The sequence below is a fragment of the Trematomus bernacchii genome, unplaced genomic scaffold, assembly GCF_902827165.1.
Source record: "Trematomus bernacchii unplaced genomic scaffold, fTreBer1.1, whole genome shotgun sequence".
NCBI classification, from domain to species: domain Eukaryota; kingdom Metazoa; phylum Chordata; class Actinopteri; order Perciformes; family Nototheniidae; genus Trematomus; species Trematomus bernacchii.
The window spans coordinates 11,207,911-11,352,089 of NW_022987705.1; the positions used below are offsets into that span (position 1 = coordinate 11,207,911).

General features: G+C 39.7%; 10 protein-coding genes across 15 annotated transcripts in view; 2 read left to right on the plus strand and 8 right to left on the minus strand.

Moving 5' to 3' along the window:
- Nucleotides 1–3,155: 3,155 nt before the first annotated feature.
- On the minus strand, nt 3,156–15,881 carry LOC117490503 (pterin-4-alpha-carbinolamine dehydratase 2-like). Its single transcript, XM_034140264.1, has 4 exons — nt 15,728–15,881; nt 14,527–14,652; nt 4,531–4,611; nt 3,156–3,298 (listed from the first exon to the last, which is right to left on the minus strand). Exons 1-4 carry the CDS (start codon nt 15,824–15,826, stop codon nt 3,203–3,205), a joined length of 402 nt encoding a protein of 133 aa, XP_033996155.1. The 5' UTR covers nt 15,827–15,881; the 3' UTR covers nt 3,156–3,202.
- Nucleotides 15,882–17,644: 1,763 nt separating this feature from the next.
- Nucleotides 17,645–22,665, minus strand: txndc15 (thioredoxin domain containing 15). Its single transcript, XM_034140582.1, has 6 exons — nt 22,461–22,665; nt 21,042–21,361; nt 20,522–20,668; nt 19,615–19,778; nt 18,882–19,012; nt 17,645–17,986 (listed from the first exon to the last, which is right to left on the minus strand). The coding sequence occupies exons 1-6, from the start codon at nt 22,555–22,557 to the stop codon at nt 17,790–17,792; spliced, it is 1,056 nt and encodes a 351-aa protein (XP_033996473.1). The 5' UTR covers nt 22,558–22,665; the 3' UTR covers nt 17,645–17,789.
- Nucleotides 22,666–23,053: 388 nt separating this feature from the next.
- Nucleotides 23,054–25,485, plus strand: LOC117490348 (tripartite motif-containing protein 16-like). Its single transcript, XM_034140060.1, has one exon. The coding sequence runs from the start codon at nt 23,269–23,271 to the stop codon at nt 24,940–24,942; it is 1,674 nt and encodes a 557-aa protein (XP_033995951.1). The 5' UTR covers nt 23,054–23,268; the 3' UTR covers nt 24,943–25,485.
- A 196-nt stretch (nt 25,486–25,681) lies between these two features.
- On the minus strand, nt 25,682–32,780 carry cunh5orf24 (chromosome unknown C5orf24 homolog). Of its 3 annotated transcripts, none has more exons than XM_034140061.1 (2): nt 32,687–32,780; nt 25,682–30,308 (listed from the first exon to the last, which is right to left on the minus strand). In XM_034140061.1, the coding sequence occupies exons 1-2, from the start codon at nt 32,705–32,707 to the stop codon at nt 29,691–29,693; spliced, it is 639 nt and encodes a 212-aa protein (XP_033995952.1). In that variant the 5' UTR covers nt 32,708–32,780; the 3' UTR covers nt 25,682–29,690. The 3 variants fall into 3 exon arrangements, with proteins under 3 accessions (XP_033995952.1, XP_033995954.1, XP_033995953.1); XM_034140063.1 differs by having other exon boundaries at nt 25,682–30,305; nt 32,584–32,745; XM_034140062.1 differs by having other exon boundaries at nt 32,584–32,745.
- A 374-nt stretch (nt 32,781–33,154) lies between these two features.
- On the minus strand, nt 33,155–49,678 carry ddx46 (DEAD (Asp-Glu-Ala-Asp) box polypeptide 46). The gene is made up of 23 exons (XM_034140064.1): nt 49,557–49,678; nt 48,216–48,380; nt 47,756–47,878; nt 47,581–47,668; nt 47,331–47,499; nt 46,928–47,172; nt 46,543–46,656; nt 45,388–45,553; nt 44,801–44,921; nt 44,309–44,484; nt 43,835–43,956; nt 43,022–43,100; nt 41,339–41,421; nt 40,191–40,355; nt 39,835–39,997; nt 38,110–38,303; nt 37,868–38,005; nt 37,612–37,761; nt 37,149–37,376; nt 36,291–36,509; nt 35,237–35,381; nt 33,800–33,873; nt 33,155–33,665 (listed from the first exon to the last, which is right to left on the minus strand). Exons 1-23 carry the CDS (start codon nt 49,571–49,573, stop codon nt 33,618–33,620), a joined length of 3,192 nt encoding a protein of 1,063 aa, XP_033995955.1. The 5' UTR covers nt 49,574–49,678; the 3' UTR covers nt 33,155–33,617.
- A 1,133-nt stretch (nt 49,679–50,811) lies between these two features.
- Nucleotides 50,812–55,294, minus strand: camlg (calcium modulating ligand). Its single transcript, XM_034140065.1, has 4 exons — nt 54,951–55,294; nt 53,607–54,067; nt 53,142–53,207; nt 50,812–52,604 (listed from the first exon to the last, which is right to left on the minus strand). The coding sequence occupies exons 1-4, from the start codon at nt 55,102–55,104 to the stop codon at nt 52,413–52,415; spliced, it is 873 nt and encodes a 290-aa protein (XP_033995956.1). The 5' UTR covers nt 55,105–55,294; the 3' UTR covers nt 50,812–52,412.
- Nucleotides 55,295–56,480: 1,186 nt separating this feature from the next.
- On the minus strand, nt 56,481–80,054 carry sec24a (SEC24 homolog A, COPII coat complex component). Of its 3 annotated transcripts, none has more exons than XM_034140068.1 (24): nt 79,693–80,054; nt 75,186–75,794; nt 71,539–71,703; nt 71,214–71,291; nt 70,554–70,616; nt 70,209–70,375; nt 67,670–67,857; nt 67,031–67,133; nt 66,203–66,326; nt 65,859–65,968; nt 65,564–65,676; nt 65,169–65,287; nt 64,783–64,838; nt 63,855–64,061; nt 63,255–63,378; nt 62,695–62,853; nt 62,118–62,291; nt 61,885–61,995; nt 60,593–60,768; nt 60,184–60,321; nt 59,900–60,004; nt 58,845–58,937; nt 58,590–58,693; nt 56,481–58,103 (listed from the first exon to the last, which is right to left on the minus strand). In XM_034140068.1, the coding sequence occupies exons 1-24, from the start codon at nt 79,751–79,753 to the stop codon at nt 57,989–57,991; spliced, it is 3,462 nt and encodes a 1,153-aa protein (XP_033995959.1). In that variant the 5' UTR covers nt 79,754–80,054; the 3' UTR covers nt 56,481–57,988. The 3 variants fall into 3 exon arrangements, with proteins under 3 accessions (XP_033995959.1, XP_033995958.1, XP_033995960.1); XM_034140067.1 differs by having other exon boundaries at nt 66,203–66,329; XM_034140069.1 differs by lacking the exon at nt 71,214–71,291 and having other exon boundaries at nt 66,203–66,329.
- A 1,106-nt stretch (nt 80,055–81,160) lies between these two features.
- Nucleotides 81,161–89,258, plus strand: sar1b (secretion associated, Ras related GTPase 1B). The gene is made up of 7 exons (XM_034140032.1): nt 81,161–81,330; nt 84,589–84,664; nt 86,167–86,286; nt 86,429–86,494; nt 86,742–86,845; nt 87,214–87,345; nt 87,559–89,258. The coding sequence occupies exons 2-7, from the start codon at nt 84,607–84,609 to the stop codon at nt 87,673–87,675; spliced, it is 597 nt and encodes a 198-aa protein (XP_033995923.1). The 5' UTR covers nt 81,161–81,330; nt 84,589–84,606; the 3' UTR covers nt 87,676–89,258.
- A 3,722-nt stretch (nt 89,259–92,980) lies between these two features.
- Nucleotides 92,981–94,552, minus strand: LOC117490601 (tripartite motif-containing protein 16-like). The gene has a single exon (XM_034140362.1). The coding sequence runs from the start codon at nt 94,550–94,552 to the stop codon at nt 92,981–92,983; it is 1,572 nt and encodes a 523-aa protein (XP_033996253.1).
- Nucleotides 94,553–128,032: 33,480 nt separating this feature from the next.
- LOC117490629 (E3 ubiquitin-protein ligase Jade-2-like) overlaps nt 128,033–144,179 on the minus strand; it is a 75,491-nt gene continuing 59,344 nt past the window's right edge. For both annotated transcript variants that reach the window (XM_034140388.1, XM_034140387.1), the window contains exons 6-8: nt 144,087–144,179; nt 132,738–132,883; nt 128,033–131,923 (exon numbers count right to left, since the gene is read on the minus strand). The exon at nt 144,087–144,179 is cut by the window's right edge and continues 42 nt beyond it. In XM_034140388.1, coding sequence (XP_033996279.1) covers nt 131,114–131,923; nt 132,738–132,883; nt 144,087–144,179 — 1,049 coding nt within the window. In that variant the 3' untranslated portion in view covers nt 128,033–131,113. The remainder of the gene's footprint in view (nt 131,924–132,737; nt 132,884–144,086) is intronic.

The following is a 144,179-nucleotide window of genomic DNA, read 5'->3' on the forward strand; positions in this document are numbered from 1 at the left end:
GGAGCTGTTGCTGATTCCTCACTTTACTCTCGAAGCAGCATGACAACCATTAGCGTGATCCCTCATATCCGAAAAAAAAGTTTTCTTTTTCACAAAAAGAAGAACTGCTGACAACTTGTCTTTTAAATGAAAGAAGACAGCGTGAAACTGCCATTTATCAGCAAAACAGACATCAATATGTTTCTGATCACACAGATGAGAACAGTCAGTGACCGTCCGGTAATAACTGCCACATCACAGGGGAATTTTACAAAGGGGGTGCATTTGATCGAATAACAAATGCCTTACAAATGTCTCTGCAAATGTTAAGCTCCTGGTTGCTTTTGGCATGAACCTCACACTGTGATTACTATCAGCGGTGTGTCTGCAGCGAATCCCACAACACAGGAGCCCACATGCTAAACGTTGGCCTGCGCACTCCCCCTGGAAACTTTAAAAGCAGACTTAACTCAAGATTGACTTTCTATGACCTTGTTATCTTTATTTGGCAGTGTCAGATTGTAACTACTGGGACCATCAACCCTTCCCCACATGGCCAGCGAGTGAAACAGCGATTCACACACTGGAGAACTATGGGCCTCTATCACGCAGCAGCTACTTGGAAAAAGCCCAGAAAGCCTCTCTCCTGCTAGCTGTTTCTTCCCTTGCTTGCCGAAGAAACCCCCACTCAATCTCTCTCTTTACTTTTCTGTCGCTTTATGCTGGGGAGAATTATTATTTTTCCATCTCAAGGACTGCACAAGAAAAAAGGGAAAATGTCATCCCACGCCTGGCCTGTCCCACTCATCTATCTTCAACTCGATTGCTTTGCACTTTTCTCTCTCTGTGTGTCTTTTACTCCCTTCCACCTCCACAATTGCTTGTCCCCTGCCCCCCCCCACCCTCTCAATTACCCTCCCTACTTTCTCTGTCTCTTCTTTCTTCCTAATTTCTTCCCTTGGCTGTCTATCTCCCTCTGGTTCTCATGGGTTTGTGTGTGGAGACTGGACTGCTGCTGTCGGTGCAGAATTAGTGGGTGAAGCTGAAAACGGATTAAGGGGCCAGAATCCAGGGAGTTCACTAATGGGAGGACTGGCTCGGCTGCCTGCTGCTTCTGGCCATCAGCTGATGCCAATTATCAGAAGGAGCCACATCTGGCCTGGTCTGCCCCGGACTGGCCTACAGGAACTGCTGTCTGGTCCCTCGAAAATCTCCCCCCTCTTCCTCCCCCTTAGGGGACAGATAATGGTGACCAATCTGTTGGAGGGGCTTGTAGGGACTAACAATAACAGTCAATGAATCCAACAGTTGATAAATAATTTAATGATAATTTTGAAAACGATTTAACTTGTGTATCGAGAAACACTCTTAAACATTCAATGGTTCCAGCTTCTAAGATGTGAGGATTGGATTGTAATTGGGATGGGCATTCCAAACCATAACTCGGGGAAAAAATGATCAGCCTAATTGATACATTCAATTGTTCCTTGCAACCCTAAAAAAGAAAAGTTAGCAGTGTAAATCGGCTGATCTAGAGTCCTAAACAACATCATTTATTGCAGCTGTATTTGAGATGTTCATAATACATCTGAGGGTTTACTGTATACACAGAATGAAGTGTTACACTCAGGATATTCAATTGTTTTGACTCAATAAAGACATACAAAAACATTAATATTTGTCTTTTTGTTTGTGTTAACAGGAATAGTTTCTTTGCTAATTATACATATTTATTTTACTGATTGTAAATGCATGACCTTTCTAGAAATGTTGAGATCCAAGTACTTCCTCCACCATTGCTGACATTGTTCTTACACACATTGCACCACTACTGAAGGAACCTGCTGCAGATGAATGTGTTGTTATATGCTGCTGTGACCACCTGACAATAATACACAGTACAGTTCAGAGGCATGGTGGTTTGTGTAAGTACCATTTAAAAGACTTTGTTTCCAGCCTTGCAGGACTTGTGGCTGTGTGGGTCAATGTTGTCCGATTTAATACACAACACATGCAACCTGTTCTTTAATTTTGGTCAAAACTCAACTGTACAGATGAATGAAAATAGGCAAGTGTTTAGAAAACATATTTGCAATGTGATATACCTGCATCTAACTTTGAGCACATGCTTTCACTTCACCAATGTGTGTGTGGGCCTGGATAGCCTTCACTGTGAAAAAGGCAAAACAGTGAAAATTTGACAAATGATTTAATCTATTGTAAATGCAGTCTGTCTATAGCCCATAAGGTTCATATTACCCTGTAAGTCAAGGCCTGAAAGAAACAGAACAATTGTAGCCTAAGCAGCAACAGTCAAGCATAGATTACCTACTGTAAAGTTGTATTCTGTTTGAACAAAACTTTGATGCAGAAATGTCATCTGAAGAAAACATATTACACAAGAGCCTAAACAAATGGTAAGTTTGATGATAGAATGTGGATTTTGGGGGACTTTACACCTTGACCTAATCAGTAAAGGGTGACTAAGTATAGTAACAACATGTTGTGTAAGGAAACACACAGAATGTACTACTGTATCTATACCTTATCAATGTACTTACCTTCACCAGGTACAAAGCACAGACAAAGAGGCTTTTTGCAACACAGGTCTACTAGTTTGGCTGTTATTACACTCTTCTCACTTTAGTGATCTTCTCCTGATGGCGATCCAGTCAGTAAAACACTGCAGCTCTATGTGACTCATCCCTTACCAAACGGTAAATCACATAAATCCCCTTCCTACTGACTTTGACCCCTGCCACATTTTTGCTCCACTCTCCATGGCCAAAAGCAGAACATGTGGTGTTGGTGGAGGATTTAAATGGAAGAGTGTCCTCCTGATGGTTGGCAAGTACCGGACAGACTACTGCAGAGCAATTACACTACATTTTAACTTCATGTGTGAAAATAAACACTGCTGAGAACAAGAAAACCATACACTGACGCACACAACTAAATTAAAGCTTCCAGAATCAGTAAGCGACAAAATCTGGACCACGAAGAAGGGTTTTTCTCTTAACTTTCAACTTATTAAAGAGGATCAGTGCAGGACCACATTATTGTAACTAACAGAAAAAACCCAGTTTGACTAAATCAAAGTTTTATTCTTAGAGAAAGCTTGTTCAAAAAAGGTCAATATTATATCAATCTTTCACCCAGATGAACCCAGACATATATGCATTATTTAATCATTTTTATTAGGAATAATTATTTGCAGAGAAACTCAATCTGAAGGTGCAATTTTGTCAATAAACTTTGCCATTTTGACATCCCGTTTTGACAGTCCTCCACAGTCATGTGTGGTCAATGTAATCTGGACCTGTGAGGATACATACAGATTGTTAGCAATCACAAAGCAACAACATGCCATAAACAACAGGGCAGTAATCACATTTGTTTATTAGAATTCAAATGTTCAGAGTGCATGATCTCTAATTATCCAATTAAGATGGCAAAGGAGAATATCTTTCAAAATAAATATATCAACGAACTCACTTATAATTTGGTTTTAGAATGTGATCAGGGGAAGTGGATTATGTTGAAAGTGCTTTAGTTTGGTCTTTGTGACACAACTGTGATGAAATTGTTTCCAGTGTTTATACTAAGGTAGCCAAATCCTGACTCCAGCTCAGTACTCAGAACAAAAATGTTGTCTAACTATTGCTTGAAAACCTTCAAAAATCAAGAGTTATTTGTTAGGAAATGCGAGAAATACAGTGTACTTCCATCTCCATGTCCAGCATTTGGCTCCACCCATTGAGTTTGACTCAACCAATGAGGTTATTCCATGGAGAGAAGCTTCGACCCAGAAAGAAATTCACTTCTTAATATTGAGAGCCAATAAAACAGCACAGAGCATGAATGAATATTAAAAGAATATTAGCAGTAGCTTTGTATACAACATCTATTTTGTCGAAGATCTGTCGAAGTTGGATTTATGTGAGAGTGTCTGGTGGAAAGTGCTGCGGGGGCCCAGAGACCTGTAGCACCGTTCTACAGCCACTTTAATAAAGAGTGGATTAGGAGCAGCATTCCTGTCAGAGCGGCCCGGTCCACCACACACTAACTCAGTGGCTTCAGCCTAATGCTGAGAGATTTTCAGGGACTGGGTTTGTCATATCAACCGCTACTTTATTTCTGAGGCACAGAAAGTGAGAGTGTGTGTGAGTGTTGGGGTAGTGGACGGGAGGTAGAGATATTTGCAGAGCTTTTCACAAGAAAAGCGATGGGATTAGAGTGTGAAGCTACTGCGTTTCCCCCTCATTCTGACTTGCAGAGTGCGTTTCAGGCTTTGAGTGAAGATCTCTCCAGAACTAGTGAGGATTGTTTGACATGCAAAATCTGACTTTATCCATGGTCGATTGATCTTGGTGTGTCTGTAATTTGTCATAAGCCAACCGTAGCATTGCAAATATGGCAGTGTCTCAAACACATCACCGCGATAACACTGTTTGATTCTCCTTGCCTTGATTTCTGTAATGGATACTAAACAAATGCAGCACTGCAAGTGACTCCTCAATCACAATTACATAAGGTGGAGAAATGTATTACCTTATTATAAACATTGAACCATTCTGGGTGGTGGTTCATCTTCTCTGCCTGCAGAGCCACTCGAGACATGAAGCCGAATGCCTGTTAAAAGAAACAGTCAACTGTCAATCAAAAAGATATTCAGGAATTTCTACCGTTTAAAACAGCTGTGACCACAAAAAATATCTCTCACGTGACAAAGAATGATAACGCTACAACACAAAAATGCCACTATACCAGGCCAGAATCAATGACTCAGTAATCATTAAATGTAAGGCTACTACTAATAAAATATATTTTTTCAGAATAACCATTAAATTATTTCTTGATTCATTGGATTGGATTAGGGATTTGGTGTACAAAATTAGTGAAATATGGCCATTAAAACATCCCAGAAACCAAAGGTGGCCTCTTGAAATGTCTCGTTTTGTCTAACAAATGATCCAAAATCGGAATAAATGTATTTCATGATTATAAAACATTTAATAAACCAGAAAATATTATTGTCTTATTTTCAACATGATGAAAATTATTATTAAAATATTCCCAAAAGTTGATAATGTTTTTCGCTGAATAAATAATTGATAAATCAACTTGTATCTGCAGCTGTAAAAAAAAGAAAAAAAATCAAAATAGGTCAAATATGTAGCTGTAGACCTACGGCAAAAGGAGCAATGCTGCCATCTGAGGCGCAAAGAAGAACAAGACGCCGTTCCTGTGCCTGTCGAAAATCCTCATGAAGTATGTTCATACTTCCACACCCACTGCCACACACACACACACAGCATGCAACACAGTATGCACACACTCCAAAACATACACACTCTTCATATTTCAGGTTTGGCATGTGACTATCTCCAATCACAGGCCATCCAGGGAGTGATTATGGTTATTCTAATTATCTACAAAGAGAAGAGTGAAATCCCTCGTCATGCCCACTGTGAAGAGAGGAGAAAAAAAAAATCAGGTAGACCTATTTCAGAGCAATTTCCCACTGCAATCTCAATTAAGCCCCTAAATACTTCCTCCCTGTCTAATTAAATCAACTGAAAAGCCATTGTTTACAGACCATGGCTGCGGCCCCTTCCACCACCTGACATGACGAAACAGAATTACACTCACAGAAGAAATTGCGTTTAGCCTTTTTAGTGCGTTGTAACCAATTTCTGAGACGTCCTGTTCGGTGCCCGTGCAGCGCGGCGCGTGTAACACGATCGGCAGCTTGATCAAATTGGTTATCAAGAAACCGTCTCCTGATCAATTTAAGTAATTGGCATATTCCTGCAACTTGACCCCACTGGCACCAATTTGGAGACTGAGGCGGTCTGCTTTCTCTCAGTTCTCATTGGCTCTAATGGAGATGGCTAAGCAGCCTGTCATGTCAGGTGTTGTCCAAACATGCCGTCTCTCTCTCAGGGCCGAGCTCAGGCTAATCTGCTGCTGAGGAACACTGAGTGACAGGTAAAAGGATCCTGTGTGAACACTTAAAGGTTCCTGCACATTGTCCCATTTCAAAACACCATGTTCTTTCAAAAAACAATTTCCAGCCTTGACTCTGTTAGGGAACAAAAACTCATCCTCTTGGAATATCAACATACTCACAATTGGCCAAACTTGGGTTAGGAATATGTGCGAACACAGTTTTTTACATTACATTATTGATCTCTTTTTCAGGTCTCCCTTGAAAAAGAGATCAATGATCTCAATGGGATACACCTGGATAAATAAAGGTTTGAAATGAAATGATTTCCATTCTTCTTCAGGACCTTTCAGTCGCAGATGCAAATGATGCTTGTTTACATTGACAAAGTACAGTTTTATTTTTGCATTATCCTCCCCATACCGTTTTATCTCTGATGCAAAAAGCGAGTTTGACGGTCTCCATTGTGTAGATAGTGTAAATAACAAGCTAGCAAATTTGGAATGACGGAAATACATGATATCACTGTGGATTTTTTAATGTTAGATTCAGATCAACATTGTTGTCCAATTTTGACTACATATACTTGTAATCGCCACACAAAAATGTCAAGGACAAGTTTAAGGTATTAGTTGATACTCTGTAATCAGAGTCATTGGCAGTTATCAGGAAATAAATGAAATGCCTTTACATTTTTTGGCAGAATTTGAGGATTTTGGCCCGCTGTATGCTGTTCATGGCCATCTACAAGAGTGTACTAAATTCAGGCTCCTGACCTTGATCAGCATGTGTGAATAATGGGTGTACTTCCCTCTTTAATACAGGGAGGATCCCTTTTAACACTACATGTCTGCCAACTGGGTCACAGCACTTTAAAGATACATGATCACAATAACACAGTTGCAGACTCACTGACATAATGACGGGTGTGCAACTACAAACATGTGCAGTCACATCTGTATGATACGATTTCATAGACTTCCAAACTTGGCAAGGGAAGGAAATTCTAGTCCGGACAAATAATTGCAAACTTCCAATCAGTTTTTATTCAAAAGTATATTTATCTTCCAAAGCCAGCTCATGGCATGATGAAGTTTGCCAATGATTAAGAGTGAATGCTGTAATAGAAGTGTGTTTTGTATTTGCATTTTGAATTGACAGTGGACCAACCCCAACCAGAGCTTACACTCATTATCCAAACTTCAAAGTTCGTCACAAAACCCACTGCTATTTTCAAGAAAAAGGTCACACTCACGAAAAAAATTACATGTCCACGTTTGGACCTCATTGATGTGCAAACAACCCACAGAGCGCAATGCGTTTTGATGGGAAGAGGAATGTGAAACAGAAGAAGTCTAGCCTGTATGCAACCTGAACTCTCATGTCCCAGGAAGACAAAAAATGAGGAGAGAAAAAGAGCGAGGAAAGCAGTAATCTCCCAATACAAATGAATTGGAGTTGAATGTCCAAATAACCTGAAAAGGGGTGAAAAATGGCCTTACATCGGGCTTCTCTCACAGGCGGTGGTCCCTCGGGGGCAGTAAGGAGAGTAGCAGCAAGACACAATACTGGCGAAGTGGCGGTGCTACGTCTGTCACCTGTAGGTCATATCAACACCCTCCACTTGGGTTAAACAAGGAAATAAAACCGACCCTCAACTCCCAGCTGAGGTCTTATGTCAACCGAGGTCAAGGACTCTCCCTCTCAAAGTGCTTTGTTTACACCATTTGTATTGTCCGGGCCACACTTCTCGAGCCAACAGGTCAGCCAGCCAGTCGGCCAACCATCCATTCATTCAGCCAGCCAGCCGCTCTCTCCAAACTGGCCCAACAAGCTGTAGCTGTCAGACTCAGATAATTTGACATGACATTTCGCAGGCCCCCCCCATCTCAAATAATCAGAAACACCCGACGGCAGGCCCCCGCTTTGCCCCTTCCTCTGCGCACCAGCTTTTGAGGAGCCGATTTGGAGCTATTACTGCGTGATTGTCATACAACACTGGATGAGACAATTTGACGTCGGAGCAGAGTGGTGTTCTCTCTCTCATTGCGGCCGTGGGCTGGAATACAGGACTCAGTTTCAAACACATGTGTCTGTTATTTACAGATCGGTTTTCCACCGCCGCGCTGTCCAGGGGCTTAGAAACGCCTGCTCTGTCTTGCCAGGACTAAGTGCATGCAGATTGTGCCTACTCTTACTTGCCTCTGATGGACACACAAATGCACACAGATGCATGTACGAATGCACATACGCAAACCTTCTCAGCATACACACAAGGATGTGTCGACACACACATATGAAGACAAGCCGCTCTCCACCATTACACACCACCGTGAATACCCGATGATTACCCTGTGAGCCCCATCATCATCCGCGTCAGCACCCTGGAAAACCTTCGCTCCTCCGCAGTGAAAGGCAAGAACGCTTTGAATTGCACGGTGGTGGTGGTGGTGGTGATGATGATGACGACCACACCTCTTATGTCTCGTTTCTCTCCTTTCCCAAACAGCTCCTCACAAGCTTCCAGCTGGCAGTGCCTGCTAAGTTGACATGTAACTTAAAGCAAACTATTGAATCATTATGAAGCAAAGCTGCCAAGCGCTGGAATTCTTCCACGCAGTAGAGAGATCTCTGCTGGGTTCTAAATGTTGTATCACACATTTATGTTCATAAAGTTGTGAAACACAGACAAGAGCTTCAATTCGATACAAAGATGATGCAGGCTGTGACTAAAATCCTATGTAACAAATGTCCATGGAAGTCAGCGCCTATTTATGTAACGAGTGTTATGTAATGCTCATGGCGTTAAGGCCAACTTATGCAAGCCCCTCATTAACTGCAGGGTTACCAGCGAGGGCTTAAAAAGACATTGGGCTCGTCAAAAGACAGCAGACATCAGGGTCATCTTAGCTTACCCAAGCACTGATAGCCAGATTATCTAACCACCTCCGCTGGGGCGCCACACCTCACTTCTTCCCTGCAGCCATTTTCACAAGACGTGATGAATGTGTGATGCCTCCAGTTCCCAGGGAACGCTCCATTTTGGAGAGCGAGGTGGGAACTAAACACCACTGAGCTGATTAACCGGCCTCTCGCTGTGAGTAAGGGATATGGTGTGAGCGCTTGTGTAAGGTGATTATGTATACATGTGTGTTTAAATACTAGGGTTTAGATATGGAGTTTTAAAGGCTGGATGACTTGTATGCCTTTATTATACATTTTATGGCAGAACATTTTACTTTTTTGGGTCTCCATCAGAGTTTGATTTCAGTCAAGGTGCAAAACTGTGAGTGTGTGCATGTGTGCGTGTGTGTGTGTGTGTGTGTGTGTGTGTGTGTGTGTGTGTGTGTGTGTATGCATGTGTGTGTGTGAGTGTGCTTGCTACGTGTGTACATGTGTGTGTGTTTGTTACGTGTGTACATGTGTGTGTGTTTGTTACGTGTGTACATGTGTGTGTGTGTGTGTGTATGTGTGTGTGTGTGTGTGTGTGTGCATGTGCTACGTGTGTACATGTGTGTGTGTGTTTGCTACGTGTGTACATGTGTGTGTACATGTGTGTGTGTGTGCGTGTGCGTGTGCGTGTGCGTGTGTGTGTGTGTAAAGCAGGAGGGGGGTGGCTCTGAAAGTTTGGTTAACACAGGGGCTCAGTTTTAGTTGTAGGACAACTTATTCAACACAAGCAGAGCAAGGCCTGTAACGAGAGGCAGAGGCTTGAAGGAGCTTTGGTGGAGAGGGAGCCCCCGACAGAATATAAAAGGGGGATCAGCCTCAGAGAGCAGAGGGAGCTGTCTGAACAACAGCAGCGCTCTCCTCAGTCTCAAAATTGGACCTTAAGTCCTGAAGCTGTGTGGACGCGGCAGCCTTTTCTGGTGTAATGCGGTTATTGTCTGTGGTCAACCACAACTTTGGCGTGTCATTTGTCTCAAGTTTGTGTCATCTGTATTTTGTTGCATTATATCACACACATATAACTATACATGTTTTGAATTTATACAAAGAAAAATACTTAATGGTAATTTATGCATCTTTCAAGCAAAACTTTTGACAAGGAATGCTTTTTTAATATGGCCTTAAAACAGTTGCTAAATCTACAGTCTGGGACATTTATGTGCTCATTATGATTTTGAATGAACACACTATCCTGGCTTTTAGATATCTGTAAGACTGATTGATGATCCTTTCCAACTGATTTCTTAACAAATGTTCTTTCCTCTCACACAGACATGTAGAAAAGTCACTGAAAGGTTAGGAGAACATGAATGCGACAAAATAGCCCCTATTAAGAACGTACCATTGAGTGAATGCTGCAGATATTCACTATGAATGTGATAATATAATACAACATATTGATTAACAGAGCAAAGTATCCTATTAAACGATAATGTTGTGAATCCTTACATCCTTTTGACTCTAAATATCTTTCAGAGTGCTATTTGGACTTCGACATGCACGTGAGTATATTGAAAATAGTTTGTCATAAAGCCAACAGTTAACATTTTTTACTGTGAAATTATCACATTTTGGTAGCCATTTTGGATCTATAGTCGCTGTTCCATTACACAAGTTCTCTTGAAGAATGGTTAGACTCTGAATTACTGGAAAGCTATTCATTCATCTGCCTCTTTAACCAATAAATAAACTGTTTTGTGCACTGACAGATATTTACCTTGTTAAACGTTTCTATTCTTAGTTTAAAGGTCGGTCTTGTTCACTTTGGAGGAGATAATCAAGATAATAACAAGCAATTTTTCATTCCCAAACACAACTTTTGAGGCATTTTTCCCATCACTGTAAGACTGAACGTTTGTGGAGAAAGTTGAAATGCCATCATTGTCAACTTCAGCTAACATAACACAACAGTTGAGAATGCACAGCTCTCCTATCCAAACTGCATCTTTCGGCTACCAATTTCACTTGTGTCGCGTAAATGTTTCCACATTGTCCACCAAAACATAAAGCAGATGGTCATCAGTAAACATACATAACATAAGGCTTAAAACGTAAACAATATCAGGGACTGCAACTTAAAAACAAGCCCAAATCCAACGAAAATGTACAGTATTAAACAGATGTTTCCACATATGATTGCAGGGATTTTCACTGACCAAAGTGACTCCAGACAGAGGATTTCACCTCTCAAACCTGATTAAACATCACCGGACTTGATGAGGAAAATAACTCAGCAACTTTTCAGACCACTGCCACCATCAACGCAGTTTACCCACATGCCACAGATAAATTAGCTGCTAAAGCATCTAACACTTTCCACTTGCTGTAATCATGGAAAATAAACGTAGACATCCAGCTGTCATGTTCTTTTTGAGTTCATTTGCAGCTATGAATGTCCCTGTGTGTCATGTATTTAGCTCCACTTCAACAAAGTGCCACTGTGGATTTGCAGAGCCATAGACACACCTCTACCGCCCCCTAAAGACCACAAGAGGAAGTGTTTCAACGCACAGAGGGGATTTGTTATTCTCATTATAAACTCTCGGGGATCTGATTTCTTCGAGCCCATCACTCGCAGATAAGTGGCGAATGGAAATCAGCCAGCATGCCACTCCTCATCTCAATTCTCCCCTGGTAAAAGCCCTTTAAGAACAGCCATAAAAAACAAAGCTACAGTATGTAAAAATACATGGAGGGAGAATAAAAGACAGTGAAAAAGAAGAACAGAGAGACAGACGGAGAGAGAGTTGCCAACATGTACAATTGGAACAACATGAGCCCAATAACATGGGGCACAGAATGGGAATAAGAGACAGAGAAAAGCAGGGATTGGGAAAGGAGTGTGGCAAAGAGCAAGAAAAAAAAACTGAAATGCACATCGACCAGAAGGAATGATGGGGTTGTTAGTGGTTTGTGAACCAGATGAAACATTTTAACCAATTTGATTGTTTGTGAAAGAAATCATTCTGATCGAAACCCCAATTGCTGCCAACTGGACGCCTGGCGTGTCTCAGGGTAATGCAGTCTGACGTGTCGGGGTAAGAGGAGAGGCTTTAGAGCCAGGAGGAGTCGATGGGGGAGGTCAGCGCTTGCCCCCAAACTTCAAACACGGGGAAGTGTAAAAACAGACTATGTTAGGGGCTAAAACAACTAACGACAGGATTAGAGGAAGTCCGCTAAGTGGTCTTGTTGAGATGTTGCAGTTTAGGTCGTCCAATACAGGAATGAGGAAAGTGGTAGGCTGCCTACCAATACTGTACTGTCAAATGTATATATTAAAAGAAAAGGTTTTAAGAGTTCAAAACTCAGAAAAGTGTTATGAAAATGGACTTGGGGACGAGAAAAGTTCACAAAGGCAACTGTGTACTATGGTGACGATAACACCAGAGCAAGCATTTGTTAAAAAAAAAGTGCTGTGGAATATTTTTGAAATCTCCCCAAAAAAGTTAAAGGTGGGGTAGGTAATTTTGGAGAAACCAGCTCGAGTGCGCCAGAATTTGAAAATACACAGCCGGAAAAAATCTCCCACTTCCTTACAGAGCCCCTCCTCCAACACACACGAACGCGCACATGACCAATGAGGGCACGAGATAAGTTTGTGCACAGATGGAAGGCTGACAGGCAGGTAGGCCATCCAGTTATTTTAGCCGGGCCGGCTAAAATGATTGGTCGTGCTTTTTACAGTATTACGGCTTCCACAGATGACATTTTTTTATGGATTTTTTGTCAAAGCACTTAAGATATTCATTGCTATCGGGATGTTAAGAGCATTCCATGGAATATAACAAAAAGTGTATCTCGAGCCGGTTTCTCAAACTTACCTACCCCACCTTTAAGTAAGTGAACCTTGAGTTTTTACTATTTAAAAAAAGTTTCAATGTTATTTTCTCACAACCCATCAGGGCAACATAAAAAATAAACCTACTAAAACACACACATTTTAAATGTATGTTCTACATAAATGCACAACTTTAGGAATTTTCATTAAGTTTTGGTATTTTTGTCATGTGATCTCATGATGGATGGGCCATTTCGAGGGTTTGACACAAAAAAAACATTAATTGATTATAGAAAAATATGCTCATATTCCTCATAGTATAATTTCCGTATGGCAATACTGTAATATATCTAACTGTATAGATATCTTACAGTATTAGTATAGCATTGCAACAAAACTGTACATTCCATTTCTAACGGAGAGCAAAGACCAGGATTGGGCCAAACCTGTCCATTTGGTTTTTCAAGTACTATAAATAAGCACAATTGAAATACAAACAACTTTTTTGCTTATAGCAACGTAAAGTTACAAGACTTTAAATACTGAAGCGTCCAGCACGCCCTGTCGTAATTAGCACCCCATGCTCAACCAATTATTAATGAGTAGGAAAGAATGGCCTTTTCTTTCTTATAAACAACCTTTTAAATGTCATCAGTGCTCTACTTTGCAGGTTGGAACCAAAAGAATCCAACGAAAGCAGAGAGGAACCTGTCTGCCGCTACACCTGCAACCAATCAGCATATAAACACAGATGAATTTGTGTTTCCGATGGTTAGCGAGATGGTCGTGCGTCTGGCGGTCTGCATTCTGATCCCCATCAAATAAACTTAGAGCCACTTTGCAACAGCCCCCTAAAGACCAGAGCAGCAGAACGCAGAGGGCAACTGATTTCCCCCAAAAAAGATGACAGTTTGATAGCAGACTCTACCGGCCGCCTGGAAAAAAACACTGAAGCAGATGTCAGCTGCCAGTGTGTTTTCTCTGTCATTATGAATTTAATGAAATCCCATATACACACTCTAACCAGATGCACAGTGATGCAAAGGATGTCCTATGTCATGATCCCTGTGATTACGTATGACTGGTAATCTTGTCAATATTGCCAAAATGGTATAATAAACAAAAACAATTGTCATTATCTGCTTGTTAAAGTGTTTTGAAAAATCCTTTAAAATTGCTGCTCACCCATTTACATTTGTGTCTGTGAAAACATCATAGTGTATAACTAGCATAGTTCTAGTACATTAAATTCACTGTTATGATGCATTATAATGTGATTAAGTGACTCTTAGTAATCACTGTTGGCTAAGTAAAGATTTATTTTACCATGTGTTGTTCTTGCATAGATTCAATGATTATTTTTTATTCAATTTACCTAAAGCAACCAACAAACACTAATTACCTTATGATGCATTATGACAGTGATTATAATGCATTAAAAAAATATGACAACAATTCTTCAAAACAAAGGTATAATAAACTATGATGCTTGCAAAAAGATAATGTCACAGAGTGACAATTGTGAAGTATCATGATACATGACCTTGTAAGTGATTATATCAGTGACTTTTGTAAAGTGTCTTTGTAAAGCGATATATAAATTACATATATTATTATTACTATTATAAGCGAATACAAAATGCTTGATGATGATTTACCTGCTGCTACACACTATGTTCTTCAGCATTGGCAACAAGTAATTTATATTGTACATTTCCCATTTGTGGGACAAATAAAGGAATTCGGATTCTGATAACCTTTAAACCCAAATCTGAATCGTAAAATAAACCAAATGAAGTGACAAAAAAAGTCAACCTGCATTCACTCACACATGTCAGAGGTACATCAACATAAATACACACACACACACCTGATTAAAGGTTTTGAAGTGAAGTTCTTTGAAGATGGCATCACGGTCCTTCACCTCCACCCATCCCGCGGTCCTGAGCTCCTTCACCTGCTGATCCCGGTCTGCAGGGGACAGCCAGTGGGAAGACTGGACACAAACATACACAAAAGTAATAATGTTAACAACTTCATTTTGTAAACCTTGTCAACAACTTATTCTGTGTTAATTCTCTTTTCTCAATATGCTGTGGTGTGCTCTATAGGTTGATTTAATGTTGTCGTTGTATCCGTTTCAAACAACATCTTATCTCTAAAACTAATATTTTAAGCGACAAATTACATAATCAGTGGTTCTTGGTGCTTTTTTTTTTTATCTGACAAAACGTCAATTTTATCAAATAGATTTGATTTAGAAAATTAAGTTAAAGTTTGAGATGTGATTCATAATACTCAAATGTCATCTTCATTGTAGCTGTTAGGCCTACCTGAGTGTTAATAGTGCTGTGTCCGCAAGGTGGCAGTCTAGCATCAATAGTGTGTACTTAAGAAATTACACAGAAGTACACAGAAATTAAAGTTAAACAGTTAAATAAATATTATTTAATAAATACTAATTAACTGTATGAGCGTGACCATCATCAATATGAGCTTGAAATCCCATCTGTACATTAGAAAAGCATACTGAACGCCATTATCATTTCAGAATTCACAATGAAAGTTGTATAACATAGGCTTTTCTTACTTGTTGCAAACACTAAACAATTCGGCACGTTTATAATCGCAAATGAACACATAATAGGAGTCCCATATGATGAAATAAACAGTAGGATATATAGCACGAATTAATTCTCACTCAGTTAAAGTGTCATGATAATATTGCATGCAACTTGTATCGATCAACATATCACAGCCGAATTGAAGAACAGCTCCGAAACTATAAAAAAATTCCAGAAATGCTGCAAAAAAACCTGTGTCATCTTACAGGTATGCATGAAAACATTCAATTCAGAGTGTTTTGAATGGAGTTCGGCGTAATTACTTCTCCATAAATAACTATGCGTCTTGCATGGAGCTATGGACACTTACTAGCCTACTTCAGAGCCTATACAGGTGTGCATTTCTTAACTGTCTCATGAAATTAGACACTGCATAACTGCAGCTTCACATTGTCAACACAGGTCGGATGCTAATGCTAACACCCTGTCTCTGCAGGCAGCCCTCACCTCTTTAGACGAGTGGTTCTTGCAGAGCCCGGACAGCATTAGACTGCTCCGTATTAACACACGGTTACAGGGCCTCAGGCCACACATTAATACAGACATAAGTGACCCTGTGTCAGCTGCTCTCCTGTTTCCTCTCCTGTACTCACACACTCTACCATAGCTGTTCGGATAACTGCCTGATTAAAATCCCACATGTTCTAAAGGAGTCTGGGTATGGCTAAGTTAAAACTCCATACAGGTCTTGCAAACCAGATCTTCTAGTCAAAGCTTTGGCAATAATACTGTATGTGATTATGGTCATGCTTATAAAAAACTATTTGAATTGAGTTAATAATGACAACATGCAGTGGTGGAAGAAGAACTCAGATATTTTACTTGAGTAACAGTAGGACTACTTCAGTGTAATACTCAGGTCAGCTACAGGTAAAAGTCCTGCATTTAAAGGTAGGGTAGGTAATTCACTTCAGAAACACTTTTTGTTATATTCTATGGAATGCTCTTAACATCCCGATAGCAATGAATAAATTAAATGCTTTGACAATAAATATATACAAATATTTCATCTGTGAAAGCCGTGGCGCTGTAAAAAGCAAGTCCAATGATCTGCCTCAGCCCGCGGCAGATAATTGGATGGCCTACCTGCCTGTCAGCCTTTCATCTCGTGCACAAACTTATCTCGTGCCCTCATTCGCTCGTGTGTGTTGGAGGAGGGGCTCTGTAAGGAAGTCTGAAGGAAGGGCCAGATTTTTTTCGGTTGTGTACAAATTCTACCTTACTCGAGCTGGTTTCTCCATTCTTACCTACCCTACCTTTAAGATCTTAAAAGTAAAATAATATTGGCATCGAAATATACTTTAAAGTAGCAAAAGTAAAAGTACCTATAGCTCAATTCAGTATCATGTATATTAAATTACTGGAATATTATTTGTTATGCATTAATGTGTTCATCACAGCTGTTGAAGGTGGAGCTACTTTTAATTACTTAGTTTAAATACAACTGCTGGATATCTTAACCTATAATTATACATTACAATTTACTATATTTTTGCATTAGCTAATTATGTGAATCTGTCAAGTAACTAGTAACTAATTTAGTCAAATAAATGTAGTGGAGTAAAAGTACTATATTGGCTTGTAAAATGTGTTGGAGTAGCATACATTAGCATGATAAAAGTACCCCAAAATCGTAAGTACAAAACTTGAGTACATAACACCACTGACAACATGTATGGAACATCTGTTATATTTAAGCAGCATTTTAAAGCATATGATCCCACTGAAATAACCTTTAAAAAGGCTTTTTCATAATTTGTAAAAGCGTGTATAATTTTTGTAAGCACAAAATGGTATGCATTGGAAAACATAATTATTGTTCTTATTTTTTGATACTGTGAGCCATGTTCATCTCTGAATATTTTGTTCACATTTCTACATATCCTTACCTCTCTTAAATCTCCTCATTATTATATTAAAATATAATATAATGCAGTTTGTCACATACTCATTGTATACATTTTTTTTTGTTTCTTTTATATATTTATATTTGGTGAAAATACTTGTCTTTATTATTTTTAATGTTAAATACTTTGAAAAAATATGTTCTCTTTATAACCGTCTATTTTTTATCTTCTCTTACAACTTATTTCCTTATGTTTAAGTTTGCACCCACATACACCAAAGCAAAGTCCTTGTATGTGTAAACGTACCTGGCAATAAACTTGATTCTGATTCTTCTGATGTTAGATACATTCTTGTTATTTTCTTTTTAATTAAATTAGTAAACTAAACTCCATTGCAGCTTTTCCTTAATGTGACCCTGCTCATACCTTTTTTCTTCAGGATATAAACAATATTTAATAAGAAATAAGAGAATAGAAAAAGCACAAGCCCTGTCTTCAAACATAGCCAAAAGCCCTGAATGGTTAACAGCTGCAAATCAATACATTATTTATTATAAATCACAATTGCTCACACACTTGAAACATAAGCAAATTAGCAACTGTTAATTCTAAAAAAAGAACTAAGTTGTTTGCACAGAGTGACTTGAAGTCTGTCTGTGTTTTCAGTCCTGATGCTCGTGCTCCTGTCCCGGTATGAGCCAGCGGATGCTGTCCGTCCGCAGGATGGCGTACGTAGTGAAGCCTGTGATGAAGAGGACAGAGAAGACCAGCAGCCAGTCGATGCTCTTCACCGGGACGCTGGGGAGTGGGCCGAGGCGGTCTGTATCCGTCACGTTTTTGTCAGAGCCGATTTCAAACCCTTGAGCACAAAAACAAATGATCAGAAAATAAAGCAGGCTGGATATGCTGGGATTATAAAACCAAACCACACAAAAGAAAACATGTTTTTTATTTTGTACATATCGAATCAATTTCTTTTTGCCATAAAAAGTGTCCTCAAACCACACAAATTATCTTACAAACACTTAAAGACCCAGTCCAATTTTGTGGGGGATTCTGAGAAGTCAAGTGTCAGATATTCAGGTGTAGAAGCAAAAGGTAGTTTAGTACTTTAGTCCACGTTCGCAAACATGAGAAATACCTTGTTGAATGCACTTCCAGTCTTCTTACAATGATGGTACAGATCCAGTAGCTGTAGGCTAATCCCTGCTGTTAACCTGGACATAGTTGTAGGACCTGATAACCTGATTTTAGGACTGTGTTTTGGATTATGAATACAATATGTCATACAAGGGTTATGATGCAATATCTTGCAATATAGTAAGCAAGGTGATATATTGCTGTACTTTTCTAAATCTAACGTTAGGAAAACTAGCATAGCATTGATAACATACCTTCATATGAAGGAAAAGTTTACTTCACGCAATCATAACGGTGGGATCTGCTTTTGCAATTATCGAAGTCCTTTCAACATTTATCATCATAGCTCTGCTTTAAGAGGGCACGCAGAATGAGAGGGCGATTATTTTGGAAAACTAAATGAAGTATTATGTGAGTTAATATTACTTAGTCTCTGAGAACCTTTGTGTTAACCTTCATTTCAAATTATGATTTCATCAAGTGTGGTCACCAACAGGAACTGATTAATTGAAACTAAACCAGCTAAGAGTAAGCCTTATCTTCAAACAACACTAAACTTGCTTGTCTCTAACCTAAAACCGCATTATTGTAGACTGTTTCTATTTAGTGTGTACCTGTCTGGTTAGCGATGAAGGAGGTGAGCGTCTCCAGCGTTCGGTCCGTGTGGTTGAAGCGGGCCATGGGTTTGGCCCCCTGGAACAGCAGGATGTTGGGCACTGCCACGGTCCCAAATCTGGTGGAAAGGCTGGTGGACCAAAAATGGGAACAAATAAGACACACAAATTACAAATGAAGTTATAGTTTTAGATATGGTCTGTATGCAGTATATTTGATCTTAACAAAAAATTATTCCTAACATTATTATGTTTTAGTTAAGAGTTTGACGGCGATTATGTGTTCATCTGCATTATATTCCACGGTGTTCCTAAATTTCAGACATTTACATACATGAGGGTATACAGAATATAGCACACACCTCTCAATGTATCACAATCCATCACAAATGTATCAAAACCGTATATACAAGGTTTACAAAATGTAGATTTATCTTGAAATCTTTTTTTATTTTCTCTAAAAATAAGACAATCCAACAAAGGGAAAATGTCATTTTTGACGAAGTTGTTAAAACCAGCACTGGATAACCTTTTTCGATGGATCCATGATGTAATTAGACAGTTTACTAGTTGCGATAAAACTGTGAGTTGTAATTCTGCCAGGTATAAGCACATTTTACTTAAGCTTAAGACCATAAAGAACTCATAGAAATTAGAAATCCCAAATGCCCCTATAAAGTGGGCTTTTACAATGAGATGGGAGGATACACATTAATACCAGAAGAATAATCACCTGCTGTGCTGCGAGGCATCCAGTGCCAGGAAATGCATGCTGGGAAAAGCCCGGGGCAGGGCGTTGAAATGAGGTGCCAGCCCGGCAGAGAACTGGCACCAGGCGGTGAAGAAGAGCACCACGGAGCACTCTGTGCCGTTAGCATTCAGGAAGTCCATCAGGTCCTGAGAGAAGAGAGGAACAAGAACAAAGACTGAGGGAGGGAGGGATTCTTCTCCTTTAAATATGAAGCATCAAATCAGCAAAGTCTGATCACATCTTTTACAAAGTCTGGACCAAAAATAATGTTGCCCTCATACAGTAGGTTTGAAGAAAATATTGCAGAAAAGCACAAAAATGTAACATAAACGGATAAAACCAACCCCTTGTTTGATTCCACCTACTAGTACTATCAGCACTGCACATCAAACACTTGATAGTATAATACAATTTAATGAACAGCATGTTATTATATGGTGAATATTTAGCTTTAAACCTACAGTATTAGGTCTATAAAAATGAAGAAAAAATGATTCGACTTCTACTAGGATTGAGACAGTAATACAAAACTGATTTTTGTATTATTATAGTAGCCTTCTGATTGTAATGAATGGATGATTAAGCATATTATGGCTTGTTTAATAAATGTGTCTTTAACATAAGGAAAAACTCAATAGCATTTGGAATTTAACAGTTCTCATAGCACTCCTCCAGGGCATGTTTTCTGTTTTCTTTTTTTATTACTGCCGTATTTTATTCCATTTCATTTATATATAAATACTGCTATATTTTACTATATTTCTTATTATTTTTAATATTTTGTTATGTTATTTTTTATGTATGCACCATGACATCAAGTCAAATTCCTCGTATGTGTAAACCTACCTGGTAATAAACCTGTTTCTGATTCTGATTCTGATCATCATACCTGTGAAGCGTTGAGGACCTGCACACTGAAGTTGTCCATTCCTGTGGTGTTCCTCTTATCGCAGGTCACCTTGTATGTCTTGGCGGTCTCTGTGGTGTTCTGCTCCTCGGTTGGCGTTGTGTCCGCACGCACTATGTCAAGAGTAATCTGGAGATACACATTGAAAGAGAAGTCAACTTCTGAACTACTGCTCTTATGCCTACACTTTTCACTCTGATCATTTTAACTGAACTTAGCCTAGTCTATCCAAGCATGCTTCAGAATGTCACCAAAAATAAGTTCCAATCTTAGGCAGAAAATATTTAAGAAAACAGCCAAAAAACAGAAAGATATTCAAATTATAAAGGTAAAGAAATGCAGAAAATCTTCACATTGGAACATTTGCAGCCAGAGAACAATTGGTATTTGTGTTAAAAAATTTTACTTGCATGATGAATTGACAGTTGCCATTGTTTCAGCTCACCCTACTCTTCAAACTGCAATGTACAACTGCTATTGGAGTTACAGTGCTCCCAGTTACCTGCTGTGAGGATTCGTCGCTCCTCTCCTCCAGTGACTCGCCTGCAGCAGCCAGCTCAGGGGAACTACACTGGGCACTGTCCTCATCACAAGGCGGGAAGAAGCCTGACTGTAAGTCTATCACATTTTTGGGGAAAAGGGACTCGATGTCAGATCGATCGATGGGGGTCTCGGTCCCCATCAATGCATCTGCGATCTCAGCTGTCTTGAACTGCCTCTTTGGCAGAGAGTCCGGTTCTTCTGACTCCACAAACTTAGGGCTGTTCTCCAAGTCGGATACTGCATCTTCTGACAGACTGAGCTCCAGTGACTCATGATTTTCTGAAAAAAAAGTCATACATAGATCAAAATCAGTACATTAGATAGATATAAACATCATCAGATTACTGCTACATTTCTAAAAAGTGTGGATTACTAGCAGGAATACAATGTCAGTAAAAAAACAACTAAAAAGAGGTTATTCTGTTTTCTCAGATATTATTTCTGCTTATTTAAACTGTAGTATGTGCTCATGTGTTTCATTGTTGGTGTATAGGCTACTGCCTGGATATGCTTAATGAAAGGCAGGTTTTCCTATAAATAAAATCATTTTGATCCTAAATATCTTTATTGTTCTTCTTTTCTAAGGTCACATTGCTCTGTTGTCTTGCATAATACACTCGAGTAAAAAACATCTTATTGATTTTTATTTTGTCTTTTATTTATTTGCATTGCATTTTATATTGAGGTAATCCAAAAGTAACGTTGGGTTATTATATTACTTTTATATTTTGATACCCAGGTTTTCTTTTACAGGTAACTGGTCATTTTAATGGATTACATGTTTTTAACTAACCCTCCAAACCCTGGTTATCAGCTAGTTTTGAAGAATGGCTTCGTTTGGATAAGCAGATATATTTTAAATTAAGAAGACAACTTTAGGACAACTAGCTTGCTGACAATAATTACATTTAGTATGATAACAAGTCACCTGTTAATCGGTGGTGTAAAGTAACTAAGTACATTTACTCAAGTACTGTACTTAAGTAAAATGTTGATGTACTTTTACTTTACTTGAGTATTTCAATTTTTTTCTACTTTGTACTTCTACTCCACTACAATTCAGGGGTAAAAAGTGTACTTTTAATCAAGTACATTTATTAAATTTAGCATATTTTGTGTAATGATGTGAATCATAAATCAACCCTTAAATACACCTGGAGTTACATTTGCATGCTAACCTGCAGCATACTAAGTAATTAAAACTAGCTGGACCTTTACCAGCTTTGATAAACACCTTCATGCATCAATATAACACTGTGAGTTCGGAGTGTTATTTAACATTAACAATTTAGTATAATAACCAGTCACATGTTAACACTGTTAGGTCGCAGTGTTTTGCTAACACTGTTTAGCTAACAAGCAGCTGTCAGTCTCTTACCTTGTGCGATCACAGCCGAAAGCCTTAAAACATCCGAAAGACATAACACAAATAATAAAACATACGAGATGTGAAGCTTATTTAAAATAGCCGTCATATTTTTCGATTTCAGCCTGGTGCAAATATGAACGGTTATCACGACATGGTGCAATTTTTCAGCTCTAAGGAAATAATGTTCCGAGCAGTGGCGGAAGAAAATAAATGTAACACAACCGGACATTAAGACATCCATGCTTCCGGAGGCAGAAATGTTTTTACGGGGAAATAACTCCATGGATGTAGAATAACTCTCTTAAAATATCCATGAGAAAAATACATGTATAGATACCATTTGCTGCATGTATCTCAGTATTAAAACTGGACCAAAAAAACTAAAATATTGTAACGTCTTAATACAAATGTAACTAGTGAAATGCACTCTGTAGCACATGATCTAACTAATTACTTAAAACGATCTCATTACATATTGTTAGAAAAGTTACTACATGAAGTTACTGCATAACGTCACATGATTTGTATTGATTTTCAGATAGAACTGACTTCTCCCCCCCGACAAACACACACAACTTTATTTACTGGCTAGGCTCCTCCTGCTCAAAGTCTACACAGCTCAGACGTTGTTCCCCCGCTTTCACAGATTTGACAGTTTAAAGACGGGTGTAAGCCTTTATATATACAGTCTATGGTGTAAGCACCATGTGGTGACATGTAACTGAAAAGCCCATACATTGTAGATCAGTGATTCAACATCAGGGAATTAGCTTTTCGGAAACAGAAAGTGAAACTTACTGACATTCACTGTCGAGAAATGGCGCAGCACGTGAGTCTGTCTCAGGAAAAATGTAGCTGTTCGATCTGTCTGGATATTCTAAAGGATCCGGTAACTATTCCCTGTGGGCATAGTTATTGCATGAGCTGTATTAAAGACTGCTGGGGTAAGGAGAATGAGGAGAAAACCTACAGCTGCCCACAGTGCAGGCAGAGCTTCACACCGAGGCCTGCCCTGGTGAAAAGTACCATGCTTGCAGAGTTAGTGGAGGAACTGAAGAAAGTAGGGCTTCAAGATGCTTCACCTGATCTTTCCATTGCAAAACCTGGAGATATGGTCTGTGATTACTGCTACGGGGTGAAGCTGAAAGCCTTCAAGTCCTGTCTGGTGTGTATGGCCTCTTTCTGTGAGCAACACCTCCAACCTCACTTTGATGTAGCTTCATTAAAGAAACACAAGTTGGTTGCAGCCACCTCAAAGCTTCAGGAGAACATCTGCTCTCGTCATGACGAGGTGATGAAGATTTTCTGCCGCACTGATCAGCAGTGCATCTGTTATCTCTGCTCCATGGATGACCACAAAGGCCATGACACAGTCTCCGCTGAAGCAGAGAGGGCTGACAGGCAGAAGGAGCTCGGGGTGAGCCGGGAAAAAGTCCAACAGAGAGCCCAGGACAGAGAGAAAGACGTCAAGGCGCTTCAACAGAGGGTGGAGGCTATCAATCGCTCTGCTGATGAAGCAGTGAGGGACAGTGAGAAGATCTTCACTGAGTTCATTCATCTCATTGAGAAAAGAAGCTCTGAGGTGAAGCAGAAGATCAGATCCCAGCAGAAAACCCAAGTGAGTCAAGCTCAAGATCTTGAGGAGAAGCTGCAGCAGGAGGTCACTGAGCTGTGGAGGAAAGACGCTGAGCTGCTGCAGCTCTCTCACACCGAGGACCACCTGCATTTCCTAAACAACTACCCCTCACTGTCACGTCTGAGTGGGTCTGAAGACTTACCCAGCATTGATATCTGTCCTCTGCGCTTATTTGAGGATGTGACCGTGGCGGTGTCAAAGACCAGAGATAAACTGCAGGTTGTTGTGACTGAGGAGTGGGAAAACATCTATCTGGCAGTGACTGGAGTGGATGTTTTAATGACCCAAGCAGAGCCCAGAACCAGAGCTGAATTCAGGAAATATTCTCGTCAAATCACATTGGATCCAAATACAGCACACAGGCGGTTGTCATTGAGTGATGGGAACAGAAAAGCAACACGAATGGCAGGAGATCAGTCATATTCTGCTCATCCAGACAGATTTGTTGCAAATTGTCAGGTCCTGAGTACAGAGGGTCTAACTGGACGTTGTTACTGGGAGGTGGAGTGGAGCGGGAGAGCTTTTATAGCAGTGGCATACAAAGATATTAGCAGAACTGGGACTGGGAATGAATGTGGATTTGGATTAAATAACAAATCTAGGGCATTAAGGTGTAACGGTGGTGGTAAATATGAATTATTCTCTAGCAATATTCCTACTTCCATCTCAGGCCCTCAGTCCTCCAGAATAGGAGTGTACCTGGATCACAGAGCAGGTTCTCTCTCTTACTACAGCGTCTCTGACACCATGACCCTCCTCCACAGAGAGCAGACCACCTTCACTCAGCCTCTCTATCCTGGGTTTTGGCTTCCACAAGGTTCTGGAAGCACAGCGGAGTTGTGTGAGCTGAACTAGACCGAAGTTTAAAGAGTGTGTTATCTCTCTACAGTTAATGTTGAGGTGTGTCTGCACTCCAGAGAGCAAACCTATTATAGCCTTCTGTGATTTTCTCTTTTGGATCTTTTGTCTGTGTATTTCGTACGTTATATTTTCGAAACATTTTCAATTCATACTATGCTTGGAAAAATACTACATTTGCAAAATGTCTAAACGGATTTGATATAAACAGGAGTTATTATGTAAAAGAAAAAAGTGTCATTATGTAAAAATGTATGAATGTATTTGGAAACTTAATAATATGTAAAATATAATTTAGTATGCTACATAATGGTGTTTATACTGCATTCTATGTTGCTCTAGTTCTGATAATACAAATTCCATCTACTTCATTAATGTGACCAAAAAAGTATGGGTACAATTTAAATGTAAAATTGTTTGAAATAGCTTGTTAATCATCTTTTTAAGGGTAAATTCATCTGTCTTTACAATGTAACACGTTTTGGGAATCATTTATAAAAAGTGTATGTTCAAAACTGTAAAAATAAATAAATAAATCGATCAGTTGTCACAATTTTATCAGCAAACTTCTATTATTTTAAAAGATAATTACTTTATTTAGTTTTTTTCTACTGAGTATCAATCATTCAGTTTTTAAGATATTTCGGTAACAAAAAAACCTGTAGATAAATCAGTCGGATAAACCCTATTTGTGAAATGCTGGTTCTTTTGCAAAGGAAAACATTTCAAGACAATATTTCAAAGTGTGTTATTTTCTGATTTATTACACAACTTTTGAACATTCCACAACAATCATGCAGGAATAAAATAGGAATTATAGAAAGCTTTACAGGCTTCACATTGTCTCAAAAACACTCGATAGGTGAGTTAAAGTTTGGAAAATCATCACCTACAGACAACATACCATGTGTTGCTTTATTGCTGAAGATGGTGGGAAGAGTACATCACACGGGGAAAAGAAATACAACATAAAGTATGAATTTCTGTGCACTGATTTAATTTACAGCTTAATGACAGGAATTGCTATAAATTAGGCATATTATTGAGTCTTTAGGTAAACCAACTTCCATAAACCTCCTTATCCCTTTTGTGTTGTCCTCATTCAGAGGTTCATATCCAAAATGTCAGTTCAGTTCAAATGTCGGTAAGAAAGAAAAAAGTACTTTGCATGACATACGTTCCTACAACTTTTCCCAAATAATTTAAACTCAGTGAAACAGACGTACACAGGGTGCTCTGAGGTGACTCTTTACATGCTGACAAAATCAGTCATTACACGGTTAACATGTGAAGGTATTGGCTCTTTAAAAAAAATCTGGCAACAGTGCAGAAAAACTAATATCTCCGATAATAAGACAAAAGTGTTGTGATGTTCAGATGTTAAAGTCCTGCTTTAATTGTTACCCAATGTTAACCATGTCAAACAATGTCTCTGTACTATTAATATTTGTATCTCAATACATTTTCTTTCATCAATCTTCCTAATAAGATTAAACTCCAAAAGCCGAAGACATTTTTGGGAATATTAATTAACATTAAAAAAAGGACCAAGATCTGCAGATGAAAGATTGTATGGATTTACAGAAATTAGTGGTAGAGAAACTAGCCCCTGTTCCACCAGCAACACCTCCTAGGAACTAACGCTGTTGAATGTTCCCAAAATAAACGTTTATGTTAATTTAAAGACTTGGTGCTTTTAAGTGCAAAGGGAAATACCTAAGTTAGACTTAAATATGAATATAAAAGTCAATAACGTGTCAGCTTTTAAAAAGCAACATTAACATGCGGAAGCTCGTGGAACTGAGGCTCCCATAAACATGGAGCAGGACAGATAAAGTCCTTTTTCAAAGCAGACATTTGACCTGGTAAAGAAAACAAATATGATGTGTTGCTCATTCACAGTTAATTCAAGTGTCTCAGAAATCAGTGACATGGTGACAGTGAATTTTATAATGTGACAGTCCAAGACGTCTTCTGTGAAAAAGGGACTGCTCAGAAAACAGTGCATCCTGCCAGCATCCCTTTAGCCTCCCTCTCATCATAGGCATCAAAAAGCCTTGAAAATAAAATGAGTAAAACAAAAAAAAAACAATCTAACACAAAGACTTTAAAAAAAACTAAAACTCAAGAATGTAAAACAGGCGTCATGTCAGACATAAACCTAACAAAAATCCGTCATTAACAAATACAACGTCACTCCGTAAGAACTATAATTAAAAGAGAACTACTGCCAAAGCTGAATAGATTATATAAATACGATAAGTCGCGAGGAACTAAGTTTACATTATCAATGTGTAGCAATTTACAATGCATTTAAGAAACTGGCTTTGTGACACCTTTAAATGCAATTTAAAGTATTTTTCCTCATTCAAACAATCATACTACCCTTTAAAGAGATAGTGGTCTCCAAGTGCTTTTTCATTGACCTTTTACACAGTAACGTACATGCTAAGGTTATTTTGTGAGATGTCGGAACATTTTTTAAATCAAATAGAGTAAAAGTCTACTAGGTAACGTCATAATCTTTGGTAAAGGAGTGTGAAAAGGATGTTTGTATGTGACATTTCAGTAACACTACACACATCAAGAAAACAGGTGAGAGAAGGCCTTGTACACAAGTATAAAAATACAACGACAATAAGAAAGTGATAGTATCAAAGTTCCCACAGTACAATACACACATACAACAGATTATTGCACCAAATGTAACAATTTTATATTTCACCATGAGGGAGCAACTCAGTGAAGCTTTACTGTTTCTAAACTCTCAGGATTTAAAATGCCTTTATACCAATACCAAAAACTGAGTGGTAATCAGGGCAAAGTTTTACATTTATAATAAAAGACAGTGTACGGTGATGCACATAAACAGCCATTTCTGAATATTACTGACTCTGTATTTAGTGTGCATTAAGCATCTTGTGAAATGACAAAAATGTAATCAATGAAACGACTGCATCTTTCATTCCTGTCGTCAGCCTTAATTATTAAACATTTTAGCATTTCATTAAAACACCAGCTTCCCAAACAGTCTAAGATCTACAGTTTGGTATTGTACCTTAGACAACATGATTAAACAAAAGACACCATTTGACCTCCTCATTGTTAAAATGAAAACTTGAAATGATGATGAATGTAATGGAAGTGATTTTTCCTACCTCTGCTTCTGTAATAACTGTAATAACAGCGCCACCTGTCTGCAGATTCTCCACTAAATAAAACCTGGCGGCTCACAGTGTAAAAGCACAGAAGAAAGGATCATCAGTGATGGTCTCCTTTGTTTATGATTCAGCATTAAAACCATACATGATCATGATTCAAATGCAAATTAAAAATGTATCTTTGTATTCTTTCTGTACTAGCAAGACTATGTTTGAGGCTTTAGTTGGGGTTGGTAACACACACGTATTACATCAAATAAATGCTCTTTTTTAGCATAGTTTCAGTAAATACATGTTATAACTACAATGTCACTACCATATTAGTAATAATCAGTGCATTCAGCAACACATTCATGTTACAGATAAGATATTTTGAATATCAATCTTCGGATTTTCTTGGGATGAAAGGGACCTTAAAGCTAATATATATATAGATATTTTTTTTATTTAAATTGTGCATGTTAGCTAAGTTTGTATCCCTTAAATAATGGAAACAGGGGTTTTGATGGATAGTCAACATTCTGTTGCAAAAATGTTTTAACTTGGAGATTTGATCATGTGTAACCACAAAATCAAGGTATTAGAAATAATGGCAATGTGGCAAAATGGAATTGTTTTGGAAAATAAAACTAAATATGTCCGTAGAAACGAAAATGAAGAAATGTCAGATAACAAAAGTTCAAAATGAATGCCTGTTGATACATTTGTTAACTTAACCTTTGACTAAACCTTATTTCAATTCAAATAAGACTGTTTTTTTTATTCAATTACAGATTTTTTAAATTTGATTTCAATGTTTGGTAGCAATTAGCGTGGAGGTTTAGACACATCTGTCTTGCCACTGAGCAAGGCACCTGACCCCCGACTGTTACTTTGATGATAGATTCCTCCTTTTACAAATGTAACACATAACAGGAGATACATATCACATTTTGCTCTTGAAATTAAAGACCACATTTCTGAAAAACCTTCCATGTTGCTACTTGTCCCTCTTTCTCCTCGCTTTTTGCTTTGCATGTGTTTGCAAATTAAGAACAAGAGTTAATTCCCAACATCCGCTAAAATGGAAATCAAATATGGTGTGATGAACATACAGTAGCAAAATGTGTCCTTGTTTTGTGCCCTAAAGCGGCCCAACATGTTTCACACACCTGCGGCTCACAATCCTCTCATGAGGGCCTACTTTGTTTTATTTATAATAAAAGATTTTAAAATGACTACAGTAATAAAAAATACGAATTATTCAATGGTGTTTGAATGCTACATAAAGCAAGCTAAATATTGAACTTGTCCTGACCTATTACTACAGTCGCCCCCTGCTTAATAAACATCTGGTTTGACTTTTTTCCCAAGAAAACCGATACAGCAAGGTGTAGTGAAACCTTCTCACTATAGATCTCCAGCAGTAGCACTGAAAAACTAACAGTATTATATCAGGTGGCAGGCACACAGATGACACCAACACGAATAATAATAAAAAACTCCTCTCAGCAGACTGGGAAAGGTTGCAATCTCCCCCAGAATCTGGCAAGAAGACCTGTACACATGTGTCTCTTATTCAACCGACGTAGGGGAATCGAGCCTTTACTCATTAGCTGTCTTCTCTTTGCAGGAAGGTTCACAGAGGATTTCCTTGTGTACTAGCGGATAGGGGAAAGCCGCTCCGCTGCAGGTGCTACCGTAGGCTAGTTTGTTGAGGCGAGAGAGGCCCTTGATGCTGCCAGGAGGCCGTCCCGGGCTGACCTTGTACCCCGCCGCTCTGGTGGTCCCCAGCGGCCGTCCCGGGCTGGTCTTGAACCCCGCCGCTCGGGTAGTGCCGAGGGGTCGCCCTGTGCTGGTTCTGTACCCGGCTAGCTTGGTGGTTCCCAGGGGCCTCCCACGTCTGCCACTCTTCCCGGCAGCCTTGTTCTTCTTCTTGCCGTCATCTGGTGCCGGATCAGTGCTCTTAATGCAGGATACTTTCCCAGGCGAGTCCCCGAGCACTTCCTGTCTCTGGCACACCATGGACTTGTGGCTCTGGGCGGGTAAGACCATGGGAGCCAGTGTCATCTGAAGGGCCGACGGAGGGGGAGGAGGGTAGAACTTGTTGGCCTGGGTGCACAGGTCAAAGTGGGAGGGGGGGTGGTGGGCGTCATCGGCGAGACACGACGGCCGGCTGCTCATGCAGAAGTCACTGGTCGTCACCTGGCGCATCATCTTCTGCTGGGGGGGGGCGGAAAAAGTTGCAACAGCGTTATCGTAAGGGTTCCTACAGCTGAAGGGAAGTTAGATTTATCAAGACTTCTAATCACAATGCATTTGAAAGTCTTGATAAATCTAAACTGTACAATAACCACAATTTAAGAAAAAATTGTATCAATTACTTAGAGATTGGGCCTACTAATACAGAAACTCTGTTAAATACAGTTAAACCAAAGGCAGCACGCAAAGAATGTTTTAAGGCTAAACCTAACCTACTCAAAATAAAAAAAACGTTATTGTGGTGCGCAAATACGTGAACATCCATAGGGGCAACCATGAGCACACTTATAAGGACACTTGAACAAAACAGACAACGGTGAGATTTCTGCTTTATCTGAAGTGTTGTCAAGCTCTGTTTTTCAGTCTTACAAGAGGACTACCTGTTGGTTTTTAAACACAATCAAATTTATGTTAATGTGCCCTTCAAGCTATTTCCTGAATGCAGTGGTGTAAAGTAACTTAGTACATTTACTCAAGTAGGCTACTGTACTTAAGTACAATTTTGAGTGACTTGTACTTTGAGTATTTAAATGTTTTGCTACTTTGTTCTTCTACCCCACTACAATTCAGAGGTAAATCTTGTACTTTCACTCCACTATTATTTACCTTTAGTTACTATGCAAATTGTAATTTATTTGAATGATGTGAAATATAAACTTTAGTTACACCTGGAGTAGCATCCACCAGCTACCCTGCAGAATACAAAGCATTTAAAATTAACTACACCTTAACCAGCTTTGATAAACACATGAATGCACCAATAATTATAATCAAAACATAAAATATATTATTTTGAAATGGGCCAATTTGCAGAATGAGTACTTTTACTTTTGGCACATTTAGATGACATTACTTGAGTAACACTTTTGAATGCAGGACTTTCACTTTGTTACAGAGTATTCCTTCACTGCTACTTCTACGTAAGTATAGCCTAAGATCTGAGTACTTCTTCCACCTCTGCCTGAATGCCAGCTGGAGCTGACCTCTGACCTCTTTGTAGAGTGGCAGTGAAATTACTACTTTCTCTGAATCATACACACAATAATCTTGTTATTGCAATGAGTTGATAGCAGGACCAAACTCATTTTTGTTGCTAGCAATACATGTCCATAACTAACTATGAGGCAATAAATACTTAAAGGAGAGGTGTCATGGCCATTTCCACTGATCATAATTCCATTGTTGAGGTATACTAAAATAGATTTATACTGTGCATTTTTCCAAACTCACATTGGTTTCTCATACAGCATCTCTGTAAACTACTTGTATTCACTGAATTTCACTATTTGCCTTTAACGGCTCGTTGTAGCTCCAAAAGCTCCAGCCCCCACCCTCCCTGTGAGCACAGTGTGCTCTGATTGGTCGGGACGTTGTGAATCGCGCTGAGCTCCGTGGAGGTGTTGCTTCCTTGTTTAGGATACATAGCGAAACACAGCCAAACTCATCCTGAGCACACACAAACTCACATCTGAAGTAAAAACAATAAGTGTGGCTTGATATTGAGTAAGAAAAAGGTTGATAAACGCTGTGAGAATGGGTCTGCAGCCTGCAGCCAGGGAGGAGAAATCAGCTGAGCTGCCTGCTCCCTGCACACAGATGTGTGTGTGAGGAAGTCCGTGGATCGGTCAATTTGGACCAATCAGCGGTAACGTTAACGTAACGGCTCTTCGGGATTGGTCCATTTCGTTCCGGGTACCGCTTGACATCATGCCGTACCCGGAACGAAATGGAAGACTCAAATGGCCAGTGACGTATCTCCAACGAGGCGTTTTGGGGAGGTATTATTTTCTGTGTTAGAGTTTTACTCGCTACAGGGTGTACTTTAAGGGTTTTGACTCTGCACACCGTTTACATGCATAAAAACCTTCATAACACACAAGGGGACGGGTAATAACCGGAAAAGCATGACATGGGAGCTTTAAAGGCTGCTGCTGATGTTATTCCTGCAGAGGACACAGGATGCGAGGAGGTGTGAGATTTACTATCAGTAATAGTAGTAATATTAATTCACAAAAAATATGCACATATTCCGCATCTCTAACGACAAAAGCTCCTCTTCTCCATGTCACGTTACAACACCAAGGCTTAATTCAGCCTCGGTTTTCATAAAGGGTTTAACATTAGCATAAAAAAGAAAAGTGCGCAGATAAGCGATCCGACAGCTTGCATCTAGGATAAATAACCAATAGAAAAATACACCCTCCTGCCTGCAACACTAGCGATAATGTAACAGTACCTCGATTGTTTCTCAGATGTCGGTGCAGAAAGGGTTAAGGACAAAAATGATCTTTCATCCCTCAAAGCGTGAGTCGATGCATTTTTCCCAAATATCTTCTCACCTCGGCGTAAAATCTCCACATCGGATTGTTTCGTTGTGAACCCTAACGAGATGCGCCAGTTTGCAAACGTTTTTTTATTTTATTGCCCAGCTCCAGAGGTTTGGATAAGAAACGCAGCCATTTTCCATTAAAATGTAATAAGACGGGAGCGCAGTCTGAGCATGCGCAGAATACTAACAGGGGGTTCGTCTCCTTCCCCTGCTGAACCACTTTCACATCCAAACCCTGTGTTTTTACTTTAAATGACACCAAACTGTTCATTTGCGTCCAATAAAGCTGAAAATGCCATTAAAAATAAATACAGATGTTATGTTAATGTCCTTAAAATGAGCCATAATCCAGTTCCATTGCTTATCAAACAGCACTCCACTGCTGATGAATAATATACAAAGGAGAGGCTACTGAATAATTAAAATAGTAGGCAGGAGAACAGCAGATGTGTTAATGCAAACAGCTGGACACATTTCATTCATTTGCAACACATTGTTTTATTGTGCAGAAAAGTAAAAACATATTTCATCTGACTATTCCTTGATAAAGATTATGGGTACGATGTTGCTTGTACATACAGTACATCAGGGTGAATCACCTGACCCTCCCCCCCCCCCCCTAAAATTACATTTAAAGAAAGTGTGTCTTATATTTAAAAGACATATTGGAGATTGTGATGGTACAATGACACTGGAGGTCAAAACTGCATCAGACATTTGGGTATTTCTGGTCTGTAGGTATAAAATCAAAGGAAAGTCAGGTGAAGCACAGAGGAAACTGAGGGAATAATTATGAATAATACAAACAAAACCATACAGTAAACTTAGGTATTTCAAGGGAACATTATTAAAAATATAGACTAAAATAGTTTTCAAACACGGTGAGATGACAGGGGATTGTTGAGAGACGGAAACTCCTTCCATGAGCCTTTGATTCTTCTCTACAACACTTTGTAGCGGCCTTTGCTCGTCGGCTGGTAAGAATTTTGCTGGAAAGAAGAAAAAAAAAACAAGAAGAAACATCTTTTATAGATATTTAATAAATTACAACATGCCCAGTTTTATTTTTCAAGCTCCAAAAATCTGATGTTATTGATTCCTGTAAGAAGAAAAGGATACTTACTAATCTGATGAGCTCCTCCTTGATCAACCGTGTGATCTCTGTTTTGGCTTTCTGCACGGCCATTTCATTTGCACCTATAAAACAAACGCTTCTTTATTAAACAGTAGATAAAGATGTATTATACACAATAAAACAGGAGTGAATACAGAGCCCAGACGTAGCTCAATGGATGCTTAGAGAAAGATTAGGAACGTCATTATGAAAGTAATGTTCTTAACCTGTTAAGCCCTGAGCCTGTTTTTCAGGTCTCAGGCTTGAAAATGACATTCCCAGAACAAATGACCATATCTTCCCTTCTAAAAGGGTTAAATTAATAATCTTTTTTCTCAAAGTAATGATAAACCTGTGAGTTGGATGTAGAAAAGTCAGAACAATATAGATGTTTTTTATTTTAAAGAAAATTCAGATTTTACATAGTAAAAAACTGTAAATTATAGTGTCCGTCCAAAAATTATGTTTTACTTAGTGAAAACTACCCTTGGATGATGGTAAGATAGACTAAAAGCTTTAGGAATCCAAAGTACAACATATAATAAGTACCCTGTATCAAGATTGATGCAAAACAAGTGACATTTGACCTTTTTAAGAGAGGTTTAGCCAAAAAAACTCCACCTCTGAGGTGATTTGGGTGGAAATGTTTTTTTTCCCATATCTCTGGCCCCCCTTTGTCGATTTTGATGGTTGACACCTCTTTCTGACCGTTAGAGCCAATAGAATCGAAGGGGGATTCCCCCCCACACACACACGTTGCACAACAAAAAGGTGGGGGCTTCGCGCATGTAGTTTTGCATCAGAGCAACCTACACTCTAGCTCTGACATCTAGAAACGGAAAAGCAGTTTTATTGCTCATCGATTATCAGAAATCATTTCAATGGGACACAGACACATTAGATTAACCTATGGATTAACTTCAGCAGCGTTTTTAATCGTTTTAATGCCATTGAAGACCACTTTGGAGAGACTACAGAGACAAGGTAACCATGTTGGCATTTTTAGCTACCTAGCGCCACATGTTATGATGTCTGTTTTTGTTTATAACGTAGTGATTTCGTATAATTGAGTGATAATGAGGGTACCCTTCGAATCTGTGTCACCTCACGATGTAAAACGATGTCATGGATGTGGAGAAAAGATAAATAAGGTTTTGCGAGTGATTTTCGGTGCAGTAAGGTGTTAGCATTTTTCGCTCGTTGCTAATTCAGAGGCTCAGCGTTAGCATTGTGGGGGGGGTTTTTTTAAAAGAAAAAAAAAATGATCAGTTAGATGAGTTTCTCCCCGTTACATGGATATAAAACATTCATAGTTTATTAAATGAACATGCCCTCAGACACTGTTTCCTGCAAGATGTTGCGGCAGTGCCCCGGTACCGGGGTCTCTCGGGCTTAACAGGTTAAAGAACGCATTGAACACTTGAAACTGATTTCCCTGACACATACTTTCAATAGCCAGGTAGATCTTGCGTTCTCCCTCCTTGGGCTCTTTGCCTGGAGGGAAATATGTTCCTCTGATGGTGATGGCGGCCTCAGAGTATTCACCGATCCTCTGCAGAGCTTCCTTAGACGTCACCTTCCACCTGGCCGTCTGCGGTAGATCAGAACGAGAAACATTTTTAAAGATTTTTAGCTAGATTCTGTCCTTATTTGCAACAGATTCCATTAAAGTAGAAAACAGAATACACATTTCTCAGAATCAAAAATACAATTTCGAATTTGGACATGATTGCTACCAAAGTCTTAACATCAAAAAAGGCCCTGAAATAAAAAAGATTGGCCACCTGTTTTTATGTTGAGCAATGTGGTCCATCACAAAACACAACATTTTCTGACAAAGTTGGCACAATTTGGATTTGTCCTCAAGTGAGAGGACATATTTTACTGGTAACGTTGTGGTATAAAGTGAGCATTGCTAAACTGGGAAAAGAAGATTGGATCACACATCCCAATGAAGCAGAGGATTTTTTTTCAGTCCTAAATACTCAACTAAATAAATAATACTCTCTCCAAAGCCTTTACATAATAGGCTTTGTTTTTCTGTTTTGTTTTTGTTTTGTTTTATTGCCTGTCCTTGTTTGTCTACCCTTCCCCAAATGTAAAGCGTCTTTGGGTTTAGAAAAGCGCTATAAAAATAAAATGTATTATTATTATTACATGTATTTAAAAATGGTAAACATTTAATGCCATTCTGAAAAATGTAAGATTTGAAACATGTTTAAAAAAATGCCTGTGACAATAAAAGATACATATTTGATGAAGTCATGTGACTTTCAAAGAAAACTGCTTCCAGAGTTTATATTTTCATTTCTTATCCGCTGCTTCTAGGCACCGACAAGACGAGGTTCACTGTGACCAAGGGAAACTACAGCCATCTAAACGTCCTGAACCTCATCCCGTAGTATAGTTAAAACCTACTGTGGCATGTGAGAAATAAAAAAGATCCAGGATAAGCTAGGCATCTGCTGAATGTTTTAGTTCTTCGTTTTGTGCTGCCTACCTGAGGGAAGTCATTGATCTCCAGCTCCTCTTCGTATCTCTTGACGGTCTCGGCCTGTTCAGCCGCCTGCCGCTCCTCCTCCAGCTTCTCCACGGGGGTGTAGTTCAGCTTGGCATTGATCTTCTCCGCCAGCTGCTCTGCGATGGTCTTTGCCGACACCGAGGGCGTCATGATGGTGCCCCCCCGCAGGATGGCGTTGGTGGCCTGCTGCATCACGTCCTGTACAAGGAGAGAAAAGCAGTTTGGCTTTATATGGTACATAATTAATATTGGCATAACATATCAAACTTAAAGAACAGAGAATACAGAAAGAAACATAAATATTAGATGGAGAGTTTTCAGTTTAATAGACATAAACCTTAAGGCTCTTTCAATTAAGATTATGGCTGCCTCGTCCCACAACCAGAGAGCAGTGACCACAGTAAATAATCTTTGTAATATATGGTGATAAGAAATATAATTACAGTGCAGTTGTAGTTTAGTAATACACACATTTATAATGCCAAATAAGTGTTTGTAATCTCACACTTCCATGTTAAAAATAAAAGTTGACATTTTCTTATTACAGCAGGACTTTTCAAATGTAATTGTTTTTTTATATTGCAAATTGTGCGACTTTAAAATTGTACTTAATTTACTGCAATATGTACAAAAATAAATAAATTCTTTGATGATTCACATTTTTGGCTCATGTCCATCAGTGAGCATTTTTTGCTATTCAGAACATTTGAAATGTTGGTGTCCGTCTTACAAAAGGCCAACACTGCGACTGAAACACAACTGCATTTAAAATCACCACGTATAATAGGTGAGGATTGACAGAAATCCTCTCCATGTCTCCTCTGGCATTCGACGTACCTGAGCCTCGGCGCCCAGGTTCTTCTGAGCGTTGATCTTCAGCGCCAGCCTCTTGGCCATCTCCAGTTTCTGGATGTTTCCAGCAGACGTCGGCCCGAGGCCTGGCAGCCCCCCGGAGACGGACGATGTGGAGGACGTTGATCCTGCAGAGCCGGAGGTCGCCCCGGGAGCCGACAGGTCCTTCACCCGCTTCTTGGAGTTGAACATGCTCTCGATCTGCTCTTCAATCTGAGGAGGGGAAAAAGCAGGGGAGATACATTGAGATGGGTTGGAATGATTCAATTAATAATCCATATGATTTTGTAATTTTCACTTGCTGGGTGGCACACTTGATATACCAACATTTTTATTTTAGATGATGCAGAGAAACAGTCGAGTGCTGCATTTTTTGCAATGAGCATGTTGCCAGTTTTACAAACATTTAAAGTAATGTATTTAACAATGAAATGTAAACACTACTCACATCCAGGGCTCCATCCTCGTCATCAGAGTCCTGCAGTCCGAGAGCAGCTTTCTGCAGCTTCTTTCTCTCATTAGCTAAGGCGTGTTCTGTTTCATCAAACTTGAAGCCTTTCCCTGAGAAGCCGCTGCTGCTCTTAATGGTCTTACCTTCCTGGAAGGAAGAAGGGGGGAGAGGGGAATAAGGAAATAATGAAGATTTAATTTTGACAGACACCACACACTCTTAAACTTTGAGATCCCCCTTTCTCTCATCTTACCGCTTTCTGTTGGTCTCTGAAGGAGGACCAAAGCTGCTCCAGTTCAGGCGGGACAGGAGAGCCGGACAGCTCCAAGGCTTTGATGATATCCCCCGCATAGCGAACCTGGTCGTCTGTGATGAAGGTGTAGGCGAAGCCCTTGAGGAAAGATTTAGAGACGAGAAAAGATATAAACTTCCATAGGATTGAAGCTATTAAATATGCACCTGAAAACCATGCAAACATATTCCTTAGTAACGGACCTTGTTGCCTGCGCGGCCTGTGCGTCCGGCCCTGTGGACGTAGTCCTCGTAGTGGTTGGGACAGTTGTAGTTGACCACCAGGATTAGCTGCTTGACGTCCAGGCCTCGCGCAGCCACAGAGGTGGCCACCATCAGACGACATGCTCCGTTCTTAAAGTCGTTGATGACGCTGTCTCTGTCGTACTGGTCAATTCCTAACAGGACAGCAGGAAATTAATCAATAAAAGACAAAAACTAGACTTCAGTTATGGTAAGGCAGAATCAGACCACTCCCTTTGCAGCTGTAGGAAGGTTTTAGACTCAATACAAGAACAAAGTGGCCATATTAAGCTGGCAGCAGACTATACTTAATAATGTATGTAGTGTACATACTTTTCACAGGCAAGGCAAGTTTATTTATATAGCACCTTTCAACACAAGGCAATTCAAAGTGCTTTACAAAGATGAAAGACATTACGAAAATGGCATTTAAAAACAGTCATTAAAAAGCAAAGATAATAAAATAAACATTAAAAGAAAAAAATACATGAATAAAAGTCACAGTGCAGTTTAAAGTGGACCTATCATGCTATATTTAAATGATATATTGTAGGGCCATACCTATATAAGGTATATTTATATGTTTCTGTTTTCAAAATACCAAACGGATCATGCATTTTAGCCATGCCTCATTTCAATCTATGTGCTGTTTGCTGTCTACGGGTCTGATTCTGCTGACCACGCCCCCCTGCAGGAGAGGGGAGACGTGCTCTGATCAGCTGCTGGGCTGTCAGAAGAGGGGGAGAAAAAGAGATCTTCGTCCTCCGTGTTTTATTATAGCCTATATAGAGTCGTTATTCATTTGTTTTAAAGCTCAATAAATAACAAAGAAGACCTTTGACCGGCACTTTTCTAATTTTGTCCGGAAGATTTAAACTTTAACGGACATCTTGACCGGCGAAAGTAACTGAAACTGAAACTCTGCCTCACGGTCCCCTCGTTCCTTGGAAGAGGCGGAGAGGTGGGTGTTTGTCATCTGCTGGTGGACTAACCGGAGAGAATTACAGTGCTTGCCTCCCCGCAAGCGTTTGCAGCGGGAGCAAACGCTTGCCTCGGGGAGGGAGAAAAAAAGCCACAGCGGAGAATAAACAGAAGGGTAACCATGGTAACTATGGGCGGGAAGTCTTCTTCGCTGCTTTTGTGGCAGACTACAGCGCCACTTACAGGCCTGGCATATGTACTACAGCGTCTCCAGCGCTTTCGAGCGGCAATGGCCGGCCGTGGCCCAACCCCACATTCCCCTGATAGGTGGAGAGTTGGCCCAATAGCCGTAGCGCCACCGTCCTGACGTCAGTAACGTGTTCAAATTTGGATCAGTTTTTATCAGATCCGTTGCAGCCCCTTTTTTAGAGATTTGGGTATGGAGGGAAATAGAGAGGGTTGTGTTTTCTGACACTTGGTGAGTTCCCTGGAACACCGGGGACACATATTCATGTATAAAAGACGTACAAAAGTGCATTTTGCATGATAGGTCCCCTTTAAGATATGAATAGTTCAATTAAAAGCAGCAGCAAAAAGAAGAGTACTTAATTGGCCTCCGAGTGCTCTTGTAGTTGTAAATACATTTACATTTTTGTAGAGTTAACACATATCTGGGATTCTGGACTACTAAAAGACACCACTCAAACACACCCAAATTGTAAACACATCCAAATATCACAAAGTTGTAACAAGTGGCCCCCTTACCTCCGTGCAGTGACATGCAGGGGTACGAGGCTTTCATCAGGTCTTTCAGCAGAGAGTCTGCATGCTCCTGTTTGTCAACAAAGATGATGACCGAGCCCTTCTCCTGGTAGTGACCCAGAATCTCAAGAAGCTTCAGGAACTTCTTGTCCTCCTCAATCACCAGCTACAGAAACACAAAAGGAAAGAAGAGAGAAAGATGAGGACTGATTTGGATTGAGTGGCCAATATGAATTTAAACAAAGGGGCAATCTCACTTAAACCAATGCGAAATCATGAAGTTTGTTAAAAAACCTGACAAAATAAATACATTTGACATTTAAATAAATCATTTTTTAAATGAGAGAAAGATGATTTACCACGTGTTGTTCCACATCAGAGCAGACCACACTGCGGCCCCCCACCTGGACCTCCAGAGGTTTGATCAGGATCCTACGGGCCAGCGCCTCCATAGCTCTGGGGAAGGTGGCGGAGAACATGACCGTCTGACGGTCTGGACGCACGTTGTCTATAATACGCATCACCTGGTAGAGGAACCAGAATACACCTGAAGGTTAGAGAAAGCCGTCTACTCGTTCCTAAGCTCATTGTTTTCTATCCTATGTTTCACTGCTATACTGGGAAGCACAAAATCCAAAGTAACAAATGACAGTCAATGTTGTTATAGTTTTATTATCCAAAATATGTCTCCTTTTTTCCCTTCTTTAACTTTGTAATTTGTGCTTGTTTGAGAATGTGGGCAATTATACATCCAGGTGATACTAGGTATGGGACAATATGAAAATGTAATGTCACAATTGTTCTGGCCAAAAATAAGGATTTACAATATGCTCCTGAAAATGATCCAAAATATGCATAAAACTGGCATTACATTATAACATACTGGAATTACTTTGAGTTTTGCAAAGGGAAAAATAATTTAATTGCGTCAAAGATGGGCCACATTTTTTGTTGAATGCACATCCTTTTAGTGAGAAAAAAAAATCATAAATCATAAGAGATAAATAAAATAGCAAAGATATGAAAGACTGTACTTTCATACATTATAATCCTGTGCCTTTTAAAGGTCACCTACTATACAAAATCAACTTTTTCATGTCTGTTATACATAAACATGTGTCCCCTATGTGTTAAGAGATTCGGTAAGTTTTTGTCCTGATCCATTTATATAAAAACCTGTCTGAAAATTAGCTGATCCGATTCTGATTTGTGATGTCGCATTGTTTTTTTGGTTGTGTAACCATTAGCCAATAACCAACGAAGGTAACACCTGCCCACTTCATCACCTGAAATTCCTCCTATAGCACCATTGTGTTTTATCTTAAAATAAGGCTGGGGTTTTATTTTCTCGAGCATTATAGCAATCTGAAAAGCTTTTCAAGTCACATTTGATGATATTCACGATTAACAAGAAACAAAATCCTGTCCGTGCTAACTTTCAGGCGCTGTGGTCAAGGCATAGAAAGATAAACCGTATATACGAACAATACATCTTGGAAAGACCCACCTGTGGCTCAAAGCCCATGTCAAACATCCTGTCTGCTTCATCCAACACCACATATGTAGATCTGCGCAGGTTGGTCACTCGACCTACACACCGAAGGAGATGAGCACAAGGAAAACAGTTAGCTTCAAGAAAAGCCAGTCCTCGTTGTCATACCCACTCTAGCTTTCATACAGATTAAACATATCTACAAAACAGAGAAACGTTTTCGTTGTAAGACTACTTGGCAAAGAAAACAAGGCACATGATATAACAACTTGAGCGTATTCTTCTGTGGACTAGTTTCAAATGGCCAGGGTTGGATTTGATTTATATTTGTACATGTTTTTTTATAGTTTTTCTCTGGGCTTGCGTACCATCTCAGGGACATGAGGGACCTGTAAAAGTCAGAAAACAGCCTCAAGATACAAAACAAGAGATGGAGCCCCAAGCAATATCTGACCAATCGCCTTTTCACCTACAAGGGAAACATATTACAGATTACCTCGCATGTGTGGAAACAACAAAAACCTTTTAATAATAAAGGCTCAGAAAATATTTTGAAATGCACGATTAAAAAGTTAAAGTTTTACAATAACTGCTTTCTTAACACATTTCCAATATTTCTTTATATTTGTATGCAAAGGCCTACTGCTGCACAGGGCTCCACAGTGTTATTAATTGGCTAATAAGCTCCATGAGCTCAAATACATTACAAAACCTAATTTGTGAGATACAAGTCATCGCTCTCTGAAAGGGTGTACTTGCCTTTTACTTATTTCATATTATCATAATAGCAGTGACTCAAAAGTCTTAACATTTAATTAATATTGTTTATTACAATTATTAGTAGTAAGTACTTTGACAGGCATTTTTTATTCACAGTATAAGAACCAAAAGAACAACTCTGTAGAACCCTGCTTGAGCATCAAGGCGACTCCTAATATAACACAAGTACTAGGGCTGTCAATTTAACAGTTTTGCTCTTTTTTAGGATAAATTAATAGGAATGATTGGATCAAAAACCATTGCGAATGAATGCACATTTTTATGAATTAAGTTGATATACGGATGGTATTGTAAACCGCTGCCCTTCAGCAGGAGCAGTCTTTGTGGCTCTGATTTTTGGCCAAAAGATAATAATTAAAATAGTGAATTAACCAATGGAATACTCTGAAATCACGCAGCGCAAAATGTCAGTCAGTTGGATCGTAAATAGTAGGCACTGTCAAATTGTTTTAAATACCTGTTATGGCCACACAATAGTTTACCCGCTGGTAAAAGTCTTCCCCTCAAGCAACTACGGATTTATGCGATTAATAGTTATACATTTGATTCACAAATTGACAGCCCTAATAAATACACATCCTGATAAACCAACGTACAATACACTTATCAAACATTTTGATGGTCTCTGGCTTGGAGTTGAGGAACCACGGAGACAGCGCCAGGTCCACCTACCTGTACTTGCCCTGATCTTCAGGAAACACATCACTGTCTGGTAGATATGACTGATCCCAAGGGTGGTCAAATAATGTCAACAGTTTAGTAAGTGGTACTGACTTGGGCAATTATGTACTTTATCAATTGTTACATTTAATTTCATGCAAGGTAATTAACAAAAGGCTCACAAGGCTTTATAAATGCTTATTTGCAGTGACATCCTACAAGAATAAAGAAGGGAGGGTCGAGGGGGAATGAACTCACCGCTGTTGGCCCCCAACATGTCAATCATTCTTCCCGGTGTGCACACGATGATCTCCGCTCCTCTCTTCAGCTCAGCAATCTGGAAACAGACAACAAATTCAAGTATTAGTGTAACGTTCAAAATGAATACAACAGTTTACAAAAAAAGCTGTTTCATATTTCTCATACAGACAAACAATTACTGTTTTGATCAGATTAATCAGTCTGTTTTTTTTTTTACACAATCGAATAACTAACTAACAAAGTTATCCAGTCACTGGCGTTTAAGATAATCTAAAGATACTAATAGAAGGAAGTGAACAAAATAGTTTTAATGCTGATTTGCAGCACTAAAAAGAAAGCAGAAATGAAGGAATATGCAGGAGAACATGTTTGGGAATATGGGGGAAGCTAAGGAGTAACTGTTCTGCAGAGAGTTGAAAGGAAATAGAGAAATAAGTCTCATGCCCCTGATTTTTCCTTTAACCCATATACTATGCTCTCATTGGCTCTCGGTTGTTACTGTCATCATTGCCCGTCGAAACAAATGTCAGAATACAGGATTTGGACTTGCAGACCAATCACGATATTTAACCTGCTCCAAAAACTGTTGGCCAGAAGAAAGTCATGGCTAAAATCATGTAGTGTAAATGTAGGCATAAAGCCATTTCATTTCATCAAAGATTGCATTGCACCCTGACAATGACATTGTGTATTATCGTGCAGCATTTAGCTTGACTTAACTGTTTTGATAGATTGACTTGAGTTAACTGTAAGCTGATTAAAGCCTGTGGGGAAGTAACATTAACAGGAAACATTAGCGTGGGTGTTTACCTGTTCACTGATGCCTGTTCCTCCATAAACACACACCACCCGGAGTCCCAGCTGTTTGGAGAACTTCTTACACTCCTTGGCGATCTGAAGAGCCAACTCTCTGGTCGGAGTCATGATGACAGCTGAGGGGGAAATAAATAAACAAACAAACAGGATAAGAAGATGTTTTGGCAATAACCTAGCAATACAATACACTTCATGAGACAAGGGTTAACATTTCAATACATTGAAACTATGCATGCATGCAATACTATATGTTGCTTTCTTTATGAAAGCATAACAGCCAGTTGCTTATTATTCCAAAGTGGAAATGGGTCCTCATTTAGTCACCATTGCCCTATATTCAAAGCAAGTCTTTGAAAAGCACAGTCTGACATCAGAACTCATTTTAATTTGTAAGAATGGTGAATATAAAAAAGGAATGGGCATGCTAGATTGATGCCTAAAGCAAGTATACAATGATCTAGTCCTTACCTATTGGTCCCTCAGACTCCTCCAGGGGCCTCTGGTCCATGATGTGTCGGAACATGGGCAGCAGGAAGGCGATGGTTTTCCCGCTGCCGGTCTTAGCGATGCCAATGAGGTCACGGCCCGTCATGATGGCAGGGATGGCCTGGGCCTGGATGGGAGTGGGCTTATCGTAGCCCTGTCTGTGTACATTTGTGAGGAAATGCATGAATATGAAGTGTGAGTTTCTGGTCAGGCAAAAAAAGTCATGATTTTTGGCTGATCTGAGCTGTAAACTGTTCAAACATTTAAATAGGACAGACTTCATTAAATAGGATAAGTTATATTTGTATGGGAGCTGCTCTTTGCACATTAACCTAAATCACAGCTTAGACCATTTTCACACATGCTGACTGCCTAATTACATTTTCGTGAAACAGATTATTTTCTTTATTACTTAATTTGCCTAAAAGAAGTTGCCTAGTCCTTCACATCATAGGTCCACAATGTCAGACTCACTTCTTCATAGAACCGAGGATCTTCATTGACACTCCACACTGCACCCAGGTCTTGATAGGTTTGGGACAGCCCTTCCCTTTAAATGTAATGCCTTCCAGTTCCAACCTGTACAAGTGCACGTCTGTATTGATTCAAAAACAAACCAGCCAAATAGGAAAGGTTAGACAGGTAGTGAAGGATGGCACAAAATGCGTGTGTGATGTTGCAGATTCTTTTCAAATGAAAGTAGCTGGCACTAGTTTCAAAAGCCACCAAATGTTGCCATGACCTATTGAGGAATGAATTACAATATAATATATCTGAATATAGTTATTTATTTCCCCTGATGGTCTGATAAAGTATTGAAGTGTCATACCCAGCCAACTTAATCAATTAAAATCTGCATGATAAACTGGGGGACCTATTCTTGTAAATTGTGACAGAAGCATCACGTGTAGAGTTCTTTAATAAAACTGCATCTGAACAACACAGATGTTACATGTGCAGTCTATTCATTCAAATCATGAGGGTACAGTGGTCGTGTTTATGTGATATTTTCCATCTCAAAAATCTCAGTTGTGGGGTAAGAGGAACTTGTGTTTACAAACCTTCTGGAGTCATCCTGGCGAGCTCAGGAACCTCCACATAGAAGTTTTTGCGGTATGGCTCGTACTCAATCTTCCCGTGATCGACAGGCTCTAGAACCTTCCTCGTTTTGGTCTGGAAGCCCGTCAGAGCCGTCTGCAGATCCACCTCCTCCTCCTCTGACGAGTACTGTCAAACACAACGGTAACATTTTGGAAAGTTAGCATTGTGTTCCATCGGAGGAAACGTTATGGAATTGTCAAACTTTTCACCTGATGAGTCTAAATCAGGAACTGTCAACATGTTTTTGTCTTTATGCAAGGTAAAACCCAGTGAGTTATGTTGCTTTGGGGAAATAAGAGCTCTTTTAGCTGATAAAGGAAAAGCCCTTAGTAGGGCTGCTCAATTAATCGTATTTTAAATCGCAATTACGATTTTGGCTTGCAACGATTACGAAAACAACATAATCGAAATAAAACGATTATTTTCTTTAAATTATAATTTATTTTTTGTATTATTTTTTTTTGTATTGGTTTTTCAGTTGAATTATACTTAAAGGTAGGGTAGGTAAGTTTGAGAAACCGGCTCGAGATCACTAGAATTTGAAAATACACAACCGGAGAAAATCTGCCACTTCCTTACAGAGCCCCTCCTCCAACACACACGAACGCACACATGACCAATGAGGGCACGAGATAAGTTTGTGCACAGATGGAAGGCTGACAGGCAGGTAGGCCATCCAGTTATTTTAGCCGGGCAGGCTAAAATGATTGGTCGTGCTTTTTACAGTACTACGGCTTCCACAGATGACATTTTTTTATGGATTTTTTGTCAAAGCACTTAAGATATTCATTGCTATCGGGATGTTAAGAGCATTCCATGGAATATAACAAAAAGTGTATCTCGAGCCGGTTTCTCAAACTTACCTACCCTACCTTTAAAGTTCAGGGTAATCAACTGTTTAAAACATACTGTTCAATTTTTTTTCAATAAATGGATGTTTTCAAAGTAAATGGATAATCGTTTTTAATAATCAATTATTGACCCAAATAAGATTATGATTTTTGCCATAATCGAGCAGCCCTAGCTCTTAGTATTGAAGAAATGCATTTAAAAGTGTTCCCAGCTTCCCAAACAGCCATGAACTAGTGTTACTAAAATAAACCAAAACAACTTACTTCCATAGCATCCTGGTCATTCTCCATCAGCTCACCCTTCTTCTTGTGAGTGTTGGGTCCCTTCTTGGTTTTAACAACCGTCATCACTTTGGTTACTGACATTGTTCCTCCTTTCTGTTGAAAGAGGAAAGAAACATGCAGGTCATTTGGCAAATCAAAGTAAAGACAAATGAACAAAGATGTCCAACACTGGTAGACAGATTGACAACGGGCAGGAGGTGGTCATCCATCTTGCTGCAGTTCCTTCAGGTTTCTAATCAAAGTCAATACATCATGTGAAGCATCGTTAACGATAAGCTGCAACTAGAGATTGTTCTTTAACATTTAAATACTTTCTAATTTGTCTCCAGGCTAAAGTGATGCATATTTTCCCCTTAAAACTCACCTTATCATTTCCTTTCATGGATCCCATGTTGAACTTCTTCACTTCCTGTTTCACCGCCTCCATGTAGGCGTCCAGAGTGTCCACGTCGTCCTCCTCCTCCTCCTGCTCCATAGGGGTCTCCTGCTCCATCTCACCCTCCTCTTTCTTTTCCTCCTTTATCATCTCCTTCTCTTTATCCTCCCCCTTCTCTTCCCCTTCTTCCTCATCGTCCCCCTCCATTGGAGCCGACATATCCTCGTCATCATCTGAAATGAAATGGAAATGGCTAAATGGAAATGAAGTGCTAAAGCTCAAGTGTTACTGGTCAAGTCTGTAAGATTATAAATAAATATATATTCTTTTGTAAACGTAATTGATTTCTTATATAACTCTTGTGCAGTCATTCTTAATGGTGTTTGCTCACCTTCGTCATCCTCCAAGCTCCACTTCTTGCCCTGCTTCATCTCCTCCAGTTCTTTCTTGATCTCCCCGATGTTTTCTATGGCCTTCTTCCTCTGCTCTTCCCTCCACTTCTCCACACGCTCCTTCCTCTTCCTCATCTCCTCCTCAAGCTTGTTCTGGTCAAAGTCTTGCTGCATGGAGACACAAAGAAAGATCAGGAACATTGCCCCATCTACAAGATTTAAGATGTTAATGAAATGTATGACACTTACATCCTCAATCTTCTCATCCTCTTTCTCCTCTTTTATCTTTTTCTTGTCAGATAAAGGATCAATGTTGTCTTTCTCCTTGCTCCTTGGCCTGTAGGGAAGATATCACAGCGTGTTTTTGGTTACCAGAGCTGTCAGTTATGTCTTGAGATGTTATATTTGATAAAGGAAGTCTTACTTTTCATCAGGCCTCCTATTCTTGCTTTGGCTTCCAGATCGGGACCTCCGAGCCCGGGTCCTGCTGCCCGACCTCCTCCTGTCTCTGCTTCTGGACCTCCTCCTCTCTCTGCTCCTGGAGCGCCTGCACAGCAATGACAAACATATGATATAAAAACACACTATGTTCTCACTTGGTCCGTCATATTATCTGAAATAAATCACTGAAACATGTCATTTCTTAATTTAGAGCTTATGCAAACAAATAAGACCATAAACTGTAATTGCATGGATTAGGTTTGAAGGAGACGTGCATTTCATGTTTTCTGAAACAATATTCCCCCAATGCAATGAGCCCTTAACGTATGTGTACACGTACCTGGCAATAAACTCAATATATGATTCAGATTTTCAACACTGGCATTTTCATCAAACCCACACGTAGGACACACACACACACACACGCACACACACACACACACCTGGGTCGTTTTCTGTCTCTGGACCGGGACCTCCGGCGGTCTCGGCTGCGGGACCTCTCCCTCCTGTTCCGGTCCCGGTCGTCCTTCTTGGAGCGTTTGTCCGGGGAGCGACTCTTTGATCGGCTGCCTGACCGGCCCCGAGACGTAGAGCGCTTCCTGTAGTGTCTGAGGAGCAGACAAACATAAACTCACTTTAACTGGCAACCACTTGTTCATTTCTCCTCTTTACTTTGGTGTCACATTTGACCCGTCTGTTTTAACTGCCTTTACATTGACACAAAAACCATTAATCATCACCAAATGTTATTGAACCCCCTTTTAAGCTGTAAACAATGTCTCAGACTACTGTTCACATGAATAACTGCAATGAATGCACAAGGAATTCCTACTTATTACAAAAAGAATAGCAAATATTAAACAAATTACAAGGAATTGGTTAAGAGAACAACTTAATTAACTCACAATGGAAGAATCTAGTAAATTAAATGTATGGAATGGAAACAATAAACATGAGAATTAGAAACTAAGTTCATATCTTTGATGAAAGATGGGAAAAATGGCTAAGTTATAGAACACAAAACATTTATAATGACCAGGTGGTGAGAAGTACAAGTACGTATGAGTATTAATGTTGTATCCATTATGTGTAAGCTATGCCTTATAAGTTATTATAAATATGTGTTTGTTTTTGTTTGCTTTATTTTCCTGATCTGTAGATTGTTATGTGGTTACTTTATGTATCTTTGTGTCTATTTAACAACGAATGCCTTGTAATCAAATAATGTATTAAAATGCAAATAAATTAAAAAAAGTCATACTGAAAGAAAGAATAATATATAAAGAATAGACACTTAAAAAATGTATTCCAAATATAACATGTCGATTTGAGAGTGTACTATCTGACGAACCTAATCTAGGGTTACCCATTCATTTCCTATGGGGGTCACTTTTGACCTGGAACATCATATGTGTTACAAAGTTGTCTAAACTACTCAAAATACAATGAAAGTTATTTTATATGTTCAAATTCAGTAATGTTATATGTTCAAATGCCTACTGGGGAGGATATCATAGGGCCTTGAGTCAATGCAATGTAAAACACAATATATCATTGATGAAAGTAGTACATCGATCAGCTTTGACCCGAACATCACAGAAGGGTTAAGAAAACACATATGAATTAATATCCCACCAGTATATGAGAGGAACTGTCGGTTGGGCTGAATTAACATTATGTGTTTTAGCTAGCATGCTAATCAACAATACAACGTTTTTAACGGCCACAGGAGTTAGTCACCATGGAGATTCTAACACCAAATGAACCTGATATTTCTCACATACCTCGACTCACGTCCCATCGCTCTTTCAAGAGGTTATATCTTGTAAAAAAGTGAAATTACTGCACAGACTTGGTGCCGTGGACGGTTGTTTGTGTCTTTTGAAGCACCACGTTAGTAAACTGCGACAGCGCTAACTTCAGAAACTCCTAATGTGAGCCGCGTGGTGCGCCCCCGCGTGGAGGGAGGTCAGAACTACAACACTGCCACAAAGCAACAGTGTCCCAAATATTTTCTTTTTAAATAACATTTCTAGAAAAGACATATAAACAAAGACCTCTTTTAATATGCTCTTTTAGAAAAGGGCAATACTGGAAGTATTTGTTGTATTCAAGTATTTTATAGCCTACATCACTAGTGTTTTACAAACTGTTTACATATAATTTGTATTTATTTATTTAAGAAGGGACAATGCACATTAATCAACATGAGCACTTTCGTCCATCATATAAATGTGCCAGATTTAGCCATAGAGGCTAGTTTTCATCTGCAGTCCCTGGCAGGTTGATGGCATTAAAAGAAAACATACAAGAGCACATACGCACAGAAAAACACATGAGCAGCACATAAGCACAGGCAAAGGCACCTCTTGCATTAATTAAAGGTAGCAATACAACAATGTAGAAAATGTTACTCAAAAGTCGATTCGAGTAAAGGTATACAACAAGTATTAGCATCAAAATGCACTTAATTTCAAAAAGTAAAATAATTCATTCTACACAGCTCCCAATGACAGAAACATTTAGAATTGATTGAGTTACATATTTTGTCAACGACAATGTCATTTGTGTGCATCGACAAAGAACTTGAAAGTATACATCATTCTTAACAGTTATATTTTATCTTTATGAAACATCAGATTGAAGCGTTCTTTTTTCCTCTGCTACATTTACTAGAAAAAAAAGTGAAGATTAAAAATACTTTTTTACGTTATACATTTCTACATTAACTCGGAAATTACTCTAACCTTATGATTGGGTTTTAGTTTTTATCATTTGGTCTCTTCCTAATGTAACATCACATTTATTTTTTGCATTTCAAGGATTTAAAGTCAATAATATTTACATAACCAAATATTACAAGTCACACATTTGCATTTATGGGCTTTACACTCTGGTGTAAAATAGGTCCTGTGAAATCATGACAGCCTTTGTCCTTAGACCCTTTATTCTGAAATGTACAACAATAATGCTATATCCTTGCCTATACATTGCTATAACTTAACCTTATAAAGAAAAGAAAAAAGCGAGTCAAAATACAATATATCACACAAGTAGTATTTATTTGGTTTGAATTGTCCGGTTAGTCATTCCTGCGTATGTCTTTATGCAGAGACGTATCATTAGGTTATATTGTAACACTGAATTTGTTACTGAAATAAAATATTGTGAGAGCCACTACAAACAGTTATTCTGTAAATATTATCAAAAATAATCAAGTAGGTCAGACAAGTCCAATTCATTTACATGAAATAATACATTCACATTAATAAATAATTTGGATGAATTAAGTTATGGAGAAGACATTACTGCACAAAAGTAGTAGTATAGAGTATATATGAAGTATGTATGCATGAGACTCAAACAAAGCAAAGCAGGACACATCACCAGAATGACTCAACACAAATAAGCATACAAACTGCCCCTAATACATTTCCAGCGGGAGTACTGTCCAGTATAACCCAAAACATTCCCCTCAGCCACACTTACTATTACTAGTATTATATCGTATGAAGTTTACTGTGTTTTAAGCTCCTATAGCCATGCAAAATAATACACACCACATTCAAGGACTAAATGCTTGTTGTACCTCTTAGACAAAGAAAGGAACAGTTGTAATTGCATCGGGAGTTCCTTCCTAACACCCGGTGGCAGATCCAAATGAAACATGACTTAAAGGGATTGCCTTTGAGGAATTCTGTCCCAACACAAACGCATCAATCAATTGAAAGAGAGTTCAAGTTCTTTAGACACCAAATAAAATCATCGGGAACTTGTTACTGTAAAATGTTCAAATCATCTTTTTAATCTCTTACTAACTATAAAATGGAGGATCGTAACTATGACACTCCACTTTTGGGACTTTAAAAATCAAAACATATGTAGGGGATAGAGAAGAAATTCAGTTTTGTCCCTAGTAAATTCATTGTCATTTATTTTCTGTATCTTCTTTTCTTGATAGCCGATTCATTTTGACAGGGGAAAGGGCCCTATGTGGAGAAAGAAACCTTTAATCCCAGAATTTATGAGAAAATGTGAAGATTCAAGTCAGAAACTTGAGAATAAAGAGAGACATCTTAGAACAAAACCATTTTTGTTTGGTTTTTCTGATGTAATGCAAAGTACTAGAAAATAGGTCATTGCATTGAAACAGTTTGCTTACTTTATGTGATTTGGCATACACTTCCCACACTGTGATATGCATCATTACTAGACATGTTTACTGAATGCTGTGAGTTTTAGAATTATCGCTCAGCGCTTTAATAACTTCAATGCACTCTGACGGATAATGAGCTGAACTGGTTTCTACTTTTCAGTATGATTTTTTTCTGTGCTAGACCTGAAAAATAGATATTTCTCAGCACGATAAATGCCACAGAACATCTTTTCAAAAGCAAACACATGCTGTCTTCCTGTTTCACAGGTTCAGCCCGGAGCAGATATAACCTGACGATCTGTAACGAACACTGGACTCTGGTCGCATGTACAACCCTGATCATAAGGCAGTAAGGACTCGTTTGTAGACTGTCCACAACAAAAGCCACGTCAGCCAAAATAAACGACCATGCACTGTTGCTATGGGAGAGAGAGGGAAATGATAACAAGAAGGGGGGCGGGGTTAGTAAGTTCCCCATGGTCCATCAGGGAGTCTCTGAACCAATGAACAGCAGGATCTCGTGTGAGAGGATGAAGGTGAAGAAGTAAGCGCAGAGGTCAGCAAAGACGTCCCCCATCCTCCTGTAGGTGTCCATGGAGCGGTTGATGACCTCAGCGGGGATCCCGGACAGCAGCAGGGCGGCGGTCAGCACGGTGGTCTGGGGCTTTTTATCTACCTGGAGGAACAGGAGTATAATAATAATACCTTTACCCTATGATGCATGGCTGCAAGTTAGTATTTTTTAACTCGTTAGAATTTATCCAATTTATTTTTTAAAGGAAAATCGATCAACGGTTAAACAGGGAGTTACTGGAATATTGATTTGCTATGGCAGTGACTTCCCTGAGTCAACCAGTCTCCACTGGTTTTCTTGAAACCTCAAAGAAGTTACTGCCAGCAGCCTGGTGTGTCTTTGAATATAAATACACAATCAATGGGTTATGTTTAGATGGGACCCAATTGTTGTCAAAAACTAATACTACATCTTGTGAGAAACAGTACATTCCCAAAAATAAAGAAAGGGAAACATGGATTAATGATAAATAGGACTGTACGTTTTCACACCTTTATAGTAACTTTTTATAGTTTAACTTCTGCAAAAACATGGCTAAAAATATAAGAATCTGTATCCAAGTAACACTCCTTTCATACATGCTATATTCGAGTCTCTAACAATGGGAAAGGAATTATAAAATATGTTTTACCAACTCACCTTTGGAAAGTATTTAGACAACCCCATGTAGGCCAGTTCGAGGGTCAGAAATGGAGCAAATATTGACTAGAATGAAAAAACACACAAAACAGATGTTACGTTTCTGGTAGTCAGGTGCCCTAATATAGCTATCTTTGGCTCTTTACTTTCTGTAACACATGTACATTTCCACTCAGAGAGACAAATAAAGGTATTCTGAATATTATTAAATGTGGGTTGAGAAAAAAGTATTTACAGTTTGGTACAAGTAAAGTGTGGGTGTTCAGTGATAAAGAAATATAACTGTGCTCATCTGGTTCAAGGGACTTAAGACAGAGAGCATTACAATCTAAAAAAGTTATTATGGAATTGTGCCCTATGATGGGAAAACAATCCTGCCTACCACAGCTTCAAGATGCCAAATAACCCATGGGTCACTCTCACAGTTGCCATAGTTAACACAGTTAAAACAGCCAAAAGACTCACCAGAAATGTGCAGACAAAAACCCTGACAAAAACCGCGAGGAGGATGCTGCCAGTGAGACGGAAGATTATGAAGGGATCAAACTCCTCTGGTTCAGACACTCCATCTTGGTCCGGCTTCTCATTGGCCAGCTGACCCCGCAGTTTCATGGCATCGTCAAACCGGGACAGGTACTTCTGGAGGCCTCTGCGTGGGGAGCCACTGGGGTCGTCTGATACCCGCTCCCCTCTGGGTTTCGGGCGAATCCCTCCGATGTCGTCTTCCAGAGAGCCTCCCAGTGGCTCACTGTCAGGCACAGGAGACCCCCTCCTCTCGGGGGTGGCACCTCGGGAGCGGCTGACCAGCCCCGAAGCCTCTGACAGGAAAGGGGACGGTCTTGGGGAAGATGAGGATGATGACCAGGGCTCTGTCCTGTCCAGATCCAGGTGGAAGCGAGGCTCTGTTGGACGCCGGAGCGCTGCAGCTGAGGATGTTAGACAAAGATTTAACTAGTGCAGAAAAGTTGTTCAAATTATTTACCAAGGGGAATGACAAACATTATCCGGTTTTAATATACAGCTTTTTTCTCTGTGTGATGTCATTGTAAATATTGTTCTTTTTCTAATATCCAAGTCTGGTTGTCTTATTGCCAAATCGAGATATGTGGTGTTAACTGTACTAGAAGGGTAAACAAAAACTAATGCAATCTGCAAAGTTACTTAGGCTGAGACACATTTAATGTATGTTTACCACATGATGATTTGGTCAGATGTTTAACATGAAACATGGCAAACAATACAACCTGAAGATAAGGACATTTTGATATATTTTGAAGGTGATGCGATAGAAAAAGAAAAGAAAAGCGTGTAGGCTACAGTTAATTTTATTAATGGACACATTCCACATCCATAGGAAGAGGTGGACTGACTCAAGGTTTTAGACACTTCTCACAATAACTAGATCAATATGGCAAAATGATCAAAGCATTTTGAATAGATTGGAATTAAAAAATAATTGTGCATTTGAAAAATATGTTATCACCATTTATATTTGTCTGCGTACCCTGGTGTGAATACTGTCGTGTGTGTACAATGTATAATGTATTGTTCATATATTTTCAGGGGGAAAACGGACAATATTTAATCTGATATGTTGTTAAGAAGAATGATAAAGCTACATAACATGCAAATACTCAAGTCAATACAAAGTAACTATTGTATCTAGCAGTGTTTATACTGAATATACTGAAATGTGGATAATGACAAAGAGCTGACTGTAGCTTTAAACAGCAGTGTGATATAGCAGGTGATAGTCAAGCCTCTTCTGACATCACTGTTATGTAAACTGGATCATTTACAACAACCAACCTTTGATTTCAGGCTCGATTTTAGCGAAACCCGTGATTCTGTTCATCCTATCCTCTGAATTCATGAGCAGTTTTCTCCTCCGGATCTCTGCCCTCCTCTGCGCCGCAGACACACTGCCTGCTGCCTCCGCCTCGCTGGCCTCTCCGGGCTCCATGAAATAAATTAAGTGTCGACTACAAATTGTACTCACTTTACACCAAAAATATCGATTTAACTGCGACACAACACGTCCCTGATGTATGAATTAAACGGTATGCATTATGAAGTGAGCCAGCAGAGCGTTGTCTGGAGAAACAACGCACAATGATGACGTCAACCTCGCTCTCAACGCTGACTTGCAGGAAACATGAGTCTTAACCGTTCAAGGCTTATGGTTACGTGGATGCAACTGCAGAATTTATCATAGGTGGTAGGACAATGTCAAGTCCTAAACTTGATGTGTCAAGCCCTGCTCCTCTACCCAATGTGATGCAATATACCAGAGTAAAACGTTGCTAATTTAATTAAATAATCAAGAATTGGTTAAAAGATGATAACTTAAAAGTAGGGTGGGTAAGTTTGAGAAACCGGCTCGAGATCGCTAGAATTTGAAAATACACAACCGGAGAAAATCTGCCACTTCCTTACAGAGCCCCTCCTCCAACACACACGAACGCGCACATGACCAATGAGGGCACGAGATAAGTTTGTGCACAGATGGAAGGCTGACAGGCAGGTAGGCCATCCAGTTATTTTAGCCGGGCCGGCTAAAATGATTGGTCGTGCTTTTTACAGTATTACAGCTTCCACAGATGACATTTTTTTATGGATTTTTTGTCAAAGCACTTAAGATATTCATTGCTATCGGGATGTTAAGAGCATTCCATGGAATATAACAAAAAGTGTATCTCGAGCCGGTTTCTCAAACTTACCTACCCTACCTTTAATTAATTCATAATGGTAGAATCTATTAAATAAAATGTAGAGAATGGAAAACATAACCATGACAATTCAAAACCAAGTTCATATTTTTGATGAAAGATGGAAAAAATGGCTGAGTTACAGAACACTAAACATTTATAATGACCAGGTGGTAAGATCGGACAATGAATGTACCTATTAACATTGTATCCATTATGTGCAAGCTACACCTGAGTTATTATCAATATTTTCTTCTTTTACCTGATTTGTCGATTTTTATGAAGTTATTTTATGTTTCTAAGTGTTTATTTTGGAATGTATGCGTTGAAATCAAATCTTAACATGCAAATAAAATAAAATAAGTTATCAATGCAAAATGTTCTGATACATTACCTTAACTATTGTATGTTCACACACTTTTTATAATGCTACTTTTGTTTTACTCCATGGATGTGTACTTCTTAATGCGTGCTTGCTGTAACATTTGAAATGTCCCAGTTTTAGGATTAATAAAGGATTTCTGCGACAGAGTTACATGTGTTCGGTACGTGTATCTTTCCATGTAGCTCACAAGAAGTAAATGGCTAAACAATTATTTCGAAACATATCTTTAGTCATGAAAGTGAAGAGTTGATTCCCAGCCGGCTCTTTAATATATCATATTTGATAAGTCCAAACCTCTGTGGTTTACTCTGTACAAACACAGGCTATTTTTATTTTCATCATATTTGTATGAAAGACAGTTCTGTGCATAAAGACGAAAACATATCTGTCTGCTTCTAAATACATATTTGCTTATATAATACATAGATTACAAACTGTATGAAATCAGACCAAATCAAAAATCCTCAATTCACACTTAGTCAAGAAAGAAATTGACTACTATTGGTCCATATTTATGTTTTGTAGTCTTCACTTTTACCTAATAAACACTGCTCCCCAACCAAAACACAAAACTACATTTAAAAAGTCCCAAACATTTTATTTCTTTAGCGTCATTTCACCTTAATGTTTATTCTAAACTCGTCATCAGCATTTGTTCACCTTGATATAATGCAGTATTTTTCAATATACAAGTATCAATAAGCATGACTAAAAGATCACAATGACTTTGTTATGTCTGTGTTAAAGAATTTCCCATATCCTATTATATTAAAATATTTCATATATAGAGTCTGTATTTAAACAGAGGTTTAATAATAAAAAGTGACTTCCCATACAAGGCAATTATAGAATTTAATCAGAGTGGGAGTCTCATAAATTATTAGATAATCAGAAACAAAAAGAAGAAATGGACAAACAGAACAGGGATGTCGTCAGAGGAGTTCTGAATGAACGGACAGAAAAGATGACAGTTTTTGAAAGGACAGATCAGACTGATGAAAATGACTTTCCACACATTCAACCAAGAGGTCCATCGGCCTTCAAACATCTCAAACGTCCCTGCCTTCTACAGATGAGATTACGAATTTGTTCGACACATAATTATAACGACTAAGAAATAAAAAAGCACACGTTCTGTCCTTCAGGTTTGATATTAAAGAATGTTGTTAGAGCTCAGATGCCGTGTATACAAATACTCCTGGTGACACTCAATAACAGTCTTTGAGCGCAGACATACTAATCTTCCCCATAAACCTAGTCCTAAGCATACACACGTTTGAATTGTTTTAGTAAAGACTGCTTTTTGAACAAAAACACTTCACACATACATTTGCCTGGACTGTATCTGAACGATACCTCAGTTTGACAGCATTGTTCTATGAGAATAAACACTGATTCATTCAATCGTTAACATACATAATCACTATCATCATCATCATGGATTTCTTGCTTTTTTCTCATCTTCCGACGCACAGCTTCAGCTGGGTAAAAAGTTTCAAATAAGCATCAGAATCGATTTATTTGTCTCTCTCTCAGTCTTTGCAGTGTCCTCCACATAGTTTGATTTGAGTGACGCTTCAGGTCAGTTCAGCTTTTCCTTAGAAAGAGATGGTGGACCGGAGCTGGAGATGGAGCAAGAGGGTTCCTTGAGTCTGACTCCCACTGCTTTCACACACACAAACACACACGCACGTACGTACACTGATTCACATCCTAACTTCAGTGTTCCCTAGTCTCCACAGTCCCACTGAAGATTATTTGGAGATTTGCTGTTGGAGGTGGAGCAGGAACTCGTAGTACGACAGGGCCGACTCTGTTCGGTCCTCGATCATGTTCTGCATAAAAGTGGATTTCAGCTGGCTCTCTTCCCTGAGAGTCAAACGAAAAATAGTTGTTAGTCGCAATTGCTCTTTCATTTCAAGGAAGTGACAAGAGGAGTGTTTGTTTGTATTATCAAAACTCTAAAGATCTTTGGATGGCATCATTCTGATTCTCACATTTTGTTCCCTTATTAAATGATAATATTTAAAAAAAAATGCCTTCTGGATTCTGTTCAAGTTTTAAAACCAAAAAGAAATAACCCTCATGAGTAGCTTCAGCGGTACACAGTTTAATAATGATTTTCCAGCTAAGTTTTTGGTCAGTTCAATTGTCACTGACTGTAAACTGAACAGCCAATATGTGAAGATGTAATCCGTTTTTAAGGGGCTTTGTCAAATTTATCTTAAAATGAGATAACACAAGATCACCTTCCAAAATGTGAATCTACCAGCAGCTGTTGGCTGGTTTTAATTTCCCCACACTCTTGCTATTTGATTGTTTACTCTCTTATTCAGGATTGTGTCTGTTGCCCACCTGATGACATGCATTGGGGGGAAGAAGGGCCTCTGATCCCTCAGCCAACCGATGAAAGCTCTGGTTCTCTGCGACTCGGCCGTGTCCAGCTCTGGGAGCAGATACTGTGAGAGGAGAGAGCGACAGTCAGGTTTCATCATCAGGGAGGAGGATGCCTTGGGTAGAACTTCAAATATACTGTACACAAGTTGTGACTATCATTTGATCCTCAGGACAATTTGAGGGAATGTGTTGGTGCAACATGAGGTTTCCTACCAGGTTATCAGGCACAGCAGCGTAGCTGGGAACTCCCAGGACTTGTGAGAGGAAGTTGGGGTGGCAGTTCCGTCCGATCCACAGATACATCACCTTTTGGAAAAGAAGAAAGTACATATTAAATACAATCACAAACTAGGATGGAAATCTGGAACACATTTTTTGTATGTAAAATGTAATTAATGCAGTACAAATCTTCCATCTTACAATGTTAATGAAACATTATTTGTGTATCCGCCCCGGCATATGGATGCAAACCAACATTTATAGTATTGTACTATTGGAAGTTAATGTTGAATCATAGAAATTAGAGGCTTGAACAGGGAAAATCACACAATCTGTGTTTATTATCCCTCTTGTAACATACTATAACCCCTAATTTCCACCGGGTCCGTCTGCGCCGCATTACGGCTGCGTTACGGCCGCGCCGCGGCGTTCGCAAGGATCGCGGCCACTCTAGTCAATGGATGCTATTCCACCACACGCGGCGCGTTACGGCTCAGAAGCGTCCCAGAAGCGTCTCAGCGCAGGGCTCCTCTAAAATTAGGATGAAACCTATTTTTGACGCGACGCAGCCGTAAGGTAATGTCGGGCAGGCAGGAAGTGGAACGTTCAGAGCATATATAGCACACACTAATTTTGCAGACCCTATCCCTCCGTAGTCTTTCAAGTAGGAGGAGAAATGCCAGCGTTCTCCTCCGGTTTACAGGCACGGTGTAAATTATATATATATAGAATAATTAGGATTTTTGTACCACTAAAATACAGCAACACATCTTTGATTCATGTCGTTTATAACTGGAATATTACAGTTATTATTAACTTTGTCTGTACAGCCTGTCCAGGAAATATGCCCAAATCAACAAAAACTGCGAGCCGGCATGCACGACGCTCCTCTTCTGAAACGCTTCTGGAACGCGCCCGCTGGGTTATGACGCTAGAGGAGGTCGGACCAAAACCGCGGCGCAGCCGTAACGCGACGCAGACGGACCCGGTGGAAACTAGGGGTAACACTTTAAGACACAAGCAATCTTTTTTCAAACCAAGTTTCATACCGTTCCAGCATCCATGAGGAATGCTGCCTCCCTGCTGAGCTTCTCAACAGACAGCTGCAGCACTCTGGGCTGAGGGATGGTCCGCTCATTGATGTTCAAAGCTCCCTGAGGACACAGGAAACACAAGATAAAAGATTACTCAGTAACAAGGAGACACTTCAAATAAGATGGGAAACTATTGAGAGGAATGTTCAGGTTCATCCCACTCCTAAAAAAAGCTGTGAAAGACTAAATAATAGTCTTTGTTGACAGAAATCTCAGAGGGAAATGTTGATCCTTCTCACCTCATCGGTCAGATCGTCGACACGGTACAGAGCAGGGTGGATCATCAGCAGAGAGTAGACCAGTGGCTGGTACTTCAGCTGAAGCATGGCAAACACACGGTCATCCAGCCTGGTGCTGGTGCCCGTCCTGAAGGCTTTCTGCAGGATGCACACACATCAAAATAAGAATTAGAGTGGCTTAAAACAGAAGATCTTGGGTTTAAAATGAGTTTCGGTAGTGTGGAAAGTGTTGGACAGTTCATTTTAGTGTTCTGTGTTTATTCAACTAGTAAATTAACTACCAAGGAAAAATATAACCACATCATATAGAACATTTCCTCTGACTCTGAACAAATAAGTAGTTTTAAGGGTAGCATTTGTCAGCAGTGCATTTGGTGTGTAATGACTGAGTTTTAGGGGAAGAGCGGACCTGTTTAAGCAGGGCGAGGATGAAGAGAGGGAAGAGTCTGAGGCAGGCGGGGGCCAGCAGGCCGGGCTGCTGGATGGTCAACACGGACTGCCGGTACGACGTCAGCGAGTCGATGGCAGCGTTGGTCATCGCATCTCTGGCGTCACTCAGACTGGCCGTCGCCGAGCGGTCCACAGCTGGAGGGAGAGAGGGACACATTTGCATTACAATCTTATTCTTTCTTGTGTAGGATGTTGTGTTATACATATTTTAAGTGTGTTGTATTAATGTTGTTTTTTTATGAGTACCCTAAAAAAAGCGCTCTATAAATAAAGTGTATTATTAGTATTATTATTAATTATTACATTTCTGAATGCACAGCTGCAAACTCAGACCTTGAAGAGGTTGTTCTCGACATATTGCATATTTTTTACAGTGTTTGTGCAGACTTGGATAATCATAATAGTATAGTGCAATAAAGCTATTTTAAAATGTCAATGCAACTTTAGGACTTTCAGTATTACCACTTTAATGAGCAGCTTAGAACAACAGTGGTAGTGCCATTTTGTGAAAAATATTAGCGTTTGTTCTCTAAGTGACTGCGAGATTAACCGACACAGATCTGACTGCTCAGTATGCAAGGGTTGCTAGGCAACCACCGCTGTCGCTACTCATCTCCATCTGTCAGGGCTAATAACAGTGAAGTGGATGTAAACCCTGCAATGATTTGGTATTGAGCCAATCAAAAGACTATTCACTGCAACAATGGAGAATCATTTGCACGAGCGATGTATTACACAAATCCTAATTTATCCAGATTAGACACACAGAACGTATTATGTGATCAAGTATCCAGAAAATGATCATCGGCATCTCTCTTGGAAATATGCATGAATATATTTTAACTTTATCTTCAAATCCCTGCTTAAAGTTACAATACACAGGAATGAAAGCAGCTGTTACACGTCAACCAAAATAATGAGTTATAACAAACATCAGGTAAGAACAAGTGCTGCATGAACAAAATAAATCAAAGATAACATGCAAAAAACAATTTAATTTCATAGTAAAATGCAATAACTCTGCAAAGAACCGGGACATCTGGTTCCTCAATTTGTTATCATATGCATCTACTAAAAGGGGAAAGATTCTCTGTGCGCACCAGGGTTTAACATGTGCAGGTATAAACATGATTTTGTGGCACACCAAACAGGTTTTATATCAACCTGGGTTTATATTTGCATAATCATTTATTCTTTGACATTTTATTGTCTGGAAGGTAGCTAAATTGTGTTTAATAGTGCAGTACCTACCCATGCAAGCAAGCAGCCCGCTGATGGCTTGAACATCAGCTCCAGCAAAGATGTCCGACAGAGAGTTGACCACAGGTAGACACAAGGTGTGGACACGGATCCTTCTCTCTCCTGTAATAGAAAACACATGTTATTCAAACAAAACAGGCAAAGATTGATTATTTCAAAATGTCAATATGGCTTTAAAAAGACAAAACAACATTGGCTGTGTGTGTGTGTGTATTTCTGTGTACCTTTGCTGGACGTGTAGAGCAGTGCAGCCTGGAAGGAGACGACTTGCAGGTCGTCAAGGTTTTCCTCGATGGACATCTGAACCGCAAAGCCAGCGTCTGGGTTCACGTTGGGAAGGGACAACAGATCCGTGGAGCGCACAAAGAAGTTTCCGTGGAACGTGTGGATGGACAGACCTGCAGAAAGAGAGCGAGAGAGAGAGACAAAATCAATTAAGTTAAACTGACAGCTACATCTAGACTGCAAACAATATTATCTTCCAAATGACTTACAGAAGATCAAAATGAAGGTTAAATTACAGAAACATTTGAATGCATTCAGGGGCTATTGAGGCTATATTGTTTAGTTCTGCCTACAAAATACTTAAACAGTAACCAGACAGTGCTACTATCAATAGCAAAGACAAAACATCCTAAAGTAGGATTATTTATGAATGAAACTATTCTGCAGAAATATATTATAGAAGAAATAAGGGGTTCCTTTTCCCAACACATTTACAAATCGGATATGAATGAAAGCTAAACATCTGGGAATGCACATTCAGGTCAGTGCTAGACAGCTGTCGTGCTGCACACAGACCTTTGGTGCAGCGTATCCTCATGACGGCCTCGAAGCCGATCTTCCTGGTTAAGTATCTCTTCAGATCCTTCTGGAAGCACTCCACCAAAGCGGGGTTGCGCTGGTGATGGTAGGATGGGTAGTAGTAAACAGTCCCTGCAGAGTATCTGGATATGCAGCCTGCGAAAGGGAAGCAACACAAGAAAATATGTATTGGTCTTTTAAGTATAGATTTACAACCCTACACACTGTCTCCACCTTTTGAGAAACTTGTTTTGTTTCCAGCTTCTGTCTCTGACCTACAATATATAAAGTAGTTTTTCACCTATTTTATAGACCGATAACTTTTCTTATTTTTATTTTGTAGCCCTTAGTGTTTTAAAACACTAAAAACAAAAGCACTTTTATCTAGAAAATAAGGCCCGTGGTAGCTATAAGCCTAAAATGAGTTCAAAATCCTCCTATAAGAAACGCATCATGATTTGTCGCATAAACGTTGAATGTAAACTAGGCATTCAAAAACTAAATTGCAACATTTCAGTTTTTCTCTTCACCTTCTATCTATTTAGTGCAAGACTTACCGAGCGATGCCAGGTCGCAGTACTGAGAGCTGAGCAGGAACAGGTCCACCGACACCTGCTGGCCGGAGCAGTCCAGAGCCAGCTTCTTGTAGAAGTCTGTCGCTGGGGATAAGTGCTGGATATCCTGAGGGAAAACACACCATGTAGGACCAAAATTAAAAATCCTGATTACCCAAAATAAGGCGAAATCACAACATTTTTGAATACTTTTTTGTAGAAAAAGACTTGGCTTCAAGACTCGCCTCTGAATCTAGGCCTTTAAATTAAAGAAGAACACAAACGTTCCCGTTACTTTCCATAATTAAGGGATTGCTCGGTCAGGGTTGTTTTTGAGTGTAGTTAAAAGTCTAGCTAGAATTTCAATGTAAATGTGAAACGATCAATCAAAAAACAATAATAAATCACTCAGATTACTTTTTAAGTCAAAGTTGTTCTTCTAAGTAGACATAGGCTTGTATATTTTATTCCTTTCAAAGACAATTGTATATTTCAATTTTATGAATATATCACTGGTATTTGGAGTTTTTACCATACTACCACAATGCTGCTGTAGAATATACGTCTCTTTAATCAATCACTTTCCATCTGTGTTTCTCTTACCTTGGCAGATGCCCGTTGGTTGGGGTCTTCTCTGGATTGAAGGGCCCCCACACCGAGGTTAGGCAGCTGGGTCTGAAAGATGGTCATGCGCCCTCCGGTGGGCGACAGCAGCTTGAAGGCTGCTTGCAGAGCTGAACCCAGGGCAGACTGGGTCTCCATTGTCTTTTGAAACAAAGTGGGGAGGCTCTTCAGCAGATCCTGCACAAGCTGAAAAACAAAATAAAAGGGAATGAGTTGAGTGTTTGAGTCACATGGACAGTACCTACAGTGAGTGTCAAGCTTAACATTCATAAATAAGACAAAATGAGAAGGATTTGAGTGATAATCTACATCAGGGTTATTCAATTGGCGGCCCGCGGGCCCAATCCGGCCCCGGGGTGATATTTACTGGCCCTTTGAGTATAATGTTAATGTTGGTTTTTTTGGGCCGGAGTGCCTTTATTCCAGAGAGGGTGTTAAATTGAGAGATAGAGGGGAAGACATTGCCTGAAAACTTTGGCGGGCTCGGGTTTCGAACCCACCTACTAGCTTCTGTAGTGACAACTCCCGTCATTTATTGCATCTCTGCTTGAATGATTAGATAATTTCACCTAAATTAAATCAAATCAAATTAAATGATGTTGATGGTTAAATTAGCTTCACATGTAGGCCTACTGAGTTCTGAACATGCCATTTAGATCTATAAAGGCCTTGGGGCTATGTTGTTTGATTTAATTAAACACAATATATGCACTCCACTATGCTGTTGTAGTATTTACTGTATCTGAAGCTCTTAATATGATTGCTCATATTTCAAGCCATCTTTTTCCCGACCCCTTGCTTTGGATCATTTTCATCAACCGGCCCCCAATCCAAACTTAATGAATAGCCCTGATCTACATAATATTCACTTCAACAAAACACCTGATATCAAGGAACATTTTCTTACCTCTTTGCATTCATTGAGGTTTACTAGAAGGCTGTCTGGTGTTGGTAAAAAGATATCTGTGGGGGTCAAAAGTACATATTTAAAACTCTAATATCATAGCAGTGATATAGACAGATGTTCAAGTGCAGAAACCATGAAGAAATTAATTAAATTAACACATAACAAAAAACAACCCTCTTCATGGTTGTATGCTTCTGCCAACTAATTGAGTTGCATCATTAAACTCTTAAAAAAAACGATTTATTGTAACATTAGGTGATTATGATGATTCCGGTACATTTTGAAAGATTTTCACCAAAAACAGAAAAACAACAGTCTACCCAAAAAGAACAGTGATCTCTTGATAGCTTTTACATTTATTAGTGTCACTGTCTGATGCGCCTCACCTTCGATGTCCGACACGATGAGCATCTGAGGCTGTGAAAGTCCCTCCTGGAGGTTGTAGAAGTGGATGGTGCTGTCAAAGGTGATGAAACCTACCTTTGTCCGAGAGTCTCCAGGAAGCCTGGCACATAAACAAACAAAAACCTTAACGGAGCAAACTTTAAAGTTATTTGTGTGCCATGTTTTGGCAAAATCAAGTGTATTTATAACCGATAAGAAATAACTTATACTCAGAAAAGAATGTGTGTAATCTACATATGACATTTTAAACAATTAAGCGAAATGTGTGTGTTGGCCCACTGTACAGTTTAAAAGCACTGTTGATTTTCTTAAATAATAAAATGCCCCTGCTCTCTTTCAACATTTATAACACCTGGAAATGAAATGCTGTACATACGCATTGATGTTTTCCAGCATTGACTGGCAGAACACATTCAGGTAGCCTGTTTCCACTGCATTGTGGGATACGTCGAGAACGAAGAGGTAAGCTGCAGGCTGGGGGGGCCTCAGCTGTGTAAATCAAGGCACATGAAGTAAGTCAAGATCGATGAAAACACAGCATCACAATTATATATAGTTTGGGTCTGTGAACTAAAATGGAAATGAGCTATTCATGAACAATTAACAGAGCATGCAGATAACTGTGCAGTTCCTAAACAACATTAATGTCAATAAAACCGGTTGAAACCTACCATGTATTCTGAAGGAGCAATGAACTCGATGGTGGCGTTCTGGACCTCGGGTCTTTTGTGAGGCTCTCCGTACGATCTGCTGACTGGGTTGTACATAAACTCCTCTGGAACTACACACATACACAACAGTTAGTGAGGTTTAGGTATGAAACAGTTCCCTGTAGTTTGACTGTAATTCTATTCTCAACCATGAGCGTGAAGGACCCAAAGAAAACACGTACAAAACTGATATCAATATTATCATCATATCATATCATTGGATATTTGTTTATCGAATCCAGTATTTTCACTGACAGTGGTTCTTTCAGATGATCGTATCTGAAAGACCTCACCCCCTTTCTTACCATCATTGACCCGATGACACAGGTTGCACTTCCACCTCCTCTGGTCCAGGAACGAGACGAAGGGGTTGATGTAGGTTCTGCAGGACCGACACCGGACGATGGTGCTGGATGTCACCACAGGAAGCTGCTGCAAGGAGACCGCAGAACAAAAGGAAACTGTGTGAGAAGGGCCTCTAGGCAAACTCATTTCTTGTAACTGGTATTTAAACAAAGTCAAAGTTGTCCTCAATTATCCGGGGAAAAAACACAAATTCATTCCGACTGATTATTTAGTCAAAACCTTTTTCTTAGAAATGTGTTATGAACATTTGCAGTGTTTAATCAGTAAAAGTAGGAGATATAGTCATCTAAATATAAAGGAACATAACTGAGGATGAAGATAATTTTTGTAAAAGTATGTGTCCTCCTCTTGAGGACACATACTTTCACGTTAATACAATAAAACATATACAGATTACCACCCCAATTTGCTGCGTGGTTCTTAAATCATTTAGCCACAGTAATAACTTCCACATTAAAAATGACCCTTGTGAAAAGGTATCACTTGCTGTTAAGGAAATGTATGTATATTACTCACTTTCCTAAACCAGTAGGGAGTATTTTTCCTTCACATTCTAAAGCCTGGTTTAACTCGTGCCAGAAAATGTGTTTTTCCCAGGGATGAATGTAGTTAGGTTTACCATGTTCCTCTGAATCCATTACCCCGAAAACAGGTTATATGTTTACATGACTGCTAATTAATAATGTTATGATAGAGAGCCAAATATTAAGACATTATTTCAGTTGATGACTGATGTGTGCAGAATAAATATTAGAGAGGGTTGTTACCGAGAGGTCTTTGAAGGGGTGGAGCATCAGGCCCAGCGGCATCTTAGCTTTATTGAGCAGCGACTGAGTCTGAGGGATGCTAGTCAGCGTGCTACGAAAAACCCTGGAGAAACACAAACAGAGTTTCATAGTTACTTTCACTGCATGCAGAGATCATGTTCAGTATTTCACAAGCTTAAAACTGGTTTTCTAGAAACAATTTATCCAAGAAACTTGGGCAACATTTGCAAGTGACAAATTATATGACAATTAATAATATCATTGTGTGATTATTATTTGCTAATGTATATTTATATTTACTACTTCTCACACTTCTTGGCTAAGCTTGGGAAAATTCCTTATTACGAAGATTTGTTGCAATGTTGTTAGTTACAGTCTATGTGCACCAACAGCATGACCTTTAACTCAGTTGAACTGAGAATATCCTGATGGCCTCCCTAACTCCCTAACTTCCAGAATGCTCCTTTCATTATCATCAAGCTTTACCCCTCCCTTTCTCCTCTCTCTCTGTGTTTAAATATGCAACCCAAATTATATTCTTCAACAAAGACAGCTGAATGGTTTGATTCTCTATCCACATTTGATAAATAAATTCCCGCCACAATTAATAGCGTCTCTCAGTATTCCTCCATGGCTTACTCTGGGTTGCAGTTGATCTTCTGCAGGTCCTGTGGAAGGCAGGGTGTCGGAGGGGGGGTGGGGCTCGGGGGTAGCAGGTTCCTCTCCTGCAGCAGGTTGACCACCCTCAGGGACTCTGGGGTGTTGGACTGGAGGCTCATGGCTGCCAGGGACGGGCTCAGCTGGGCGGGCCCGGGGCCACCAGGCGGCTTAGAGAAGAGAAAAATAAAATACTTAGTTCATCTATTTAACAAAAACGTATGAATGTGAAATCCTTTAGCATGGATGGCAACCCATGCTTTGATTGCCTGTTATATGTATTCATTGCCTCAGAGTCTGAGCCCATTAAAGGTCCCATGACATAGCCATTTCTACTGATCATAATTCCATTGTTGAGGTCTACTAAAATAGATTCATATTGTGCAATTTTCCAAAATCACATTGGTTTCTCATACAGCATCTCTGTATAGTATGTGTATTCACTCTCTGTCCTAAACGGCTTGTTGGAGCTCCTGCCCCCCCCTCCCTATGAGCCCAATGTGCCCTGATTGGTCAGCTCGCCCACTCTGTTCTGATGAGTCCACCACCGTTACAGCGGAACATCAGTGATTATGTGTTACAATGGCGTTAGCTTGGCCGGAAAACACACGCACACCCGCAGCCTGGCTGTGGGTCTATGTGTGTGCTCGGACCGGGCCTCGCCATGTCCCGCTGTCTCAGGCTGAGTCCAGGCTGAGAAATCCACGGAGCTGCAGCTGAGAAAAATAAGGCTGAGTGTGTGTGTGTGAGGAGCTCCACGGATTGGTCCATTTGCATCGTCGTTACGTCACTTGGTTCCCGGAATTTTTTTTTTGAAAAAGAAAAATCTCCAACGAGGCGTTCTGGGGCAGCATAGACAGATATTTTCTGTGTTAGAGTTTTACTCGCTACAGGGTGTACTTTGAGGGTTTGTGACTTTGCAGACCATTTACATGCATAAAAAGCTACATAACACACAAGGGGACGGGTAATAACCAGAAAAGCATGACATGGGACCTTTAAAGCCAAAACATCACAAGACCTAATGTTTCCTCTAGCATCTTATCTAATCACAATGAAGCCATATTTATGTTATACAGTTATGGATGACACTCTCCACCATATGTTATTGAATAAAGGAACAAAGATGTATTAGTCCGATACATCAGCAAAACAAATGAAGCCATGATTTGCCTTTTTTTTTTTAAATACATTAAAACGTCCTTTGGTTGCGTAAACAATGCAAGTATATCACGTGACAATAAAGCAAAGGTTATGTAATGCTGCTCCTCCTTTTGTCAACTTTGCCTCTACAAATTCTCAGAAGTGATATCTTAACGACAGCTTGAGGGAACACTTTTTGTTTAACAGTTTTAGTTTGAGCTTCTGGCTCAGGAAACATCGAAGACCGTGTCAGCCAAGGACAGAGCCTGATGAGAGAAAAGGCCGAGGAGCGACAGCCAGGGGCAGAGGCAGAGAAACTACCAGAGTATGCTGAACAGAGGAATGAAAATAGGGCAGGGTCTCTACAAACACTGCCACACATTTCTAGACTAGTGGATTCATGAGGGGGATTATTCTACATATTGTTTTTAGTAGAACATTTTTTTTTATTGTGCATTTAATGTTTCCAAAAGGCTTAGATCGACAAGGGACTCTTGTCTGTCTAGAAGGTGAAACGCTACGACACAAATGGTAGAGCATTTATGGCGAGTTTCCACTACAGCGCGGAGCACGGTTTAAGAGGGCTGTGACGTCAGCGGCCCGTCTTTGGTTGCGTTTCCACTTGGCCTAGTACCGGCCGGCGGTTCCTAATTCACAGTTTTTCTGGCCTCATAAAATGGTGGGTCTAGGGCCAGAGACAACGAGGCTGAGTCGGGCTGAGTATGCTAAACTAGAGAGAGCATCGCTGGCAAGGGGGCAACAACTACAACAAGATGGACATATTTGACCGTGATTTAATTGTAATACACGTTTCAAAATGATGCCGAAGTAACAACATACTGATACCGGTTAGTAAAAACCATGAATTAATGCTTTGTCAAGTCTGCAGACAGACGGCAGGCGAAAAACCTTTTAAAATGCTTGTTTTCTAAATGGAGATTGGCTAAGCTAACGCAGTATATGCTCCGACCGTCCACACTCACAACAACGGCCTATACAGACATAAATAAAGCAGCGACTGTATTCACCATGACACAGGCAGTCTGTGGTTTGTACTTGTTTAACTTTTGTCTAGTTTCTGAACATATATGAGGAGCTGTGAGCTCTGAGTGCTAACAGCTAACGGCTGTGTTGTGTTTCTGGGGTTCTCATTGAAGATGACGTCACGGCTCCGCCTACACTGCGTTACTATAGATACTACCCCAGTTCCTAAACTGTAATGGAAATGCGCCATAAAGTGAGCCAGTCCTAACGAGGCCTAGCCATACCGAGCGAGGCCGTGTAGTGGAAACGCGCCATTAGTTCCATACCGTTATGGATGAGCTGATGAACAGCACTTGTGAAATGCTCTAACGGTCTTTACATGCCTGGGACTCACTTGCTGGTACGGCTGATGTGCTTGAGTGTAAGGCTGCGTGGCGGCCTGCAGCGCAGGGTGCATGGGTGGGGGGGCATTGTGAGGAGCCGGGGTGTTCTGGTACCCAGGGGGGAGGGAGGGGTAGTGGCCCAAGTGCCGACCCGGTGGACCGTGCTGAGGCATGCCAGCTGTAAAAGAAAAGAGAACAGAAATAAGGTCAGCTTTGCCCTCTGGATTATATTTCATCATATAGTATACTTGTCCAAACACTGCAAGTGGGGAGAAGCTTTGAAAGCCAGCTTAGTAATCAGACTGTAAATGGGGTTTGGGTGAAATAATCTAATATGTCGCAGAAAATGGCCTTACCCATTTTGTTGTCAACATGATTATGGCTGTTTGATGCTTGTGGGCCATTGCCAGCCATGGTTCCTGTTGCAAAACAAACACAGATGTGATGTGAATAATTTTAGTGACACTTTCGCTATTTCTATCCCAGTGGGCTAACCGCGGCGGGCGATGGAAATGGAATGATCTGTTTTACAGTAAAAGAAATAGAGAAGACACAATAAAGTAATGAAGCGAAGCAAAACAACAAAACTAATGACGACGCAGATGATGGGAATTGATGTATGGTGTTTTAAAGAAATATGAATACTTCTGTCTTTCTAGGATGTTTATTCATATGGGATATCCGGTAGGAATGGAGGAAAGATAGGCAAACAACCTACAAACAGGAAATACGTTACCAGGGATGCACTGATACTATAAAAATACTGTTTACATTTGATTTAAAATACATATTAAAGAGATCGAAGCAGAAAATATTGACCAAATTGTGTTAACGTATTCTCTGCTGCAGATTGGAGCTCTATACGCTTATTCAGCAGAGATCCATTATTTGGTGTCAACTTTGATGTAAATAACAAAGAATTAGTGCATCCCCAGATACAATGGCCAACAGCACAGAGAGGACAGGATGGGCATTATAGCACTGACACTAACAGCTACAGACAGATTAAGCCACACCTGGACATTCAATATCCCCGTCCTGGCAGTCGGGCTCAGTGGGGGGCAAAGTGCTGTTAACGGCACCCCCACACTGAGCTGGCATGTAGAGAAAGGAGGGGAGAACAACAGAAGGGTATCAGATTTAGAAAAACAAAACAAAAATGATGCTTATAAACAAGACATACAGTTTCAGACTCAGCGCTGACATCTGATTTCACAATCAACACGGACCAACAAAATGTTTGCACTCTACAGTTCGTAGAGTTAAAAAAAAAGTGATGTTGTCGTACCTGAGGACACAAAGCACCAAAATGTAACATCTCAAGATTTTAAAAACCCTTACCATCGGCCCTGGGGGGTGGAGGTTTAGCATTGGCCATTGGCGGTCCAGTGGGAGGGGCTGTGGGTTTCATGGTTGGTGGTGGGCCTGTAGGTGGGGGGCCATAGGATGCTCTGCTTGGTTGGTATGTGTTAGGAGCCATGGGATTCATAGGTGGAGGTGCCGTGCCTACAGAAAAAACCCAAAAACAGTCATTCTTAGGGCTGCTAGTCAGATTTATTTACATATATTCAATATAGATTTTCGATTACTCTATTGATATTTCTGACAGATTAATTGAGCACCAGTTAACAATATAAAATGCGTACAAAATTGTGAGAAATTACATGCAAATTTCAACAGAGAAAAAACAAATAATTGAATTTCAAACCAATTTTTTTGTTGCATTTTTGTTGGATAAAGGACTTTACACACACATATCAAATAATCCTTTTACTTTAAACCTCCAATTGTTTTATAAAATGATGAAACCCTTTCAACCAACATCCTCTATCATCTCAGACATTAACATCAGTCATCCAGCATATAGAGTTAGGACTTTATGTCAACAACATTACTCTTATGTAAAACAAGAACACTCATGAACATGATATGTGGCAATACTGTGGTATTGTAGAAGAGATATAAGGCGTCGCTGTCTGATGGGTAACATTATTAGCTCAGAGTTAAGCCGACAACAGCTGGTGGCTCTGCTGACCCACAGCCAGTTAATGTCAGAACAGTGACAGCAACAGAGTCATGTTCATTTCCACCGACAAACCAGCCAATTCAGAGGTGTTTGGTCCCAAATAAACTCCTTTATTATCTTATTGAGCAATAGTTTCATAATTTTTATGAAAGATGTATGTACATTTTTGTATTCTTATATTGTTCCCTAAGGGCATGGTGGTTTTTGGCTGCAACTAACGATTATTTTGATTGTCAATTAATCTGCCAATTAGTTTCTAGATTAATTTGAACAGGTATAGTTTTTTTGGGCTATATGATCTCCCCTTCCAGTTTTTCTAAGTCCAAGGGGATATCTTTAAATGCCTTGTTTTATTAATCCAAAACCTAAATATATTCAGCTCTATAAAATATAAACAGGATATCTCCATATTTGAAACATTCCTGCATGAAAACATTATTAAACGATTGATCTATTATCAAAATAGTTTGCGATTACTTTTCTGTTGCTCAACTAATGGAATCATCAACTAGCAGCTTCACTGTATAACCATGCACAATGGATGAGGCGGACTATTCTTACAGCAGTGACAGCAAATGGCAAGTACCAAGTATAACGCCAAACTATTATTTATATGGAAGATATCATTTCAGAGACACAAGGCCTTGAAGGCTTATTTAGAGTAGGGAGTAGACTGAGATGAAGCTGAATGATAACGACAAAAATAATAACCCTCTTTACTTCACATTGTGCATTTCTTAATTTCATAACGGCACTGTGATAGGTTACATTTATCTGAATGCTTTTACTTAAAAACACTTTTTGATAACGTAGACTATAAAACTCTAAGATTCGCTCAATTGAGCCAGAACTGTTCAAAAGATTATTCGTGCTGGTGCCAAAAATGCTTGACCTTTAAAAAATTGCTTGTGACATGGTGTTACATTTACAGTAAGAAAGCGCTCCACAGAGTAAACCACAAAGACACAATCATTCCTCCGGTGAGCTGCTTTCAATTGTCACCATTGTACTGGGCAGATATGCACAGACTGGGCTGCTGGGGAAGAGGTAACTAAGATCAAGCAGGCTCTTCCAGTTAGGGGTGTTAATGTGAACAGCAATCTTTCGAGCCAATACCACCATAACATTTACAGATATGCAGGAAACAGCCAGACTGAGGTCATCATGTGACCTCTGCTTCTATGCAGAAGTACTTCCCTGCTCTAAGCTTTAAAAAAAAAATCAAGGTTCCTTACAAAGTGCTATGACCAATCATTCAGACACTGTGACCGCAGATTGCAAAACCAAAGTCATACTTACTTCCTTCAGATAAAAAGTTACTGAGATTCTCTACGAGTCGTCTTTTGTTTTCGACGCTGAGAGCTAAACACTTCTCAGTAGGGCTGTGCAATTAATCGTATTTTAATCGCAATTACGATTTTGGCCTGCCACAATTACAAAAACAACATAATCGAAAAAAAACTATTATTTAGCTTTGCTAGGTTGTGACAGTGAACTACAACATATTTGATCTAATTAATTTTAGTCTAATTTATTTTTATTTATCATATTTATATATGTTTAGTAGCTTGTGGAAGTGCGCTCCAAAATATTTGTTGATCTTGTTTATTGGTATTTATTATTTTGATATTATTTATTTAAATATATCATTTATTTAATTTATTTTTGTATTGGTTTTTCAGTTGAATTATACGTTCAGGGTAATCAACAGTTGAAAAGATACTGTTCAAATTATTTGTTTTAAAGTTCAATAAATTGATGTTTTCAAAGTCAATGAATAATCGTATTTAATAATCGTGATATCAATTATTGACCAAAATAATCGTGATTATGATTTTTGCCATAATCGAGCAGCCCTACTTCTCAGTATTCCAACAGTAGTTGTGTCAGAGAAAAGCTCTAACTTGTGGTATTAAACTACTAGCTGAATGAATCAAATGTTATGACTGCCCGTACGAATCATCTGTGGGATTTCTGTTAATATCACCAGTGGAAATCAAAAATGTTAGCAATACAATATTCCCCCTAAATTGAAATTAAGATGTTACTCTATCCAAAAAGCCACGTCATGCTGCTAAATAAGAATCACACACAATTCTGATTTGAACTTTGTACAGATTCAGAGTAAATTACTCTGTGCCAAAGACTGCAGCCAACTATCATGTACAAAGTAGGAAGAGAGGACAAGGTCCGGCTCCAACGTATCAGCACTCTTGATACGCATATGTACATCAGTGAAAGAAAACAATGACAATGAAAGACAGAGTAATATGGCTATAAAAAAAGTTTTTAGAAGAGGATCAATCTTAAAAAACAGTCTTAGTCTTTAAAAAACAGACAAAACACATATTACTGTGGCTAAATAATGAGGACCCCGGACTTAATGGGCTAAAGTTCACCTGCCTCATTTATTGAAACTAAACATGATTCATCTTTTTATTGATGTGACCCAAGGAGTGTCAGCATCATTATATGGCATTTAAATTGGCCCTTTTGACCACGTCGAATCAAACCATGCTGCACCGTCTTGCGTTCCCAGTTTTACGGGGGCGGGGGAATGCGTTGACGTTCTGGTTTCAAGTTTAGATTAGCCACTTCCTGTCTGCCTGTTTGTAGGCTTTTTTTAGGTATCTGCTTTATTTTTATTGTTTTGCTTTGAGCTGTAGAAGAGTTGTGTTAAGTTACCGCTGATGAACAAACTGTGTTTATCTACTGTTGTGAAGCTGCTTCTATGACCATTAGTTAGAGTCATGGTTACACACATCTTAAAGCGGGCAGCCTTTTGGTAATGGAGATACAAATGACTGCTGTGCTGGGAGGACGTACTGAGTGAAACCGAGTCAAGGCAAGCTAGCAATTGTGTATTTGTGTATGGAAAATCTTATCCTTTATTAAAAAATTAAAAAGTGTTGTGCATATAGATGGTACAGTTCAGAATTTCAGTGGAGCCTTTGTGTCTTACCTGGCTGGATATATCCATGCAGAGAGGTGGGGGGGCTCCCTGGGCCTGGAGGCTGTGCGCCACTATGGGAAACATGGGCTGCCGGTGCAGAGCTGTAAGCTGCTGACGGTGGCAGCAGCGGCGCTGTCGAGCTTGCAGCTGGGTTCACATGATTGGCCATGGCGCCACGGGGAGGTGTGCCCATGGAAGAGGGTGACCCCATTGGTGGGGGAGCGTTGTTGTACTGCCATGCTGGAGGCATGTGCTGGGGCTGCTGGGGGTTAGGGTAATAGTTACTTGAAGACACAGCAGGAGGAGGAGGTGTGGCCTGTGGAGGGGGCAATCTCGGACCAGGGCTGGCAGACTGAGGGGGGGTGTGGGATGGAGGACCTCCCAACAGAGGTCTGGTCATCAGCGGCTGGCCTGGAGGAGCTGGTTGGTAGGAGCTGACAGGGGGGGCATGTTGGTAGGAGCTGACTGGGGGAGCAGGTTGGTAGGGCCCAGAGGGGTAGAGTCCAGGGCCGAGGGGTGCAGGAGCTTTGGCCTGCATTGGATTGTAGGTTGGTTGTTGAGTCATTCCATAGCTGCCCCCTGGAAGCTGCTGCACAGCAACTGGATTCTGTGACGGACCTGGAGCAGACAGGGAGAAGGAAGGCATGTTAGGACATCTCGATCAAATACCAAATACAACAGGCCAATGTTTGTTTTGATAAATATTACATATCTCTTATCATAAGACGACACAGATCCTTCCAACGAGATGGTACTTTCAGACACTCTTTCAATGTTTCAATGTTAGAGCAATTCAATTTTCAGCGGCAAATGTTCACGACTACTATTCATTTCAAATTGTTGTTCAGCAGTGCTGCCGCTGTGGCGAGAAAAATGGGTTCCTGGACTCCCCTCTTTGTGCCCAATGCCCAAATCTGAAAAAGGATTGCAGCTCTCTAGGTAATGATCTTGTCCCACTTGACCAGAGCCCTTATGCAATGCTTCTGTGGTACTTCTAAAGGCCCGGACACACCAATCTGACAACAAAGAACTGACACAGACGAACCCCGACTGTTGCGTCGCCTCGCGTCTCTGCGTTTTGGCCATGTGTCGCACTGGAACACACCGCAAAGACTTCAGCCGACGGCCAAGAAGCACGTACGAACTGCGCATGCGTGAGTGGCAATAACTCTCCTTACCAGCAGGCGGCGGTAGTGTGTATTCGTCATTCAAAAGAGGCAACAACCGGAAGACAGACTGCGTGATAACCGAGAGAAGAAGAACAGACTGCGTGATATAAACAAACAACAAATAGCGTGTGCGTTCCATTTTCACTCTACAGCGAGAAGCTCATGGCGCTTTCCCGAACCTGTGTCGAGAGCTGGAGTTAAATGAAATCTCAGATTTGCCTTCTTAATAGTTTGTTTGGGTCCCTCACTTCCGTTTCGCTTCTCATGCACTGATTCGCTAGCTGAACAGCCAATCAGAGTGATTTATTTTGCCGACTGCCTTTGGCCGACTGCCCGCCGATTCAACATGTTGAATTGGTGGGTTTTCGTCCGAAAAGGCGTCGGCCCGGCTGAAAAGACCCGACGGTGCAGGACGCACCAATCTGAGTATGGCGTGTCGACACTCATCGTCGGCCTAACGCCCACCGACGCCGATAATCGGCCTGGTGTGTCCGTGCCTTAAGGCTCAGAAGCCACATTAGCTAGCAGTGTCTTAAACCCAAGAAAGTCCTTGGTAGCACAGATCCAAAAGGTGAATGGAAAACAGATGGTGCAGTACTAGTAGTGTAAACACCATAGTAAAACCAATCAGATTCACCAAATTACCAAGGAACTGACAGCCCAGGGTCTAATCTCTTTACCTGGAATTAATTCCATGATCTGCCCTCAGTGACAGTGAGTAGGGGGCTCTAAGCCCCTACAAGACAGAACAGTTTTAGTAAACCACTTCACAAGCTTAGTTTTAAATTGTACGGATACAAAACTAAAATGTCGCATTTGTTTCTTCTTTAATGTCAAATTGCGGTGTTATACCAAATTCCAAGTATCACAATAACAGGATTCACTCTGTTTTTTGTATAAATAGTAGACGATGAAAGTTCTCGCCAATAGCAAAAAAGCTGATCTCAAATTCGTATTGGTGGGAATAAAAAGAAACGTGGAATTAATAATTGTAGTAGGACTAACTAAATATCAACTTAACATGCAGACTGCTTAAATGACACCTCAAGCTGTTTGAATTTTAAAATGTTCCGTTATGTAAACAGATGCACTCTAACCACTTAGTCCTATACAACATGACTGGAAGCAGAGCGTGAGAGTCCGAAGGGATTAACAAACAACAATAAAAGCAGTTAATCCACCACAGACTGAATTATTAAGAATTAAAGCTCCTATCAGTTACAGCTCTTATCCAATCAGAAAGAGCCCAATATGGAATCATAATGCAGCCAATCACAAATCAACCAATTTCAAAAGTAAAACATTACAATAAATAACTCAATGCACATGCATATGATTGAATTTAAAGATATGTTCACCTTATGAATTGCTTATTCACATCAATGATATCCCATGATAATACATTTACAAGCACTATTCTGACAACAAATCCTATTTAGCATTAGTGATGGTGGTTTGTTTCTTCAGTCTTACACACATTGTTTTCAGATTGATCAAAGCTTTAAGAACAGAGGTAGATTATCATCCTTTATTGACCCGTCTGATTCAAGATAGATGTAATGAGCAATAAGAATTTTGGACCCATCTACAGTTTTAGAAAACCGCCTGAGGCATTTAAAGGTCCCATGTCATGCTTTTCCGGTTATTACCCGTCCCCTTGTGTGTTATGTAGCTTTTTCTGCATGTAAACGGTCTGCAAAGTCACAAACCCTCAAAGTATGCCCTGTAGCGAGTAAAACTCTAACACAGAAAAGACCCGTCTATGCTGACCCACAACGCCTCTTTGGAGATTTTTATTTTTCCATTTTTTTCTTCCCGAGTATGGTGACGTAACCATGTCCAGGTCCAAATGGACCAATCCGTGGAGCTCCTCCTTATCTTTTCTCAGTCGCTGTACTCCGCGGATTTGTCAGCCTGAACTCAGCCTGAGACAGCGAGACACCGCGAAACTCAGCCCGAGCACACACACACACAAACTCACAGCCAGGCTACGAGTGTGTGTGTGCTCAGGCTGAGTTCAGGTGAGTTTCGCGGTGTCTCGCAGTCTCGCAGACCCCACGCAGCAACCAGGAAACGACCCCAGTAATCCAGCTCACACTATCCGCAGTAGCGAGCCCCACAACATCCCGGCAACACGGCACCCAGACCCCACGCAGCATTCTCATCTGTTTGTCCTTACTGGTGTCATTTTCTGGTTGCTAACGCCATTGTAACACATAATCACTGATGTTCCGCTGTAACGGTGGTGGACTCATCCGAACAGAGTGGGCGATCTGACCAATCAGAGCACAGTGGGCTCATAGGGAGGGGGGGGGCAGGAGCTCCAACAATCCGTTTAGGACAGAGTGAATACACATACTATACAGAGATGCTGTATGAGAAACCAATGTGATTTTGGAATATTGAACAATGTAAATCTATTCTAGTAGACCTCAACAATGGAATTATGATCAGTAGAAATGGCCATGTCATGGGACCTTTAAACACAAGCTGCATCTTCACAGTGTAAGAAAGCTCCTAAACCTCCATCAACAATAGGGTTGCAATCAACCAAACTTGTGTCAGATGTCACTGAGTGGGTTTTGTTTTTTCCACAACATGCCTGGGAAACTGATACAAATATGTAGTAATCTCTAATGAAGTTGGTCATTGTATGAGCCTGCTGGAGAAAGCTCTGTAGCAACAAATCTGGAGCATCCCCAATTTGCCACATGTACACTGAAACGTAGAAAGCAAAAATGTCCAAGCTACCAAGCCTGCAAAAGACTAGCAATGCAAAAAAAGAGAGTGGACTAATAAACATGAAGATGTGATTATTCAAGGACAATGTAAATGTATAGAAAACACTCTAAGAAGGTAGATGCTAAAAGAGTATTATTTATGTTTTACTTTGACAGGAAAAGTTTCGGCCAGTTTAGCAGCATGACAGGAGCAGAACAAGTGTTATCATATCACCGCTGTTGTGTTTACTGGGAGAATATGGGACTGACCCAAGACTCGTCTTAAAAGTTTTGATGCCCGTTTACCCGTCGTGTTGTCAGTCTTCCAACAAACCAAAGGTAGCACACGTTTGAGTTAATTGGTATGGCAAGTATAGTTGGCACACCTTACCGATAGCATTTCAACCATCTCAAGTCAGTAAAGTAACACAGGTCAATATTAACCTAAAACCTCGCTATTGCTTCGCTTCCTTTAATTACAGTGGTGTTAGGCAAGCTAACATTTAGCAAATAGAGGCAAGATCCAAGATGTGCTAGTTTTAGCATATTACTTTAGCGTATGTCGGCTTAGCTCATGTTAGCTACTTGGCCTTTACCTGTCTTTACTTTCATAAAAATGTTACTCACCATTGGTGTATGTCTGTCCTGTCCCGGTCCCATTCTGAGAGTTAAACCCTGCAGTTGACATTTTGAAATAGACACCAGGACTTAATTTAGAGGTGCTTGGGTTGGCGAATAGCTAGCTTACGTGTTAGCTAGCTAACTAACTAGCTGTTAACGTTCAAACCTGTGGCTCTGACGATGCGGTGTTTACTAAAAGCAGCGACTATAGTAGTGACGTTTCCTTATTTCTTAAAAAAAGTAAATAACCTGACTCGTTGATGATCACAGAGCCATAGTTATTACCGAAAACCCCGTCCAACTACCTAACGGGTGAGTAACGATAGGCCTTGTCAAGAGTAATCGTAAGACACTTCTCTTTCACCGGAAGTTGGGATCACCCAGACGGATACACGTAAAACTCGTCGGGCATGCGCAGTATGTACACGTGGCATTTCCTCTGGTGCTCTGGGTTTTCCAGTGTACTGGAAACAAGAGGAGAGAGTGAAGTATTTTAATTGCGTGTATTTCATAGTATTTTTACAGTATGTAATAATGTAATTTGGATTTAGTAACATCTGCCTGGTTGGCACTATAATAATCTCACAATCACAAGGGTAATTTTGACCTAAATATTAAAGAAAGTTTTTAAACTGTGATCATGTTCACAGTAGCAAGTGTTTTCATTTAAAGAGATACCAATTCACACTTCCTACCCAGCACAACAAAAATAAAATGTATTATTAGTTCATGAATGTACATGATACATAGCAAAACTGTTATCTAACAAGCAGAGATACATCGTTTCAGGGTTGTTCGTTTTGATTCGTTATAGTTTACATTACATTACATTGCATTTCACCAGTGGTGTAATGTAACTGAGCACATTTACTCAAGTACTGTACTCAAGTAAAACATGTAGGTACTTAAACTTCACATGAGTACTTTCACATTATGCTTTATACATTTTACGCCACAACATTTATTTCAGATATTTATTTACTAGTTACTTTGAATATTTAGGCTAATACAAAAATGGAAATCGACACATACATAATCATATATTTGTATAGATTGAGCTAAACAGTAGCGTATACATTAATCTATAAACCCCATCTTTCCTAAGTACAACATGAAAGTGATGACCACATTAATGCACCAATAATTTTAATAAAATAATTTTAAAAACGTGCCTTTTTGCATAACAAGTACTTTTACTTTTGATACTTAAAGTATATTTTGACGCTAATACTTTTTTACTAAAGTACAATTTTGAATGCAGGACTTTTATTTGTAACTGAGTATTGTTAAACTGTAATTATTGCTACATTACTTAAGTAAATAATCTTAGTACTTCTTCCACCTGTGCCTTAATTAAATATTTAATTAACAATACATCCAGTGAAATTTGTGATATGATATGTGTTAAAGAACACTACGTTTTATTTGAGTTCTCCTGCCGGAAAGATGATTGTGAAACATAAACAGGAAGCGGCCGGTCAGAGTTTTTTTGGGAGTTGCTTGAGAAGCCATTGCACTGTCGTGGCTCAGTAACAAAACACGAAAAAGGAGAGGAAGACTTGGCATTTCGCTGGACCGGGAGACCAATTTACATGACAGAAAGAGCCAACACACTCTGTTAACTAATCTACACATAAATAACGGGTAAGTGTTAAAATATATGATCTCGAGAAAAGAAAAATAGTCTTATGTTAGCCGTCGGCATCTCGGCTAGCAAATTATCCCGGCTGCTAACGGTGCTACGTTAGCATTGCTAACACCAACTTGCCTATTATTTTCCTCGAGGTGCATTTAAACTGAAGTTGACCCACTGTTGTATTTATCTCAACATTCAAATGTATTAATAGAACCAAAATACTCGAAAAAATTAAAGTATCTGGTGTTGGTTAGTGAAGTATCTAGATAACGGCTGATTAGCTAACGTAGCAAGTTGATGCAACGTCGCCTGTCAGAGAATATGACACGTAGCTAGTGGCTTCCTGCTAGCCTCCCTACAAGTCGGCCTAAAACTGGGTTTAAACAGATACAATTAACGTATGCGTCTATCATTGACATTATTAATCATATATTTGCACCTTTCTTTTATTTTATCTTTGACACAGAAATGGTCAGACACCGATCTTTAGTGGAAGAAGTATTCAGATCTTGTACTTGTAAAAGTAGAACTACCAAAGAGCAGAAATACTAATACAGGTGTAACTAAAGTCTTATGTAAGTGTTGATTATGATTTATATCATTAATCCATATCTGCAAAGAAAACTTTGGAAGGAAAATGTTAAGCTAGTCAGTGATTTACTTAATTTGTGAACCGAAACACATATTTACTGATATGCTTAACTTTAGACTACATAAGAAACACATGTTGAACGTGAAGAAACATTTCCAGTTATTTTTCAGCAATTTAAGAATTGAGGTAGATGGTGGATAGCAGAGGTGGAAGAAGTATTCAGATCTTGTTTAGTAAAAGTAGAACCACCAAAGAGCAGGAATACTGTGTTCAAAATCTTACTTAAGTAAAAGTACAAAAGTCCCAGCATCAAAATATACTCAAAGGGCTGAAAGTAAAAAGTACTAATTATGCAGATTGGCCCCTTTCAGTATGATATGCAAGTATCTCAAAAGTGTACTCAAGTACAGTACTTGAGTAAATGTATAATATTTATATATTCCTATTATTTAAAAAAGAGTGATTGGTGCGTTTATGTATTCGTCACTTCAATGTTTTACTAGGTAAAGGTGAGGATTATTTGATTTAATTTATACTCTACTGGGTAGCTTCACCTATAATATTATAATGTGTGTTGATTTTTATTTTGTTTTAATAATCTTGATCTGCAAAGTAACTAGTAACCAAATATGTCAAATAAATGTAATGGAGTAAAAAGTACAACCTGAGTCAATGTATTTAGTTACATTACACCACTAGTGGATAGTTATTGGGGCAAACCGTCACAATTTGTAGTTTGGTGACGTTTGAGTAGTAACACTTCTCTTCAGACTTAATGAAGCCTGTTCTGAAAGAGTTAACCTAAAATAATGTCAATAACTAATCTGACATATTTAATACATAACAGATGTCTCATTGATAGTCAGTTTAGCTCTGGGGGCACTTCTAACCAAATTCCTCCTGTTCATTATCCATGAACTCAATTATAAGTAAAACGGATCATTTTAAGCAAGTTACGGCTGCTGCCTTCTGGCAAACGCTCTCAATGCAACACACAATTTGTGTCTTAAATGAACATATTACAGCTACTTTGAAACAGTTTTACATTCACAGCTGCATCACGTCACACGTGGGAGCTTCAGTCCATGAGACCAGCTCACAGCCTCGTAGAAGGTGTGGAAGCAGGCATGAGAGAATATGGGACAGGAGTTAGCAGCAGCTGACGTGCAGTTCAGCTGTGTTTGCGTGTTCTTGACCTTTGGCTACCTTATACTTTAGCCTCAGAGTTGTTTGACTATTATGTAACTGGTGCTAGAGGTCGGTGAAAACTTACCTCTGCAACAGTGAAAGAGAAAAGACAAGGAACTGAGATGAAGTTTGAAAAGACTGTGTGTGTGTGTGTCTCCCTTATGGAGCAAACATGATGAATTATGGGGAAGTGTAAACAAACAAAAGTGTAAACAATTATATAAATTAAACGTTGTCCTTAAGTTATAGAGTTTTTTCCCCCCCCCTTTTCTCAGATTCTCACTGCCCACAAATCACTTAAAATAACCTTCAGTGAGCTAGAACAACAAATGAACAAAGCATAAGTTTTGTTTCATCAAAAGCAACACGCTGTAGCATGTAGTGATTCAGATGTTCTCAGCTCCCCACATTTAAAGCTGGTCCTATATAAGATCTATTTGGTTTCATTTGAAATACAATCTGGATTTCTTATCATGAAAGGGTAAGACTAGGCTTAAGTTCCAAGGCCCTTGTAGATTAACTGTGTTGAACAAAACACTTGTGTTGCCTATTGAAGAGCTGTCCGATGGCATGTGATCAGTGCTGTGAATCTCCTGTCCTGCTGTTCAAAGACTCTTACTGGAACAAGCTAATCATTGGATGTATAAATACAATCATTGTTCTTATCATCTGCCAATATCCTGCTGATGGGTTAAGGCAGGCGTCATTTTCTCAGGCAGTGCTGTCGCATCAATCTGGTTTAGTTCCAGTGTTGTAACAAATTTGGCATTAAGACATTATTTTTATCATTATGGTAACAATTATTTTGACCAAATAATCTAGGAATATGCATATGTATATACTTACTTATTCCCCTCTCTGCATTTTAAATAAAAAATATTGTTTATATATTACAAAATAAGGTACGACCTCAACGTTTCCCTACAGTTGAGCTATTTAAGTAAAGTTTCAACTTTGAAGCAGAATGGAAACATAAACAGCCTGCCATTGTAATGCAGATTTCAGCAGAGATTATACATGCGTGTGTCATGAAAGCTATTGTAGAAACTCTTTGTATATCAGTATTCTGTTCATGCTAGGGGATGAAGGATACTGTCTTAATAAGGCTGTCCAAATCCTCCACGAAGTATACTTCAAGAGTTAAATGCTGACACTTGTTTCCTTGATATTGTTTACTGTTCAGTATATAATGTTCAGTGGTAGAAACTAACAGTCTGGATAAGATCAGTAACAACCAAATGTACAAAAAAACAAACACAACCTTAGCTATGTGTCGTCAAGGGGAACCTTTTGGGAAAACGCACAACATAAGACGATTTGTATTATAACATGACATTTATTCACACCTATTTGCTACGTTTTTGCTCACACATATGATCATGATAGAGGTTACATCCAAAATAAAATGTTAGCAGTTCATTTTCTCGTCCTGTGTACATTCATGTCTTCTTACATCTGCTTTTTCCCCCCATTTGTTGTTTTTCAGGATTCAACAGCTCCGGATATGTCTTTCATATTTGATTGGATTTATAGCGGTTTCAATAGTGTACTACAGTTGTTAGGTAAGTACTGTTGATCAGACACACTAACTGAAAATAAACAGGAACTCTTTGCTGACATGTTTAAGAAGTTACTGCAACAGTTTGGACTGCTTTTGTATTTTAAATCATTAATCAGAAGGGTATTGTGAACTACAAAGCTATTGTATTGCATTGGGATCAGAATTGATAGTATCAGACGGAGTTGAGTCTGATTAATGTCTTTAGTGATCACAAGAACAACCTGAATTGTTACGACTGCTCTGTCTCACACCTCAGTCCTGAAGTGTTCAGTGAAAACCGGGGCTCAGTGTGTTCTTCACAATAGTGCGCTTTGTTCTTAGAAATACATCCCTATTGTGGTAGAAGCGGAGTAATACTGCAAGAGTTAACGTTGTGCCACACAGACTCAAATCTGAATCTCTGTTCCGTAGGCACCCCTTCTTAACTGCTCCACATTACACGTTTTAAAGCTATAAAACCTTTCCAGTAAAGTTGTGTCCGTAGCTTAAACCCGTGGCTGGGTGAACGCCGGCATGAAGCGTAAAAGTGCTGATTGAGTCTTTTCCCTGCCAATGAAAAGCAATTCAATATAATGTTTTATAAAATGAAATCTAAAATCTGCCCCACAATGTGCACTTACAGAACATGTTTCTGGTAAACTGTGTGCATTGATCACGATCACTGTTAGTCAACACTCTGCTTCTTAACTTATAAGCAACCTGTGCCAATCCTACCGTTTTCAGAGTACTACCTAGTACATACTACCTGACGATATCAACACTTAAATGTTTGGCCAACCCCCTCTCAAAGTCAACTTCATTGTCAAGTGTAATTTTGAAGTGGACCAGCTGCTCCTCTCCCCAAAGAGCGCTGTTCTAGTTTCTGTGTTAGCGCAGCTCCTGTGAAGCAGTCGTTCCTGTTCTCCTGGTCCGACAAGTAGCAAAGTGCTGTTGTGAGAAATGGCGATGTCTAGTAGAGCTGACTCAGTCACACGTTTACAAATCCAACTGTTATCAGTACGCTGAATCACAGAGAGAGGTCAACGCAAAGCCTTGTAATCTTGTCTGGAAAGTTGAGGGAGGATTGAGTTTAACCTTTTTCTCCTGTGTACAGTTAATCAGTACATCTGAGGATTTGTATTTTTTAATACAAATGAATATGACTGAATGTCATTCCTTCATAGAATAAAACAAATCAACTGCTACTTATTTTTTCCAGCAAGGTTGCCTTTTAATTTAACATTCACAAAGTAAGGATTAGAGAAAGGGAAAATCAGAGGGTGGAGCACCGCCACTGGTGCATCAAAGTGAGACCAAGGCTAAGTTTGACAACTCTTTTGTCCTCTTTATGCTTAATTTAAAAAGAAAGCCATGACATACCTTCAATACCACTTGACTCATCACCCAAATTCACTTGACATGTTCCTTTGTGTGAGAATTAAAAGGACTAAGCATAGTATAGTACAGTGCAATATTTCTATTGTCCCAGCTTTGTTTTCTAAAATGCCTCCGGTTTTGTTTCAGGACTGTACAAGAAATCAGGCAAGTTAGTATTTCTTGGCCTGGACAATGCTGGCAAAACAACACTACTGCACATGCTCAAAGATGACAGATTGGGACAGCATGTGCCAACTTTACATCCAAGTGAGTTGGTGCTACTCTCACATACATGCTCACTCAGTGATGTGTTGAGAGATAAATGCAAACGTAGACATTTATGATCAGTGACTTTTGGGTTGCCTGACTTTTCAGATTTGTTCATTATAATTTCCTTTCTTTCCTCCAGCCTCGGAAGAGCTGACAATTGCTGGCATGACTTTCACAACCTTCGATCTTGGAGGCCACGCACAAGGTATGTGTGTGTTGTGTATACTAATGTTTTTGGGCTTTATTGGTCACGGTATGTGATATTAAAGCTACAATACCAATTTGTACCACTGCTGCAAATGAAAGTGCCCATCCTGTTAATACTCTTGTTAAAAAAAAAAGGAAGGCCAGTGCCATATATCACTGTAAAATCAGTTAATGCAGAATGTGTCTATTGTATAACAGACTTGAGTGTAAAACTCAAAATGTTTGTGTTTTGTTTGTTCATACAGCCCGAAGAGTGTGGAAAAACTACCTCCCGGCCATCAATGGCATTGTGTTCCTTGTGGATTGTGCAGACTTAATTAGATTGGGCGAATCTAAATCTGAACTTGATGTAAGTACCTGCTTCCACTTAGACTACAAATGTCAATTGGCTGTATAAAAGCAAATCCATTGTAAAGGAGGCAAAGCTCCTAATTTCTTCTCTCATAATAGCTCATTAAATGCAAAGCATTGTTTCATGGCTTTTTTGTAAAATGAATAATGACGCACAGCACCCTTCACTGTCTGCCTTCTAACAAATACAACGCATTCCACTTCTGTCAGTTCCTAGGAAAGTGTATTTCTGGAAAGTCTAGGAAATTAAAGTAGACGTCAATGATAATACTGTAGTAGTATCTGAGGGGGAGATTTTTTATTTGTTTATTTACGGTAATGATAAATATGAAAGCTGCATAGTAATACTCTGGTCTACCCTATCAGGCATTAATGACAGATGAGACTATTGGAAATGTGCCTATTCTGATCCTGGGCAACAAGATCGACAGACCAGAGGCCATCAGCGAGGAGAAGCTGAGAGAAATGTTTGGATTGTACGGACAGACGACAGGAAAGGTGAGTAGACACAGCAGTATGATTCTTATGATCAGACAAATAGAGTTCTAAATAAAGTGGGAAAAGATTCATTTCTGAAATTGTTAACCAGAGACGAGAATGAAAAAAGACCTAGGGTTTGACTATTGGAAGATGAAAAACATTTGTCAGATATGGTGTCATGAACTAAAAACAGTGGATCTAATGGGACTTTTTTTCCTGCTTTTCTTTAAGGGCACAATTGCCATGAAGGAGCTGAACACAAGACCACTGGAAGTGTTCATGTGCAGTGTGTTGAAGAGGCAGGGCTACGGCGAGGGCTTCCGCTGGCTCTCACAGTACATCGACTAAAGCAGCCACGCCCCGTAACACCGACACCACCACCATCATCAGGGGGGCGCTAAACCCGACCACTCAAGACGCCCAGCAATGCCACCCGTACCATCATTCTCAGCCCCATGTTTGGTTAAACAAGTCTGCCTCCACCTTCAGAGAGACCAGTTCAACTTGATCCCAATAGACTTTTATTGGTCGAACATTTGGTTCCGCACTTGCAGAATTCATACCTGTACGTGCACACACACACTCATTTCCATCTTTGTCTTTTTCTAAGGGAGTATCATAGCGTTGGTTCGACAGCAAAGGGTGTTCAAATTCAAACGGATGAATCTTTTCTATATTGTGTCTTTTGTTTGCTTTCCTCTCTCCCTCCCTTCCTGCCATCTGTTGAGTGTGATGATAGATTCATTATAACTGTAAATCAGAACATGATTCCATCGCTTTATCAACAATCCCAGCTGCCTCTTCATCTTAGTTCGAGCTACGAGAGAGCAACATAGTTGTATACATTGCAGTACACTTTCTTTTTTCTTTGTAACAGTAAAGTCATTCATTCCAAAGTTGTATTTAACCAACACATTTTGGTTTGTCCTTTTTCTTTCTTTAATTTGTTTTACTTTGACATGATTTCAGTAAATAAACAGTGTGGCCACCTATATAGCCGTCACTATGAATGTGTGGCTGTTTTCACCCATTTATTAAAATGGAACAGTGCATTTATCTTAGTGTATTTTAGGTTTCTTTGAAGATAATACTTTTGTTCCTGACTTCTATCTTATGGGCACAGTAGAATTGAATGGATTCCAGTAAGCTGTGATGGGCTCCCCTTTTTTTTAAAGAGAAGCATAGTTAAGCGGTAGTAAAGCGGGTGGATGAAGAATTTTAATAGAAAGTAATACTGGCTATAACCCTGCAAGGTTTGAGGAAATCGTGTAGATAGCACAATGATCAGTGGATGCGACGGAAACTATTTAAGTAAATGAAACTTTGGGACAAATAGCTTGATAACATGCAGTAAGCGGTGAAGGGAGGAAAGATGGTTGTAACACCTAGTAATCATCAATATAAGAAGTCCATCCTACAGATATATTTTCTGGCCTAGACCTTTGTACAGGGTGAATCTAGTGACCAAGAGTAGATAACGGAGGGCACAGTACCACAGCGGGAACAGGTAGATAGGCCTCAGACACCTCTAAGAAAGGAACCATATATATGAAGTGTACATGAACATCGTACGCTGATTTTGTACTTTATAAGTGGTATCCTTTTGATCTATGTGCATTACCAGAAACTATTATGCATGCCTTGTTCTTTTGATTTTTATTGACCCTTATTCCAGAATACAACAGGAGGGAAAAGATGCCAAAATGTACAATGAGAGCTGATTGTCATGTTTTTTTTGTTTTTTTTACAGAAACAATGGAATTACGTGTAATACACACTTTTTCTGTCCCTGTCCCTTATTGTCTCTTTCATTCCCTCATGACTAAGTGATGAGCTGTTTCAACAAGGGTGGGACTTGCTGTTGTTTGCATCATTAAAATGTAATAAATGTTTTCAATGAATAACAGGCTTTAACATTGATCCAAAATGCAGACTGATTTCTTTTGTCAAATTATTTTTGTGAGATTAGCCATGGAAAAAGTAATCATTATCTCTAAGTGAAAGTACACATTTATTTATATAAATACTGCACTCAATATAAACAAACCTAAAATACAGAATTACCAGCTAAATGTACCTAAAGTAATACAATTAAAACTTCATTATGCAGAAAAAGGACCCCTGTCTTATCTGTTATTATACATGTAATATTGTTGATCGTTATTATTGATGCATAAGTATTTTTATAATTTGATAATCACTTTTTGTTAGGGGTAACAAGCTACACAAATGAAAAGGTTTAATCTTTCAAGCATAGTATTTAAAAATATTATAATAATCTGAAAACATACCTGCAGCTGTCAAATTATTGTACTGAAGTAAAAATTACAATATTTGCCTCCAAATTGTAGTGGAGTAAAAATATAATAACATGGAAATACTACAAGGACCGCAAAACTGTCCAAAAGTAAAAACAATAGAGTTTAAGTGTTTAATCACTGACAGCTATAATATCTTGTGGCACAGTTTATATGTGGTATTGGATTATAGAGCAGTATGTAGATGGTTAATTGGAGGTTATTTAAAACGTTTATTTGCTTCAATACAAGTACTAGGTGGTGCACATGAAATAGAAAAATAAATACTTTTAGTAGTCCTGTACATTTATCTCAACTTTTTGAATTTATCCCAGTGGGTAGTATGATTGTTTGAATGAGGAAAAATACTTTAAATTGCATTTTAAAGGTGTCACAAAGCCAGTTTCTTAAATGCATTGTAAATGGCTACACATTGATAATGTAAACTTAGTTCCTCGCAATTTATCGTATTTATATAATCTGTTATTCAACTTTGGCAGCAGTTCTCTTTTAATTATAGTTCTTAGGGAGCCACGTTGGATATTTTAATGATGGATTTTTGTTAGGTTATGTCTGACATGACGCCTGTTTTACATTCTTGAGTTTGAGGTTTTTTTTACAGTCTTTGTGTTAGATTGGTTGTTTTTGTTTATATTACTCGTTTTCAAGGCTTTTTGATGCCTATGATGAGAGGGAGGCTAAAGGGATGCTGGCAGGATGCTCTGTTTTCTGAGCAGTCCCTTTTTCACAGAAGACATCTTAGACTGTCACGGTATAAAATTCACTGTCACCATGTCACTGATTTCTGAGACACTTGCATTAACCGTAAATGAGCAACACATCATTATTTGTTTTCTTTACCAGGTCAAATATCTGCTTTGAAAAAGGACTTTATCTGTCCTGCTCCATGTTTATGGGAGCCTCTGTTCCACGAGCCTCCGCATGTTAATGTTGCTTTTTAAAAGCTGAAACGTTATTGACTTTTATATTCATATTTAAGTCTAACTTAGGTATTTCCCTTTGCACTTAAAAGCACCAAGTCTTTAAATTAACATAAACGTTTATTTTGTGAACATTCAACAGCGTTAGTTCCCAGGAGGTGTTGCTGGTGGAACAGGGGCTAGTTTCTCTACCACTAATTTCTGTAAATCCATACAATCTTTCATCTGCAGATCTTGGTCCTTTTTTTAATGTTAATTAATATTCCCAAAAATGTCTTCGGCTTTTAGGAAAGACAGCTCAAAAGATAACTAATAAACAAAACAAAAAAAAAAAGTAAAATAATCATTGGTAGCTGGATAATGTGTAAACCAAATCCTGGTGATCAACTCTTTGTTGGATTTGTCATCTTTTGTGTTCATGTGATTTTAATTAAGATTTCCTTACCTGTAACAGTAATTATTAATTTAACTTAGGACATGGAAAGAATCCCCAGGAAAATGTTTAATCTTATTACTGATGAAAGAAAATGTATTGAGATATAAATGTTAATAGTACAGAGACATTGTTTGACATGGTTAAGATTTGGGTAACAAATAAAGCAGGACTTTAACATCTGAACATCACAACACTTTTGTCTTATTATCGGAGATATTTGTTTTTCTGCACTGTTGCCAGATTTGTTTTAAAGTGAATACATTCACATGTTAACCGTGTAATGACTGATTTTGTCAGCATGTAAAGAGTCACCTCAGAGCACCCTGTGTACATATGTTTCACTGAGTAGCTCTGAGCTCTTATTTAACCCTCCTATTGTCCTCGTTTTCCCCCCCTTACTTTGGTGTTTGCGGTCAAATTGGACCGGTCCTGTTTTAACTGCTATTACATTAACACAAAACCCATTAATCATCACCAAATTTTATTTAACACCCTTTCAAACTGTAAATATTGTATCAGACTACTGGTATACATGAAAAACTGCAGTAAATATACAAAGAATAGACACTGAACATGTATTGCGTGTGCCAGGTGTGATCCATGTGGGGGGATGGGCACATAAGGGGGGGCACACATCTAGAGTGTGTGTGTGTGTGTGTGTGTGTGTGTGTGTGTGTGTGTGTGTGTGTGTGTGTGTGTGTGTGTGTTTTATCTGATCCGGATGGTTACTAATTCCTTTTCTTTATGGCGGGAACACCATGGTTACAAAGTTGACTAAATCATCCAAAATTCAATGAAAGTGGTGATCAGCAATTGTATATGTTCAATTGTCTACTGTGAAGGATATCATAAAGCCTTAATGCAATCGAATGTAAAACAAAAAAGTTATGATTGATGAAAGTAGTAAATCGGTCAGATTTGACCTGAAGACAACAGGAGGGTTAAATGCTTTGGGAAAAGTTGTAGGAACGTATGTCATGCAAAGTACTTTTTTCTTTCTGACCGACATTTGAACTGAACTGACATTTTGGATATGGACCTCCGAATGAGGACAACACAAAAGGGATAAGGATGTTTATGGAAGTTGGTTTACCTAAAGACTCAATAATATGCCTAATTTATAGTAATTCCTGTCATTAAGCTGTAAGTGAAATCAGTGCACAAATATTCATATTTTATGTTATATTTCCTTTTTCCTTTATTATTTTTGGAGTGATGTACTCTTCACACCATCTTCAGCAATAAAGCAACACATGGTATGTTGTCTGTAGGTGATGATTTCCCAAACTTTAACTCACCTATCGAGTGTTTTTGAGACAATGTGAAGCCTGTAAAGCTTTCTATAATTCCTATTTTATTCCTGCATGATTGTTGTGGAATGTTCAAAAGTTGTGTAATAAAACAGAAAATAACACACTTTGAAATATTGTCTTGAAATGTTTTCCTTTGCAAAAGAACCAGCATTTCACAAATAGGGTTTATCTGACTGATTTATCTACAGGTTTTTTTGTTACCGAAATATCTTAAAAACTGAACGATTGATACTCAGCAGAAAAAAACCGACAAAAGTAATTTTTTGTATAAATGATAGAAGTTTGCTGTTAAATGGTGATTTGAACATATACCTTTTACAAATGATTCCTAAAACGTGTTACAATGTAAAGACAGATGAATTTACCCATAAAAAGATGATCAGCAAGCTATTTTTCACAAGTTACATTTAAATTGTACCCATACTTTTGCGGTCACATTAACAAAATAGATGGAATTTGTATTATCAGAACTAGAGCAACATAAACAATTTGTAAATGTTGTACTTTTCCAAGCATAATATGTAATGAAAATGTTGAGAAAATATAACGTACAAATCACAAATTCAACAAACAAGATCCATATTTTATCCAAATAAAAATAAAAATACACAGACAAATCAAACCCAGTCCTGGTTTCACTCTGTAAGTCAGTATTTAAACTTCCACCTACTTCAGCTCACACAACTCAGCTGAGCTTCCAGTACCTTGTAGAAGCCGAAACACAGGATGGAGAGGCTGAGTGAAGGTGGTCTGCTCTCTGTGGAGGAGGGTCATGGTGTCAGAGACGCTGTAGTAAGAGAGAGAACCTGCTCTGTGATCCAGGTACACTCCTATTCTGGAGGACTGAGGGCCTGAGACGGAAGTAGAAATATCGTTGTGGTAGAATGTATATTTACTGCCAAGGTTACACTCTAATGCCCAATATTTGTTATTATATCCAAATCTACATTCATTAGGTGTCCCAGTTCTGCTAATATCCTTGTATGCCACTGCTATCAAAGCTCTCCCGCTCCACTCCACCTCCCAGTAACAACGTCCAGTTAGACCCTCTGTACTCAGGACCTGACAATTTCCAACAAATCTGTCTGGATGAGCTGAATATGACTGTTCTCCTTTCATTAGTGTGGCTTTCCTGTTCCCGTCACTCAATGACAACCGCCTCTGTGCTGTATTTGGATCCAATGTGATTTGACGAGAATATTTCCTGAATTCAGCTCTGGTTCTGGGCTCTGCTTGGGTCATTAAAACATCCACTCCAGTCACTGCCAGAGAGATGTTTTCCCACTCCTCAGTTACAACACCCTGCAGTTTATCTCTGGTCTTTGACACCGCCACGGTCACATCCTCAAATAAGCGCAGAGGACAGCTATCAATGCTGGGTAAGTCTTCAGACTCACTCAGACGTGACAGTGAGGGGTAGTTGTTTAGGAAATGCAGGTGGTCCTCGGTGTGAGAGAGCTGCAGCAGCTCAGCGTCTTTCCTCCGCAGCTCAGTGACCTCCTGCTGCAGCTTCTCCTCAAGATCTTGAGCTTGACTCACTTGGGTTTTCTGCTGGGATCTGATCTTCTGCTTCACCTCAGAGCTTCTTTTCTCAATGAGATGAATGAACTCAGTGAAGATCTTCTCACTGTCCCTCACTGCTTCATCAGCAGAGCGATTGATAGCCTCCACCCTCTGTTGAAGCGCCTTGACGTCTTTCTCTCTGTCCTGGGCTCTCTGTTGGTTTTTTTCTTGGCTCACCCCGAGCTCCTTCTGCCTGTTAGCCCTCTCTGCTACAGCGGAGACGGTGTCATGGCCTTTGTGGTCATCCATGGAGCAGAGATAACAGATGCACTGCTGATCAGTGCGGCAGAAAATCTTCATCACCTCGTCATGACGAGAGCAGATGTTCTCCTGAAGCTTTGAGGTGGCTGCAACCAACTTGTGTTTCTTTAATGGAGCTACATCAAAGTGAGGTTGGAGGTGTTGCTCACAGAAAGAGGCCATACACAGCAGACAGGACTTGAAGGCTTTCAGCTTCACCCCGTAGCAGTAATCACAGACCATATCTCCAGGTTTTGCAATGGAAAGATCAGGTGAAGCATCTTGAAGTCCTACTTTCTTCAGTTCCTCCACTAACTCTGCAAGCATGGTACTTTTCACCAGGGCAGGCCTCGGTGTGAAGCTCTGCCTGCACTGCGGGCAGCTGTACGTTTTCTCCTCATTCTTCTTACCCCAGCAGTCTTTAATACAGCTCATGCAGAGAGGACGGCAGGAATGTAATTTCCCGTGTTCAGTGAATGCAACAGAGGCAATACACCAGACCAATCACCAGAGAGTTGCATGGAAATAAACGTGTCTTATAGAGAGGCGAAGTCCCTCCCCTTCCGGTTGAGCTCCATGGGACCTTATTTCGGAAAAGTTATGCATTGAAGTCAATGGAGAGAGAAAGATTATCTTTCAATCCCGTTTGAATTGTGCCACGAATTACACATATGATGTTTGTCAATTTAAAAGATAATTTTACAAGTCAAAAAAATTAAAATGTGCCGTAAAACTGTGAAGTAACACTTTTTTTGTGTGAAACCGCTCAATGAACTACATCTCCCGTCTCGCACCACACACCAAGACGGCCGTCACGTTGGCACATTTCACTTCTTTCTTTCAGAATGAGGCGAAAAGTATTAAAAGAGGTGAAAATCACTCCAAGTCTGGGCATGTTGAGAGCTGTACATACACATAAGGGGAGTTAGTCGGTTCCGTAAGAGCCAGCATGCGGGACCGGGATTCTGGGATTTGTAGTCTTTCTAGTTGCGTATTTTTCATAGTCTTATATTTCAACAGTTTTACGACAAACTGTGACTTTTTTGACATGGAAATTATTATTTAAGATTGACAAACATCATATGTGTAATTCGTGGCACAATTCAAACGGGATCGAAAGATAATCTTTCTCTCCCCATTGACTTCAATACAAACTTTTTCCAAAATAAGGTCCCATGAGTCCCACCGGAAGGGGGGGGACTTCACCTCTCTATTGGCTGACAGGTACCTACTGTATCCTGTGACAATGTTTAAACTGTCAGTCGGACTCTGAGTTTTTGAAGATGTACATAAGAAAAAATGTTCTTAAAAAAGACGACAATTCTCAAGTGGTGGCTCACACAACAACCCCAGAGCCACCACTTGCGCCAGGTAAACAAGGTATGTAAATGTCAGTAAACTTCCAAGTTATGCGAACATGTAAGCAAAGCATAAATTACAGTTAAGTTGTTGACAATACTTTGAATCGCGCGGGTAAGCTAAACCGTTAGCAAGTAGCTATAGCTAGCCAGAGACATTAAATGAACACTTTGTCATGCAATATAAATGTTATGTTTTCTAGCGTTACCTGGTGATTTCAAAGAAAGCTCTCTGGAAAATGTTGACTTACTGTCAGTGTTCGACATGAAGCTAGAACAGGGGTGGGCAAACTTTTTGGCTCGGGGGCCACTATGAGTTTTAAAATGTAACAGACGGGCTGGGCCAGTAGCAGAAAGGTGAACAAATATTTAGCTGTCCACTCCTCATTAAACACTCGGCACTCATTGTCGACTTTTCTTTTCTTTGGTCCACTCATTGTTACAGATGCAGGTTCAAAGGTGAGTTATTGCGTCATCGTTTGCGTCATGACGTAACCGTTTACGTGCCTTCTTATGACCCACACAGCGTTTTAGGTCGCTGATTTTCTCCGCAACACCAACATCAATAGAGGACTGCGTCGGGTCGTTTTTAATCATATGAAGCCAGATCAAATTAAAGAACTACTTCTCCAACCTTATACCTTTCTCCAGAGTGCCGTGGTGCATTGTTTATTAATGTGGTTCAGCGGCATTTACCGACTGCTGCAGTGCTGCTCGTGCACCAGAGTTTATTCTACTCTACTGTTAACTCGTGGCAGCGGCCGCTGTAAAGGCCCTGACACACCAGGCCGAAATCGGCCGTTTTCATTAGTCGGACGACGAAGCGTGCCCTGTCGCCCAAACTCAATTTGGTGTGTCCCGCACCGTCGGCCGTGACACGCCTTATTTGGCCTTTCAGGCCACAGGCAGTCGGACACAGAAATCACTCTGATTGGCTGTTCAGCTAGCGAATCAGTGCATGAGAAGCGAAACGGTTGCTTGAGAATGTCTTCCACAAGCAACACTCCAATGGCTGATAGCTCCAGTACCGCACGAAATATGTTTTCGATGCACGAGAGTGAAAATGGAACGCACACGCTATTTGTTGTTTGTTTAGATCACGCAGTCTGTTCTTCTTCTCTGTCTTCAGGTTGTTGCCTCTTTTGAATGGTGAATACACACTACCGCCACCTGCTGGTAAGGAGAGTTATTGCCACTCACGCATGCGCAGTTCGTACGTGCTCGGCTGAAGTCTTTGCGGTGTGTTCCAGTGCGACACATGGCCAAGACGCAGGAGAACACGGCGACGCAACAGTCGGCGTCGGCGAGTTCTCTGGTGACTGCTTGGAGTGTCAGGGCCTTTAAGTATTCACTGTCCGACTGTCACACAAGCAGCTGATACATATCCCCCATCCCCATCAGTGAATGTGTTTCAGTTTGAATTGACGCTGTTTGGCATCACAACGCTGTCATGAAAGTTTCTCTGGCATTCTACAGGTGATGTTAGCATAGCAACCGAAGCTAATCAGACTATCTCGACTACTTGTTGCTATCATATTGTGGCATAAACCGTTTTCTACACAAAATAAACAGAATCACACTATGCTGGTTAGTGTTGCCTGACTTTATATAAGTGTTTTTTATAAGTGTGTGGTCGCGTTCTAGTCACTTTTCTCAGCGCTACTCAGTTACAACTTGTATTCGCTGTACTGTACTAACCTTGAACTGTAATTGCTCAGGTTAATCTTGACCCCCTCCAATGTAAGCGATTTGGTTCTTAGATCTGGCCGTTGCAGACTCCAGCAAAGGTCATTGTTTCTAGAGTGCGCCATCTAGTGGGATCAACTGAAATGCCAGGTATTGCAGGAAAAAGGAAAAATGAATGCGGTCTTTACTATAATTTGGACAATTTTGTACCAATATTCGGCGGGCCGGATTAAAAAGCCCAACGGGCCGTATATGGCCCGCGGGCCTTAGTTTGCCCATGCCTGAGCTAGAAGCTACCTTACATTACACAGTCACAGGGAAGTGATTTGTAAAATATCCATAAAGAAAAAGAAAATCTGTTTACAGTTCTGTTTCATATGGGTGTTCAATATTTAAAAAAAAATCTTCCCTCCCGGACCCCCCTAGAGGAGGTGAGGACCCCCCTAGAGGAGGTTAGGTCCGCGTCCGCCCCCCACTAATTTGAAAATGAGAAAATCACTATGCTACCCTCTGTTTGCTCTCTGGAGTGCAGACACACCTCAAGATTTACAGTAGAGAAATTAGTCACTATTTAAACTTCTGTCTACTTTAGCACATAACTCAACTGTGTCACCATCTTTCCTTGGAAGCCAAAACCCAGGATAGAGAGGCAGGGAATAGTTACCGGATCCTTTAGTAGGTCATAGTGAAGAGTAACAATAGTTTGAGAGAAAATATGATTAAGAGGCTAAAGTCATATTTTATATAGAGAAAGGGATATTTGAAGAATAAAGTTGTGCTAACCATTTTCGTTTATACCAAATACATTGACTAGACACTGATGGACAACAGTGCTATTATATATGCATTATATTTGAATACACAAACATTCCCATTACTATGAGATATTACTTTTTTCAATGGTTAATTTGACTACCCCATTTCAATATCTTCAGATAATAGGTTTCGTCTGTTTTTGGGTTCCCTCAATAGAGAGAATGTAAGGAGCTGAAAAAAGCCTAATCCCTTTTAAAAAGTACAGAGGAGTACTATAGCAGTCCTGTAAGGCTTAAACATAGCAGTGCTTATAGCTAAATGCTAACACACCAGCATGTTAACATTTGCTTTATGAACAAAAAGTACAACTGATGGTAATGACATTAGTTTTGCAAGTGAACAAAAAGCAAGTACAACATGCTGAGAGAAACATAAAATAAGTACAGCTATTCGTGACAATCCATCCAAGTTATTGAGGCATTTTACTCAAACTCACAAGCGTGAACCTCATGGTGGTTCAATAAGAAAAAGTGGTATCACCACGGTCAAGAAACGTAATCCTCTGGGTACCATGAATATTCTGTTTTTGAAATACATGTATTTCAGTCTGGGCAAAATTGATAAAAAGATTGATAGACTGACCTTGCCATCCCTAGAGCTGTAAGCATGGCCAGAAGTTCTTCTTCGAAATATGAGTAAGTAGAAATCCACATCAATACATTTATTTATAGTGCTTCAACCGGACATAAAGAACTTCCTCTTGGGAGCTGAAGCCCTCACACTGAGGCATTTTCAATTTATGAATGTTGTAAGTGCAGCTATATTCAGGTGAAGCCATACTTGTAAATCAGATGAAAGTGCAATTTGAAAATAAGATGAAGTAGAAAATGTAACTACAGGATATTTTAACACGAGGCACATGGGCATTTTCAGTCATTTTGTTTCACTCAGGACTCCGTTCAGGAGTACTGGTAACTAAAGAATGTCATTCACTCAGGAATGTTGAACGTTTTTAGGACAGATATTTCAGATTTCGGCTCACTGATGACCCTAAAATTAGAAAATATCTTTAAATCATGCAGCAGAGACCAGTGTCCTCCATTCTAATCAAGACACTGACTAGAATCACTAGACTTGTCAGCATCATTGACCAATATATGTCTCTTTTTGAGAGCTTCAAAATAATAACATTAGAAAAAAAAATGATAGTATTACGCAAAAGTATGCAATGCATTAACAACCTTATAATACAGGGATATTCTGGGTGACAGTTGCAAGGAAGGTTGACTAACATCCACAAAAAAAAGAGTTTGCTTACTTTTCCAGTTTAGTTACCATTGGTTTACATGGCTAGACTCATAAGAAGAGGTGTGTCCATATTGTCCACTGTAATACAAAGCTGTATTTATTTGAAGTCAAAAAGTCAATTTAAACATCAGAAAGGCAAACATATATATATTTTTAAATGTTACTCATGCTATCTGAAGACGAAGAAGGTTGTTATCCTTTCCTTCATGGTGCCGAAGTTTTACATTTCCCAGTTTTTGTTATACTAAGATAACTTATTGTCGAATACTAATCAAAGGACATTGACTTCACCTGGCTCATCTTCGGTAGGCTTGGGATGAATGCCTCAACTGCAAGGCTGCAATACCGTGTTTAACCACACACGCTGGTTCCCATTTCCACAAGTTGCTATTAATGGGGGCGCTGTTTCACAACTGTGGATAAAGTCAATGAGGAAAAGATGACGGTGATTACAATATACGAATACAACACAGAAAGTAACCGGGAAAACATTTACTCAGTCGTGGAATGTTTTCATGTAGGCTCTATTTACTCAAGAAAGCCTGCTGTAGCTACTTAATTAAAGCTCTCTTACTATACTGAGTATTTTCCTATACATTTCAGGCCTACTCCAGTGCATGGTGATTTATGGATAATAATTCTAGTCTCTGCATGAATACTATAGGGCAGCAATAAGCCAATTTTCTTCTCAATCATTGTCAAGTAATAGTTTCCTATATAAAACAGGAAAAAAGCCTATTCCAACACTATAATGAGACATTAAATGGATTGTTTTGTCCGATCAACAGTGCACAAAACCGAACATTTTAAATCATAACATAGGTAAATGTCAAAGAAGTCATTTGACAACCTGAAACCATCACGTCTGGCTTCTTTGCCATCAAAATTACTTAAACATTAATCACTTGTCAAAAATTATTTTGGATTAATTTTCTTTAAATCGACTACTCGATATATGGGTGCAGCTTTGATAGCACTGCAACATTTTTAGATAAAAGTATCAAGATGGTGTTGTGGTGGTGGTGGTGGTGGTCTTTTTTTAAAGTAAAATGTGTGTGTGTATCTTCCTCATTTCTTCTATAACAATCGTCTCTCTTTCACCTTCCCTTGGCAAACATCTCTGAAAGTGAAAGTAATAAACACAGACCTAAACACACGTATACACACACTGCAAAAACATTGTAAGCTATTTATAGCAGCATGCAGAGGAATGGTACAGGCCATGGAGATGTGTCCTTCACCACTGCTGGGAACAATGCTGCCTGCCAGACTCACAAACACGAATGCCCACGCTCAACACCGACATGCAGGCACCTCAATTAGTGTCAAATAATATACAGACAGACATATGAGGAACCATATACAGAAAAGGGACAAACAGTGTACAATGCACATCAACAGCTACATGAATACAATGAACACACACAGATATGCAAGTTACACACAAATGCAACCACATAGAGGACACACACAGGAACACAGAGGAAATTAAGTTCTTCATGCCAGCTTTTTTTCTTCAACAGCTATAACACAAAGAAACTCTGAAGGGAAAGGGGTTAAGGTATGAAAAGAGAGTATACTAAATCAAGTTTATGAATATTTTACTGTTAGTTGAGTCACCATTTACAATTTACATGATGAGAATTTGATAAACATCTCAATATGTCCCCATGTAGCTTATTCTCCAAGGGGCTCTTGCACTAGCAGTGTTACTACTGCTGTTGCAAAGAAAATAAAAACAACTCTTAGGTTTGTAATCTTGACCATGTGCTAGGTTTTGCAGTTTAAGTATAGCAGATTTGTCAAATGTACACAAACCTATACACTATTATAGGTCTCATACTTCCCTGTGCATTTTGAGAGCGGTTCTTTGAATACTTTCTTGCATAAATATTTTTGAAGAATTGTTAATAATGCCACCAGAGGGCAGTACAGGAAGGCTGCTGAAGATCTCTCTCCATCTTTGAAGTCCTTCTTGTCTAATCAATGTCCTGTACTTCATTTTAGGTTGTTAGATCCTTACTTCATAACATCTCAAATTATAATAACATACTGTGGATCCTACACATATAGTTAATATGGCTAACATTATATTTTCTTAGATGCTACTGGCCAAGTTTAGCCACATTCTTTACTCCCTGCATCAACAATTTAGATGGTGTATTTACATGATTGTCTCCTAAACACTGCTCTGTTGTGTTGATTATTCAGAGAGTATTCACCTTTGTCTGTGTCATACTGTACAGTAATTAGAAAATGTTTTATAAAGAATATGGAGCCCTCTTGTGGTTATCTTACATTTGACCTGTTACTAAAACAATTGCAGTTTTATTCTGCCATTTATTCTCAACTAGTGCAAGTTGTGGTCGGAAACCCGCATTGACACAGGAAAAGCCTGCAAACTCTTACATGAGGAAAGTTCAAGGTGAATCCCAAATACATAAACCAACCCCCCCCCCGCCCCCCAAAAAAAAAAAAAGGGTAACGAGAATTCATAGTATTATGATTACAGATCATAATACTGAAATACTTAACATTATTAGGGAACTTACTTACTAATATTTATGCTATTTCTTACTTCTAATTAATATACCTGAACTTTGAATTGGAATACATTAGTTTAGACTCAGGTGTCAATGAAATAGCGTTGGTTGCCTAGCAACTGTAAGTAGGCAACTTGGAATGCAATTATTTGAATGACTTAATAGTAGAACAAAGTCAAGTGATGTCACACGGAATGTGATGAGGTCACTATCTGCCTCTCATCTGCGATGATGTCATTAATGGCTTTGAAGTTGCCAAATTCTTATAGGACGAGTCTTGAGTTCAGCAGCACACAACACAGGTTACAGTACACACAGTATTTTTCACAACACGATAACACAGAACAAACTGAAATGGCCCATCCAATCTACAAAGCCTGCATATTGAAGGGGTGGGAAGGAATAATGATGCAGAAACAGGCAGAGAAGGACTATAGGTCTGAGACGCCTGCAGATGAGGTGGATTTCAAGAAAAATCTACGGCAGCGAGCGGTTGATGCAGCCAATGATAAGAGGTTCTTCCAGAATGCCAGCGTCAGAAAGTTCAATAGCGACCTCTTAAAAGAAAAAATAAGAAAGGACAATGCAGCCATGGCTGCGTCTAAGAGAGAGACAGAGAGGAAGGCTGACCAACAGAGAAGGGAGAAGGAAGAAGAGATGCGTCAGAAATGTATTGATGCTCAGAGAAAAGAAGAAGACGAAAGTCGTAAGAGACGCCGTGATAAGCTGGCTCTGAAAGACGAGCTTGTTAAGAAGACCAACGAGAAGAAGCTGTCGAGAGAAAAGGAGAGACAGCAGGAGAAGGTAGAAAGAGACCAACTCAGGGCCCTCGATGAACAGCATCAACAGGAGCTTAGACATGAGGAACGAAAAGAACTGGAGGCAAAGCACAAAAAAGCAAAACTTCACAAAGAGGAAATCTATAGAAAAAACTGCCTAAGACAAAAGGAAATTGAAAAACTGAACATGAAGGAGAAGGAAACTAAACGTGTTCAGACTGACAGAGAGGAAGTGCTGCAGCAGAGAAAACAGAAGAAGTCAGAACAATTCAATAAGAGGCAGATTCCTAAGGATATAGTTATAGAAAAACTGGCAGATGCTAAAAAACAGCAGGCTGCTGAGAAAATCCAGAGAGAGAAGGTGAAGTTGTCCAAGGATGTGGCCGAGGCAGAAGCTAAAGTGATAAAACGGCAGAAGGACGTGAACGAGAAGAGGGCTGCGGCTCTGAAGAGCATTGCCACTCAGAGAGTGGAAAAACATCATGAAAATGAACAGAAGGAGAGAGAGGAGAAAGAGGGCAGCCTGGACTTGTTAAATCAAATGAAACAGTGTGACAGGTTGTCTGAGGAGCAAAATAAACTAGAAGTTTATTTTAAAAGACAAAACAACATTAAGCATAAAGTGGCTTTAATATCCGCTGCTGCTGAAAAGCAAGCCCTCCTTCAACAGGAGATAAGAGAGGAAATACATGCTGCCAGAGAAATGGAGAAACAGATTGCTGAGGGAGAGAAAGCCATCCAGCAATACATGCAGCAGGTGGTCGAGCATCTTCCAGCAGCAGAACGGCATTGTGTCCTTTTAAATAGGGAAGTGCCAGATTACGTCTGTCGAGATACTGGTGAGCCGTTGCTCAAACGTGCTCCTGACCCGACCCGTTTAATGAAACGGTATCGGGAACGCGACAGCCTGAAGCAAGCCATGGTGGATGTGAGGCCGCACTTTCTTCCACCACTTTCCAGAGCTGGTGATGCCTGCCATGGTTCAAAAGATGCAGGTGAACTGTTGCCCACGAAGGTAAATTCTGGATGGCAGCGCACCCCTTCCCCGGAGGAGAAGATCAAGCAGTACCTGGATAATGACAAGTTTCAGCTCAATGAGAGCAGTACTGCTGATCAGCGGCCAACCCGCTTCCCAACCATTAAAACACCGGGAGCACCTGCAGGACGACGCTCTCCCCCAACTGGGGTAGAGTCATCAAAGAACCATGTGAAAGAAACAGGAGAACGGTTGCCCAGATTGGACACTCCTAAAACCCGCGACACTAAGCAGGAGAACATTAAAGGGAATCTGCAGCGCACCCTCCTCCCAACAATTAACAAGAAGAACAGTGAAGAGAATCTGCAGCGTACCCTCCTCCCAACAATTCACAAGAAGAACAGTGAAGGGAATCTGCAGCGTACCCTCCTCCCAACAATTTACAAGAAGAACAGTGAAGAGAATCTGCAGCGTACCCTCCTCCCAACAATTCACAAGAAGAACAGTGAAGGGAATCTGCAGCGTACCCTCCTCCCAACAATTTACAAGAAGAACAGTGAAGAGAATCTGCAGCGTACCCTCCTCCCAACAATTCACAAGAAGAACAGTGAAGGGAATCTGCAGCGTACCCTCCTCCCAACAATTTACAAGAAGAACAGTGAAAAGAACCTGCAGCGTACCCTCCTCCCAACAATTTACAAGAAGATCAGTGAAAAGAATAGTACCCTCCTCCCAACAATCTCAACAAAAAACACTCCTGCAGTAAGAATCCGTTCCCCTCAGGTTGTGTTGCAGGCCCACATGACAGTGACAGGCGAACCATTGCTCAGATTTGCCACTGAGCAAACAAAAATGATCAAGAGGAAGCAGGAGCAACTCACGCTAGCTGGGAGGAATTAAATGGCCGTTCTACAAACTCCCTTCTCCCCAACCCACTCCTCTAAATTCCTATCTTTTTACTATACCTTTAATTTAATGTGTTTTCATTGTTCCCCCTTTTCCCCCCAAGTCAATATAGTCTTCATGAATGGGTTTTCTCCAGGTGTTCTGGTTTTGTCCCACAATCTGAATTTTTCAGGTTATGAAAAAACTTCACATTATTCTCGCCTTTATTTGAATGTCTTTCCTATATTTCTCATTTTCATGACAATAAAGGCGCATTTCCACTACACGGCCTCGCTCGGCCTCGCTCGGTATGGCTAGGCCTCGTTAGGACTGGCTCACTTTATGGCGCATTGCCATTACAGTTTAGTACCAGGGATAGCAAAGAGAACATTAAAGGGAATCTGCAGCGTACCCTCCTCCCAACAATTTACAAGAAGAACAGTGAAGGGAATCTGCAGCGTACCCTCCTCCCAACAATTCACAAGAAGAACAGTGAAGGGAATCTGCAGCGTACCCTCCTCCCTACAATTTACAAGAAGAACAGTGAAAAGAACCTGCAGCGTACCCTCCTCCCAACAATTTACAAGAAGAACAGTGAAAAGAATCTGCAGCGTACCCTCCTCCCAACAATTTACAAGAAGATCGGTGAAAAGAATAGTACCCTCCTCCCAACAATCTCAACAAAAAACACTCCTGCAGTAAGAATCCGTTCCCCTCAGGTTGTGTTGCAGGCCCACATGACAGTGACAGGCGAACCATTGCTCAGATTTGCCACTGAGCAAACAAAAATGATCAAGAGGAAGCAGGAGCAACTCACGCTAGCTGGGAGGAATTAAATGGCCGTTCTACAAACTCCCTTCTCCCCAACCCACTCCTCTAAATTCCTATCTTTTTACTATACCTTTAATTTAATGTGTTTTCATTGTTCCCCCTTTTCCCCCCAAGTCAATATAGTCTTCATGAATGGGTTTTCTCCAGGTGTTCTGGTTTTGTCCCACAATCTGAATTTTTCAGGTTATGAAAAAACTTCACATTATTCTCGCCTTTATTTGAATGTCTTTCCTATATTTCTCATTTTCATGACAATAAAGGCGCATTTCCACTACACGGCCTCGCTCGGCCTCGCTCGGTATGGCTAGGCCTCGTTAGGACTGGCTCACTTTATGGCGCATTGCCATTACAGTTTAGTACCAGGGGTAGCAACTATAGTAACGCAGTGTAGGCGGAGCCGTGACGTCATCTTCAATGAGAACCCCAGAAAAACAACACAGCCGTTAGCTGTTAGCACTCAGAGCTCACAGCTCCTCATATATGTTCAGAAACTAGACAAAAGTTAAACAAGTACAAACCACAGACTGCCTGTGTCATGGCGAATACAGTCGCTGCTTTATTTATGTCTGTATAGGCCGTTGTTGTGAGTGTGGACGGTCGGAGCATATACTGCGTTAGCTTAGCCAATCTCCATTTAGAAAACAAGCATTTTAAAAGGTTTTTTGCCTGCCGTCTGTCTGCAGACTTGTCAAAGCATTAATTCATGGTTTTTACTAACCGGTATCAGTATGTTGTTACTTCGGCATCATTTTGAAACGTGTATTACAATTAAATCACGGTCAAATATGTCCATCTTGTTGTAGTTGTAGCCCCCTTGCCAGCGATTCTCTCTAGTTTAGCATACTCAGCCCGACTCAGCCTCGTTGTCTCTGGCCCTAGACCCACGATTTTATGAGGCCAGAAAAACTGTGAATTAGGACCCGCCGGCCGGTACTAGGCCAAGTGGAAACGCAACCAAAAACGGGCCGCTGACGTCACAGCCCTCTTAAACCGTGCTCCGCGCTGTAGTGGAAACGCGCCATAACAGCACCAGGAGATCATGAGGCTGCTGCTCAGGAGGCCTCAAAGGGCCAATCTACAACCCCTCTACTGCTGTTGCAACTCAATCTATATTTCCCTTATTTCCTCTCTTCCTTTATCTCTTTTTGTATTTCTTTGTTTTTGTGTTTGTTTTTTAATTCTCTGTCAAAGCGTCTTTGAGTTTCTTGAAAAGCGCTATACAAGTCCCATGTATTATTATTATTATTAATGTGTTCAAATATCTATGTATCTTTTTATATGACACGGTACTATTTAAAACTGATGCCACACAGACAGGTTCTGGTTCAGGTCAGATCTTTCTGTTGGAGATCAGATAGTCTCCATGTGTGAGTTTACTCTAATTAGGTTTATTGGCGAAATATCATACAAATAAACACTAATATAACATTTATGAACTTTCATTTTTTATTAAGCACTGCACAAATCAAGGTGTGCTCAATCACACACATATGGGATGTTGCAGAGGGAGGGCTTGTGGCTCCATTAAAATGCCTTAAAGAAGAAGTTTGGCAAAGTATGGTGCCATCAATTTACAGCAACTTCCAGTTGCCAGTACGACTTTGGGTTAATGTGTCTTTTTGAATGGCGTCAGGACCGAACACTTTTCGTGTTCTTCAAATTTCGTGTTCTTAAAATGTCATGTTCTTAACATTTCGAGCAGTTCAGACGGTGTTAACTGGAGTTTCAACAACTTCCTTTTTCCTGGGGAAATAGCGCCAAAATAACCGCCATGCCACAGCAAGGTCACTTCACGAAAACTCAAGATTTTGATAACTTGTCATCCTCAAAGCCTTGAGACGGTCCAGACCAAATTTGAATTCAATCAGACCCCAAACCTCCCCAAACAGCATTGTTTCTCTCTCGATTGAGACCAAAAACGTATAAAGAAAATGTTTGCTGCAAGTGATACTGAGTTAATGAAGTTGTAATGACAATTTTAATGTTCCAATGTCCTATATCCTTTTGCCATTACTTCACAGGATGGTTTAGAGTGATCCTGACGCAGACACAAACAGATGAATTTCCGGTCTTTTGCTGCAGTTTAGAATGATGTTTTATTGCTTTACATACCAAGGTTTAAGTATACTGTGTCAATAGTTGTGGTAGGAGCATCTGCCGGGGCTGGCCGGGCTGGTAGAATCGGTATGCTCTTCCTCCTGTGTCCTCGTCCTCTCCTGTCACCTAGGACCCCTTTTATACACCTGGTGTAGCTAAACCCCGCCACCAAGTGTTCAAAAATAATATTGCACTATACATATAAATTAAAGTAAACTGAGACACCAACAACACCCATAAAATGGCTCCTACAGAAGTGATAAGAAGACTATTTTCTCGTTAACTTCTATAAAACCTGATATGTTCAACCAGAGGAGACGCCCCCTGTTGGATATTAGAGAGAATGCAAGTGTAAGGCACTTGCAGGGATAGAACAGAAAGATAATGATTCACTGCATAAACACATATCAAAATAATCCGTAACATTCACACCCTTCTTCGCCAGCTCCTGCTCGATCCGAAATAGAGGATAGAAAATAAAGAAATTAAAAGCAAAGCCCACAATAGGATTTGTTTTTCAAGAAAATGTGCAACAAATTCAGGAAAATAATAATTAAATACATCTTTAACTTTAAAGGGGACCTATTATGCTATATTTGAAAAATATATTGTAGGGCCATACCTATACAAAACATGTCTGTGAAGTTTTTTGCTTAAAGGTCCCATGTCATGCTTTTCCGGTTATTACCCGTCCCCTTGTGTGTTATGAAGGTTTTTATGCATGTAAACGGTCTGCAAAGTCACAAACCCTCAAAGTACACCCTGTAGCGAGTACAACTCTAACACAGAAAATACGTGTCTATGCTGCCCCAAAACGCCTCGTTGGAGATTTTCTTTTTCAATTTTTTTCTTCCGGGAACCAAGTGACGTAACGACGACCCCTCCGTGGATTGGTCCAAATGGACCAATCCGTGGAGCTGTTATGTTACGTCCGCGGAGCCGTTACGTTAAGTCCGTGGATTGGTCCAAATGGACCAATCCGCGGACTTCCTCACACACACACACTCAATCTTTTCTCAGCTGCAGCTCCGCCGATTTCTCCTCCATGGGACGGCGGGACGCGGCGAGGCTGTGAGTCGGTGTGTGTTCGGGCTGGTTTCGGGCTGGGTTTCGCTTTGTCTCGCTGTCTCGCAGACGGCCACTGGGCTCATAGGGAGGGGGGGGGGGCAGGAGCTCCAACAAGCCGTTTAGGACAGAGAGTGAATACACATACTATACAGAGATGCTGTATGAGAAACCAATGTGATTTTGGAAAATTGCACAATATAAATCTATTTTAGTATACCTCAACAATGGAATTATGATCAGTAGAAATGGCCATGACATGGGACCTTTAAAATACCAAACAGATCACCCATTGTAGCCATGCCTCATACCCCTCTATTCCAGCCCTGTTCCAAAAACAATAGTATGAAGCTGCAGCCTCGGAGGATGCACTCTCAGGACCGCACTCTCTCAGGACCCTAGTTGTTTTGCAACATCGCCACCTAGCGGATTGGATGACCGCAAAAGTACAACCAGCGAGTATTGAGTCTCATACACTGCGAGTCTCTTTAGACATTGTAATGCTTGTTATTAACCATCTAAAAATGCATGAAAATATGTTTTTCTTACTGAAATTACATTATTATTATTATTAACAACAAGTTGTTGTTAATATGTTTTTGATTTTTAATAACAAATGTATTTTGTATGTCAGATGTAAAAAGATAGTCTTTTATATTTGTCTTATCAAATTTGACATACAACATAAATATATATATTGTAGTAATAATGATATAATCTATTTATAATTGTAAATGTATATTGTATGTAGACATACATTTAGATGTATATTTTGTTAAAAGAAAACAAAACTGTTAATTTAGTTTTTGGGAGAAGGGGTGGGGTTAAATAAGTGTAAACTCCTTTGAATCAATTTGATACTGCTTATGTTTCTACAGTATCATAATTCTCTTGTTTCATTTCATTATTATATATATATTTTTTATTGTATTACACGTTCGAAATAAATCAAATCAAATGTGTCTTTGAAGAGGTGCTAGATTACTCAAAAACAACTGTTAGTGTGTTTATGCACCAGGCTGCAAAAGATAAACATGCAATTTGACGAGAGGAATTTCAGTGCAGAATACATTTTTATTTATTGGGCACTGTGGATTCTTCACTGGGGTGAGGCGGGGTCTGCTGTTCCCTCAACCACCAGACAACAGCTCCAGCTGCAGTACCCCGGGAAGCCCTCTTCTGAGTAAAAACCCTGTAATATTCCTCGCCGTCCACTTCCCCGGTAGCCTGTGCCAACGTCCTTATACAGGTTGTCGCACTGAAAGCACCTGGAAATTTGGTAGGCCTTCCTGAATTCCTGTTTGTGTCCCTCTGAGAAGACATTCCAGTTGACGACACCTGAAGTAGAATGTCATAAGAAAATTACAATTCAGACAGAAAAACAACAAAACCTTCCTTAATTTAGCTGACCTTACTCTTAGTCAATCAACTTCATAATACTAGGATAGGAGAAGGCAGAAGTAAAGACACTTTATAAACTTACTGTCAAGCCAGTTGAAGTGGGCTTCCTTTTGGAATGACCCCTGGCTCATGATGTATTTAAAGCTCTTGCAGGTAAGGGCTAGCGTGCAGATTGCAGGATCACCATCCTCAAGAACGACAAATGTAAGGATCCTGCGGATTATGCCTTCAGGCAGCTGTAGATATAAAACACGATTTAATACGAATTCCTTTCAAGCTACATTGTCTCTACTGTCAAAACTAAAGTAATTGTAAATACATGCCTGCAATATGCCAATGCAAAAAATGCAAAAAAAAAAATAAAAAAAAATATAAAATATATTTTAAGATCATGGTTAATCATCTGATTCGTCTGTACATTGCTGTTTTAGTCTGTGTTCTTCTAATTAGTGTCTACAGTGTGTCCCTATTGAGCTGTTTAGAGCATCAGACAAAAAAAGCTTTTGAAGATAATATTATATTTTGGTTTAGGTCAAAATATAATATTTGTAAACCTGAAGAGTCAGTGCCAGTGCCTCACCAGCCATGAACCTCACTGCACGTCACTGCAGAAGCTTATATATAGACATCTAAGTTTTTTGTGCCCCACCACTTTTGTACATAGAAAAACGCCACTGGTCACCACAAACAAATCATAGAAGGACTTGTTTTGATTTATTGCTCAAATGGAACTGATCATAACATTCAGGCTGCTTTTAATGCAGGCACATTGCAACTCCATTTGCATTTCACAAGAGAATGTTTGCAAACTTTACCTTCATGGAGAACTGCACGGTTGAAGTGGCTCTCTAAATGGGTTTGGACCTTGCTCAGTTTGGCTGGGTGGAACTCATTTGAGGCACAGAACGGGCAGTGAAAGACTTTGCAACATGTAGTGCATCGTTGTAAATCGGGCAAGGATCTCCCCTCTTGGATTGAAATATGCATCTTGAAAAAGAGAGAGCCTAATTGGTCAAACTGAACATTTTGAAATACTTTCACAGACAGACATAAATTAGGCCTAATTGTTAGATTCTGACACGACAGATTCTAACCTACAGAATAGGCCGACATAATAACTGACTAAAACACCTCATGCAATATTACAAAACATGTCAAAATGATGAGACTGTCTGATAAACAGTAAACAGGCAGTCAGCACAGTTAAGATTATTTACAATGAATTCAAATAGTAATACAATGACTATTAAATAAGCATTTACACTGAAGACAGAACTTATATTAGGCTACTGCTGATTTAATGTAGCGGACAGACAGATCATATTGACATGCTTTTGTCATCCTTTGAAGTTTAATTAATTAGCTGACTATAATTAATGATCAGGGTTGGGAAGTTTACTTTTTTTAAATGTAGTAGGTTACAGATGACTAATTACCCTGTTAAAAATGTAATACGTAATGTAACTGACTATGTAACTATTTGTATTGATAATCTAATGTTAATTATGGTTCTTTTATGTTTTTTGTGAGTCACTTTGGATAAAAGCCTCTGCTAAATAACATAACCATAACATACGGTTTCATTAAACAAATAAACAAAAAGGCTAACAGTTGGTTTTGCAGCGAGTCATCATAGGCTAACAGATGACATTTAGCACGTGTTGCTTGTATTGCTGTCCAATTGAATACACCAGAATAGTTGTTAACTTTAAACAAACAACATGATTCACATTACTCACACTCTTACTGTAATTAGTGATTAAATCAACAATTAATGTAGGACACCTAGTTGGGCTTGCCAAAATCACGCTACAGTTTCATTAAACAAATAATCAAATATGCTAATGAAGCTAATGCTATTAGCATTAGCTTTTGCCGAAAGCTATAGCTAACAAATAATTGTTTTTAGTGCCTTTAATACTGTTAGAAGCTATCATAAGCTAACATATGTTTATTTGTATTGCCTTAAGACTATCATAGTTAATGTTAGCTAATCACACTTCATTTCAAGACACCGGAATTGTTATTAATGTTAAAGGGCCCATGTCATGGCCATTTCCACTGATCATAATTACATTGTTGAGGTATACTAAAATAGATTTATACTGTGCAATTTTCCAAACTCACATTGGTTTCGCATACAGCATCTCTGTCAAGCATGTGTATTCAGCAGTATTCACTTTCTCCACTAAACGACTCGTTGGAGCTCTTGCCCCCCCCTCCCTGTGAGCCTAGTGTGCTCCGATTGGTCAGCTCGGCCACTCGTTCTGATTAGTCAACCACCAGAGAGGCTGCGCCCATGTCAGTGCTTTTCCCGGCTGCTCTCAGCGTAACATCAGTCTTATCATGGCGTCGGTACAGCGGTATATTTTATATACATATATATTTTTAACTGTTGTTATAGAAGAGTGTGACGGCCCCAGGGCCTTTGTCTTACGATGGGGTGGAGCTGAAGAAGCTAATCAGCACGATCACGGACACCTCCGGACACTACGGCCCCAGTCTCTCTCCAAAGCGGCTGCAGGAAGACTAACTCTGCGATCCTCTCAACCACCTATCTTTGCATTTACCACAATAAATGTGCCGTGGTTTTGTAAACTCGTGTATGTCTCCTTGTCTTTCCGTTGTGGCCTACGAGCTACTCTCATAACAAAGAGTAAGTTATTTTTACCCGTTATAAACTACTACTGTTTGATGAGAAATCAAATCATGGTTTGCTATATATGAATTCAGGGAAGAAAGGATAGGCCTACTAAGTATTTCCATTAAACTTTATTTTTAGAAATGTACAAAATGAACATAAATATACATATATACACGGTATATCATCCATTCCTCCTCCTCTTGCCTGCGCACAGCCGGTGCGGTGCCTTTTAGCACGACGCCTCAGTAGTAGTAGAATCCCTTCCCCGTCATGGATTGTCCGCCAGGATCTGGCTGGACGAAATCAAATGCAAATCACAAAATATTAGAGAAACTTAGTTGTTTTAGATTCGTTAGTAGTAGTTGTGTAATGAACAGCTTGCCTGCTAATATGCTAACCTAGCTTTGTTTACCTTGGTAGCTAACACGATATGAACGTTAGCTTGGAGGAAAGGCAACTATAATGCAGTGTAATAAAACTACTATGAACAAAAGCTAGTGGTTCATATTAGGCTAGCAATAACGTGTTTATAATTGCAATCGTATACGGGTATTCTGCTACCATACAATGTAACTTGCATGAATACATTGTTTTGCGCTAGCATACAGCTAGCCTCGTTAGCTACATGCAGTATATGTACGGTCACAATGTACGGTAAACCGGAGTATACTGTATGAGTATTCCGTGTGTGTGACTGCAGACATTCTCCTGCCATGACAAACATGTAAGGCCATCTGCTGACATTGTAGTTGATATATTTAAACGCTAGCAACGTAGCGTCACAAAAATGTTTTCTGACCAAAACTAGCTCAAGCTCCGTGTGTTAGATCGCTACGCCAGCTATAATGTAATTACGTTTCGCGACTGACCGGCAAATCACCCGCAGTATACTGTCAATAGGTATTTTGTGTGTGAATGCAGACATTCTCCTGCTATGAGATACATGTATGCAAGGCCATCTGCTGATATTAGAGTTGATATATGGAAACTCTAGCAACTTAGTTAGCACAGTTAGCACTGTGTCAATGGCTTAGCAGTCCAACACAGTTTACACATTTTAAACAGTCTTGTTTGATAAATACACAAATAACAATGCAAACTTACAGGTTGTATACCCAGATCTTCCCCTGCTCCAAACGGTCCAAACAAGCTGTGCATATCCGGCCTCAAACTGGGCAATGTTTTTGGAAGCTTTCGTCTGTGAAATGCCGGTTCTTCGAACCTCTGGAGGAGGAACACGCCGCTGCTGGTGTGGCCATAGCTCTTCGGGATTGGTCCATTTCGTTCCGGGTACCGCATGACATCAGGCGGTACCCGGAACTAAATGGAAGACTCAAATGGGCAGTGACGTATCTCCAACGAGGCGTTTTGGGGAGGTATTTTCTGTGTTAGAGTTTTACTCGCTACAGGGTGTACTTTGAGGGTTTTGACTCTGCACACCGTTTACATGCATAAAAACCTTCATAACACACAAGGGGACGGGTAATAACCGGAAAAGCATGACATGGGAGCTTTAAACAAATAAAACTTTAAAAGCACTTCACACTACTCACACTCTCTGCGTTGTCGTTCATATTCATGTCTCCTGCTCACTAGGTGGCGATGTTGCAAAACAACTAGGGTCCTGAGAGAGTGCGGTCCTGAGAGTGCAGTCCTGAGAGTGCATCCTCCGAGGCTGCAGCTTCATACTACTCTCCAAAAAGGCTGATTCTGTGACCGTAGCTTTAAATGGAACAGCTGCTGCTAGCCACGCCCCTGTGTAGCGTCACGCAGCTTTCCCCTGCGAAGAGAGTTTTCGACCGGGAGAAACTCAGCTAAACGCTGCCGTGATTAAATGCCATATTATGTTACAAACCACTTACAAGCATTATTACTGAAACAGTATGGAGCTCAAACGTTTCTCTCTCTCTCAGGGTTTACCGCAAGGACATTACGTTACACATATTCTCTCCAGTACAGTGTTAGCTCTGAGTGTTAGCGATGCTTGCTAATGTAAACACAGACCATATTCCTCCCAAAACACGCCGCGCATTGTTTCTGATACAGCACATAGCTTGACATGTTCTTTCTTAAGTCAAGTGTTTACCGCTAGAACAGTGCCATTATATATAACAACTTTACTCTAAGTGCCTCCTGCAGATATCCTGCTGAAAACACACATTAATTGTCTTTCTATACTTACTTGTATAAACAAAAATACAAATACTTTTACACCATACTAGTAGGACATTTTGTCTTTTGCACCATTACATGTCAAACAATTACTTATGGTTTTACATTTTAAGATTAGATATTATATGTTTGCTGATCTTGGCCATGATTCCCTTGTAAAAGAGATTTTTTATCTCAAAGACATTTATTTAGATAAAGTCTAAATAAAAACAATATACATTTGTTGTCTGGGGTTTTTAAAGCAGAAATAAGAACATTATAACGTCCTTCATGATGACGGAGTGGAACAACATGCACTATGTAGACAATTGGGACATATTACTTTGTTTTACCATTACAAATTGAACTTTGACCCTCTTGCTCACATATCTGTTGCAGTTTGTAGAACGACATTTAAAGTGTTTAGAAACGGAAGGCAATTTTGGACTTGCCCAAATTCATTTGGTGATGCCCTGACTTTTCTTTTTATTGCCTCCACGAGGTTCACAACTGTGGTTTGGAGTGAAACGTCTCAATAATAATTGGGTGGATTACTGTAAACCGTGGATCATACGTTCATGACCCCCAGAGGAAGATTTGTAATTTCTTTAGTGACCAATTTTTCTCTAAAACAATCAACTTTTTCAATACTTTGGTTTATGACAAAACAAATTGCACTTTTCCTTCGCAGAAGTGTGTGACTCCATGTAAGACACACCATCAAAACAAATGGAATTTAGTGTAGTGGTGCAATGTAGGGTGACAGTTTCCCGTTGTTGTAGGCTGCACATTTCTAAATAATATCTTGGATGTCCCAATGAAAATACTCTCTTTCTCCCTCCTTTTAGAAATGTGTGTTTGCAAGAGACCAGTGCCACCTCTTCTCCCCTATCATGAGTCCTATCCACACAGCATCATCATACTGGTCCTCAACTGATCTCAGCACTGTTTCTATCTCTCCCAGGTCGTCTATGGTGGCCAGGTCGAGACAATTCTCTCTGCAGAAACGCCAGCAATAAGACAATCTCAGTTTGGAGTAAACGTGAAGATATGAACACAGCGCTATGGGAGAGAAGTCATGGAGATACTTGTCTACGGAAAAGTCCAACAAACATGTTTTAATTATTGTGTTACGCTTTAAGTGCTGGCTTTGTGACAACTGTGGCCTTTATTCAATCAACCCAATATGGGCACTCTACCGAGATATTGATCCTTGACTCATAAAAACTCTGGACAGGACCTGAAATCCTTTCTGCACATGCTACTGGAATATGCAGCTCCTCACTAATGTACTTCATTTAAGGTTATTCCATGTGTTTTATGTTTCCTGCAAGTACATTTCAGTTGAATTAGGGAAACAAACAGTGGTCTGCTGGAAGGTAAATGAGTTTCAGGTGCCTAGACTCCTGTCTTTCTTTTCCTCACGTGTAATGATACAATGCAGGCAGAAGTTGATGGCTGTCCACCGACTTCCATTTTCTATCTGAGCAGAACATCACAATGTTTTCATTCTTAAAACTCGTATGAGAGGAAGAAACATGAAACACAAATAACTATTATGGTCCTTACTATAAGAGGACCTGAGAGAGCATTTTGTGCAATGATTATGTCCATACTGTTGAGGCAATACCTGCAATATAAAACGGAGTACTCATAATCACAGCAGGGATATTCTTAAGGGCATGATTGCTTTCATACAACAGAACCCTACACATTGATTTCTTCAATGCTGGTGAACAGTTAAAGAAACACAGAAGAAACTACACCTGCAAGAAATACCAGGTTCTTTGTTATGTTGACAGATTTGTTTTACACTGTAGAAAGAAACACAAAGACAATTAAAAAAAAAGGTCCTTTTTAGTTGCTATTATACACAGGTAATGATCTTACTCAACAGATTATCCAGGTAGATAAAACAAAGAGATGATCCATATACCAATTTTAATGGACAACAGCAAGTTATTTTTGTGTCTGTTTTATTAATAACTCATTTTTTCAAATGATATTTTTGTTAATTAAACGTATTGTTGTGTATGACATTAATTTTGTTATTTTTAAACTATTTGTTGTTTTAAATTAGCCAATACATTGTCATCAGACTTTATACTCAAATATAAGTTAAGGAACTATAGCTGGTTCTCTCTCCCTCCATCTGGTATTATTCTTTCAGAGCCCTCCCTCCTCCCACCTCGCCTCCACCCTCCCTTGACTCTCCTAAGTATTTGCAAAGGGTCTCATACGGGAAGCGCTTCGTCACTTACTGCACAGCGTTTTGGACCGGGACCAAGAGCAACAAAAACAAACTATCTTTCATGTACATGGGGTCTGGTGTCGTTCTTTTTATTCAAGCCAAGCCCTCTGCTGAGTCCATTGTTTGTTGCTTTAAGAAGAACTAGATGACTTATAATTCATCAGGAATACACTAAACCCCAGTGGCCTCTTGACATTTCAGCCTGCTGTTGTACTGGATGGTTTCAACACCTAGCATGTGAAAATACTGGCCTGCGCTGGATGTGTTAGTGCAGTTGATAAAGATCTCCTGGGAGGCAGAATGAAAAAGAGAGTTCAAGTGCTCGTGTCAGGGCTATGAGGAACTGCTGGTGTGTGTATGTTATCACCGTGTGTGTGTGCGCGTGTGTGTGTACAGTGGTGGTATGTATCTGAGAACATTTACTCAAGTACCAAACTGCCAGTTGAGGTACTTTACGTGAATATTTTATTTTTTATTTCCCTCAACACTTCTACTCACTTACATTTCAAAGTTGAATATTGTACTTTCTACTCACCAAATGTATCTTACAGCTTTAGTTCGTAGTTACTTTAGTAATTAAGATTGTGCATTTAGAACATGAAAATATTATGTTTTGTAAAAAATCTGCCAATATTTTTTAATTAACTTTTAATCTAATTGTTACAATACCAGCTGAATTGAGAACTATACACATTTAATTATTTCTACATTTTTTCTAGATTGGTTACTTTTACATTTAACAGTGTGAGAACAGCAAGGCAAGACATGTTTATGTATATGTATTCATGAATTACTTTTAACAACAAGACAATTCAAAGTGTTTTACAAAACAAAAGTATTTATACTTATAGGCTACTATACATTTACTGAAGGGAGATTTTAATGGAACGACTTGTAGCAGAGTATTTGAGCAGTGTGGTATTATTAGGGCTGTGTGTGTGTGTGCGTGTGCGTGTGCGTGTGCGTGTGCGTGTGCGTGTGTGTGTGTGTGTGTGTGTGTATGTAATGTATGACAGTTTTATCAGATTGTAACAAGATAGAATTGTTTAACCCCCCGAGCAGAGCCGCCCACCTCCTTCCTCTGTCGTTTGCTGGACGTCCTGAAACGAATGTGGATTTCACGGTTTCACAGTGGTGGATGTTAGCTGCCAACAGTTTATCCAAACAGTTTTCTGCTTTCTATTGATTTTTCAACAATGTGTCAGAATAACTGGCTGCCAGCACAAAAGGCTGTTAAATGGATGCCTTGACATTTTGAAATTTCGTCTGTCATTTTTTTTCTTTGCCAGCCACAGGAAACGACTATTAGCCGTGTGTCTTTTGGACTACACCAAGGCATATTAGCTGTCCTCATTGAGTTTGTGTGTTTGCTGGAAAGCTTTTCAACTACCTTAAAATGCCTGAGTGCAACATCATCTTTTACAGTGATTTCAATGATTTGACATTACAATGATGAAACAAAAACGATGTATTGCGACAGTGTAAACGGTGCCATTTAGAAGATGCAGAGAATGACTACTTTCACAATTAGTGTGGAAAATCTGTTCTAATTCTGTACTGGTGCCTTCCTTTCAGATTTATGCTGTTAACACAGGTGCATTTTTACACAAAGTTCTTGCCTACTGCAGCTTAAATAACTGCTGCTTGTAAAAACACCAGGCACTGTGGCAGGTGCATGGGAAAGTTTGCCTGAATCCCCTGTGGCACGCTCAGCCCTGAAACGTCCTCCTGCTGTTATCCAAACACCAACTGAGGGTGTGAGGCTGCATGGCAGACGCAGGAAATAAAACCCTGATTTTATACAGAAAATGGTACCCAAAGCTTCTTTTTGAAGTGCATAAAGTTGCAGTGGGAGAGTGCGTTAGAAGTATAACTGTACAGCAGACTGAGCCAGTTAAACCCCCACAATAGGCTGGAAAAATAACATTTAGATTGCGAGACAAAATGATTTTCAAAAGGGCGCCATGGGAAAATAATGAAAATGAGAGCTTTGTGAGGAAAGCCAGGTGCGGGATGTCTCTCCAGGTGCCTGTGCTTTGTGCAGCTAAATTGATTTCCATTATTATGAATATGTCTGTTTGCTTGGCTTGTTTCCACAGTGTGAATCAGATAGATGGGAGAGAGAAACTGAATCAAATTAACAGGGTTTACATTAGAAGGCAGACACAGCAGTGAAATAGAAATGAGCAGGATATGGTCAGATTATAACGGTGAAAAAGAGGAAATTATGAGTAGTCTGTGATTATTGTGCCTTTATTATGTATTTCAAGTCCCTGTCATTTCCCTGCATTGTATGATGTTGCAGCACAAGAAAATTAATAATGTACCTCCTTGAACTCACTTTAAATATCCTGCAGGATATACTTTTGGAATTGCAGGGCTCGTGGGTATACAGATGTTCTCTTTCTGCATGACAGGTTTCCCCTTTAAGCCAGTTTCCCTGTAAGAGAATAAATCATCAAGCTTTACTGATTAGTATCCAAATATAACAGATGCATCTTTAAATAGCGTGCCATGTCATGTGTGTGATTATTACTCTACGGGGTCCCACCTTTGTGCATTTAAGATTGAAAATCAGCCAATGCTCGGAAATGTAACATCTGTGGTTCAATAAAAATGTACATTCAACCTCTTTTAAAAGAAACCTATGAGGATAATTGCAAATCTAATTTACTGCAACCACCACTATTATCCTGTTAAAAATGTAAATACAAATTTCTTTATATTTTGACTTTTTTTTTTTTTAAAGCAACATCTTGTTTGAATATCTTTGGGGATCTGGATGTATGTATTCATGGATTGTATTTTAATCAATCCTTATAACATAACAATTTATTGTATTTCAGTTTACCTGTATAACTCATCTAGGCCTTTTTAATAACTGAAACCAGTTTCTATGTTTGAGTATTATAACATAACACCATTGAATTTGCATTATAACAATAAAATCTGCCAAACTTTTCTTACTTGAAGCTTCAGCTTTTAAATGGGGACCGTTGTCCTATAAAACAAGGAATCATCAAATTAATTTATTTTGGTTGTGATTATTGCATCCTTAAAGTTACCCAAGTGTGCTAGGATACTTTGTCAATTTGTCCTTTTTCAACATATCTGCATCTGCTTGACACTTTTGGATTTTGCTGACATGGCTCGATCGTTACAGCCATTCCACAGATTTTCTCTGGGATTTAAATGTTGGCTTTGAGGCTGCTGAAGGACTTTCACATTCTTGTTGTGAAGCCACTTCAGCATTGCTTTGGCTGCATGTTTAGGGTCCTGTTAGAGGAGAAATGTGTTGGCCCCACTCTCAGGTCTTTGGCACGAAGTGACGGTCCTCCTCGGGATTTGCACACATTGTTCCTCCGGACCTCTGGCAGCGTCTCCCTGCCCAAGTCTGAAGGTAAGGGAGGTTAGAGGTGGATCAGCTCTGCAGAGTTCCAGCACACACTTTGCATTTGCTGAGGACATTTGAATTTTGTTTCGTCAGACCACAGCATATTTTGCATCATGCTCCCTTTCACTCGTCTTTTCACAAACTCCAGTTGATTCTTCAAGGGAAGGCTGACTTTGGCTTTTATGAAAACCACCTCTATAAGTGGAACTTTAGTCATTTGATTTATTTAAATGGTGGGGTCTGCTGTTGACCCCAAAAACCCTTAAACTCCGCTTCACTCTGCCATTAACCATTTTTCAATAGTTCTCTTCCCTAGACCAAATGAATGGTTAGGTTTTTGGTAAAATGATTAGAGGCAAAACAGTTGAAAAAAGTTCTCGCCAATCACGCTAATTTTAATAATGAAATAAAATCTTGGTGGCAAAAATGTCAAGAAATGCCTGAATGCTCAAATGTGGCAATTTGCTGTTTTCTTTAATTCTTTATGAGAGTATATTTAATATCTTTGGGTTTTGTACTTTTTAATTCATGGTTCCATGAGAATGAACCCTTCGCACTCACCAAGAGCTTCAAATTCGTAGAAAATTGTGTTTTTAAATGTGTTAAAACGTGAGTAATTGTACACTGAAAACTAAAAAAATCACATTTAAATGTAGTTACAGAAGGCAGTAAAATGTTAAATATTGACTTTAATAAACTAAATGAAACCCCCTTGGAGACATATTATACTCAAAACCATTTACCTTTTTTTTTTTACTGATAGATGCAAAGATCATTCACCTGTGTGTTGTGTGAGTAACAGAGGCAGAGAGTTTGTTTACACAGAAAGCACTGCTTTATTGACTGCACTGGACTGGACTGGATTGGTCTGGACTGGATCAGATGGGACTGGAACTCCATCAGATGAGGGTGGGATTCAAAGGGGGGGATGGGTCAGAGTTTGGGGGGGGGGGGGGGGGGGGGGGGGGGGGGGGGGGGGGGGGGGGGGGGGGGGGGGCGGGGGGACAAGACAGGTAGGGAGTGGGGTGGGTCATAGTGGGACGCAGCCATCATTAAGGCAACACAAACAGCATGCAGATACAGTCACAGGAAACATCGTCATCATCATCATATTGCTTTTCAAAGTCTCGCTCAAAACATCGAAATTGTACAAAAAGGAAGAAAATAGGTTTTTCGCACTAATGAAAAATACATTTTTAGATATTTCCCTCCTACAAAGAAGATTCTAATACAAGAAAATAAATATAGCAAAAAAAGCCAAAAAATAATTTAAAATAGCTCTTCTTTTTCATATATGTTCAATAGTTCTCTTTGCTATTAACAAATGGCACAACATTCTTTGAAACAAAGAATACAGAAGGATAAACTCCTGCAACATTCATATTATTGTATTGAAGAACCGATGCAGAGTGGAGGAGAAACTGGAAACCACAGCAGGGATTTGAACACGTTTCATAAGGACAAATAAGACAGGAGGAGGAAAAGCCTGCGTCCAGCTCTGCTCTGATTGGACAACGCTAATTGGTTTTTAATTAGCGCTCTAATACGACCAATAGATATGAAACATATGATGCACAATGAAACCCAATAATATTTCAAATAACCATGAGAGAGAGAAGAAAGAGAAACTGTTTTTTTAATAACTAAATAACATGTGATATTCTAGGAGAAAGTACTGAGAAGTTTGAACAAAAAGTTGCTGAAATGTTGCAAACCAAAACTCCTCTGAACTCTTGTTTCATTATGTTTTCAAACCCGAGGGAACGCATTTGTGAACCGCAGGTCAGGAGAGGGGAGAATATTTTTTGAATGAGAGTCAGAAACTGTCTGCTCTTAAGGGGGGATACTGAGAAAAGAAAAGGATTAGTAAAGTAAGTAAAAGTGGAGAGAGACATGACGTGGAACAGAGTGAGACAGAAAACACCAGAGCAAAAGAGTTATAGGTGAGGGAGAAATGTTAAAGAGCATTTCCTCACAATATGTCTTCTTGTCCACACTAAGCCAGTGTTTTTCTAAATGTTGACAGCATTCACCAGAGTGGATAAATGGCAGATTTGAGTGATGAAAGAACACTTCTGTATTCTGTAATGACTCATTTTAGATGTGAACATATCACAATCACAACACTGTGTTAACATCAAGCTATATGTGGGAACATTTCTGAATTGAAAAGCTGTGGAAAACACATTTTAATTAAATATCACAGATTTCACATTTGTGAATCATTAGGTACACTTATGCTTCAAATCATGTTTGTTTTTTTAGGCTTGGAAAGTGAGAATTAAGATAAGAATTTGGCTGCATTAAAGGCCCGATACGTGGTCACAGGGAGCAGGAGACACAATACATGTTTGTGTAACCAAACTTGGATGCAGTTTTGCTGTTAGCTGACCAAAAATAGGACAAATTAGAAGAGAAATATCTATTGTTCAGGTATTTTAGATAACGTATTGGACCTAAAGTTGCAAATATGGACTTTGTTTTGGTACGTGAATGGCATTTTCAAAATGAACCTGCTTAGTGTGGACGTAGAGTCTAACAAGGGGATAAGAAGGAGGTGAGGAAAGAGAGAGAGAGAGAGTCAAGGATAAGTTTTACCTAGATTTGGTATCCTTCTCAACACACACTCACAACATACACACAGCCTGTAGCATCAGAGGTTCCCACTCATACAGAGTGACTGCACTCTCCGTACTTTATGTAGTCAAATCACATTTTCCTTCCCTGCCTGTATCAAAGATCAGACAATAAATACAGATTTGCCTTAGAGGAAGAACATTTGTTCTGTGTGTGTGTGAAAGAGAAGTCAGATTACAGAAACACTGTGGAGGAACAGTGAGGAATGAGATAAAAACAACTCAAATCAGGAGAAAAAGATAAAGCAGAGACCGACATAGAGGGGAAATTACGAGTGGGAGAAAGAGCAGAGACAGAGATCCAGCACAGAGGGCCTCTTAACAAATGGTCTAAACCTGCATCTCAAATCCAGATTGTGTCTCGACGTGATTTATCCAGATTACATTTACATCTGGCAGTGTCTCCGGAGCCGGCGCTTAAATCACTCTTTTCCTCATAAATCAGATTCCCACCAACGTCCCTTTGTTACATCTACACTTTGTGCATAGCTCCGAGCTTAACGTATATTAAATGATTCCAAATGTTGCTCTGACCACCGGTGGGAGACGCTAGCTTTGGCCAAATTGATCTTCAGTGTGTTTGGTTGCATTTACACCTCCAATTTGTCTGCAGTCATATATAAATGTCTGAAACCTCCCAGGAGCCTGATGGTTACACCAGATGCAAAGAGTCGGAATAAAATGCTCAGATTGTGAGGGAAGAACCATAAAAAGCACTGGAGCCATGTTTCCATCCAAGTGAAATTGCCAAAAATGATATATAAAAAGGATTCAATTTCACAAGATTGTTAATGGTCTTAACGGATAGAAATTGTTTTCTGGTCTGATAGTGACATTTAAAGGATAACGCAGGTGTTCTATATTTTCCTTACTGTCAACTCAACAAATCGAGTAAAAACCCAACAATGTGTTTTTTTATCACTTCCCTACAAGCATAGATTGTACATTTAATAAAAACGTACATAATATATTAACAAAAAAAACACCAGGTTATTTCCTAAAACAGCTGGGCACTGTGGTTTTTAGTAAACGTTACTAAAACATGTGCTTTTGTTGGGGACTATTTTCAGCTGCGGATTACACATGTGTTGCATTAGTATTAAAGGCAGCAACGGTGTGTGTGTGTGTGTGTGTGTGTGTGTGTGTGTGTGTGTGTGTGTGTGTGTGTGTGAATCAGTTAGTCTCTGTGTTCATGGGAATGAAGGAACATGTCATGCATTGACGTGTTTCAAACTTTTTTTGGACAATAGGGGGATACGCTGTCTTGGCTTTGGATACAACTTGGTCCTACTTCATAGTTTGATCAACTAACTGCTGGTTTGGTCTTTTCATGGTATTTATTGACAGTAAGAAAAATATCTAGAATATCACCAGCCTTTTTCTTTGCTGAGTAATAATTGCCAAATGTATGCTTTTCTTAAAATAAATCGAACCACATATAACCTGAAAGGGTGATTTATGTTCACAGTCATGCTGGATATAAAAAATACTCTGAATTGTTTTCCAGGGCTTGTCATGCCATTAATGTAAATTTCACCGGTTTCCGTTCTGCTTTCCTGATTCGATTGTTACAGCTTGTAAAGGAAATTCTTTGAAGGAGACTTGGCTGTACAGAGAGAGAAACAGAGAAAGCACAGAGGGGAAAGAAGAGAGCCGAGGAGAAGGGAAGGGTCTGGTGTTGTTTATATTAGCTGCTTGTTAACTGGACAGGCTGCAAACAGAACACCAGGGAAAGAACAAGTTGTACTCTTTCTGTCTCTCTGGCAACGGTTCAGTAAACGTCTCCCTCCTTTCTCTCCCTCTCTTTCTGCAGGCCACAACCAAAGCAGAGTGCACTGTTTCCCCCCTCCTCACACGTACTTCCACAACACGTGCCTGTCATTATTTGTCCTTAAAGCTACAGACATCTTTTTTCTTCTTTTACATAATTTTTTTTTTGATCGTCCTTTGCTTCGAAAGTCACGTGTCGGCCAAGGAGGCTGATCACCGGACAGGAGAGGAGAGAGAGGAGGAGTTGTGGGCAGGAGGGACACGACAGAAGAGGGTGGGGGGGAGGGGTTGCTGGTGGTGGTGGGAGGAGGAAGAGTGAGGAAGATGTTGGATGGCGGAGACAGAATAAGGTGCGCAGTTTGTGCAGATGGGAGATTTAGCTGGAAAATGAAATATGTCTTGGAGCCGCTCTGGAGGCAGACGTTATCTCAGTGTTTGTGTTAACCCTCAGTGGGCGGAGCCAAAGCTCTGATGATTAAGTGATTTTGGACTGAAGCACAGTGAAAGAGTCAAAAATGGGAGGCAAGCTTTTAAAATGATTGTAGTGCTATATACAACTATAACGTCTCAGGAATGAGTCATGTTACATAATACTTGAATTCATTGATAAGACAGTTAATAGAAAGTTGTCTCTCCAATTTTGATATATGATTTACAGTAACCCAAGCAGAGCGAACATATTCCCTGGTTTTGGATTCTCAAATGTGAATAATTGCTACTTCAATGTGTTTTTTTAATAATTCTTAAGTGAACATTATGGGATTTTGAAAGGTTGGTTAGACAAAAAAAGCCAGGCTAAGAGAGAATGTTTCTCAACATTAATGGTGGTGTCTTCAAATGTCTTATGTCCAACAAATAGTACAAAACCCAAAGATGTTTTTACTGATTATTGCAGCATCACATCCTTGCATATGAGAAGTTGGTCAGAAAGTACCATTTAACCTTTTTTATATATATATTTTGGAACCAACACAAGAGTTCTTTTATCAATAATCTTGGTTGCTCAAGATGACAAGAACAAATGATTTGTATTGGTCATAACACATGGCCCAGGCATTTCCTCACATATGGCAATTCAATTTTGTTTTGTTGGTCTTGTATGTATTGATCTTGGTTTGCCAATTATCTCCCCCGCAATATCATGAATGAATGAGAAAAGGCGCTCTGACTCAAATCACTGTGGTCCTTTGACTCCGCCAATTTAGGCTTAACTTGAAAACCGAGCTTGCTTTAGCCTCCACAGCGGCTCTGAATGACTAAACCTCCCATCTGTGCAATGTGTCTGGGTTGTAGATGTTGACCCTGAAGCCATAACTTTGCTGTAACGGAGAGGAGAGCAAAGCGCCAGTAAAAACAGAGCGAGCAGATAATGAGTCAGCTTTCTAATTTGATACGAGCCACGGCGGCCAGCTAAAGCATTACAAAAGAAAAGCTTCCAAAGTCTTTTTTCAAAACAAAGGAAATGAAATGTCTCTAGTAGTAGTAGTAGTAGAAGTAGTTGAACAGTATTATACATTATTGTAAATGTGTATAAACTCCAGTGGTACGCAGGTGGGGGGGTTCATGGCTGCCGTAGGACAATAAAACAAGGACAAGACAATTGTATTACAAACAGCCTGTTTTTTTAAAAAGGATTAAACAGTGTTCCTTGTCAATTTGATTCATTTTATAGACAAAACCGAATGTTCCCTTTGGAGAAAAACAATTTGCTGAGGCCTCAAATTACATTTATTACCACTAAAGAGTCCATTCCTGATTTTACTGACCTACAGACTGCCTCAAACCACTTTCTTTTTGGAAGAAAGAGCAACCACAGAGGACAAGAGACTTCCTCACGACAGCATCATGGTACCCTTCTGGCTCCTCAAAACCACCTCAGAGCAACCATCAGATTTGGTCTTAAAATGATGTTTCCACTGAGAAGATGCAACATATAAGATTCACAGGTTTTCTCCTTTTCTCCCTGGTCAAATCAAACAGATGGTGTTGTTGCATACATTGGTTCGTACTAATGTTACCGCTGTTTTGTTGCTGGCTGGTCCAAGCTTGCCCTATTTATAAATAAGCTTTAAACATGACCTTTGCTCTGCTGAGGAAGTTCTGAGGAGCCCGGCCCTGTTGGTGCAGTGATTTCTTTCTCAGAAGTTTAACAACAGTGTCGGTACAGAAGACAGCAGCTCTTTGAATTATATGCGAGCTTCCAATCGCCTTCAGCAATCAGCTGGCCTTTAAGCAGGTTTTCAGTAGAAGGCTAGATGGAGTTCATCACTGTGTGTAGGTGTGTTTTAGACCTGCCATTTCATGAACGATGCCCACAGGCTTATTTCTCAAGTGTAGCGTTCATGCCAACTCCTGCAGGGATAAGGTTCTGCCTTCACACTTGCAGCAGTTTACCATTTAGAAAACTGTATAGTTGTATATTTATTCATTATGCATAATGTCTTTACCATGCACTCTAAATGGTCAGCTTGCACAGAGGAACATAACCATCATTATTCCTGCAGTGCAGATCTCCCGCTGATACTGACACTGATGCTTCACTCTGAACATTTCAACAGCATGTATATATTACAGATTAAACCCAGAAAGGAAAGACAAATTAAATCTGGATATCCGACCTGACAGAGTTGCACAATTCAAAGATCATCAGAGCACTTTTCGGGCTGCAAGCCAACACCCACACCAGCGTACCACACAGAGGACAGTGATGGTTTGAAGTTGTATTCTAAGAGGATATTGATAAAAAATAAAACCTGCAAAAAGCTCCAGTCTACAGTATCTATGCAGCGGAAGGAGATGGCATTGAAGCCACACTGTAAATACAGAATAATAACCAGTTTGTTTGCCAAGGCTGCTCAGTATCCAGGAATAAAAACTAAACTAAACTGCTATTTGCCAAACAAGGTACGATGGTGTCATTCTGAGGTTCAAATCTGATTTTCAAACAGGAGATCATCTTGAGAAGCAGCAAATTTTACTCACCTCCACATGTTCTGTAGAGGACATTCAGCCAAAAATGTTTAGAATTTTTATTCCTGCGAACGCTATGCAGCCTTAGCATTTGCTACTACATGTTAAGGCCGTATGTGAGGCCTTGTCTAATACCACTGTCTACAAAGTCAGGCTACTCTGAACACTGAATATTGAAACCAAGATTACATGTTTCTGTTTTAGCAACCGATGGATGGTTGCAACCACCCGGTGGAGGATTCTGCGGGTCGTAATGACAATAGGACACCACATCCTCGCTTCAAAACACAAACTTTTTTCGCGGTTATTGTTGTTGTATGTGTTGTTGCAGTCCGTTATCATGGGGATTGTAATAACAGTAGCCAAAGTAGAAGTTTGAAATCCTCCAACAAACGCTTCCAAACGTTTTTTTTCCCACTTTTCTTTGTTGAAAAACAGCCGAGAGTGGAGGATTAACAACATGAATCTTCTACGATGGCTACATCTGAAGGAGAAACCAGTACTAATACTCTCCTGCTGATAGGGGGCATTTCTCTCTGAGTAAGCTCATACTTCCTGATGCAGACAGGATCACATATACATAAAAAAACTAGTCATCTTGTATATTTTAACCCTGTTATACCAGCTCTGGTGTGTATGTGTGTGTCTGTATATGTGAGCTGTTTGTTCAGAGTTCAGTTCAGCAGCATTGGGCTTTTTCTGAATAGGGTTTAAATGTGTGAGTCTGCATTTAACAACCATCGCCAAGCTTTTCCTAAGGGAACTCCTGTAAATGCAGATGTGGAGGAATCCCGGTTGGGTTGTGAATATAGCTGCGCCCGTCTGGAGCTTGCAGCGTTTTCTAACTGATCGAGCTGGGTTGAGATTTTACTTAGCTGCATCCAGAATTGTTTGACATCCTTATCTAACATTGTTCATCTTGAAAACCAGAGACGTGTATGTGTGTTTGTGTAGATAAAAGATGTAAATATGTGGCCTTGATACACAGATCTGTTCTTTGGCGTGGTCACTTCCGAAGACAGGCTAGAAGCTGTTCCATACAGCAAAAAAAAACCCAGAGGAAGTAGATTGGACTTGCACCTCCATTTAAGTATCTGTTCATCAGACCTGGGTTAAGCAGCCCTTAAAAATCACTTGTGATGGGTATTAACTACTTAATTAATTAAATGAAAATAAAATCCCTTTTTGTTGTTGACCACAGAGCTATTATAGTTCGCTATTATTTGACCTGCCCCCTCGCCTGTTGTTCAAAAGAAATACAATTTAGTTATTGGTTGAACCCAGGGCTGATGGCCGTACTGAGAAAAGGAACATGCTCAGTAGTATTCGTGTAGGAGTTCAAACAGTGAAGCTTGCCAAATAAGGACGTTTCTAGACATACACACATTACTTTATATATATGTATATACTGTATACGATATAAAATATGTATATGTATATATATATGTACCGGTATGTATATATATATATATATATATCTGTCTTACGCTTCTTTTCGATACATTTTTAAACCTTTTATTATTTTTTTAAACGTTTTTCTTAACCCCTGAGAACACCATGGACTGCTTTAAGTACAAAATACAACTCTCTGCGATAACAACAAAAGTATATATTTTCTAAAAGAAATATAAACAACTCAAATTAAGAACATAAGAGCGCAGGCCTCTGAAGCTGGTTTTTACATTGTCATCATTCATCTAAAAGGAGAACACGTGCAGCAGAGCCATCAGAGACTAGAGCTTGGCCACATTAAACAATTACTTTTCATTCACTACACTGATAAATAAAACTCATAAACTGCATAGATACACATGGATGAGATGAAGTGGTATTAACTAGGTAATATGCTTTGTTTTTAAGTCCAAAACAAACAAATATTTTGTTAAATATATACTAAGAAAATCTTCATATTTGAAGGGCTGAAACAGTATTTGTGCATAGAAAAAAAACTTGATTGATTATCAAAATAGTTGGCGGTACATCTTATTTTGTATTGATTGGAACAGGCTACAAAAAATACCAAAATGTCCAATCAGTGTTTGTAGCCACTAATCTAAATGACTAATCTTCAACGGGACTTGCCGACAGGTTAAAGTTTTATTTACCATTTTCCATGTGTATCTATAGTTTTACTCAGCTCTCTGGTGCTCACAGTGTAACCTGGCCAAACAGTGTATCGATGGCTCTGGGCTGCAGTAATCTAGCTGTGTGGGGGGGTGGGGGGCACAGAACAGTAGGCAGCTCTCTGCACTGATAGTACGCTGTGGCTCTGCTTTGCTAACTGTTGCAGATACTTTGCTGATTAATGGCGAATGCTGCATTTACATCCTTGTTTCAGGCACTAGACAATTAAGGAGACAAGGAGCCCAGCACTGGATACACTTGGTAACCAATCCAACGGGATTTCCTTTTGGTTTGATTGTTACAAATCCGATTGATGAACGACTGATTGATCTACTTACTGATTGTTTGTTTTTTTGATACGTTTTTGGGTCGAGGTGAGGGGGCACAGGGCAAGCGACAGAAGGCACAGAGTTTCTACGGTGATTTCTCTCCAAGGATTCCGGCTTGATAAAAAAATGAACTCAGAACTAGGAAGAATTTGAAAGCAGCTGACAAAAGTCAGATCAAATATATTTCCATTTCGGCTGTGATGTGAGCAAAGGGATTTGCTTATTATGTGTGTGTCAGTATGTTTGTGTGTTTGTGTCTCTGTGTGACAATCTGAATGAGCTCCAGGGTTGGGGTCAATCTTTTTGCTATCTAAAAATTTGAAAAGCTGGAAATCTGAGAAGATAAATTGAAGAATGTAGGCTTTAGTGTACATTTTGCAAACCGGGTAAACATTATGAGAATTGAACCCAACCCTGACTGAGCATCTATTATACACACGAGTGCTTACATTACAGCTCTTATGACTAGCTAGTTGTGCTTTTCAAGGCTGAATACATGTTATCCCATGTCACCACCTGTACATATTCAGATTAGCTCTGGTGTGTAATTGTCTTTCCACTGAACAGATTCAAGAAAACAAGGACTCATTGGATGCATCTCAGGCCATAAAGACCAAGAGCGGAGCAGACCCTGAAACCAGCTTGAATAATATTAATAATAATAATAATAATGCCCCAAAGTGTTTGTTCCCAAGTCTGGCAGATACCACAGACATGAGGCCAAAAAAAGGGTACTTCAACGCCCAGAATCAAAATGAATCTGAAATTTAAACAAAGTCTAAATGAAATGTTTGTTTCCTATTCGTTAAATGTATCACATCTTGTAATAGGCTGACGACAAACTACAGTCCGGTGGAGTTGCTTAACTGTACGATAGGCAAACAGCTACATTCAAATTCCCCCCCGAAAACAAAGCAGTCGAGAGCTGAAGAGATTTTCCACAAGTAGACGTGACAGGATTTGGTTGAACAAAGCCATCCAGCCATGTTTTGTGGACTGTATATTGGGCACAGATGGAGATACAATTCGCTAGCTCAGTTCTTTAGGAGGCCAGCACGCTCCTTCTCAGCAGGTCCTCTTTCCCAGAATGCAACTGCGGCAAGCGGAGTTTGCGTCCGCCCGAGCGCGTGTCAGAATCGCTCTGCTCGCCGTCAGAGAAGTAGCCGTCGGTCTCCACAGCGTCCAGCATTGAAGCGTCCTTTCCTGTGAGCGGCATTCCAACAGACTCCAGACCTGCTATACCTCCAGTGAAGCCCCTCCCTCTGGATTTCACCTGGCGGGAGAGGCGGAGCCGTGGACCCCTGCCACGAATGATCGCCCCTGTGTCGGGCAACGTGGCCCCGGGGCTGGAGCCTGGGCGTGGGGACGAGGATGCGACGCCATTCCCCGTGTAGACGCTGTTCCACGGGCTGCGCTCCTCCGAGATGTGACAGGAATCCATCTTGGAGACGGGGGGCTGCGGCGGCGGGTCAGAGCTCCTTGTCTGGTGGGGGTGAACGTAGAGATGGTGCCGCGAGGAGCCCCCGGACCTCTCCCCTTTGCGGCCCACATGGATGGGCTTCTCCTCTGCCATGCTTGCCCAGAGGCTCTTTGCTGTGGAGGGGCTGCTGGCGGAGGAGGGGGCCGCTGCAGAGGAGGGGGCTGCTGCAAAGGAGGGGGCTGCTGCAAAGGAGGGGGCCGCTGCAGAGAGGGGCGTCTGGGGCAGGGTGGGGCTGGGGGATTGCGGAGGGGCACCGCGAGTACGGGGCTTGTTGCTCCCTCGTGGTTTTCGGCCCAGCTGAGGTGTTTTCCAGGTGGACTGCATGGAGTTCTCCATCATGAGATTGAGCAGGCTCTCCTCACCCTGCAGGAGCTGGAAGACAGGGGAAGAAGAAGAAGAAGAGAGGAAGTGAGAAAAAACAGGGGATTGGAAATAAATAGGAGATGGGGGATGAGAGGATATGAATCAAAAGGAGATCCAGGGAATGTTGATTAGAAAAGAAGGGATGGAAAAAGGCTGAATCAGTTCATGTTTAAAGGTGCAATAAATACACGTTGGACACAAAATGTTTATGACATATCTGGATTATGCACTTTGATCAATAGTAGGGCTGCACAATGTATCACTTTTTATTGTCATCACGCAAGACTGCAATATTGCAAAACTGCAAAAACTAAAATAGTATCAATAGAAATGTGCATTTTTTAAGGTGACTACTGTATCTACTGTATGTGTTCAGTGTCATTTTCTAGTTAATGTTAATTCATGTCTTTTATTTAACAAGCTACTTGTTGTATTTAAGCAGTATACCGACATCAGCAGAAAGACAGAACTGACTACATATTATAGAAATATATCGGTTTGTATTTATCGGAAGTAATATCGCATTTGCTATATTCAAAAAAGTTATCACCTATAACATATTTCTCACATATTGTGCAGCTCTAAATAATACAAAAACGAATTTGCCTGTCTAATTTAATCATGCTCCTTCTTCCACTAGTGTGATCTGTGAAGTGGTGCTGAAATTATGTTTAGCTTGCAGATCACTTTTGGTTGTATCAAATCAATTAAAAACTTAAATTGCTGCATTATCACAGTAGCATCTAATGTATGTATCAGAAATCATAACATTAAAGTCAACTCAGAAACAGCCGAGACGTCACTCCTGCTGCTGAGGGCCTACCTGGTCGGAGAGCAGGCTGCCGCTCTTGTCCCGGTGCTGGGAGCCCAGAGCCCACTGACTCAGCATGTCGTCAGCCGTGATCTGAACCGACTGGGCGAGCCAGCTGTCAAACAAAGAGTTGTCCAACGGGAAGGACTTCGACAAACCTGTGGGGCGGGACATGAGCAGGGAGAGAGGAGGAAGCGAGGGATGATAGCAAGACAGAGGCATGAGAGAATTGGTATGGATGAAGGGGAGAGAAGGTGGAGAAAGACAAAGTAGACAGGTGAGGGGAATTGAACATTTCTCATCAAAAAACACAACAAAAGACATCTGAGTGGAAAAGAATTGGCTCTCAAATGAAGTCAAGAAGTAAAAAGCATATAACAGCACCTGCAAAGCAAAGCCCTAAATCCCACAACTCAGCGTGTGTGTACAGCATTAGCTTGACTATTAATTGTAACACATTGACCCATTTAAAATGATAAAGACTCAATTTGGATGATTTTACGAAAACATTTAACATTCGAAGCATGAATCTGAATTATGCAGTTGATAGGCGTACACAACCTTGTGGGTCTCTTTGCCAAAAAAGATGATGACATATTTAAATGCGGATGAAGTCAATATAGTCCAAACTGATGTTTAGCAGAGAGATAAAACAAAAATAACCTGTTCCTCAATCTTGATTAAGTTAATCACACAATAAGTAAACGGTTTGTTTATGGTAACTATACCAACACCTCAAAATGAATATAATTGAAAATGTTATGCAACATCTCTTAATTGATGTTAATCTCTTACATAGCAACTCTAGATCTTATTTGGCCTCATTCAATTTATAAGTAGAAACACAGAAACTACTCTAAGTCTGTCAGAAAGAGAAAGGACACAGCTCAAAATCCAAACAAGCTCTTGCTGTTGCTTCCTCAATAATGAAGATATGAACCATAAAAAACATTTACAACAGAAATCCTGTTTCCTTCCCACCACTGTGTGTGTGTGTGTGTGTGTGTGTGTGTGTGTGTGTGTGTGTGTGTGTGTGTATGTATAATTAGAAGATTTTTAAGGCTCCTTTCTATCAATGTGGGCTGCAAAAGCCAAAGCATGTCTTTCTGTGGCAATTTCTCATACACAATCCAGTGAAGACTCTTAGGCTTAGGGAGAACAGAGAATGGGGGGGGGGGGGGGGGCTTTCACTCCTCTATCTTCTGGTGGCATCTAATTGAATCCGAATTCAGTATGGATCACAACAAGTTTTTTCTGAAACCCAAATGTATTTATGCTTAGCTTTTGACAATTTTAAGTAAACATTTTTTTTATATAAAATAACATTTTTGCATATAGATTACGTGTTTGGTATGTAGCCAATAAAACCTAAACGTTTTACTAATTGCTGAAAAGAAGAGAAAATCAATATTTAATGTTAGCTAGCTAGCAACAAACACACTGAGTTGGTAGTGTGCCATGTTTTGTTCCTTTATAGATAACACAACTGTCAAAACATGTTAGCGCTGGAACCCCAGATAGATACAGATTAGACATGAACGCTGATTTGATGAGAATTTGTGTTTGTAGTTTCTTAGAAAGAGGATTTTTACAGAAAATGGGATGATAACAGTGAGACTTCCACTTATTATAGCACTTTTGGAATTCTACTCTACTATTTCTATGAATAACTATTCCTGTAACAACAAAAGAACCCTGCAGAAACAACAACCATGAACAATCAAATGTTTTTTTCCTCTGCTGATAAATCTGTCTGTGATGAAGGATAACAACTTTCAACAATTTCAGACCTATCAGAAACAGAACTGCGTGCAAAGTAAAACGCTCCTTGTTGTATTTGCAGCTAAATCAAAAATGATCTTAGGCTGCAGAGGAGGTATTATCTAGTGAATGGATGCAATTTAGTTTTCATACTTAGCAAGGAACAACTATTAACCTCTGCAACCAGAACCATGTCATATTCACTCTGGGGAACAACCCATAATGTGATATAAGCAGAGATGCCAATTATGTTACAAATAACTTGCACACAAGCACATTAGGAGAAATACTGACAAGAGCTTGCATATTTTCCAGGTTTGAGTCTATTCATTCCTCATTTCTCTACCATCTTTCCAGCCTCTCTGTAAATCTTCAGTGCTTTTAATGATCTGCCAAGCTGGTCGGCAGGAGGTGCTGTTAGGGTGGCTTTCACAGCAACTATACTTCACACACACACACAGAGACACACAGACATGAGCACACACACCGAGCCGGTCGTTTCCATGACGCAGCATGTCTCTGCAGGAGTCGGTAGATCTCAGAGGGAGGGAATAGGTGACGGAGGGAAAATAAAGAGCCAGGAGAGAAGTGTGAGGAGAGGGGATGATGGAGGACAGTAATGGAGTTCAGAGAGAGGAAGGTGGGAGGGGAACATGTCACACTGTGGTCTTTAGATATGTTTAAACTCTCACATACTCTTCATCCTGATATTTATTTTACTATGAGAAAATATTTACACAAGCAGCTCTGTGAGGCTGTGCTGAGACACAGCAGTGCTAAGAGTCAAATGCTAACATTCTCACAATGATCATTTTAACATTTACCAAAATGTGTGTTAGCATGCTAACATTAGCTAATTAGCACTACTGCTGAGGCTAAAGGGCCTGTTGTCAGTTTTTAGTCATAAATATAAAAGGATAAAAGGACAAATAAAGATTCGACCTGATGATGTTTATCAATGAAAAGTCACAGAATCTCTAAAGTAACTTTATTAATTAATGAGGGAGACATGAGTGACTGTACCAAATTGAACACGTTTTTGCTGCTGTTTCCCCAATACACAGTCAAGGATCAGATTACAGTCATTTCAGCATAATGGGGAGGCTTCTTAGTTATTCATTCAGCTGTTGCCAAAAATAAACACTTGCATTAAATTCTCGCTTTCCCACAAATTCAATTTACTTCCGGAAATAAAGAAAGTTGATAGGCTAAGCTGATTAACAGGATAGCACATGATACATCTAAAAATGTATTTTTTTCTCAAATCTCAGTGTCATAAAGAGTTTTTTTTTATTGTTTTCTATCTGTATTTCCCTTATTGGCAACACAGTATAGTAGTAAAACATTTTTATGAATGTTATTTTAAATCAGTTTGAAAATAAAATCTGTATTCTCTCTGTGCATGTTCTCTTTTAAACAGTTATGGGAGATTATGAGATGTTGTTGATGTTACTCATCTGCTTTGTTTTAAAAACAATTGTACAACATGCCCAAATAAATACATGTCCAGAGGAAGCCTAATAATAGTGGAGCTGTATCTTTTAACCGAATGACGACACTGACTCCTCCTCCTTCGTCAGCTACAGCTAACATGTTGAACTAATGGGCTACTGTAGGCTAATGCTATGCATCGAAAGGTGCTGTTACAGCCATCCGAATCCCTTGTTTAAGGCTTTGTTGCACGACAGCAACAGTTTTTGTTCCTCGTTGCGATTGCACACTAGTCCTACAGCTACAAAAAGCCCCAGGATGTCTTTAGAGAACAGCTGATGTAGCAGTGAGCAATGATTCACTAGCCAGCAATACTAAGGCAGTGCAGGGTAAGGAATGTGCTAGCAGCAGGACAGGGCCAAGACCAGGCCTGTGCATGAGAGAGTGTGTGTGTGTGTATATGTGTGTGTGTGTGTGTGTGTGTGTGTGTGTGTGTGTGTGTGTGTGTGTGTGTGTGTGTGTGTGTGTGTGTGTGTGTGTGTGTGTGTGTGTGTGTGTGTGTGTGTGTGTGTGTGTGTTGCTCAGTCTAAAGCCCTCATTACAGTCTGAGGATTGTTCTCGGGTGCCAACCGTCTGCCTGGAAACTCAACCAGAAAGACAGAGATAGAAAAAGAGAAAGTGAAACAGAGTGTGCAGGAGGAGTAACAGCGTGATCTAAACACCCATCAGAGCGATGAAGGGGAGACAAGAGGTGCAGCAGGCAGAGAAACAGTGAATTAAATAGGCTTAATACCTGATTAAAGAGGTGAAAGACAGTCTAACACAATAATGGGAAGCAGAAAAAAAAGCTCAGCATGAATCAACAGAAATAAACCTGTCTGGGTTCTTCTCTTTAACAAAAGGGGTGTTTTATTGTCTCTTAGCCCATTATGTCAGATTGATCACACACTATTCTAATCTGTAATTTGGCCTCATTATCGTTTTGGCCGCCTGAATGAAATTGAACATTTTCAGTTCTTCTTTGCCCTTCAAGTGAATGCTAAATAACATATCCATCCTGATCCAATTTAAAATAGATTAGAGTGGAACCTTGAATGTTAGAGTTTGTTGGGTCTTCCAGAGATGCTATTTGATAAACAACAATAATACATAGAAAAGTCTATCACGGAGGATTCCTATTTCACTGATTAACAACAGCCTGAATGATCTGGAGCTAAGACCTAGACAAGGCTGTTTACTTTCACCATCAGGCACAACATTTGAAGAAAGGTGGACAGCCTATTACCGTTGATACAAAATATCTCTAAAAATGCACTTTTTTTCCTATATTTGATAATGAACAGTATAAGAGGAAATCATCTAGAGTGTTTACATTTTGCTTTGTCTCAGAAGACGATTCTTAGTCAGGGAAATGCTTATATATAACATATTCATATCTAGCCCTTGTTGTTCAACCTATTCTTTACTCAAACACATATTCCCATTACTCTGCACATTACTGCTTTTGCACTTGTAGTCAGATGCTAAACTGCATTTGTTGTGCAATGACAAGTTGTAATAAAGCTCCTGCTGGGACATGTGTCTGAGCACCGAGTTCACAATGTTCTACAAGCTTTCTTCGCATTATAAGTAATACATTAACAACTCATCAGGCAACAATTGCTGAAACAAAAGCAAGATAGTACTCATAAGGACTTGGCATGGTAACAAAAGGGTCGCCAGGTTCAAGTCCGAGTTTGGGCTGGAAGCTGAAGAGGTGCCAGTTTGCCTCATGGCCACTACTGAGGTTCCTTGAGCAAAGCACTAAAGCCCCGAATGAACCAGGGCGCCGAACCATAGCAGCCCATTCGCTGTGACACCTTTAAATCAATGCATGTGTAAAGGTCCTGTTTGTGAATATGTGCATGTATGTATTTTGGACCTTTGTGTTTAATATAATGTAAATCATATATTTCCCCTCTGGGATTAATAAAATATGTTTTAGTCGTAATCTTAAAATTCTATGCAGTGGGTCAGCAGGATTTTGAATTCACTCCCATTTACGAATCGAGTTAAGTCGCCCCTTTAAGAGTTGATCAAACATAATTATTCACTACTGAAGAAACATTATCTTAGTTTGTCAATTAAATCTTTAAAAATGATATTTGCAACACCCAAACATGCAGATGAAATCGGATGGAGGCTGACATTTGTTATGTATCTCAGTTTCATGGGTGAAACAAAGTGCATGTGAGGGTGACACCAGGAAGATTTCCGCTGGCATATGGCCTCCACTAATAAACAGTGGGGATAGGGGACAGTACATCTGAGAAGGAGTTCTGGTACATTTCTGTCTTCTTGATCCCAGAACACAGAGAGGAAGACAAAGCCCTGGGAGTCAGGACCAGACCCGACAGAGAACAGATGGCCTGACACACACACACACACACACACACACACACACACACACACACACACACACACACACACACACACACACACACACACACACACACACACACACACACACACACACACACACACACACACACACACACACACACACACACACACACACACACACACACACACACACACACACACACACACACACACACACACACACACACACACACACACAGTGAGATATGAACACATACGGCATGCAAAAACAAACACAACGATGACACAGGAACGACATGTAACATGCACGTACACACACACAGACAAATGATACAGGAAAAGCATAGCACATACACAGAAGGGGCTTGTTTGTCATGGTAACACAATGTGAGAGATGATCTCACAGCATCTACTCAACATCAAGCTGCAGTCCTTATCCCCCATCAGTCAGACGGAAAGACCGCGAAGATAAACAGAGTGTTATAACGCAGTGCCAGACGGAAACAAAGAGTTATAGTGGAAAAAGATAGAAATAGAAAAGGAGAGAGATAATATCAGAACAGGAAGCAAGTGAGGCAGAGCCAAACACTCCTGTCCTGTGTTACCGTCTATTTGTTTATTGATCATATTTACTTAGACAGGAAAGTGTTAGCTCTGTGACGTGCAGCTCTAGCTAAATAAGGAAACGAAAGACAGTCATGCGTCATCGCTAATGGTCACTGCGTGTTTGTGTGCTCGTGTGAGTGTGTGGGTGAAATGTTAAAAAACATCTCTGCCAGATTGGATCTTAATTTGACTTTAAGCTTCAGATGCTAATATCATGATGGACTAATATGGGCTAATATGATGATAAATGTCAGAAAGATATAAAAATGACATGATATTCAGTTTATTATTATTATATAAAAAGAGAAAAGAACGACATCTCTATGTTTTAGAGCCAGACAGCTGCAGTATATTGATGAATTCAAAGATGATCAAAACAAAAGGATCCTGCAGCTGAAGCCAAAACTACAAACTGGATGATAGGATGTACGTGGATGTGGACAGAAGATGTATTGCTGGATTTGACGTTACAGAAAATGTAACAATAGAGTGAGGTTAAGCTTGGCTGTATATCATGCCTTCCAAAATGCTATAATCCCACACACAAAGTCAGGGCCCATTCTGTTCTCAACAGAGCAGCTCTGGTCTCATCCTTTGATGACAGCGTGAAGTCTTTGTTGGGTGTTTTTTGTAGCTTTGAGCAACGTTCTGTCATGTTTGTTTTCTGAGATCACAGGAGGAAACCAAGCTCCTCACATGTTGCTTCATTGCTGCTGTCGATCTGCCAATAATCCTGGTTTTTTATATTTTGCAATGTGTCTGATTAGTTTCATGCGGTTGTGTTCTGCATTCCTTAATAATAATAATAATACACAGAGTTGTATTTGTCACTTAGTGTCAGGACTCTAAACAATGACTCAAACTCTTTGAAGAGGGGGAGGGGTTCAGCGATATTTACCTTTGTGGATCTATTAAGAATTACTATCAATATGATCCATCATGTACATGAGCTGCTTTTAATCATACACATGAAAAGCTAGATAAATTATATTTCAGAGCAGAACTCATTTTCATTTAGCTCTCAGATATTAATCATGTACAGTAATTTTCGGTGCAGCCCACGGCTTTTTTTGCAGAATGTCACTGCAGGAATATTCATAACTTATACTAGATCTGGATTCATATAAACATGGATTATGCAAGACTACAAATCCACCCACCTGATGTCCTACATATAGAAGCTAATCACAGCGGAGGAGCTTGTTAAAAAAAAAAGAAAGCCTGAAGACATGGAGGACTTTGTTTTCCATTTTGTTCGCCCACACAAACATGCTGTATATCACAAGTTGAGTGTTTCTTTCCCTCTCTTGTTTGCATGTGAAGTATTTCATTTCTTATGCAGTAACCAAAACATGTAATTACATTTTGATAATTAGTACATTAGTTCTTGAATATTAGAATTGATACTTTTAGATGCAGCCCTCCACATAAGCATTTAAAAGCAAAATGTAAGAAATGATTTATAACACACGATAAAGTTGGTTTAAGTCTTTAGTAATCTATTATTAATGACCATAACTCCTCCTGAAGACACTTAAAATCTGTGATTAAATATATAATGAATGATAAAAGTGTGTATATCTACATTTATAAAAGTCTCTGTCGGTGTCCTTCGTCATTTTTATTCGATTATTACAATTATTGCTTTTATATGCAAAATAGGGTAACTACTTGCAACAATTTCAGATCAATCTCAATCTTTTTCACTACAAATATAAATTCACAACTAACCGCATCGCTGTTTGGAAAAAAAGTTGTTTTTTAGATTACTTTCATTACAAGAAAACCTTATTGAAGCTCATAACTCATTATCTTTCGTGCAAAGGATGCAGTCTGTACTTTTTCGACCATGCAACTTCCTCCTAAAAGCACAACCGTTATTTTATACTATAAATCATTTAAAGTGTTTTTTTTTTTTAAATCTCTTTTTAATGGCTTTGGAAAGTTACGTAATTTTGCAGTGGAACATTTCCCAAATAAGAGCAATAACCTAAAAAGCTATGACCTGAAAGAGAGGAAACACTGCGTTTGATCCTGACAGCACCAGCTCTCAAACTGTCACAGCGCTGCCGTCCCGTGAAGCAGCTGCATCTGAACAAATAAACTGAGGATGTTTTCAGGATGTCAGGAAATATGACGTTACGGGAGGCAGCTTTCAAAGCGATCCTGTCTGCCTCAGTTAATGCAGATATAGAGGTAAATAGATGGACAGGATCAGAGGGGAATATTCAATTTCAATTCTGTTTCTGTAAAGAAAGGCTTTGGCATCTGCATCCAGTCAACACATTTTTACCTCTGCTAACATGAACCTTGATTACTTCTGCAGAGTGAAACATCTAAAACATAACCTCTCTCCCAGCCCAGTGAGACAAGATGGTTCAGATTATGAGGATATCTGTTCAATTGAAATGTTAATGTGCACCCCAATAATCAGACAGGTGGCTTGTCTTGTGTTGACAACTTAAAAGCTACAGATTCAAATCACTCTTTTAGCAAGACACTAAGCCTTTATCTCCTCTTCCACTTCAAATCACAGCGTATATGTGTCAGCCAAATGCCTGTAAATTCTCCGTTTTACGAACAATATGTTCATGCTCCATTTCCATTTAATACCTATCTTCTGAGGGTTGTATATAGCTGTATTGATGGGTGGTGGGGAATGGGCAACCATTATAATCCATCCTTGTCTCACTTATGATGAGGACTCCCAGTGGCTCATTAATGATGAAGATAAATACTGGCAGAGCTTCCCTCAACATTATTTCTATGAATGATTTTTCAAACCCTTTCACTCCTTTTACTGATAGAAAAGTTAAGATTATGTTTGCAAAAACCACAGGGGGATGACAATGACACTAGGGTAATCAGGCTAGGATAAAGTTGACATTGAAAAATATTAGCGAAAACCGGATTTACAGTCTACAAACAGGGGTTAATATGTCCCACCCATAGACTGTTTATAATATGTGGTATGAGGACTATGTTTTTGAAGCCTCAAATTTGAAGGTTGCCTGCTTGTTTTTTTTGTAAAAGCCAGTGAAAAGAGATACAATCACCTAAATCAAAAAAACACTGTGATAGGGTTAAAGTTTCAAGAAAAACGCAGAAAAACCAACGCGACAACACCTTCTGGTAACGACCTGTCAATCATAAGTTAGCTATGCCCTAGAGTATATCCTGCTTCATCATTTATTTAACTCTCGATTGGCCCATGACATCACGCTATATTGTAGAAATCTTGAGACTATTGATTGAGACATAATCTCGTCAGGAAAATGTTTACTGAGCACCAATCAAGTATGAAAACTAGCTGGACTTCGTTACAAACAAACTTCTATTTGAAACCAGTGGAGTGGCCACCTGCTTGCCATTAAAAAACAAAGCAGGTTTAAGGCACTTCTGCTCAGGCTTCACTTTCCAGACCTGGAGATTGGCCCTTGGTCCAGCCATACATAAATCGGTTTTGATATATAGTTCAAAGTCTCTTTTCTCCAGTTAATAGCACGATCCCAAAACTACACTGATGTACCTGTATATGGATGTATATTCCATTCAGTAACTGTTTACAAGTGAGCGGCAGTGGAAACGTCCTGCTGGGTCGGCCCGTCTGTAATTGACTGTGACAGACAGCAGGGGTTGTTTTGAGTAGATTCTTTCAAGTGAGATTGGGCTTAGGCAACGTGTGTTAGTCAAAATGAGAATTACAGAGCCTCCTTCTTTAGCTTCCTTCAAGTTGCCTTCATACAGTGCGGCAGTGGCAGTGGCTCAGTCAGTAGGGGCTTGGACTGGGAGCTGTAGGGTCGCCGGTTCAAGTCCCCGAACAGACTTAAAATATGGAGTGTGGACTGCTACTTGGAGAGGTCCAGTTCACATCCTGGGCCCTGCCGTGGTGCCCTTGATCAAGGCACCGGACAAACCCCCCACCCCCCCTGCCCCCCGGGCGCTGTACAATAGCTGCCCACTGCTCCTTCTACTAGGATGGGTTAAATGCAGAGAACACTGTGTGTGCTGTGTGCTCTGCATGTGTGACCATTAAAGAGGGGTTCATCCCTCCGATTCTATCTATTCTATCTACATGTCCACAAGCAACAAACACTACTAGACTACCATACCATAAAAAAAAAATCTGAGTTGCAGAAGAGGATCATTTGGTTGCTCTATTACTTTAGAAAAAGTCCAATGCCCAAAAGAGACCATCTTAGTATGAACTTTAAAGAATAAATACATTTAGAAAATTGTAATTTAATAATTCTAATAATGCCCCTGGTAAATCAAACCCTATATGATGAGTACCAAGATAGTGTGTGCTTGGATCAGCTCCTATATTTCACTTTATGATTGTAACTTATGTTGTGTCACTGAGGAGAAGCTTCTATAATACTGAAGTTCTACAGGCAATATAAAGTGATTTATTGATAACAGAAAAGCTGAGATGAGGTCTGCTTGATTTACAGGGATGACATTTTTATAATATGCAGTCTTGCTTCATCTCTCGCCTTCACTTTTCTCTGTGATTGACGTTACACTGCCGAGTGCCAGCAGCCGGATGTGTCAGATGAAACCTGCTGGGCTGAGCTGCAGTCAACTCCTATTAAACATTTTACAATTGCATCTGACACTTGATCTACACACAGAAAATATATGAAAACACTGATGACGGACGCACAAAGTCTGTAGAAAAAGAAAATGTAATACACCAGGATGCTGACCACAGCAGAAAAAACCATGTTCTGTAAATGGTTGCAGCACTCTACTGTAGATGCATCAGTTATTCATTTAAGATAAAGTTTCCTCATATAAAGTCTTTATCAGGTAGAAAGAAAATAATATTACCTGGAGATTTCCAACTGTATAATGTCTTACTTCTTTTGTTACTGCATTTTGCCCTTATAAATGATTGATGCATCAAGACTACAAAGGTGTTGCAAAATGTGCAGCCAATGAGTTGCATTTCATTTTGGAAACATTGCAAACCTTGCAGGGTGTACACACACACACACACACACACACACACACACACACACACACACACACACACACACACACACACACACACACACACACACACACACACACACACACACACACACACACACACACACACACACACACACACACACACACACACACACACACACACACACACACACACACACACACACACACACACACACAATGTACCTAGCTCTTTCAGCAGGGAGCCGTTCTCTGCCTTCAACCTCTCCTTTTTCTTCTTCTCGGGACTACTCTTCCTCCTCTCCTTTCCTTTGTCCT

Excerpts from the sequence above, each read along its gene's own strand:
- ddx46 (XM_034140064.1), bottom strand. Across the intron at positions 43,957-44,308 it reads GGAGTCTGAGGGACCAATAG|CTGTCATCATGACTCCGACC; the intron begins GTAAGGACTAGA and ends TTTCCCCCTCAG. Across the intron at positions 38,304-39,834 it reads CTGCATGTCACTGCACGGAG|GAATTGACCAGTACGACAGA; the intron begins GTAAGGGGGCCA and ends CTGTCCTGTTAG.
- LOC117490503 (XM_034140264.1), bottom strand. The coding sequence starts at position 15,826 with ATGTCTGTATTAATGTGTGGCCTGAGGCCCTGTAACCGTGTGTTAATA. Across the intron at positions 14,653-15,727 it reads AGAACCACTCGTCTAAAGAG|TCTTCCCACTGGCTGTCCCC; the intron begins GTGAGGGCTGCC and ends GTTTGTGTCCAG. Across the intron at positions 3,299-4,530 it reads GGTTCAATGTTTATAATAAG|GTCCAGATTACATTGACCAC; the intron begins GTAATACATTTC and ends GTATCCTCACAG.
- LOC117490601 (XM_034140362.1), bottom strand. The coding sequence starts at position 94,552 with ATGAGCTGTATTAAAGACTGCTGGGGTAAGAAGAATGAGGAGAAAACG.
- txndc15 (XM_034140582.1), bottom strand. The coding sequence starts at position 22,557 with ATGACGGCTATTTTAAATAAGCTTCACATCTCGTATGTTTTATTATTT. Across the intron at positions 19,779-20,521 it reads AGGTCCTCAACGCTTCACAG|GACCTGATGGACTTCCTGAA; the intron begins GTATGATGATCA and ends CTCTTCTCTCAG. Across the intron at positions 17,987-18,881 it reads CTTCATCGCTAACCAGACAG|GGTTTGAAATCGGCTCTGAC; the intron begins GTACACACTAAA and ends TTTGTGCTCAAG.
- camlg (XM_034140065.1), bottom strand. The coding sequence starts at position 55,104 with ATGGAGCCCGGAGAGGCCAGCGAGGCGGAGGCAGCAGGCAGTGTGTCT. Across the intron at positions 53,208-53,606 it reads TTTTTGTCTGCACATTTCTG|TCAATATTTGCTCCATTTCT; the intron begins GTGAGTCTTTTG and ends TTTTCATTCTAG. Across the intron at positions 52,605-53,141 it reads TGTCTAAATACTTTCCAAAG|GTAGATAAAAAGCCCCAGAC; the intron begins GTGAGTTGGTAA and ends CTGTTCCTCCAG.
- cunh5orf24 (XM_034140061.1), bottom strand. The coding sequence starts at position 32,707 with ATGTGGAGATTTTACGCCGAG. Across the intron at positions 30,309-32,686 it reads TGTGGAGATTTTACGCCGAG|CAGAAGATGATGCGCCAGGT; the intron begins GTGAGAAGATAT and ends GCCCCCCCCCAG.
- LOC117490348 (XM_034140060.1), top strand. The coding sequence starts at position 23,269 with ATGGCGCAGCACGTGAGTCTGTCTCAGGAAAAATGTAGCTGTTCGATC.
- sec24a (XM_034140067.1), bottom strand. The coding sequence starts at position 79,753 with ATGTCAACTGCAGGGTTTAACTCTCAGAATGGGACCGGGACAGGACAG. Across the intron at positions 70,617-71,213 it reads CGGGGATATTGAATGTCCAG|GAACCATGGCTGGCAATGGC; the intron begins GTGTGGCTTAAT and ends GTTTTGCAACAG. Across the intron at positions 60,322-60,592 it reads TCCTCGCCCTGCTTAAACAG|AAAGCCTTCAGGACGGGCAC; the intron begins GTCCGCTCTTCC and ends TGCATCCTGCAG.
- sar1b (XM_034140032.1), top strand. The coding sequence starts at position 84,607 with ATGTCTTTCATATTTGATTGGATTTATAGCGGTTTCAATAGTGTACTA. Across the intron at positions 84,665-86,166 it reads TAGTGTACTACAGTTGTTAG|GACTGTACAAGAAATCAGGC; the intron begins GTAAGTACTGTT and ends GTTTTGTTTCAG. Across the intron at positions 86,495-86,741 it reads TCTTGGAGGCCACGCACAAG|CCCGAAGAGTGTGGAAAAAC; the intron begins GTATGTGTGTGT and ends TTGTTCATACAG.